Source organism: Ciconia boyciana, chromosome 8 (assembly GCF_034638445.1).
Source record: "Ciconia boyciana chromosome 8, ASM3463844v1, whole genome shotgun sequence".
NCBI lineage: Eukaryota > Metazoa > Chordata > Aves > Ciconiiformes > Ciconiidae > Ciconia > Ciconia boyciana.
The window spans coordinates 30,249,368-30,350,490 of NC_132941.1; the positions used below are offsets into that span (position 1 = coordinate 30,249,368).

The 101,123-nt window shown below is 40.0% G+C and overlaps 1 protein-coding gene across 8 annotated transcripts; it reads right to left on the reverse strand.

The window, feature by feature from the left end:
• Positions 1–9,393: 9,393 nt before the first annotated feature.
• TET1 (tet methylcytosine dioxygenase 1) lies at positions 9,394–92,469 on the reverse strand. Of its 8 annotated transcripts, XM_072871524.1 has the most exons (14): positions 92,188–92,469; positions 83,370–83,406; positions 81,352–83,285; positions 73,953–74,003; positions 57,054–59,589; positions 55,718–55,808; positions 54,992–55,085; positions 39,672–39,880; positions 38,552–38,702; positions 34,968–35,057; positions 34,361–34,498; positions 27,544–27,564; positions 25,572–25,911; positions 17,738–20,547 (listed from the first exon to the last, which is right to left on the reverse strand). In XM_072871524.1, exons 3-14 carry the CDS (start codon positions 83,281–83,283, stop codon positions 19,406–19,408), a joined length of 6,795 nt encoding a protein of 2,264 aa, XP_072727625.1. In that variant the 5' UTR covers positions 83,284–83,285; positions 83,370–83,406; positions 92,188–92,469; the 3' UTR covers positions 17,738–19,405. The 8 variants fall into 8 exon arrangements, 7 of the variants coding, with proteins under 7 accessions (XP_072727627.1, XP_072727625.1, XP_072727622.1 ...); XM_072871521.1 differs by having other exon boundaries at positions 81,352–83,406; XM_072871522.1 differs by lacking the exon at positions 92,188–92,469 and adding an exon at positions 91,185–91,353 and having other exon boundaries at positions 81,352–83,406.
• Between the last annotated feature and the right edge of the window lie 8,654 nt (positions 92,470–101,123).

The following is a 101,123-nucleotide window of genomic DNA, read 5'->3' on the forward strand; positions in this document are numbered from 1 at the left end:
TTTATAGTACACTAATGACTCCTCCTGAATTCTTTAGCTCTCTGTATCCTCTTTTCAAGATAAACCATGCTGTTGTGATGAAGAACAGTTGTAATGGAAATCACAGTGAAAAAGTGTGAGCACTTTAGTCTTGTTTCTTAAAATAATTTAGGCACCCTAAGTGTCTTTGAAGTACATTGGACAATTTCATCCAAAATTAATGAAGGGGCAGAAGTCTGAAAGATAACGACATTTCTACAAGTTACCTTAAAATAATGGGTCAAGTTGAGAAAAAGATACAAATTAGAAGGCAAAAACCATAAAGCATACCCTGCTTCCAGCCTTCTTGGTGGTTACAGGAGTTAAGAACAAGCTGGGGGTATTGTTGAGAGAAACGATAACTTTTAGAGCTTATAATCAAAGAACGTCATATGTATTTTGGTACAATCAGTACCTTTAACAAAGATTAATGGAAAAGCACAAAGAAAACAACTTTGGCATCAGGAAATGCTACATAGTACTAAAATCTCATAGTGCAAATAGTTAATACTTTGGATCTCTGGCCTTTAGTACCTAGCTGCCTACCTTTGCTCAGGAAAGCCATGAAGTTGATCTATGGCACCTTCCACAGTGGCGTACATGCTCTTTACTTTAGAAAACACGTATATCCCCTTTGAACAGAGGCTCATTTGGTACTTGCTGAAATACTGTTATTTAAAACTAACAGCTTTCCGGTTTGTTTTTTAAGGATCTGTGACTAAAAGAGCTCTCAGAAATAACACCTCTTTGTATACCACTTAACACAATCATAGAAATAAATACATTTTCCACTACCACAACAGCGCCCAGCATTACTGATTCAGCACTACAGAAGCAACAGCTAATACACCAAAAAGCATAAACACTGAAGGAGCAGTAGAAGTGTGCTGATCTTGGTATTGGGTGTAGGTGGAGTGCAGATTGCAAAGTGGATATCACAGGTCTCTAATGAGCATACTGGGTGTTCAAAAAGCTAGCATATGGCTTGCTTTGAGATAAAGGAGTTTCTCCATTAGCTCAAGGAATATGAAATGGTACTGTTTCTGCATATGTCATAAATTTTGGACCTGCATTGACCTTGGTGTTTATCAACATTTGCCACATCATGTTTGTTTGGTGCAGTATCTCACCTTCAGCTGCGAAAGAAAAAAAATCCTGCAATTCATTTCAGACACATAAACACATTTGCCCTTAGTGAAGCTGACTAATTACTCTAACTTCAGATCCCCGAGATATCGAAGAAGCAGAAAAATAATCACATTTGTCATTAAACAAATCTTTACTGTCTTCAGAGTGCCCCTAAGGTGTCTCATAACAGTGATTGTATCATAAACTTACCGCAAGACAAAAGTGTGTGCTGCATGGCTTTTGCAATCTAAAAGGAATGACTGGGTATCAGCTGTAAATAATATTTGTCATTGCCTTTAGAAATAAGTTGTACCTTACAGCCCTGGAAAAGTAGAAGTCCTATTTTTGAAATAACGTGAAACAAGAAACTTATAATGCTTATCCTTCTTTTGAAAATGAGAACATGGGTAAGGTTGGTTGTAAGGAAATTGTAAGAACTGTATGCTTCAGAGGCAAGTTCCCCTATTACCTACACTAGCACAGATTGCTTCACTATTACTCTTTAATAAATCACTATACATTATTGACACTATATATAGAGTTTGACACCATAATAAATACATTTTGGTTGAACACCTGTTATATAGTGTCCTTTATACAAAAATTAAGCACTTATCAAACAGTTGCCACTGTACAGCAGCAACAGAGGTACTGTGATATTTTCCTGCATCAGGTAGAACAAAACTAGTTTGAGATATCTTACATGCGTGCTGTGAAAGAAAAATGTAGAAGAAAATGTGGAAGAGGCTTATTTTTGGTTGAAGCAAACCAGAAACAGATTTAACTGTATTCATACTAGGTATTTAGGATAATTAATTGGAGGAAAAGTTACAATCTTCTAATAAACATAGTTTTGACAATGTGTACAATTGAGAAGACACAGAAATTAGTGTTCCATACCAAACATGAAGCTACTGGACAGAAAACTAATAATGATCAGTAACCAGTCATATTGTATCTGTCCAGCTAAATGCAAGACCTTTGCCAATTACAGGGAGATGGTTATTTCATTCCATTTTGATGGTGTAACAACTTTGAAGAGGAAAAGAGAATTATATTATGTTTTTTTCATATTCTTGTTGGAAATAGGTTTCTGTGCATCCTGCTCAATTCCTGAATTAACTTTCAGATCTATACATGTTATTACTGGAACCTGCTCTTTGTAGCTGTTGATGGCTTTATTTATGTATTCTCTTCAGAAGGTCAGAAAAGATCATTCAGAGATTCAAACACGTTTTTCCCTTTCTAGATATCCAGGAATACCTGATGATAACAACAGTTCAGTTAATGACTTTTTTGGCACTTAAGTTGTAGGAACCAAGTGCAGCATATAATATTCTAAGCAAATTATCACAGTTTTTTATTGCACAAAAAATTCTGTTGTAGTCATATGTACTGCAACTTCACACTTTCCCAAACACATGATACCTTCAGTACCGTAAGTTTATTACATACTGCTATACAAAGTATTTGACAAAAGTGTTCCTGAACTGGCCAGACCCCTCAAGAACATAGGAGGGACATCATAGAGTTAAATCAACCTGATTAGGCTTAGCGGATTGCAAATAACATTTATTTGTTTATTTGTTTTTAAGAGTCCCAGAGTAAGGAGGGAAAGGCTTTTATGGTCTATTATATTGGGACAAAATAAACAGGTTGAGAATGGACTTCTGACAAAGTTTAAATTAGTATAAATGCTCTAGCATAAGTAAAACAATTTTTAATTATTTTGAAGCTAATACCAGGAGCACAGGGAAAAATTTTCATCTTGATACAAGAAAGACATTTTTTACAGTAAGAACAATCAATCACTGGAAGAACCTCCCCAGGGATGTGGTGGAGTCCCTATCACTGGAGGTTTTACAGACACAACTGGTCAGGGTACTAGATAATTTCATCTAAACTCCTTTTTCCACAAAAGGTTGGGCCAGATGATCTTTTGAGGTCCTGTCCAACCTGGGGTGTTCTGTGATGTATGAACATCACGTACAATATGTTTAAGTGGTAAAGTTCACTGTCTAAGGGAATTGGTAGTGATTCAGTAAAATGACTTAAGATAATGCTTTCAGAGAGCTCAGAGAAGAGAATCTTACCTCTTGGTGAAAGTTGTTAGTATTTATTGATATTGCAAAAGTAGTTGGAGATCCTAGTCTGAAAAAGGTCCCATTTCTACAATTTTTATGTAAGGACTTTTACTGAATAGGTTGTTTGTAGATTTTAATCAGAACATTTACCATCCTGGGTTAAAAAATTGCAGTCCTGGGATAACATTACAGTACAGAGAAAGGACAGTAAAGTCTGTACATCCCCTAAATAATGAATTTCTGTCACATCTCTAGTCTGTCATATATGTTTGTGAGACTGGATGCCCTTGTAACTATTTCCTTAAATTTAAATTAAAAATACATGTATTTGGCAAGCGGTTGGTCCTTCCTAAATTCAAGTTTGACCTTATGTCCTAGAGGGCTGAATCCTAGAACATTTTACAGAGCATCGCACAGCTGTCTGCATTGGTATTACATGCAGAGGTTTGACCCAGTGAAATTATTAGGGGATTGGTCTTGATATAGCACATTTTACTACCTCTCATATTCATGCCACTCACATCTCTCACTCAAGAACGTGGGTTTCTGCATTTTGCTGCAGTTTATACAGATTGAATACAGCATTTAATCCCACTGTGATCTCAGTACGTGGTACAATGTTTATTTACACTTAATTTAGAAGGTAAATTGAATGAATGTCTTTCCCACACATAGGAAGAAAACCCTCCTTATTAAGGTTGGTACGTGTTCATAGCTATAATTTAGCCTTAGTTGAGTATCTGGCACTACTCCTGGTGCTGACAGATGGTAGTGCAGGGGGGCTACGGCATACTTTCAGTGAGAAACCCCAGTGAACTCCATCGGAAGTACCAAGAATTAACTCTTAGATAAGCTTTAAAGGTCTTTAGAGGTTTACAGAACAATACGAAAGGTAGAATGCACTTCTTAAGACTCCCCAGCTGCATTGCATACGATACAATAAATATATACTCCACAGCTGTATTGTGTACGATACAATTTGGAAATACATCCCAATATATTTCACAAAAAGGTTTTTAATCGTCACTGTGATGGCTAAGGGGGATAGGACAAGGGATATATAACAAGGCTGGATTAGTTCCAAAGAGGTTCTGACAGAGAACTGAAGCAACTCCCACCCTAATACAGTCATGTCCAAAGTTGAAGTTAATTTATGAACAAATAAAAATATTTAGAGAAACAGTACCATTTTTAGAAAGATATTTGAAATGAGGTAAAAAATTATGTAGAAAAATTAGTCTGTTAACAGCATAGTGCTGCCCACAGTGACAGATGGACTGGAAAGAAGAGGGCTCTTTAGATGGAAGTGATGAAGGTCTGCTCTTACACATCTGCTTTAGTGCAAGCAATGGTAGCGGCAGTACAGGAGAGATGCATGCTATTAAATGTAGCCTTGCTGTTACCTGAACTGTAGTTCTTGGCTGCACTTATGGCATAAAGCCTTCCACAGCCTCTGTGGTTACATTTTAAAAAAAAAAAAAAAAAAAAAAAAAAAGCTGAAGCAATACATAAAAATCTTCAGCTAAAAAATTTGGAACACAGACTAGAGTAAAGAAACAGACATATTTCTGTAAAAATAAGAAAAAGAAACTCTTAACATGTTTCTGCTAATAACTTGGAGGATAATCTGAAGTGAATAGAAGAGTGAACAGATTGTCAGTGGTGCCGAGATGAAATGTAACCTAAATACTGTCTTGGTGCCCTGTTAATGGGGCGACTCACCACTAGTGACGTAACTACTGAAAACATTTCTATTTCAGTTCTGAACTCAGATCCCTACACAAAGGCCTGCAGGGTCTGTGTTATTTACAGCTAGTCTTCTGCCAATGCCATGAAAGCTTGGCTTTCATTCAGTTGAACCGCTGCTTGGGCATAGTAATTTTATATAAGCAACTAAATTTCTTTTCCTAACCAAGTATAAAATGCATTTTTTCTTCTGAATACTCCCATCTGACACTTCAAAATTAAAAAAAATACATTCTTATGATTGAAAAGATGTATTAGAAGGAAACCCTTTTGAAAATTGTTTTGGCTGATCATAGTTAATGTGAAATTCCAGAGAAATACATTTCTTGCAAAAGGGGGAAATCTCCTTTTGGAAAATGTAACTGTATCTTTTAAGAGTAAAGCAATTTCTGAACTAAAATCAGACAGATTTGGTTTAACATTTTATGACTTTTGGTTTTGCTTAACCATTTAATGTTTGAGTTTTCATCAGCAGTACTTACTTGAGTCTTAGTTCTTAGGACTTAGGGTAGTACTTAGGGTAGTACTCAGTTCTTAGGGTAGTACAGGATAGCTCTTACCTAATGTTGGTTGAAGGAGAAAATATGAATGTTAGTTTAACAGGCTAACAGGCTTCCTGTCTAGGGAGAGCTATAATGCTTGGATCGTGCCTCATGAGTCACGGAAGATAAAGAGGCGTAATTTATGTTGACCAGGGAGCACAAGAATAGCTGCCCTGCATAAGGGCATAGGTTTTAAGGATTCCTTTCTTCTTAACCGAGCTGACTTGTATTTGAGTGCTTTCGGAAAGTCCTCAGTACCTTTAGGAAGGCCCTGTTTTTCTAGGTGTATCATTGTGTATACGAGAAATCCTTTCTCATCTATCTCCTTATAATCTTGGGGTAACCAAGCTGTATGAAAGACAGAGTTAATGCAACTCTATACACAGGCAATAAAGAAGAGAGATTGGAAGATGAATCCTGACCACCTTTAAAATCTTAGCTCCATTGCTTGAAAAGCAGGAAATTGAGAGCTGAGAACCTATTTCCCTTCTACTACTGCCTGCAATATTTAGCCTCTTTGTACAGCAGAGCACAGGCCTCTGATCTGAAGGACAGGCAGGTGTACTTCCCAGTGCTGTACAGCTGAGTGTAGAGATTCAGAGATTTAACTTGCTGTGGACCATGCAGGCTGCAATTTACAGGAAGAGCAGGGAACATCTTGAGAACCTCTATGTGCAGTAACAGCCCCAAGTGCCTCTTTCAGTGTGAAGGCAAAGGAGAAAGACTAAGACTCGAATATTTGCTCAGATGCAATAGAAATTACATATAAAGGGAATACTTGCCTGTACTCTTTGGGGTGATCCAGAGCCTCTAGTACTTGAAAGGCTTGCTGGTGAGCTCTCTACAGTAACGCATTCTTATTTTTTTCCTTTTTTTTGGACTACATAGCTAGTCAGATCTCACAAGAGCTACAGCCTAAAGAGGGTTGTTATGCAGTAGCACACCTGAGCCACTTACATCTTCTTACCCTCATACAACAGGGTAATTTGCAACAGCCCCACAAATCTCACCCTTCAAATTTGTAGCAGCTGTAAGATAGATTAATCCTTCCAAGGCTTTCTGCTATTGTGGGGGTGAGTTGGGGTCTATCATAGAAGTGTTTGCTTGATGAAGCACAGGATTTCCCTGAAGGGATTCCTCAAATGAAGGGAGTCAGTCATCAGTATGCAAAACTAGAAGTCTACGTGTAAAACAAAGTGGTCACAAGAAACTGAACTGCCCACTTGTTACACCACAGGAGGCAAAAGTTTTACTGTTCTGAGCTGAAAAAAAAACACTAAGTCATGATGCCTCCAGCAACAATTCAGGATGACTTCAGGATCAAACAGCAAAGTGTTACCCAGTTATGTTATGAATGAATGGAGATGGACACCTGATACAGTAGGGATTTTACGTAATTTTTGGCCTTGTGTAAAAAGACATTGACATTTTCAAGAATTCAGCTGCTAAGGATTTTGTATAACTGGTGTATATCATAAAAACAAGAGTATCCACAAATAAGCAGACTGGACAGGGAATTAAGAAGCCCACCTTAGGAATCGTGCTCCATCCAACAGTTATTGAAACAGCTGGGTTTAAATTTCCACATTTTAAATATTTTTCCAGTGTGTCTTAGATTGAAAGCACAGATGGGTATTGGTGATAATTATTTTATTTTAGACTATCTAAGACATTGCTTGAACCAAAACACTACTCGTTGAAGCACTATCATTACATTTGAATATGATGCTTGTTCTGATGTAGAAAATTCACAGAAAGTCCTATAGTTTAATGAATACCGCTTCTGAAGATGTAAACTAATGTTGTATAATAATATATGACAACAGTAATCAGCATTAGCCTCATCCAACAGCAGTCAAACCCTGCTGTTCTATGATCTTTGTCAGGTATTAGAGTACTGCAGAAATGTGTAACTATAGCACTAGCAAGTTTATCTTGCAGTTTAAACTATTGTTAACGATACCATTTTAATAGGTATTGTCATTTAAGGCTGTAGCATCTTAAGAATTTAAAAGCAACCAACTGTACTACATCAATATTCTATTACCTGTATAATTAATATAAGAAATCTAAAATATGAGAAAGCACTGAAGCCACCTCTAGGTGTTGAGATAAACTCATGTTTGGCAACCTTGCAGGGATGTCAGGGCGGGTAAACTTGGTTTGGTTTTGTTTCCACAAGCTACAGGTGAAGCTGTGTTTTAAAATCTCAGTATGTAATATGCTCCATAATGTATGAAGAAATGTAGCTCTGACTGGGAGCACACTAGGCAGTGGCAATGCCAGGGGAGGCAATAAGCAGTTGGCTGGCAGTTTCTGAAAGGGAGCTGGAAAATGTTGCTTGTCATCAACGTCTCTCCCTCGATAATGATGTTCTTGGGTCTGCTCCCATGTATTTAAGTGCCATTCAAAATCCACGTGCTTTCTTAGACACCTGTGCTATAGGTTACAGTCTCTCATATCAAACCGTGGAATGTGTAGCTCTGTTGAAAGATTTGATGGTACGGTTTAGAGGAGGCCTGGGGCAAGTTGGGAGATGTTGCTATAAAAACCCAGTAATTATTATCCTCTAAAAGAGCAGTGAATTACGTAGGAGGGTGAAGGCCTTCCTGTTGGATTACTGCACTCAGCTCCCAGGAACTAGATGCACCATGTCATATAATGTAGTTTATTACTAGGGAATTATTGAAGCCTGATGATAGCAGCATTTTTCTGCCCTCTAGGAGATTCCAGTTATCTGGAAGATTATTGTAACAGCAGCTTTTACTACTGCACTTACTGGAGAAGGAAAAGAAGCAGATATGAACATGCAGGGTTGTATTCCTCCTTCAGATCTAAACAACAGGAATTCTGTCTAATATTGTTGTTCTGCACTAAAATGTCACATAGTAAAGCAGACTAGTGTGGAGATGTGTTTAGTCTTGAGAAGAAAAAAGTACCCTCTGATTTGAAGCAAATAAAACCCGGACTGCTTCCAATGGATGGGAACTAAAAGTAAATGATTCCTATAACCTTGCTCTGCCAGACAGGGCTGGTGGAAAAAAAGAGACACTGTGTAGATGTGTTCACAAATCATTTTGTCCTTTTTAGTCAGAAGATGATGAAGTTCAGAATTTTCTGGCTGCTTCTCTTGCTGTGCAGCTCTGCCTGGGACAGGTCAGTCCTGCACGAAGCAAAGGCAGACTGACCACAGGGACCAGATAGCTGAATGATTTATGCCCATCCCTTTCCAATGCAGAAACCCTGCTGACTTGGGTGAACCTACTGTAGTCCTATAGGGCCGAGTTAATTCATAAATCTATTCCTACATGTAATAATGGTTATTAGTGATAAGAGCAAAATTTCTGCAGGGAAAATGGCTCGTAAAATGAAAATACTTTTATTAGCAATTATTTTCTTACTCCTCCCTTAAAAAGACGTTTTACTGACTTTTGTTTTACTGACTATAGGGTGAACTATATAAACATACAGAATTAAAGACTAGTATTTTTATTCGAGTAATTCCTTGCTATTGTCAGAACATCTTTGATGAGGTTCTCAGCTCCCTCAGATCTCCTGCAAGACTAGACTATTTCTAGCTTTAGAATCAGTAATTTTTTAATTCCTTGTCTAAAATGTCAAGTCATGTAATGGTTTTAAATGGGACATATATGTAGCATTATATGCTGTATTATGAAGCAGGGCATTAACTCTGCTCTAAGTTGTATCCTACAGGCTCTCCTGGCCTAAATTTTTAGTCTTTACGTACTTCAGCATGGCTTTGTTTTGGTTTGCATTGGGAAAACAACTTGCTTTTATTTCTCAAAGCATTTTACAAGAAGAAATGCATGAAAAATGCAGGAAAGAAAAATTAGACGACTAAGTGCAAAATAGAAGTATAAAATTTATTTAAAACCACCCACAAAGTTCTGTGTAATCAGGAATGATACAATTTGTAATAGTCTTTTTAAAAACTCATGACAAGATTTAAAATATATTTTCAATTACAGTATTCATTTAGCCTTATTCAGTTAGGACAATAAAAAAAAAAAGAAAGTTTACGTTCTAAACAGATGAGACACACAAGAAAAATAGAACAGAACAGACAATTTCCACAACAACAATTTTTACATGTATGTTTCAATACTAGTATCAACATTTCAATGCATCTTGCTACATAAACATGAAATCATGTACAACAACTGCTTGCACCAAAAAACATAGCTTAATTAGATCTTTCAAGTAACATGCAGTCACAACTCACAAGTCTTCAAGTACTGCTGGTAAGGGTTCCCTTGTCTGCAAAGAAGATTTTAAGGTTCAGGTTCTCAGCTAGCATAACTCTTCACAGCTCCACCAGCCTCATGAAGCTATGCTCAGTTATACTAGGAAAGAATCAGGCCCCAAATGTTTTTTTGAGAAAAGAAGTAATTTTTATACTTTCTCCTGTAAATACTGTGACATAATGAAGTGCTTTTTCTTTCTGATTTTTTTCACCCTGTACATAATCTTTTGTTTAAAAACGTTAATTTTATGTTCCAGATCTAAATACAGTAGGTTGGTAACTGGAAATAATCCAAAACCTCAAATTCAAAGTTGAAAAATAAATATCAAATGCATCCCAAAGAAAGAAAGTAAAAGAAAGAGAGAATACAAGAAAGAGAGAAGGAAAGAAAGAAAATGCTGACTTTTTTTTTTTTTTTTGCATACTGTTAATCTTTTAATTTTGCAAAGCAGGAAAGAATTCATTAGCTATAGCATTTCAGTACAGTGTGTCCTTACATATTAATGTTCTTTCTTATGACCGCAAATTCTGAACAGAATTTATGGCCTGGTATGATATTGTCACATTATGAAGAGCTGTCTCTTCCAAACTGAACAAATAATCATAAAATAATTAATTGTTAAAGACTGAAATGTCTGAATGTTTATATTAGTTAGAACTGGCTTTCTTTTAGTGGTATTGGGATATCACATTTGTTTTTCTTGCCTAGTTATTTTTTCATTTTGAGGACAAGAGATTCATGAAGTTCAGACACTGCTTTTTGAGTTGCATGGATTAGACTGGCATTCACAAAGTTAGTATGAAATCTGTTCTCATTAGGCTCTGCAGTAACACTGCAGTTTAGAAATTTAAGAATGAAAATAAATTTTCTTTCCCTCAAACTTTTTTTGAAAGAGAAGTTTGCATTGCATTGCATTTCATAACTGCAATGTAGTGGGGCACGATGCTTGCTTACATAAAGCGTCCACTGGCAGGAAGGGAAGCTCTGCGTGAGTCAAGCACGCCGGGCGGTGCCAACAGTTCCACTGTCAAGTATCACCACAGTTAGGGCAGTCAGAAAACGTTGGCTTTTAGCTTTGTGTCTCAAAACTCACCCCAGTGTGACAACAACACACAATACTGCACGCCCTGTTGGGTCTTAAGTCAGAAAAGAACGGAGTTCAGTAGATTGTCACAACCCCATTTTATATAATCAAGTAAAAGGGATCAAGTTACGATAAAGAGAAACAAGTATTTTAAGAGAAACTACCAAAGCTTAGAAATAGTATTATCGATAATCCGGTGAGATTTCTGGCCAGGCCATTACCTTGAGGTACAAATCTTTTACCGCATTCTCTTTGTAGACAATGTTGGGAAAAGGACAGACAGTATAAGTGAATACTTAAAATCTAATAAAAACCAAGCCAGTTTCTTTTCAGCCTGTATTTCTAAACTAAGAATAATCTGGATGTTACTGACCAGTATATGCACAATAGGGATATCATGAAATTGATTTCAGATGATTGTACAGATCAGTCATTTGGTAATGGTTTTGATTTATACTACTGACCTTTTATACCATTATCAGTGTAATGGGATACTCCGAAGGATGTAAACTAAATTGACATCCATTTAAGGCCCCTTTATCCTTTTAACGTGATGCAAAGGACAGTAGTATAAATGAGAATCAGGGCCTTCATTCTTATTTTAAGACGACTCTCAAACCCTAGACCCTTTTCCATTACAACATTATAATAAAAATACAGATATACATGTAAAATACTGATCAGATCACAAAACTTTCCACAACAGTATTAAAATGTTCTGTGGCAACAACTGCAATACTGAACATCAAACTAGCAGTTCCCTTGCTCCATTGCAACAGCACATCTTTGGAATACGGTTCATCTGCTGTAACCAGTAACTCTCTGTAGATTAACTGCCAAATCTGTCCTCCTTCTTACATATGTAGTTTTTTGAGGTCTACACCTGCGTCCTCTGACTTCATGAGGAAAGCTGGTAAGGTGTGCAAAGCGTTGAAAACAGCATTGTTAATCAGTCACACCAAACAGAGTGAGTCACCTTCTCATTAAGTTATTTAGCACCCCAGTCTTGCATTCACTGCAAGTATACTGTTGGAAGAGTCTAGCATTTTAATATAAATATGCGTGGAAAAACTACATATATAACGGTCCAGTAGAAGAAAAGAGAAAAAGATACTGTTGTGGGAAGAACTGAGGATACATAATCGAGAAGCACCTCATACCTTTTAAAAATTAAGTTATGAGTATGTGGTTAAACGCTGCAAACAATGTTAGGATGATGAACTGGGGAACTGGACTGAGAAAAGGATCCTAAAGTCTTTATGTCTCGGAAAGAGGAAAACAGTGACGCTGACACCCCTATACCCTTTAATAAAAGGCAGTAACTACTTAATTAATTTCTGCCCAAGCTCAATCAACTCCACTTGCTGCTACAGAGGCAGAACAAAACCAAAAAATAATCCATTGTTCCACTCTTTTTTTCCAAGCAGTCCTATGTTAGTTAAGGCATTTATCTTATGCAATACTTGGGTTTCTCACGAGGACTATGACTGATCCTCTGCACAGGGATATAACCAGAAGATGTAAAGAAACACTCCTGCTCTTGTAATTGTGCAGGCTCTGCAGCATGTGTCTTAGGTCAAGATTTGAGCAGAGCTGGTAGAGTAACTCAAAAGAAAAGAGGGCATTCCACAGAGATGCTAGCAACAGCAGCAAAAATGTTGTACTCTGAGAAGAGAGGACTTTCCCTTCTCAGGGGGTGAGCAGTTTTCTAGTCTTGCAAAGTCTCTTTTGTTTGGCTACTTGTAGATATAAGAACAGAGTGTAACAATTACATCAAGAAATCTGAAAATTAACTGGAAAATTGATTGTTTGATTTAAAAAGTAAGAAAACACTGATTGTGACAGATAATGAATTGTCCCTCTTTCTTGGAATGAAAAAAATACCCAACTGCAATATTCTAGGCTCCCTAAGAGAGAATATGCAGTAAAAAAAAACCCTAGAACTCTCACATATAGAATAAAAGATGACTGAAATAAATCTGTTTTGGAAGAGTCATAAGGAGAATAAATTCTTACGACATTCCTGAGATGAAGACTGGCTGATTTACATACAAAGCAGCGACAGTGTGTGTGGGGAATTCACGAGCAGGCTGACAGCTATACTGCTAATGCTGAGTACTGAAGCAGATCTGCAGAGGGACAGGAAGATTCTGGAGTAGTTGCAAGCATTTAAAGCATTCAGCAGCAGGTTATAACGTGATCTGGCGCTGACTGTGAAAATAGCTAACCGCAGGAGACGATCCATAAAGAGACCATGGAGTGAGAAATTCTGTAGTATTCAATGTTACCTGTACAGAGTAGAAAGCAATACCTACTCATCACCACTAGTCAAATTAAGTGTTCTTCAAGGAGACAACACAGCATTATGTAGAATTCAGTCTTCATAATTTAGTCAAGTATGTAAATGACAGTATTAAACAAAAAGTTTTGCTCACTCCTGTGAAATAACCACAAATGTTAATAGGGAAGTAATGAAGTAAATAGAAAATACATTTTCAACCACTCTTTAGAAGAAGTGATCTGTATGTATACTGGTGCTTAATTAGATACTACTATTAGAAATCCTTGGTCTTTGAGAAAACCTCAAGTATAAAACTCCTTCCTTTATGTAATTACAATATTGCAGCAACATACTGGAGCAGCATGTAGACAACTTGTGAAAACTGTCCAAACTAAACATCAGGTAATTCCAGGAGACAACAAAGCCAGTTTCGGTACTGTTCCACTAAGTAGCCACATCCTCAGGACTTTTGACACTGGCCACTCTGTTTAAGATTAAAGAACATAAATGCGTCACAGACTAAATAAAAAAGCTTACGAATTTGAAGTTAGATGTACCAGAAAGTGTCAATATAAACAAGTACCCTGGCAACTACAACGTGTACAGAGAAGGCTGTCTCAAAAGCTAACTGTACCTTGACAGCTTTACCTGTGACTTATTTGTGCTGTGCATCCCATCAGCTTTCACATTCTCTAACTCAATTGTGGGAAGGAGCAGCAGACTGGTGGTGACAGCAGTGCTCACTACCTTGTTCGTCTACACAGATTAAAGAAAGGGTGACCAGCTCTCTCCCTCCTCTTTGTTTTTTGTTTTGTTGGGGTTTTTTTTCCTTAAACTAGTATACCCAGGCAGAGAACAAAGGAGAGATTACTGTCTCCAGAGGAGCTGTAGAAAGAGATGAATTTGTACATATATCCACAGCTCTGCGACACGACGACACAGCCTTACTGGTTAGAAACAATGCTGTAACAGACATTGCAGTGCAGTACTGTGGTGTCACAATAACCAATGGCAACCTTCTCTACAGTTTAATTTTAAGGAAAGAGATTCCCTCTGCACTTCCTCCTGGAAGTCAGATCAACACCTGATGAAATTAGGAAGAAAGCCAGAATTTCCAAATGTGATTGGACTGTTCCTCATTTCTAATTGTGTTATTTAAGATCAGATCATAGACAGTATCACAGGCTGCAGTTGGGCAGACACCTTTCACACAAGAAATAAAACACAATTTTATGGAAGATATGTCACAAAGAGCCTAATCTGAATTTTAGTGACCACAATAGACCTGAAAGAGAGTAGGTTCAACACTGCCTGAATGTAATTGCTGTTACATATAAAAAGAGTGGAAGTGGACATGCAATTTAGTTTTTCACATATCTGAGGGCACAGTTATTTCCTCCTGTTAACCTAGAAATTACAGGATTTCTGTGGAAAAAAAAGAGAAAATTCATATATATATATATATATATATATATATAAAAATGGATTACAAAGCTGATAACTCCTTGATAAAAGGAGCTATTTTCAACGTGAGAGAAATTTCATGGGAAGTGCAAGGGCAAGATCGACCTTACATTTTAAATATGAAAACATGACAACGCAGTTTTATTAGCACGCTTCCATAACATCTCTCTCTCATCGAACAGCCTATCAGATAAGAAGAATCAAAAAAGCTGTCAAGAGCATAAGCCTGAAGGTGGTCTGAAATAGACTTGCTTGCACGCCTGAAACTTGAGGTGAAGGTATTATGTCTCTCTACAGACCCTGAATCACTTCTCATGCTACAAACAATATAAGCTCTGTGTTTAACCAGAAGTACAACATTTACTCCAAATCTCTCTCCATCTGTCCTTGCAAAACCTATTAATTGTGGTAGGGTTGCAAGGGTCTGAGTCGGCACAGACTTTGGTCAACTGTATCCATATCTATCCAGTTAAATATGAAAATTGCATGAAAGCTTGATGAATTAATACATTGCAGTCAATGGGGCTGCAGCAATGTAAACAGGACCCCAATTTAACCCACCAAATTTAGCGTAATACTGCAATGATATTAAAAAGGTCTTTAAAAAACCCCACACAGTTGTATGTTACAAATAATCTTAAGTACTAAAGAAGTTGTCATGTACCCATGCTTAACATAAAATGTTGCTTAAGATACTACAGTTATTTCCTGTTCTAAGTATAGAGAAGCACTGTCATAGGTAAGATAAGGACTTTTAACAGCAGTTATTCCTAAGTAAAAGTTAGCTTGTAAAGTCCTTAAAAAAATAAATCTGAATGCAACTGTTACAGCTAGAAAGTCACAAGTATTTGTAAGTTCTTAAAAAGCTTTTTGGATCTTGTGACTAAAATATTTATAGAAATAATTTTTTCTATTTTCTGTAACACAATAGCATGTTACAAATCAGTAAGCACAGAGAAACTGCACGGGTAAAATTCACTATTTAATTGGGCACGACTGCAGTAACTCCAACAGGACTTGTTGAGTCAAACAGAACTGGCTCCTGCAGAGACTACTCCCTCCCTCCAGAGCAAAGGTGGAGTGGTGGTACTGGACCCAGTGGAGAAAGGGATGAGAGACATTTCTTCTGGGAAGTCAGAGGTGTCCCATGTTGGATCACAACAGTTTTTGCTAGCGTATTGTGAAAAAGGATCAAAAGACAACCACACCCCACCACCAGCCCACACCTCAATCCATTTTCCGGTTTTTCACCCAGAGCATAGTGCCAGCTGTTGGAAACCAAGTAAAATCTGCAGGTCTGACCGAGCCAGATACCTTAATTTTAGATCAAGCTCCTGATCTGGCCATCCTGGAAGGACTTTGTTAAGGGGCGAGAGCAAATTACAAGTGGTTGCATGGGCTGCAAAGGAAAGCAACAGACCCACAGATTTGCAAATTTTAAGAGACAAATACTGTTATAAAATGATAACCTTACTCAAAACAACATAATTTGTGTACAAGACTGATAAATATTCTGAAATGTTACAATAAATAGCACGCAGTTGTAAAAACAGTAAATAGTTGCATTTTCTATACCGCAGTACAGCAATAGAAAATATTAGCTTTTCAAATCACAACCTGCTATGTGCCACAACAGGAAATAAAAGTGGCCAGCTAACCTGCCTGTTAGGTACACGTTGAAAAAGTAGTTACATGATAGACAGTCAAGGAAAGAGCACCGCGAATGATATTTTATTGTATAGATGATATATTTTTCTCATGTAAGTAATCTTAATAAAGTAGTAACTGTGAGTTTTAGCACCTATCAGTTAATAGCATTAACTATTATGTTAAGATATACTTTTCTCTGTCAAAATTGCCATTTCAAAAAGGGTAGACCTGGACTTACTGAAAGTCTATTGATGCAGTCGCTTGAGCAGTGACTTGCAAGGGGCTGTGTTTGGAGGTATCCTTTTAGATCCACCTTCCAGTTTCTCCCTTCTTTGAGGGAAGCTGCTGGTTTTTCAATGGAACATTTTTATCTTGAAGTTTCCAATTGTACATAAGTTAAACATGGGCATTTATAGGGGAAGATTCAAGTAAAAATGATCCATTTCAATGATCTGAGCATTTTAAAAGGTAAAGAGATGGCTCTGTAACTCACTAATTTTGTGTAGAAAAATTGTTATTCACATGGGAGTACTGAATGATAAATGATTTTTTCAATTTGCATTATAGAAACTAAAGCTATCAGCACTATCAGTGAAACCAATAAACTAATCTTGTCTGTAAATGATCGATCGTGGTGTCGGACAAGGGTTTTCAGATAGCAAATACATGAATGGAACAGCTAGAGAACGTACAGTACTACTTACTGTATGAACAGCTGGAATTCTCACTAATTTTCGGCTCACCAAAAATATACAAGTTTTTAAATGGAAATCTAAGGCACACAAAATACCATAATGATTTGATGTTTACTGTATATTACATAGTCAAGAAGCATAAAACTGCTGGTACAAAACAATGGCATAATATTGTTTTTGTTTTATTATTATTTACAATCCCTTCATATCCTCTATTTGAACTAATATTAAGCTTTGAACTAAAATTTGCAGCATACCCGGTTTTTACAAATTTTACTTAAAATAGGTAAGATACAAAGAATGGGTTCAATTCGGCCATCCTCTGCCATCAACATTTTCGTTAATTTCGACAGGAATCTGTAGAATTGAACCCAAGGTCGTTACATAGTGATTGCTACTTCAGACCTTGCTCCTGCAAACACTACATGTGTATACATTTATACAGGAGAATAGTCGCATTGATCTACAGCCGCATTTAAGTATTTGTAGCACCAAGGTCCTAACTGGCACTATGTGTTAAAAATACAATTTATGTACTTTTCGTACCGAAACTGTAAATATAGCGCTTACAGTTCAACTTTTCAAGGAAAAAGCACCTTGTCTAGGTTTTAAATAAAGCAGATCTAGATAGTTCATATTCCTCTTTTACAGCACCACTACGTTATAATATTATCAAGTATATTATTAGTATATTTTCGCACTGGAAAACTCTGACCTCGTTATACCTACAGGTTACCCAGCCGGGGAGGACTCCGAGGCAGAATTAAGGTACAGCTTCGTCTCTGGGGCCTGATCCTGCAGCTCTCAGTCACGAGAGGAGTCCTGGCTTGAGCGGTCCTCCTGGCTCTGACTGGGCAGGTATGGCTACGCAGAGCTGTTCTCATGGAAGAAGTTGCAGGATGAGGTCGGTCCTTAGCTAACATTGTTGTTTGGTAATTTGTTTAAATAAAAAAAAGTTTAAAAAAGAAATACATAGGAGAGGAGAATCAGAAAGAAGAGTGGGATGCTACAGTATTTAAAAGCAATGGAGTGTCTGTTTTTCCTCTGGTTTAGCAAATATTCATTTCATGATATGTCACTGTTTCAACAGAAATGGAGAACATAAATTTCATATGTTTGGAAGGCAGAATACAACCCTTTCTCTACACGAAATGTATAAATCACTTAAAAAATTTACAAAACATTTTTGTAAAAAAAATGAACTTAGAAAGCTGGTGAATATTACAGATGGGTTATTCTGAATGAAAAATTTGCTGTTAAATATTAGAAATTTCATACTTTTCCAACACTTCCTTTGTATTTTCCCCAAATTAATTTTTTTTCCCAGAATAGAATAAGGCAACTCTAGGGGGTATTTTTTTAATCCCAAAACAATCCTACCCCTGAGGCATCAGGAACATTTGGTTGTCATGTTAACTTATAATGCTCCAAACGAATAAGACTTATGCACTTATTGCTCAAAGAAATCATAACAAATGCTGCCTTTAAAAAACCAAAGAATATTCATAACTCCCAATAGCAACACACGTATTAACAACATGTCTCTTAATTTCATGTTTGTACACTCTCTTGAAAATAATAAAATGTTTCTGTATTTTATAACTGTTGTTTATATGCAACATAAAATCTTCAATGAAAAAGGGCAAGTCTAAAACCAATCACATATGCTATTAAGCATACATACTGCAGCTGTAACAATATGGAACTCTACACAGCAAGAATAAAATGATTTCTTCTGTAGAGTATGCACAAACCTTAGACAATGTGATCCTTATACTATACTATTTCAAGTTAATTTTAAAAATAGAAAGTGCTTTTAAAATATATATTTACAGCTTAAAAACAACTTCCAGCCATCATTACCAATAACTTCATTTCATACATAATGACAAATCTAGAGAAAAAAATTCATTGGTTTTCTAAAAGATTTATCTGTAATTTGGACTATATAGCAATGGTTGGAAGTTGTTAAAGCAATGGCACCATGAAGTAATAATTCAGCTTATTTATTTTTAACTGTTTGATGTGGTTAAGCACCAAGAGCTGTGTAGAGTATTACTGTATAACTTGATTTAACACCATAAAATGTGAACCTGTTAAAATCCCTATAAATGATTTTTGTAGTAAACAGACTTGATTTAAAGCACCAAAATATAAATTCCTAAAGGTAATAAACTGAATGATTCAATCAAGGTTAATAACCTAAACAAAATCTTTTTTAGAATGTATTAAAACTATACAACTTTTTTTTTTTTTGCTTAAAATGTGCTTGAGCACCACCAAATGTTAAAGTCACAGTTTAAGAAGAAATCCCCCCCCTTTTTTTTACCTCAGCCTTAAAATGGTTGAGATGAGCAAATAGTAAACGACACCAGACTTGTTCTTTAACAGCACCTTAAAGAAACACTGTGTAACACTGCACCAAGAGGAGGCATTTGATACTAAACCCTATGCCCAATGGTTGTAAGGCCCTGCAACTCGTGTAAGGGCGTAAGAAGATACTGTTATTACGTTATCCTTAGTTACTGTTAATGCTCTGCGTGATGGAATTTGGTTGAACTCATTGTCTTCATAAAAAATATCTCTGTTTTCACTTGTTTGCTTTGTTTTCCTGCTGCTAGAGTTTAGTTCAGTATTCTCCGTTCCTAATCTTTCTGCTTCTTTTTCTTTTTCTTTTGCCCTCTCAGCCATCTTTGCTTCCCACATGGCTAAACCATGTTTTGGCTCATTTAAATTTTTGTGTTGGTAGAAAACTAAAGATATTCTTGTGGGATGATTGCGGTTGGGTTTTTTAATAGGTGTGGTAGCATGGAGTTCACGTCTTGCACATTCAATTAAGATAGAACCATGAGAAGGTGCCACAGCAACCCCGCCAATATCATCATCCAAAAAATTGTGCTCGCTGTCTGACCACATTTCCTCAGCTTTTTCTTCAGAATCAGTCGGTTGTCCCAGTGCACTGTTTTGCTTTTCGTCAACACAGTCAAAATCACACATCTGTTCTCGATGGGAGCTGCCCTTTTCCATTGGGCATCCATGGGAACAGTCAGCTTCGTTTCCGACTGCATCCTTTGCCGGAGAGCTTAGCGGTACTGACAAATCACAAGAGCTGATTATCTGTGAAGAAGGAGAATTGTCTAACTGAAGCTGACAATTCTGTTTGTCTGGATGATGTTCAAGTATAGTGGGCAGGGGGTCTTTATGGGCTGGGGGGCCTGGAGCAGTGACCTCTGGAAGAATCGGTGGCACACCATTCATCTTATCATTCAGCAAAATTCCAGTATAATCTTTGACCGACACATCAAAGTTCTTACAATTAACATAAGGTGTCACGTGAGGTTGCTTACTACTGCATTCAAAATACCCGTAGGGAACTGAAAAATCTTGTTGAATATTAGTCACTGCTGTTATGCCAGGCTTATGTGCTAAAGATGAATAAGGATGTAAACTATCCACCTTAAAAGGGGAGGAAGCCGTATACTGTTTTAATAAAGAGCAATTTTTAGTAGTGTTTGAAGTATGTTTCATGGCATAGAGGTGATCAGAAGTCTCCGTTTTTATTCCAGGTTTTAAAGCATCTGTTTTGTTCCCTAAAAAAAATGCACACCAAAGTGTAAGTACTTTTCCTCACGTAGTTAATAAAATATACCTTTTATAATATTTTCATACTTGCTTTCTAATATGGAAGATATACATGATGACTACAGATTTTTCAAAATGGTTATTTTTAGCTTTTTAGGAATATCTCTATGACCGTAAGTACATACACAATAACCTTGCTGAATTAACGCCTTAACCTTTTCCAGTCAGACTGTTGGTATATAAAATAGAAAGGTGTTTCACAGAGGGATGAATAAAATGAACAGATAAAATGAAATAACTACTCAGTCCCGATTCACACAGCCCAATTCTACACAAGTCCTTCCCAGCAGCTGACTGCTGGCCTCCAGCACTGCCCAGGCTAGCAGGAAGCACTACGTAAAAGTTTTTGCATAATTGATGAAATTTAGTCTGTCTGAAATTAAGCCTGTGAAACAATCAAAATTCTTGGCTGCCTTAACCCCCTATTATGATAGAAGGAAAAAGTGTGTTTATAGATCTCGTCTGTCGCAGAAAAAAAGTTACTGAATTACAGTGATGCGTGCATTAGCAAGTAACTGCTCAGAAATTTTCTTTAAAAAAAAAAAGTATCTGGCAACATACTCCAGGTAAATCCATCCTTACAAAGCTGCATCCTGTGATTTGGCCGCCTTCCATCTAATTGCCACACATTAATTATTTCAGATCTTTGTGGAGACATACTTATTTAGTTTATGTCAGCTCCCTAATCAATTTCTAGTCATGGCACCCTGCAGTCGTGCTTGTTGATGGAACACTCTCCTCAAATGACTCATTCTCGTCATGGATAAGTTCAATCCAGAGTCCGCTGGAGTAATGGGAAAGAAGTCCATCGACTTTGACGGGCTTTGCATCATGCCCTGAAATTGCTTTACATGTGTTTTGCTGGCAAACTGGCACCCCACAGAGAGCTCTCACATATTCTCATAAAAGACCATCTCTGTCAGTGTTTCTTCTTTGTTCCATAAATACACAGAATGTTTAATTGCTTTACCGAGTATAGAAGAACTATTCTTTCTTCTATTCTGTCTTCTAATAATTTATAAATAGTGATGCATTAAAAAACATTCTTTCACTAGGAATGCAAAAAAGGCAAAGTGGGATAAATTATGGGCACAATAGTTAGTATGCAAATACTGAAGTTGTGGAGGGACGTAAGGAAACTGCATCAACTCTTTAAAAACTTCTTCTATGAAATCAAACTCAAAGCATTTAATTTAAGAAACCCCCCCAGACCAAGGCCTTCCTCCAAAAGATGTGAAACACAGCATTTGAGAATTGCACTTTCCATCATCTCTGAAGAGAGACCTGCATTCTCTGAAAATAAGTTTTAACAACCCACAGCACTCTCAAAATGGCCATGGCTCCAGCAAATACCCCATCTCTTGCCAGAAGCTCCTTCCTCTGCGGGGTAAAGTAGCAGAGATTAAGTTAATTCAAATATACAGGTAGAGGGAAATCAGTTGTGGTTCAGATAAGGTGGCATTGCTCCCCAGGAATACCTCCTGTTCAGAGTCTGGTGCGCCTCCACTGGGAATTCTTGGCTGAAGTACTGCTCTGCTGTGGCCAGCTGAGAAACTGTCTCTAAGTTGGTGGTTTATCTCCTGTTCTATCCAATATGGGCCAAGAAGAATTGCTAGTATTTTTGGAGACAAAAATAACCTTTCCGTCTGTAAAGTTTATTTGTCCAGAATAATGTGCTTAAATGACAGGACTACATAAGGAAGGATGTAAAGCCTCTAGCTTTAATACGCATTTCATAATAATTTAGGATTTCAAAGGCTCTCAAGCATTAGCGCAAATTTAAAAATTAACAGTTGTGCTGCTTGCTGTCACCAAAACGTGCATGACAAGTGCACCCTATTTAATACACAGACTTTCTACAAAGGACTTGGCACAGTGGAGATTCAAACGAAGTCTTCACGTATGCACGCTCTACCAAGCCGACTTAATCTGTCTTCATCACTCAGAAGGTCCTCCTCACCACCATCTTTGCTGCCAGGTAAGACAGTAAAGAGGACAAGAGTCCTCTCATCCCTTTTTAATTTCCAGTTCTCCATGTGGTGAAGACACACAAGTTAGAGGAGTCTCTCAAGCTTTCCAGGCTTTCCAGCTGGGGGACACTGCAATGGCTCTGAAATGACGGTCAGGTCTCTTTCAAAAGAACATGCTACATCTATGCAAAGGGCAATACGGCATAGCTGGCCTTGTGACTCCTTCATGATCCTCCCAGGCTACTCCAAACAGCGATAGCCTCACACAGCCGAGAACATGACTGATGGTATATACCACGGTTATCTCATCTCGTCTAATTGCATGTTCTCCGTATTCTTTTTAATATTTAAAAAGCCAAACTAAACTCTTGTCCTCATTAGTATAATCAAGTACTATACATTACATACACCATTTACCAATACCTTTTGCTTTACAGTTGAAGTATAGCTAAGTATTCTTTTGTTCTTACATTATGAGAAAATTTAATAGTAATATCTGACTTGCTTAATGTACCTTTAGCAGTACTTTATTCACTGCTTACCTAAAACTATAGTCAGTATTTTTTTTCTTCCCCTAGTAAGTTTTTCTATCTTTTTTTACTATTTTTCAATCCTTTGTCTTTTGTTTTATGTTTAAATAGTGTGACCAGAATTGAATGCCGCTATTAATATGAAGGGATCCTGATTTAAATAATCGTTTCCTCTAGTTTACATCAGGAGTGACTACTGGATAGCCTAGTTTCAGCTCCCCTGTCTCACAGGCCCTTTGATTTTGTTTTCATATTAAGCCTAGCAGTCTCAGCTAGACTAAAATTTTCCATTCCTCAGGACTAAAACAATACCTGCCACTGCCAGAACGGAAAGAAACAATCAATGACTGATCCCCTATAACAGCCAAAAAACTGTATGTACAAGTACGATACTGTAGTATTCTAAATCCATAATTTACAGATCTTTGCATTTTACTGTGGATTAGGGGCAGGGCAGCAGTGGTGTGCTGAGCTCTATACCCAGCCATCGTCCTGTATGGCTAGAGTAAACACATAAATGATGTGCATAAGTGCTTCAAGTTATTTATCTCACGCAGAGCACACCACCCTGCCCTTTGCAAACCTGAACGTCCTCTGCCACTGCTGCCCAGTTAGTGAAGCCTCTTTGAAACTGTTCACATGGCCAACTGCAGCAATATGTGCCATTGGCAGATTTGGGGATCGCAGTGTTGACATCTATATTGAGGGACTCCACTCCCAAAACTTCCATGACAAAAACTGAACTTTTATGACAGAAACAAAATATTTCTAGTCACATTCTTATTTTTCCATCTCTAAACAACTTTCTCACTCATAAAAGTATTTCTTCCTCACTCTGTGACTTATTTTTATCAGCAGCCCTTTTAAATTACTTTACCAAAATACTTCAAGTCCAAACGAATTATGTAAGTTGGCTTGTTTACACAGTTGTGTTTGGTTTTTTTTTTGCATGTTCAAGAATAAAGTTCTGTGTTCCCAAAGCATATGGCAAAACTCTGGATATTGTACCATTTGTTAAAGGCATGGTTTTCAGATATCAAAGCCGTGCCTGTTTGTAACTACAATGTTACCTACAGGTAGGGGGTTCATAACTCTATTTCAGTATTTCAAAACAACATTCCAGTGAGATCAGACAATTTCAGAATTCCTTCCCAAACCAGAGCCCTCTAATGCTTCCAGGACTTCCAGTCCACCCCAAGCAAGATGGAAGTTACTAATCATTGCTTTGGAGTTATTGTTGGACATCGTCCTCAGCCTGAGGGAGTCCTTTTATATTTGTTTCAAAGCTTGGACTGTGTCTCCCAAATCTGCATGTAGATTAACTGAATGTCTGTCTGATTTCCTAGAGGTGCCAATAATACTGCTTTTCTTGTTGTTATTCCATCTTGCTATATGCAACGTTTACTGGTTGCCCTGACTCCTTTACTGAGACAAAGCAAGGTGCTGAGTGCAAATTACAAAGGTGTGTCAAATGGATTTTTTTTTTTTTATTTTCTTCCCCCCCAAAAGCAGACCTTCTTCTAAGTACATTTAATTATTATTCCTCCCCTTAAATCTACTACATATACCTGGATGTCTCTCATGAAATAAAAGTCAAAATTATAGCAAATAAAAGGCAGATAGGCTATGCTTTAATTCCTTGTATTTATTTTTTCCCCTCTAATCACAGAATCTAAGTCCACGGCTACCTCTACCTCTTCCTTCTTTTCTACTTCTCATTACTGCAAAGTCCCATAGAATAGTTCTATCCTCTGACGTACTGGTCCAAAATCTGACCCCGGGTACAACAGCGTATATCAAAAGCACCTCCACACAGCCCAGTCAAGGCATGATTCTATGTTGCACAAACACGTATTGTAGCAGCAGACTCTGGCCACAGTAATCTTCTTGCAAGAGAACAAACATGGCATACCTTTTACCTGGCTGCTGGCAGGTTCCACCCTTCTGGCCCTTGCTAATAATATTTCAAGGAACAATTTGAGCAGCACTATCTTACTAAATAAAACCTGGGGTTCTTTTGCAAACCTCTTGGCTTTGCAGCAGTATCTATGCCATTGAGAGGAAATTATAATAAACTCAGATTCTGAGAAAGCCACTGTCTTTCATAGGAAGTGGATAACAGTTCTTGTACTCTCAAATGACAGAAATTCATGTCAGTTATTTAGATAAACATTCCTACAACAGTATTTCAAGATGATCCTACTGCCATTATTTATTAGACTAAGGGAACTTGGAAATATTTCACTGGTGCTAACACACCACCACAAACTTATTTTTGGGCAATCACCTGTTTTTTTTTTCCTGTGCCAAGAGACAATATTGACTACAAGGACTTGCTCATTAGCCCCTAAAATGCAGACTATACAAGTATTTTATAAAACTGAGTATTAAGGAGCTATTCCTTCCCCTCCAACAGGTAAGAGACAACACAGTATCAGAAGAGACTGGCAGAATTTAATAAGCGTCACTCACCTAAACAATGCAAAGTGTTGCCAAGATTATCTGGGGCTTCCGTTTTCAGCTTTACTGGTGTTGAGTATTTTTTATCTATTAATGGCTGCTTTTCAGTTGGGGTCCTCCTTGTGTCTGGTTTCTTTTTCTTTGTAGCTCTGAGAGGCTCTGCTAACATTCGTACTTCTCTGGGGAAAGCTGTGAGCACCTGTATGGCTCCGGCTTTTATCTTAGCTTCCAGTCCCTCTTCGGTGCCAAATTCATCTGTTTGTGAAATTTTGTAAAGAGGTAACACATGGAGCTGTTCATCACTTGGAATCACTCCCACTCTCCGGTTATCTTCCTTTGTTAATGTACAGACCTGGCAAGAACAGAAACATTTACAAATACAACCACATACATAAAATACAAAAGTTATTTAAATATTTAAGCAGTCATCCTAGACTTCATTTTTTTCCTCATATTTGATGGCCTCAATGCTATGGGTCTTTCAAATGGAAACATCTGACAAATACTTTGTTTGATTTATGATGATGCAGAAAAATTATTGGTACTTGAAGAATAAGACCAAGGCACATGTCCTGGACAGGAAAAATGAAACTTTGGCTCAGCTCACACTACCCACAAATATATGCCAACCTTGGTAAATAATCTGAGCTGTAAATACACTGTAAATTCCTAAGCATCCTGATTTTTTTGTTTTTCATACGTATTTGATGTTCAGATTAATTTTTAAGGACTAAAAAAATATGAAAAAAGAAAAAATTATTTTTGGATTGAATAAGAAGTTTCTATGACATGGAACTGGTTTTGTTTTTTGTTTTGGCTGGCAAATGAAAAAAAAAAAAACCCCAAACAGTTACTAATACTGCTCTATATTTTTAGCAAATCTCAGCTCTAACTCCCTCCCTCTCTCTTTATACACACTGCCTTAAATTAACACCCTTCCCCAATTCTGCCTGCCTACTGTAACGAAGCCACAAGACCCAGCAAATGTTTGGTTTCTCTTAGGCTACTGACCTACTTTCTCTTATTAAATTATCTGTTGCGAGATACTGGAGCCGAGAGGAGAAGGCTGGTTAGATGCAGTTTGATAAGGGCACATCAGAAATGGAGGTAAATATTCAAACTTATTGCAACAGCTTTCTTACTATAATTTTTCCGAATCACTGCTGAACCTCTGCAGTACTTGTAATTTTCAGCACTTCTAGCATTCCGGCCATTGTTAATATTAACCCTTCACCTTAAAAGAAGCGCTAAAACCAGCAGTATGCCTGCTGGTTTCATTCTGTGCTTTCCAAGGGATGGCGACAGTTTTACACGTATGAGCAAGTGTGCAAATAGTCACGCCATTTATAGTTTTATTGATTACATTCATAAGAGACTACTGTTTTTCACAACAATACACTACATTACTAGAAAGCCATGCATTAATATCATGGCTTAGTTAAGCTGCTATTTCACAGGGAGTTACTAACTACACACATACAGGAATTTGAGCGCCATCCAAGGATGAGATGATACTCCCTAAATGGAAACGTTATCATTCCATCATTGTGTAGGCTGCATGTGATGCCTATCATAAACAGTTAATCCAATTTCCCAGAATCTCGTCACCATGCCTAACATTCCAGGGGAGAAGAATAAAATTATTATTTAGGGGGGAAAAAAACAAACATTTTTTATTTTATAGCACAGCTGTCACATAAAGGCATCATACAATTATTTCCAGAATAATAAAATTACAGAATCACAAACTAAAAATCCTAAATCAATAAGGTGGTGGTTAGGGCTTTATAAATAGCTATATGCAAAGCTTGACAGTTGCAGAGCAGCAAAAGGAGAAAATTTGAGGGGCACAGACAAAGGAGAAGAGCTTTTCAGGTGGCATTTTGAAAGGATCAAGAGAAGGGCTCTTAAGAAGGCAAAGTGAAGGGGCAATTAGAAGCTGATGAGTAGCGTTTACTGATGTGCTTGCTCCATGCGTACTTACCTCTACTGGGCAGCCTTGGGACTACGAGGAAGATTTAGAAAAAACAACAAGTTGTTCCATGAGCAGCAAATGATGCCTGGTTCCCTATGGACTTCTCCGTCCCCACGCTCCCACGCGCCCAACCCCAGCACCGTTATCCCTGATCCCTTTTCGTGCCCCGCTACCACCTCCACTGGGCACCAGCCAGCGGCAGCAGGGCCTGGCTGAAGCTTGGTGCCTCCCGGCTACCGGGCCAGCAGGTGCACATGGATTAACCTGGGGCCATCCATGGCTATAAGGACCCTGCCACCTCCTCAACAGAGGAGCTAACCTGGATGTGTCTCCCCCACTCAGCAGTGAAATTTCACAACTTGGAACAAGAGGTTAAAAACCTCCAAAGACAATTAAGTTTCTGCAAAGTTCAGTGAAATCTGGTTGAAATTTGCCAGCAGATTCCAAGTTAGTCAGGAAGGGTGAAAGAGGGTAGGACATAGAGAGAGCACAATTACATATGACTCGTGTTCTTAGAAAGCCCAGCACATCCTCCCCTTCTAAATTAAAAACAAAAGCAGTAATAGAATAAGCATGGAGGGCCCTAGCTCCCACTTCTTCTCATCAGAAACTGCGTGATTCTCACTTGCCTTTTAAAATATTCTGTCCAACCCGTGTCTGGACCCGTGCACTAGTCTGAAAAATGTCCAAATCTTGAAGATTCTATCCACAATCTTGCTTATTTTGAAAATTGAGACCCTCATCCAATTTACAGTTCAAAATTTTCATGCATTTCACCAGACGCTTTCATGGAAAACTGATCTTGTACATTTAGTAGATATATTCTTTTCCATAAAAAGATTTACGCTTAAAAATGTATTCATCATCTTTCATCTGACATACAATTAGGCAAAGGTAGATTAGCTCTACCTTTTCACAATGCTTGGCCCAGGGGAAAGCATACAAGCAAAAATCAAAAGCTCATATTGGTTGAAGGAAAACCTATTTTAAACAAAAATGAGTATTTGTCACTATCACAAAGCCAACACCTTCTTTAGAACAAGAAAGCTAAATAACTGTTTTGAGGAACTGAAGATGATGAGGGCTGCAGTATATTGGCAGAACTATGTGGAAAGTATAGTCAACTCCAACGCACACAACATTAAATACTGAGTTAGAATACATAAAATAAAGAAATTCATGTATATAAAAAATTATGTTAAAAACCCAAAGACCAGTACAGCTACAGCCTAAATACCATGACAGAAAATTTAATATATGTAAAATTTCAAGGTCAGTGTCCCCCATAATACATTTTAATATAAAAGGAAGGACACAATGGCAAGTGGATAACTGCAAAGTTAATGCTACGGGGAAACCAGCTATAAATTAAGGCCCTAGAGATAAGCTAGCAATTCACAGCTGAAGTAGAGTAATCCACCAAATGAGAAACATCCATTTCAAAAGCCAGTGTAATATTCAAATCTGTGCAAAATATTCCATTAAGAAACTTAAAGAGAAGCTATTGCTAAGAAGTTAAAAGCAACATTTTCCATTGGTACTGATACTGTGCTGCGAACTGACCAAACTTAAACCCAAATATGAGAAAATCATGAACTCCTTTAAAGCCCATTTACACAGTGAAGCTGCATATCCTCCTACTCGAAATACTTTTTCCAGAACATGCAGCTAAATCATCCAGGATGCTCAAAAGCCAAAGAAAATGTTAGCCAAGTGGTTTGTTGAGGTTTCCAGTGTGTTTGGTGATCAAAACCATTACCTATTCTGGGTTTAGTGATGTCATGATAAATCTTGCATATTTGTAAAACTTTTTTTTTTTTTTAACTTAAAATGCACCCATGAACTCAATGTAATTCCCTCCACAGATCTCCAAAGAAACATCTGTAGCCACACAGCTCCCAATGCATTATTGTGGGACTCTTTGATCTGCCTGTGTCCTCTTGAACTTCACATGTAGAAATGATGTAGCCTTTTCCACTATGTTGTAAGAACAGATGTTTTAAATTCAAGTTTCAGCAAAGCAGTCAAACAGCCCTTCTGAACTTGAAAGATGAATCATGTTTCCTATACTCATCTTCCCTTCGCAGATGGAAAGCAGTGGGTGCCACTGGGGACTCTGAGGTGCTGTTGCATCATCATTGCTTACCATCACAAATACAAACAACGTTGCTTTTCCTTTACAGCTGAGACAAACTGTGTCGTTTCATTGCCCTGTTATACCCTGAGTAAGCATGTGTAAGTCTGAGAGGCAGAGAAGGGAGCCCCAACTGTATTTTCCTTTTGACCACTACATACACACATAGGAAGCGTCATCAGACAGCATTTCTGTACCGTATGCTGTAACATGGGTATGGTGCACAAACCACTGTCTGGGAGCTCGCAGGTTAGTAGAGTGAACTGCCAATGCTTCTCCATTTTCACAATATAAAGAACAGTAACAAAAATCCTTCCTTTCCAGCCCCGTGGGGTTTATCTTTTCTATTTGTTATAATCTGAACCACCAATTTAAGCATCAGTACTTCTGTAGCTCACAAAGCAAGCTGTGGACATGGTCCAGAATGTAGTCTAACCATTCACAGAGACATTCTGTCATTTATTGCAAAGGCCTGGACCTTTATATGCAATGACTTGATGAGCTTTAACTACAGAAATACAGGAAGTTATTGGAAGAGCAGAGGCTTATTTTTTTTTAATAAATCGGAAACAGTTTGTTGATGGATTGCTGATTGACACTACTTAGTTCTGCTGCCAAGAATAAATTTTATACTGTAGCTGCCCTCGGAGCATAGATTTGTCTTCTTCCCCTTCTTCCACAGTGCCTGCTACAGACTGTGTGGCACCAATGATTAAACATAATTGCAGCTGGTCTCTCTCCTTCCTCAATCTCAGCAAAAAGGGCAATATGCCCCATAGGATGAGAAACACCCGTATACAGGTTACAGAACTAGCGAAGTCTTCATTAAACCGTTTTGTTCTAGTCGCTGTAAAACCCCAGATGTCAGTGATTTAAATGGATTCACACAGGTATGAAGAATGTGATCCCTTGCAGCTAATCCAATACAGAAACAAAAATACTTACATTTCACAGACTCCATTAATAACTATAAAGCTTTTATTTGCACGTTGCTCATTTACAGTCTAGCTTTGCATCCACAAGGAACACTGCACCCTAACACGGCAGTTGTAACGTACAGCAGTGGCCCTTAGGAGAATGTTAAAAGATGACAAAAGAGTCTGAGTAAAAATGGATGGTATATTTATTGACTTAAAGGTTCTTAAAAAACTCAATTCATAGGCAGAAATTACTTTTGCTTTTTTCAGATAAACATGTTAGTTTACACCTTTGTAGAATTGCCAAGTGTTTTCATTCTACTACAGGGCAAACAGGGAATATTAATTTTTATTTTTAGCTTTTCTGCCAAAAAGCAGCTCTGCTAAATTCAGGGCGTGATTTTGCTAGCCAGGAAAGATGCTCAGCAAATCAAATCTCCCATGGTAATCCTCAATTTTTGTAAGTTAAGATGTACTATACTATCTTCTATCTACAGAAGACATTTCCAAGACTTTTTTCCCCCCACTGCTAACAAAAATGACAGCCTCATTTATTTTCAGAGTCATATACAAATAATGCAGCTGATCATCACAACATGTATACCCAGATAAATACAAGAATGCTTTTCTGAAATTCTGGCAGAGACAGAGGCAAGGAAACTGTTATCGGCAGCTCATTAGATAATATATATTCTTTTAAGTACACAGTAAACTCCAAGCTTATCATTAAGCTCATTGAAGTGCTTTGCTGAACTCATGTCTGTGTCTGGTTTAAATAATTTAAATAGATTCTGGTTTTCCTTTACTTTCAGTGCACTGTGCAGCATTCCTTTCATATTTGTGGTAAAAGTGATTCACCAACAACTGAAGGGAGAAAATGAAAAGGTGTCACTTACGCTGTAAGTAGTGGCGATAGAGCTGACAGCATTTGCAAATACCATCTTATAAGGTATTTATTTTAATCTTTTTAGTCTAGAGGAACTTTAAGTTTTATAAATGAAGATTTTGTGTCGGAATAAGAAGGAAGGGAAGAAATCTTACCAACACTAACGAGGTGCAAGATGACAAGTACACTTTGTACAGACTTCAAACTGTAAGGTGTGACTACCATTTAAAAAAATCAAATAAACAAAACACAAGAGAAAAATAGTAAATAAAGTTATAGATGTTTAAGGTTTGTAAGGCAGTGCAAATCATTCTTACTCTGTTCATTACCACATTATCAGAAAACAATAACCTATATGAAAGCTGTCACCTCAGTTAGATGTATTACTTGCACATAGTACATTTTACAGACAAAATATGTCATAGTGAAGATGTAAATGACTCCTCCATCATTATTACCAGTGATCTGTAAGAAATCATAGTGTATTTTAAACTAAGTAGGTAGCCAAAGCAGCTTCTGGAACTGGATGGGAATGCAGGAGGTGACCAGACGGATGCTGAATCAAACGTAGTAATTTATTTTTGTGTTCTTACCACTAGTTTTCCTATTTTATTACCAGATTTGGTTGTAAGCTAAAATTAACAACCCTAATTTTGATCATCATCAAACTGATCTAGATTGAAGAAAGCCCAGCATGTCCTATCACCCTGTTTGGAAAACAACAAAATTATTTGCTTTAGGCTTCCACTATGTACCACTGTAACTATACACCTAGATAGAGTAATAGGTAGCAAACTCTACGTGTCCTATGAATCACACCCACATCTTCTCACTGTGAAGGCTGTATATAGATCATTAGGTAACTCTTAACTCTAATTCACCTTCCAAATGCCCCAATTCAAGTATATAAATTGAGTGTTAATACTTGCAACTGTTTCCTATTTATATGTAGCCCTTTTTTGCAAGTATATTAAAATAAAGAGATATCAAATCTAAATACAGAGAATTATCAGGTATGCGATAGTTATTTGTATGAGTGAGCTATCTGATGATACCTTCCAAGGTATAGTTTTCAGCAGTTATAATGAGTTGATAATGTTCTGCAAGACTTACAAAATTTGGCAGAATTTGATAGAAACACAATTTTAAGTTCTGGCCTACATAATGATATACCTTACACAGATCCTAATTTTCTCTGCTGCTTAGATTTGGAATTACTTGCAAACACACCATGTATGATCCATAGAAAGAAAATATCAACACTAGCAAGCATAATCTGAAGCTGAAATAACATCAGATGATTACAGATAAATACATGTTCGTAGAGCTATTCCCCAGTAAATTCCTCAAAAAAAGGGGCTAATTGTCCCTCCAGCTACTTCTGGCCACAAGTTATGGCTTTTCTGGGATCCAGTATGGCAGAATGAGTAGCAGACTCCGTTTCCATTTCATTTTGTCTTTAAGTTAAGAGGCAATGTAGCACTTAACAAGATATTATTATTTTTGGAATGCCTAAATTAAATTTCATTTAGAAGTATACCATGCAGTTTGTCATGAAAAGGAAGTCTCATTTCCAAATTTGGGATCTTTAAGAGGTTTGAATTCCTATGCTTCAGAAGCTTTGAAGTGACTGTACTTACACATGAGCTTACTCATAGCATCTTACTAATATTTTGCAAAGTACGCTTCTAGCATTTTCTTATAAAATATCTGCATATAAGTGGCATTCAGTGCTAGGAAAAAATATTAATCTATTCAGGACTGGCATTCCTGGTGAATTCCAAGACCTGCTTCCATAATTTAAAGCAACAGACATTTGTCCAACATACAAGCACATACAATACAATTAATATTAAGCAATTGTTCCAGTCATTTCATTGCTGTTACATACAAATGCTACATGTTAAGTATATGTGTAAATGCAACGTTTTATTCAGTCACAGCAACATAATAATTCAATTTTCATTTCCAAATTTAAAAAAAGACTGTTTCTAAGCAGGCAGAGATTTTAGATGAATTTCTTTTTTCCAGATATGCATCATTCGATAGAGAAATTATTCTTGAATGTTAACTCCACTGACATACAAGTAGTCATCCTAGCTATTTAGAGCATTACAATGCTCTAACTACTAAAAAAACCCAGACTGTCAGTTTTATTTTATCTTTTCTCTTTTGAGATTGTCTTTCTTTACAACTATGGTCTCAATTTCTAAAAGATCACTTAACTGAGTAATTCCTAACTGATTTTCTCATTAGCAATCCAGCAAGGTATTTGGTACAAGAACCGCATCTAAAAAACCACATCTGTGGGTTTTCCTTTCATACTGAGACTTAAAGATCATAATAATCACCTGACTCAACCACCTACCCCATGATATCATACTCTCTACTTTCTGACTAGTAACTATACTAACATGAAGCTTGGTAAGTGCATAGTGCAATAAAAAGCGAATTTGATGAGAACTGAGCCTGGGGGAGGTAAATCAATGCGTTTGTTTTAGCTCTTCCTCTACAGAAGTCCGTACAACTCCTCGGTTAGATAAGTATTTGCCTTTGCGCATCAAACCTCTACTGTGAATAGCTTATCTGTCCTATGGCCAGTCCTCTCCAAAGGGCCCGGGTGTCTTAAAAGAATTAAGGTATTTTGTACGAAGGATCACTCCCATACCTTTCTTGATCTGTTCTGTAATAAGATGAACTTATGTCCTCTGTAAACCACTAATAAATAGATGCAAATAACATGGGAATTTATAAATAGGAACATGCAGTTAATTTCATAGTACCTTAAAAAAACTTAATGCAAATGTACCCACTAAATCAAGCAGCATTTTAAAACACACAGTAATCACAACAGTAAACAGTACAAATGAGAAAATCCCATGTACATACCACAGTGCTTCCATTGTGCATGTTATGTGTGTCCTTATGGGCATGGGCACAGAAATCTATGCAAGCTGTTACACCAGAGAAAGGCCTACCGTCCTTGGATCCAAGACGACAGTCTGGGCCCATGTGTTCATTTTCCACCTAAAAGTAAAACAAACTACAGGTACTTGGGACTGAAAGTGAGTGACTTGGAACCCCATGAGCCACAACTGCACTTGTGACAGAATGAATACAGCCAGTAAGCATGACCAGAAAGCATGTATTTTCCTGTGAAGCATGCAACACTTAGGACTGGATGTCAACAAGATAATCAGCTCAGCCGGAGTAAAAATGTCTTCAAATAATAAAAACATTTTATTTACAGTATTATCCGTAAGCCTTTTACATATGCACAGCTCAGGGCATAACCTAACCATCAGCTGAAATAAGAAAGGTGCAGTATTTTAAAACTAACCAAATAAAGCAACCACTGTAAGTTAGCAAGGGGATTCACCACATCTGCAAAGTCTGTGGCTTCTACCCATGAACATACTTTGGGGTTTCATCTTGTTGTCAAACTACGCTGCCTCTTCAGAGCTACAGCTACACTAACTGTATGTCACAGACCTACCTGGTTCTGGAAAGCTTCAGGAGCAAGCTTTTTATAAACCGGAGCCACATCAGTAGCTAAAGTTTGCAAATTATTTTCAAGAAGTTCCTCCTGCAGAGAAAGGCAACATTTAGAGCACTGTAATTTGCTTTAAAAGAACTAATCCAGTTTAGAGATGCCTGACAAGTCAGCCTCTATCTTATACTTTATTAATCTGACTTCTGTTCTGCTGCCCTTTGTCACCAACCATAAATAAGCCTACTTTTGCATGACTAAAATACCAAAATCGTTAAACATAAGTCAACCAAATAACAATGGAGGACATCTGCTAGGGCAAAGAAACCCAGCACACAAGGAACTAATTTCTGCATCATTTCCCCCTTCCAATACATAGACAGTCAAGGAATGAGGTATGTTCCACACAAAATAGAGAAGTAACATCTAGGAGAGAAAGATTATACCACATGCTGAGTGGAGATGGAACCCCAGGTCTTCTTTTAGTGTTTTGCTTATGGGACCTTAATTTATGTCGATACAGCCCTGCTAAAAGAATCCTAGGTTTCTGGCTTCTTTTTCTTTTAATCGTATGAGTAACTCCCAATAGCATTTAACAATAATTTCAGCTCTAAGGGAAAGAGGTATGTTTCTAACATTGCAACAGAATTCTTATCAGGAACATTTGATAGATATTTTGTTCTTTGGAGGTGCAAAACTCGGGACTTCTTGGGGTACGCCATATAAACATGGAACTAGCTAGGTGGGCATCTATGGCAGTGTAACATTTAAGGTCTTATGTATAGAAACAATCCCTAAATTCTTTTCCTAAATTTCTGCTTTTCCAGGAAAATCACCAAGCAACTGGAAAAGAAAAGGGTGGGGACATACTCCCTACTTTGTTTTCCTCCAAGGCCCAGGCTTTGAGACACAACTGCAGCTTCAGTTTTGCACACTGTATAGTGGCCGAAAAGGACAGCTTATTTTATTTTGTTTAAAAAAACCAACATCACACTTATCGCCATATATTGTAAACACCAATATACAAACATATAAGGATACTTTCACATTTTTCAATGTGATGTTACATTACAAAATGATACTGTATTTTTAACTCATACTATAGCCAGTTTATCAACTGTTGATTGCTACAAGTTTTTCTGAACTGCACTGAAGGTAATGCATCCTTAATTATCTATCCTATGTACTATTCTTACCCAGGTATATTACACCCTTAACCTCATCTCACTCCATCCAGTGCTTCAAGTGATCCAAATCTTTCTGGACTTCGAACTATCTTCTTAATTTGCTATAGCTCCTAGCTTTATGTCATCTGCAAAATCATCAATATCCAATATTTAGCTAAAAGAAGTATCTGCTAGAAAAATTAATGACAAAACCAAACAAAGAGAAAAATTATTTACCAGTAATTTAACTTCTTTGAGATGCACTGACAACCTGCACGCACATTCCAAGTGCTCAAGCACCACTGTTACCTACAGCTGGAGGCTTTTTGCACAGCGGTAGGCTAAGGGTTGCACATGCTTCTCTCGCAGACAAGCACAGTTATAGAGTACCTGAGTGCTGTGCCACCCTCATTGCCTCTCAGCTGCAGAATCCAAAGAGGCTTTAAAACAATTCCCATGGAAAAGGAGAAATAAGGGAATGCACTTTTAGACCACACATCTAGAAAATGTCCTGGTTAAGTAATCTCTTTCAGGCAACTGCTTTTACACTGTGGTAGAAGGCATTCTCCTCCAAAAATTTACAGGTTACCGGTCAAGTGAACAGGCAATGCCACATGAGTGGGGTATCATTTCTAGATGCTGCTGTGAATGCCGTTGTGCTTGACTAAGTGTCCGAATGGAGCTCAGGGTGGCCATTTCACAGACTCAGAGGAAGCGATGCCAACAGAGCTTGCAGTCTCACAGAGTGTATTCTGATCAAAGACAGATCTATTTGAGCTCTCACACAAGAGATCTGGCACAGCCTAATATTTCATTAGACAGTACATATGAAGGTTGCTGCCTTTGTTGATTCCCCAGCTAATGTTATTAAAAACATTAGAAAACTACAGAGAAAACACACGCACAGAATGCTCCATGTACAGCATTACTCAGGGGGAGAACCTAAAAACACAGGATCACAGAGAACAAGAAAGGACAAAGGAGAAGGAACAGGATTCCTAAAATGAAAGAATGCCCAATAAATACATTTTTCTATAAATGAAAATTTATAAAACAAATTCCCTCTTGAGACAAACAGGGCTATTTTCAGCTTGTACTTTCTCAGTCATGTATTCAGTGAGAAGAAGGGCAGAAGGGCCATGTGTGCTCTATTCTGCTGAGGCAGAAGTTCCCCACTTTAAGCGCTAATGAAGCTTGTGAATACCCACAATGCAAGTGGACAGCACAACTCAGAGGAGATTGCGGGTTTTGCATTCATGCACATATGCATAAAAAATGCTTCATCAACTCTTTTAGGAAAAAAATTAGGACTTGGGAGGATATATTTCGCTCCAGTCAATCAACTGGCATCTCTTTCTTCCAAGAAACAATTAATGTTTCACATTGTGGGTACATACGCATGTGTACACTACACATTAAAAAATGCAAGAATACTGTCTGGACTTCAACCAGCTAGATCTTTTCTGTAGCTGGCAGCAGTGGAGTTCAGGAGCCGAGAAAGATTATCAGCAGGGTAACCCAAAGGGAGAACTAGGTAACTGACTGCCCTATAGTATATGTCTCTTAAAGCATGCCAGATGTGCTGCTAGTAAAGACGTGATACTTTTATTTAGGAGTTCCACAGGGAAGTGGGGTTAGAGACATCTACAGTCAGAACAAAAGGCACTTTCAAGTTACCCTGAGGAATATATGTTCATCAGGCAGTAGTTATCAGTTTACAACACCTTTATTCCTTCTTCATGAAAGTATTTCCAATGTCAAAAACAAATTTGGTTGGTTTTTTTTGAGAGGTTTGTCACTTCACATAATCCATCACCATATTTTCTGTGCTATCTCAGCTTTATGTTATCACTAACACTCATAAGCAGCAATTACAGTATCATTTCACTGCGTTGTATTTTAGTGTATTCATTCCTTGAAGAGTGTTTAAAAAACACGCTGTCCACAGAAAAACCAGTTTATTCTAGGTGGCAGACAGAAGACCAGGTTGTCAGCTGGTCAGACAGCAGTGTGAAAGCAGCGCACCCCAACGTACAAAATTTTCTATGACAAGGCAAAAGGACTGAATCTCTGAGGTGCAGTCCTGGTGCTTAGAAAAACCTTTAGCTGTATTTTATACTTACAAAGAATTAAGATTTCATACAGAGTTACACAGTGGAGCTAAATATGCATACAGAAAAGCATTTAAGGATAATTTTAGGGTATTTAAATACATAGTAAACAACCCTGAGTTTTCATACAGTGGAAAAATTATAAATACTACAGTTACAAAACATTTAGTTGGGTGCCTGTGTGATAAGCTATGCATACATGCATGAGAGAGAAGCAGTGGATATCCGTAGATTTAATTTCTACTTCTGAAAAATCAACAGAATAAGTATTTGGAGGAAAACAAAACAATAAAATAAATAAAATAAATCTTACTTGTTTAGGGTCATCAGTGAGAAGCCTGAATTTCCTGGGGTTTTTGCTTCTGGCAAACTTACAGCCATTGAAATACATACTCCATGAACAGCCAAAAGAGAATGACGCTCCACAAGTTTCTGGATCAAGTCCTTGACATGCACAAGTACGACTATGAAAGGAAATAAAGACACGTCAAGTCAGCAGCTTTTTTTTTTTTTTTTTTTTTAGGTCAATGCTGTTTGCTATTTATTTTATAATACATAGCATAACAACACAGGAATTTACAGAACATACGGTTTAACCAGATTTTTTCTGTTAAGGAAATATTTATGTGTGGAGGACTGACTTTTTTCCCCATAAAGACAGTCTCAACTCCCCAAAGTCCCACTTCTGGGAAATACATAACACTCAGTTATAGCTATATAAATATACCCATGCTGCTTGATTTTGACTTCTCCAGTTGGATAACATTTTTATCCAAGAAATACCACTCCTACTAAAGGCTACCCCTAAATGCAATAATTATTTTGTTATGTGCGGCAATACCATTAGCTCCAAATTGATCCAACTTTCAAAGTGGAACAACCCTACTTAGCCTAACCCTTTAAGAATACGAGCATTAGATTCAGGTCACTGTACAGCTATTAGAGTCTGCTTAAATACAGGCTACACAAAAATCAGCACAAAGGCAGCACTGCTACAGAGCCTCCGTTGCAATATATTATCTAGTCAATTAAACCAAATTCCTCTCATAGAGACATAGAGAGGAAAATCCCGATTTTGAGTGTTCAATCTCTTGTTTATTTAAAAAAGTCACATATCACCTTCTTAGCAGCTCTTTAGCATGGCCGTGTGTGCAAAGGGCACACTGAATGTCTCGGGCAGCGTGCGCAAAGCCAGGAGAGAAGTTCATTGTCACCCCTTTCCCTGGGTGTAGTGTGTACAACTATCACTTAGAGCCTGGTCTCTGGGAAAAGCCAGGAACTAAGTTTTATACTGAAATGACACCTAGTGGTTTGTAATTTTAAATAAGCTTTTGTATATTTATTTTGTTAGTCTTACTATTGAATTCTCAAGTTATTTATTGCAGAACATTCAAAAGGCAACACAACAATCATTTACTATTAAAGTAACTTACTCTTCATTTAACGCACATCTACGGCTGGTGGGACAGCCATATTTTCTGAGACTCTGTGTCAGTTCTTTGTACAGCGTATCAGCTAGGAGATGAGGGATCCCTTCCCAGGCCAGTATGAGAATCACGATGACGGCAGTTTGACAGTGATGTCCTGCACGCTGACGTACCAAGCACAGCAACTTTTCCTCATCACTACTTCTTCGTATCACCTGGAAGAATAATTTTGTTTATGCTTTGATAAGTGTAGGAAACATGTAATGCATCACTCTTCTCTGGGACATGTAAAGCCTGGAAGAGTAAGAAATACTGCTGCCCAAAGAGTGTCCATCAGCAAACAGGACTGCGACAGCATCACACACTGATGTCGGGCATAGAACATGATTTTGTGTTGTCTTTTTACCTGTAGAAGAAATAGCAGTACATTTTACAGGAGGAGGAATATGTTAGGTGTTCTACACAAACAATAAAGAAGATGCATTAAGAGGAAAATAACCACTAGAAGGAAGTAATAATCCTGAGACAACAGATCCACTGAGAACCTAACAGTTACCTTCAAAATAATACAGAAAACATACTGCCAAAACCCAGAATGCAGGTACATAATAGCACATCACAAAAGCACACGTATGCATGCGTTAGGATGGTTACCAGTTACGCATCAGTACATAAAATGGTTCCCACCTTGCAAAGTACGATTAGAAGAAAGTGATGAAAATAAACTGTGTTCTTAGCAAAGGAAGCAATGAGATTTTTCAGAACATATCCCTAGATGACCTACATTAAAGTTTTTAGCAGAGTGCTGAAGTTTTTACTAAACTGTATATGTAAAGCAGTCTTTGTCAGCCTTATCCATAAAACGCAAAGACTAACACAATATGGAACAGTACAATATACCACTGAACTAAAAAAAAAAGGCAAAAAAAAAAGCTAGACAGTCCTACTCCCACATATTTAGGTTTTTATCACAATCTGAAACACAGTTGCATTGTAAGACCACCAAAAAAATGCATTAAAGCTAAGTGATACAATAACATAATATTTGAAAATGTTTATCTATTCTTCAAATGTGTTTTAGCCAGCATAGCCCGTACGAGGCCTTCAACAAAGGTGTCAACACCTCAGTGTTAAGCTTCAAGCATATCAGGCCTGGAACTCTCTCAGGCACTAGAGGTTAAATCCTCTTCCTCGGCTCTGCCGTACATAGAACACGGACCAGCAAGTCTCTCTTCCTTACTGCGTGCTGATGGCAAGCCCTTACGTTGCAGATATCCTCTGCCAGCTCCGTAGCAATATGCTTGCTCAGGGCAAGCAGTTTGTCACTCTGGTTTCCACCCACCCACCCCCTCTCCATCAGCAGAACTCCCATAGGCAGGTTACTATTCATGCACTACAAAAGCAGGAAGGCAATGGAGTTTCATTTACTTGAATATCTCCAAATATCTGAGTTTTCAGGCAGATTCCCTATCGGACTGACGTCAAAGCTTCTTTGTTGCCAGACGTGCAGCTGTCATTCGTATGTGATCCCTAGCCTGATCAGCTCGGAATATCTAAATTATTTGAACTCATTAAAAGTGGGGACCCAAAGTAGACCTGCAATTAATCTGCAACTTAAAGGGTTTTCAATAGAGGAACAGTTTCAGAAGGAATCTGTGCAGGCTTAGCAGGAAGAAGCAAGCTTAAAGTTAATTTGTGTCATGAGAGAAAATATCACCCTTCTAAAGTTAATCATACAGTCTTACTATCAGCCTTAAACTTAATGAGAAAACAAGCAAATGCATCTGAGATACTGTTCCTCAAAAGGAGTCTCGGTTGTGACTGACCAACTCGTACAATATTTTTATAAAGAAAGAAAAATAATGCAACTCATTTACATTTGAGTGAGGTTTACAGAAAATCTATTATGGCTGATATGCAATACAGGTTATTCACGTCAGTGTGAGTTTTACATTCCTGAGGCAGCACAGTTCCTTCAAGTCTGAAGGAGAGGAGTTTAATTTTGTTACTCAGCATGAAGGGTGATGCTTTTAATCTCTTTTCTCTTTGTTTGGTTTCTAGACTTGGTAACTTCAGTAAGGAAATCTGGTACTTCTTAGTTTCTCAGTACAACATCAGGTTGCCCTTTTTGAGTTCTCATATAGTTCTAAACTGGAAATACACAGTCCAGGAAAAATGATAAATGTACAGGAAGGAAATGTATAGTTTCCTTTAAACTAAAACCACACTTCCCCGGAGTTAAACATAGCTGGAATTTGCTTCATTATGCATGCAGTAGAGAAGCAATACTCTTATTGGACCCAAAACCATTTTACAATCCATCATCTTTCAGGCCACAAAAGTAGCTAATGGATTTATTAGTTGTCTGAATTTAATTCCTGTGGCTCTTAAGAGGTTACATCATATGCTCATCTGACTACTACAACTGGAGTGCTCCCATCCTTTTGTTACCAGAGATAAGGCACTTTTCTCACCTGATTGTTATGGTCTTAGAAGAGCACAACTTACACCCAAACAGTCACGGTTCGTCCGGGCCAGTGACAGTGCAGACATAGTAGGAACCGTGTTGCTTTTCCCATTTAAACTGATGATGCCCCTTCACATGCTATGGCTGACATTCTCAAAGCAGTAACAAACAGAGCACCCCTTTTGTAATAACAATAAATCCACAGCAATACCACACTCAATATACAGAAAAGCACATTTGAGCAGGACAAATGAAAACTATAGAATAGAATATTCTATATATAGAATAAATTCAGCCAACAGAAACACCATGTCATTCTTGATGATTTAACAATTTTTCTAGTGGGCAAAACTGCCACTGCACTCCTTGACTTGGTGAATTCTTAGTTACATTAACACTGATGTAACTCTGTTAATTTCCAGCTTGTAATTTGTTTTCCAGTGCCTGACTACATCAAACAAATTTTTGAACTCTACAATAAATTATATGTATATTGTATTATATGTATATACATATTAAGCTAAAGTGAAACTGACTGCATTTGCTTTTGTTACAAATTTGTGGTTATCTGAGTAATTGGTACAAGCCAAAATATGAGGACTACAAGCTGTGTACCGCTTATCAAGATTTTGCCTGATGTACTTACAGATAAGATTTTTTACTGTTTTTCTAAGTAATGGACCTAGTAAGGCTTTAGTTGACTGATCATTTCTTGAATGACTCTTTTGCTGTCTACAGTTTATTTCTTTATTTCTATTCCAGTTTCTGCAGCTTTAAATTACTGGGGATGGTTCCAAGATCTTTTCATATAAAAACGTCTGCAAACCGTACAGTATTTTAACCAAGTGCCCCCACATTTACTTTATGGAAACATCACACTTGTTAAATTCATACAACAGCAACACTGTCTTAATGATGTCATCAGGAGAGTAGCAGATATAAAATCTCAGCCTACCCTTTAGTTCACTTTATTCTTTTCTTTTCAGCGTGCATTTGACAGAGTGTCCTCCTCAGTAAGGCAAATGGAATTAGTATACTGTCACAGCCACAGAGAATAAGATAATAATGCAATTTATTAATCAATTCTTCATGCAATAATTTAAAATGCGTATTTATTTGCTATTGAAAATCTGCAAACATAATTCCCAGTGTACTTATGGTTTACCTATGAAACACTGAGATGCCAAACATTAAGTGAAATGTGCAATGAATAGAGCAAGTCCCTGCATGTTTCCTCAGACTGAGAACAATGCACAAATCAGCTGGCAAATCTTGTGTCCAAAAGTTGTTGGTACTACTCATGATTTCTGTGATGTAGTTAACAACAGTGATAAAGTAAAGAATTTAATACTTCAGTTTGTTTAATTTTGGTTCATAATGAATTTAAAAGGGATGAGAAAATAAACATTTGTTAAGTGGTGGAACTTTAAAACTAGGTTTTCAAAATGGGAAAATAAAAACTTTTCCCCTGCAATTACTTTTCCACACAAAATAACCATGACTTCTTAGTGACTCACATAGAAAAATAATATAATCAACAAAACAGACTTGTAATAAGTTTGTAACACTTAAATGTCATATGGTCATCTTTCTGCAGGTATGTAGGGCCAGATTATCCCTGAACTCATTTTAGCAAGCACTAGCTGTCAGCAGTACTAAGTATCCATCAAAAGATTCCCACATTAACAATGACTAATCTGTTTCAGCTGCAACACAGCACTTCTGGAAAGCAGCAGACCTAACAAACTCCCCCACAATGCTTGACCGAAACCTGTCAGCCCTCTTCTGCACTCACAATAACTGGGCATGAAGTTACATGCTACCCATTCCCTCACCTGTTTGTGCTAACATAACCATGTCTAGGACAAAAGGAAAAACTGAAATGGGACACACCTCCTTCCAAATAGCTTTCTTATGCACATACATATTTGGACACACAATACCACAAGTATCATCCTTTTAGGTTGCTGATTTGGGCAGGATGCTCATTTATTTTGGTCATTTCAAAACCAAGTTTTGTACATCCCTCCTGTGCTGTAGTTGGGCACCCACCACTACCACTTTCTGTACCATGCCTGTTCTGCATTATTATGGCTATCCATGTGTCCTTGTTTATACGTACGTCTAAAGGAAGGCAGCAATTCAAGTAATTTATTTTATTAACTAGCCCAAATATTCTCAAATGGCAGAATCTGAGAATATGAGCAAGCCCTCAAGGTGAGCCACAGCCAGCCAGCTAGGACAGAAATACAATCAACAGCTATTATGGCAACATACCACAGCTAAACCTCTGTTTCTACAAGTCACAAAGGTAGAAGTTAACCCAATTTTCTTAACAGAAAGCATGAGCCAAAAGCTAGAGTATATTTACTGAAGAGTTGCCATAGGCAGCAGAATTTGCTCCAGCAACTTAGCAACAAGTTACAGGATAAAGAAGAGGAAAAGTTAGTTTTTCTCTCCCTCACATACAAAGATAGTGAAGAGACAGAAAGGGATGCTAAGAATTAAAGAACCGAAGAATACAAGAGCAGGACAAGGTCAGAGGAGTGGACTGTCCAGCCTTATCCTGATCCTGACAGTGACTAATAGCAGTTGCCTAGGGATGAGTAGTAAGAAAGGCACTCGGATGCGGAGATGCTTCTCAGCGTCCACTAGGCACCTTCCAGCCATGTGCCAGCTGCTTGGGGAACGTGCTCTCTCATAGAGGAGAGAGCATTAAGGTTGGAAAACACCTCTAAGATCATCTAGTCCAACCATCAACCCAACACCTCCATGCCTACTAAACCATGTCCTGAAGTGCCACATCTACACGCTTTCTGAACTCCTCCAGGGATGGTGACTCCATCACCTCTCTGGGCAGCCTGTTCCAATGCTTGACCACCCTTTCAGTAAAGAAGTTTTTCCTAATATCCAATCTAAACCTCTCCTGACGCAACTTGAAGCCATTTCCTCTCGTCCTATCACTAGGTACCTGGGAGAAGAGACCGACCTCCACCTCACTACAACCTCCTTTCAGGTAGTTGTAGAGAGCAAGAAGGTCTCTCCTCAGCCTCCTTTCCTCCAGGCTAAACAACCCCAGTTCCCTCAGCCGCCCTCATAAGACTTGTTCTCCAGATCCTTCACCAGCTTCGTTGCCCTTCTCTGGACATGCTCCAGCACCTCAATGTCTCTCTTGTAGTGGGGGGCCAAAAACTGAACACAGTATTCGAGGTGCAGCCTCACCAGTGCCCAGTACAGGGGGACAATCACTTCCCTAGTCCTGCTGGCCATGCTATTTTTGATACAAGCCAGGATGCTGTTGGCTTTCTTGGCCACCTGGGCACACTGCTGGCTCATGTTCAGCCGGCTGTCAACCAGCACCCCCAGGTCCTTTTCCACCGGGCAGCTTTCCAGCCACTCTTCCCCAAGCCTGTAGCGTTGCGTGGGGTTGTTGTGACCCAAGTGCAGGACCCGGCACTTGGCCTTGTTAAACATCATACAACTGACCTTGGCCCATCGATCCAGCCTGTCCAGGTCCCTCTGTACAGCCTTCCTACCCTCAAGCAGACCAACGCCCCCACCCAGTTTGGTGTCATCTGCAAACTTACTGAGGGCGCACTCAATCCCCTCATCCAGATGATTGATAAAGATATTAAACAAGACTGGCCCCAAAACTGAGCCCTGGGGAACACCGCTTGTGACCGGCCGCCAACTGGATTTAATTCCATTCACCACAATTCTCTGGGCTCGGCCATCCAGACAGTTTTTTACCCAAACAAAGAGTACACCTTCCTAAGCCATGAACCGCCAGCTTCTCTAGGAGAATGCTGTGGGAGACAGTGTCAAAGGCTTTCCTAAAGTCCAGGTAGATAACATCTACAGCCTTTCCCTCATCCACTAGGCGGGTCACCTGGTCATAGAAGGAGATCAGGTTGGTCAGGCAGGACCTGCCTTTCATGAACCCATGCTGGCTGGGCCCGATCCCCTGGTTGGCCTGCACATGCCTGTTGAGCACACTCAGGATGAACCGCTCCATAATTTTCCCCGGTACCAAGGTCAGGCTGACAGGCCTATAGTTCCCCAGATCCTCCTTCCAGCCCTTCTTGTAGATGGGCGTCACATTGGCAAGCCTCCAGTCACCTGGGACCTCCCCTGTTATCCAGGACTGCTGGTAAATGATGGAGAGTGGCTTGGCAAGCTCCTCCGCCAGCTCCCTCAGTACTCTCGGGTGGATCCCATCCGGCCCCATAGACTTGTGAGTGTCCAGGTGGCGTAGCAGGTCGTTAACTGCTTCCTCCTGGATTATGGGGGGTTTATTCTGCTCTCCGTCCCTGTCTTCCTGCTCAGGGGGCTGAATTCCCTGGGGATAACTGGTCCGACTATTAAAGACTGAGGCAAAGAAGACATTAAGTACCTCAGCCTTTTCCTCATCCTTGGTGGCAATGTTCCCCCCGCATCCAATAAAAGAGGGAGATTCTCCTTGGCTCTCTTTTTGTTGTTAATGTATTTGTAAAAACATGTTTTATTATCTCTTACAACAGTGGCCAGATTGAGTTCTAGCTGGGCTTTTGCCTTTCCGATTTTCTCTCTGCATGACTTGATGAGATCCCTGTACTCTTCTCAAGCTGCCTGCCCCTTCTTCCAAAAGTGGTAAACTCTTCTTTTTTTCCTCCCCAAGTCCCAGCAAAAGCTCCCTGTTCAGCCAGGCCAGTCACCTTCTCTGCTGGTTCGTCTTATGGCACATGGGGACAGCCTGCTCCTGCATCTTTAAGACTTCCTTCTTGAAGAATGCCGAGCCTTCCTGGACCCCTTTGCCCTTCAGGACTGTCTCCCAAGGGACTCTCTCAACCAGTGTCCTGAATAGGTCAAAGTCTGCCCTCCAGAAGTCCATGGTAGCTCTCTCAGCTTTTGAGGGATTTGCCTTCTGTGCATTTGTCCACTCAATTCTAAACCTATGCAGTGTTTTACCATCCACTACATTCCTGGGCAAAGCTTAATTCCAGACTACGTGAAAGAAAAAACATTACCTTTTCTTCATGCTGAGCTCACCCCCTGCTAGTGCCCTCTAGCTTTGATATAGGATGAGACTGAATAATAGATTGCTATTCAGCTCTCCATGCCACTGAAGACTTTAGAGAACCCTGCTTCCTTCCCTTCCCTCTCTGCCAGGCTAATGCGTCTGTATCACTACGTGTCTTTCCCAGTTCTGCTGCACTTTCTTGAGTTGGAGGACCAGAACTGCAGACAGTATTCAAGACTGGGGTGCAGCATACTTTCTCACAGAGGCATAATTATGTTTCATGTTTTCTTTATTCCTCCCCAGTAATTCTCACCAGGTTCTTTTGCTGTTTTCATCACTACTGAACACTGAAGCTGATGTCTAATGAACTATTATCCCAAGCAGTAACACTAAACCTCGCATCCATCACTGTCTATATGAAACTACAACACTCTGCTTTTTGTGTAACTTTATATTTATCAAGTGAGTTTTATCTATCATTTTAGTGGCCATTCGTTCTGGATGACAAGTCCTTCCTGCTCTTCACGATATCTGTCCCTTCTCTTCATTATCCTGAACAACTTTGTATCATCAGCAGTTTGTCACCTCAGTGTCTCCCACTTTTTTCAAATCATTTCAGAATGTACTGAACAGCATCAGTAAAGTCATGCTATCCATAAAACCTGCTTCAGCTGTCCAAATGCTTGAGTTCTACTTACTTGAATTATTTCTTTTAGATTGTTGAAGCAACTGTGTCAACCTTTGGCAGGAGCTCTAGAACAAGGAATAAGTACACTGTGAATAAAAATTACTTGGTGTCCTTAAACATAAGCCAGTCTATCTAAATTAGCACGTACATGACTTATGTAAGTAGCTAAGAGTCAGACTGCAGAAGCTCAGCATACCAGATGCTGAATTACCACATGGATGAGAAATTACTTTCCAATTTAGGATCACCAGAATAGTTGTGTTAACTTTAACATGATATAAACCAGACACCACTAGCAAATAGTACAAAATTTTAATTGCGAGTTAAATACACTGCTATAAATTACTGGATGAAAAAAATAATGGAACCAACAAAAAGGTCCTTTTTAGGTTTATTTCATCTCCATGTGGTTCCACTGTGATACTCCTTCCAGCCCATTCTGAATTTCTTCAGTAAAATCACTATGTCTCCTTTGCAGGGTATTGGTAGTTGATTTTAAAATTAGAACATAGCTTAGCTGTTCACTGTAATTTCAGGAAATAAGCAACTCATTTAGAACAGTTTGGTTCCAAGTTTTCCAACCTGCAGATTTTGTCTCTGCACAAAGTCCGTGTATGGAGTCCTTTCTACACAGGACGAGATTCTCTGCTAAGCTACAATTCCATAATAATCTACACCAGCGCAAGTGAGAGCACAGTGCTGTTAAAACCTGCTGCTGTTCTACCAGGTGATGCTGTGTAACAGACAGCAGGAGAAATAAATGTTCTTGTTTGCTGCTTAAGTCAGACTGCCCTCCTTTTTCCTAATTCACCCCTATGCACACATCAAAAAACATTAAACTTTTCTTACTGGAAAATGTTATATCCTTTTATTCTCAGCATGTCTAAGAGATATTAAAACTGGAATAAGTTCCACTTCCCTAAATTATCTCTTCTCGAGTACTAGCAGACTACAACAAAAGACTTAGCACAGAACAGTTACTGTCAATCACAATACTATGAAGTTACTTAGATATTTTTACAGGAATACCACTGAAATGGGATATCTCCAGTTATCTGCAAACACCTTTTTCAAGTTGCTACTGGAAGTGGTATTGTACCATTTACAAATAAGCAAACTGCAGAACATATAGGTTAAGTGACTATTCTATAATCATGCAACCAATACTGCAGAAATGAGGACAAAATTCAAGTCAATTCCCAGTGCTCTCTTACCCTCCTTACTCCCCCAAACTTCTCCTTCTGTTATATTGCAGGCAATGGTACGCTGCACTTTGTATGATACGGATTACAATAAGAATCTACTCTCTCAGTTTGTTCAGATATCCCATTTTTTTAAATTAAGGTAGTGGTAATAGCAACTTAAATGCTTGCTCTTTTATAATACTCAACTTTGCTTACCTTAACATAGCTTTTTGTTTCATGTTTACTCTATTAAAATATTTGCGTAGTTCTTCATATTAAACAATATTAAACTTTTATTTACTTCAGAAACCATGTAAAAGTTTCTAATAATTTTGAATCTCAAAGCATTGCAGCACTTAACAAAGAACGGCTTTACTTTGGATAATGTAACAAACATTTTCATCCAACATAAACTCCTCTAACTCTGTATTTAGCAGGTGTGCCTCCTAGCAAACAGTGAAAATAGTGCCTGCACAGCTGTAGTACCTGCTACACACACTAACTTAGTGTATTACAACATTACAGCAAGGAATTGATGCTCTAATACAACGTTGTCCAAAAAGGTGAACAAAACGTCCACCAACCACCCTCTCCATGTGCCAAAATTAATTTCCTTCCAGACTTCTCCTATGGAGAACATCATTTAATCATAGAGATGGTTTAATAAATGAAATAAAATCTTGAAGTACAGTAAGCTGTTTAAAGCAGAATGGAGCTGCACGTTCTACTTAAACCTGTGGCCAGGGGACAGTCAGTCCAGGAGAATTTACTTTAAAGCCCTTTTCAAATATATTTCAAAAATTTCCCACTCTATCATGTTCCAAATAGCACAACTTCACTAGCTCCTAGCTAGCAGTGCCGCACCAGACCTCCTGACCATTTCACTGCCAAGTGGGATACAGAAAATAAGCATCAGAGCATCTGCTTACAGGTGCCTGACTTCCTGATAAAGTGGTCCTCTGACAGCTTGGTTGATTAGTAATGATCACCCACTGCAGAGCAAAGTAACTTGCTCATTCGTCAGTTCATTTTCTTTAATAAATTACACATTTCTTCTAATACTAACAATAACTTAGACGTAGAGAGCCTAGAAGCTGGAGTAACTTCTCAGTTTTCTTGCTGTTTCAATTCCCAACTTCAATCACTTTCTCAACTCAAGCTAAACTAGCAAACTAAAAAAAATCATATCTGCATCTGCAGAAGAATCTATTGTTATTAAGGCTCATTCAGCACTCAACAAATTGTAGTTTCTGGCATTTAGCTACAAATTCCTATCAGTTCAATGATCTATAAAATCTTGGTTATAACAGTGGGTTATCTAAGCATTACTTTTTAAAAATTGATTAATTTCAGTGGCTAATGTTAGGTTCAGGTCTGTACAGGACTGTAATTTCAAATTTAACTATATTTTTAAAGTATTTGTAATTGGGGTTTTTATCCCTTTTTAATGCACCCCTTTTTTTAATTATGTATATATCCTACTAATATACAACCAACACTACAGAAAAGATAACAAAGATCTGCCAAGTTATAAATATAAAACTCAAAAAAGGCAGACAGTACAGAAGTGAAAGAGTTTGAAAAACTACTTGCAAAAGGCATAAAAGCTCCATAATACTGTCTTTTCAAACAAATTAGGGTCACCAGCAGGCTAACTGAATCCAAGGGTCAACAGATCATCCAAGTGTTTAAAAAACAAACAAACAAAAAAAGGCACTCAGAGAAGATAAGGATCAAGATGCAAACCCTGCTTCTGCTGTGTTCACAAACAAGAAGTTTGGAAAGATTCCTATGTCAGAAACCTTCTTCACAGGGGTCAGCCAACAATTTTTTTCTGAAGTTAAAGCCCTGACAAAAGTGGTTATAGGACAACAGCAACAAAAAAACCAAAACCAAACCACCATCCCCCCCACCAAACAGTAGCAATTTGCCAAGTTCAGATGATATCCACCAGAGAAACTCAAGGATGAAACAAATGAAGTATTAAATGTGATGTGCATTGTCTTGATTTATAATACATTAATACCAGAGGGCCTGAAGATTACCAAGAGTATACCACTTTGTGAAAAGACCCTAGAAGAAATGTTGATTCAGTGATCGCATTAGCCTGGTATCTGTGTGGGGCAAAGCAGTGATTACACAGGAAAGTGTGATGCACAGGGAGAAGTCAAATAAACTTTTCTGAAGTGAAGTCACAGCTCAGTCATACGGCAGGTCTTTCTAGATATCCAAAAGCCATTCAGTAAGGTCCCTTAGTAAAGGCTTTTGAAAAAACCCTAATGTGTCTTGGGACAAACCAAAAGACCACACATGAATAATTGGTGAAAAGACACAAAACAAAGGCTGGTATGTCTCCAATGGGAGCTCTGTAGAACTGTGTTCAAGCTTGTGCTCTTCAGCATGTTTGTTAAGGGTAATAAAAGGATGACAACATTAGTTGATGACACTAAGCAATTCAGAGTAGTGAAGACAAGCACAATCTGCAAACAAATGAAGGAGGAGTTCATACTGCTGAGCAGGCAGTAAAGTGGCAGATAAAATTCACTGTAGATGTGGATGTTTAATGCACATGGTGAAAACAATTCTATTTTTAGATAGAGATGGACTCTGAGTTGGCCATTACCATGCAGGAATGAGAATCTGGCATAATGATAGAAAGCGCTATGAAAATGCCAAAACACTGCTCTGCAATGGAGAAAAAGCAAAAACAACTGTTAGGAATTACTGGCAGTAGAGCACAAGGCTGAAAACAACATTATGCCAGCATTTTAACTCCTAGCATAAGATAACAGGACGGAAAAGGACAAATAAAGATGACAACATTTATGAAAGGCAACTGAACACAAAGACACCAGCTCAGGGAACCACAGAGCTATGAATTACTGGAAACTGAGTGAGTCTTCTGGGAGGCAACTGCCCTGCTCTTACACCTTTCTGCTATCAGTCAGCACTGGAGACAGGCTATTAGCAAGAAGGACCTCCGCCCTGACCTGGCCGTTTTTATCGCTTCTTATCTCTTGTCTTTATTAGAACTGGAGCCTTAAAAATTACATTGCAACTCTGAATAAAGACAACAGATAGCAATGATAGCTTAGTTGATCCAAGGCAACGTCCACTGAAACCAGGAAAAGGAACCTGTAGGAAATGGGTTTAACCCAGAAAACATTAAGACCTGAAGCTGACCTCCTCTGAGGTCAGTGACATATGTGTCTGACTTCAGTGCAGCAGGATGATGCCTACAGTGAGTTACTCATGAACAACTAACAAATTCATAAACCACTTCACATAAATTGAGGTAACTGTAATTTACCATCAGACACACTGAGAGCAGAAAAAAACCCCCACAACACATCCATTATCAGCTAAAGCACTGATAAAACAATGGGATGAATATGAGTCAAGTTACTTATCACTGGCTGGTTATAGGGGATGCACAGTAACATGAAACTTTTTATTATATGAACGGGCTACTAAGAATGACAGACCAGTAATTTCAGTACTTCAGAGGTTTTTTTTTCCTTTAACTTATGCTTACACACACAACTATCATAAGGTTTCAAACCCTAGGCAGTATTTACTGATAATATTTACATTCAACTAATACGAGCATTCTTGTCCACATCCAGAGGGACTAAGTATCACCCTAAAATATAATACATCAAAAAAATACAGAAGAGACAGATGTTTATTTCTTCTCAAAAGAAGACTGAAAGAGAAAAGATTCTGCAAGTTTATGGTAACCTGAAATCTAAGGAAGAAAACATCAGCTCCTTTTGGGGAAAGGAGTCTGTCTCAGTAGATGTTTAACACACCAGGCACATGTTTGGAGCCACTTAAGCGAAAACAATTTAGGAGAGAATCAATATTATGAAATGCAGTCACTAACAGAAGAATATATGGACACAGGTATTTTAGAAAGCCTCCTTTAATCTTAAAATGTTTCTAATGATCCAATAAGACAAAATTATCTAGTGGAAATAGGGAAAATTAATTGGGGAAAAATAGTTCAATAGGATCAACAGATACATTCAATATTTTCTTATCATATTTGCTTCAGCAGAGCTCCATCGTGGTGCTCTCACCAGCAAGTCTCTCAGGAGCCCTAGGAGCAATAGCTTGTCCATCTGCAAAGCAGAAATGAGTTTGTCCCAAAGCACACTGTAAATGAGTAAGTGAAAGTCTCTGTGCAGCTGACAGAACCTTGTGACTGCAATTATCAGAGAGCACAGCAAACTTTTTCCATATGCTTTTAAACAAATTTCACAATTATGTTTCTTTGGTCATAGCCAAACACCAAATATGCTCCGTTATAAGAATTAAAATTAGCATTGCCAATGAGAAGTTAATGCAACACATTAAGAATACCAACCCCAAAATGTGGATTTTATACAGGATGAAACAGTTCTACAGAGGAGCTTTCAGCGATTTCCTTCCCTCTCTTGTATTGAACAGTCACACAGTAACAGTTAGCAGACTTGGAAAAGCATTCATCCTCTTTAGGTCTGAACTCGTACACAAAAAAAGTCACTGCTGCATAAAACAAGATTGGAACTTAAGTTAAATGAACATAAAAGCTTACTCTCACAAACACTTTACATACAGAAATGTGAAAATCTAACTAACTGGAGAGCAGGTCCCCGTACCTTACAACAGCCTTTTCTGTATGCATCCAAGTGCTTTCTGACTGTCATATTGTACACACGTGTTGGACACCTACAGCCATGCAGATACACAATAAAATCTATAATTTCTGTTTTACATAAGAGACAGTATGTTGATATTGGCAACAGAAGAATCAAGGTGAAGAGTTAGTTTTAAATGCCTTCTTCCTTTCAACTGTTCACAACTATTTCTAAGGTAAGAATTTTTAACTCCTGTCCTCTGTTAAAACTGAGTGTTTTATTTAGTTGAAACACTCAGAAAAATAATTTCATTCTTTTTGGGTCAGTTGTTTATGAATTTAGTTTTACCATCTTTTTTTCTTGGATGCTGATTTGTTATTAAATATTATCTGAAGCAACATGCACATATGTGATTCCTTTCTGAAAAATAGTTTATGTATTGAGTATGAAAAACACATTTTGACTGTTCCAAACATAAGCAGTAAATGTTTAGCATGCAATACCATTCACGTACAATATGTAATAACCTTATTTTTGTTACGCAGTTACAAATGCTAGTCTACCAACTGTACAATTATCTTCTTAATTTTTTCAATCAAGTCTGAAATTCCTAAATACAGCAATAAATTTTTTTCTTTTAACAACCAAGTTCTTTTATTATTTTCCAAAACTCAGTTTACAAGATTTCCAGTCTACTTTTTACCTCCCTCGGTGGTTTCAGCAAAGATTAAGGACAATCAATTCTTTCCAAGCTCTCTCCTGGAGCTTGTGTCTGTTACCTCATTTCCTGGCTCCTATGAAGCAATGTGAGACAAGACTTTGGTGAAAACTATCACCATAACATTTACATTTCCAAATACTGAGTTCAGTTCCTCAAAAATAGTAATGAACTCCATGGCATATGAGACTGAACTTCCTCATCCATCACACTCTCTTTTCTTCAGGTGCTCATACAACTGACAAGGGTTTTAAAAAATGTTACTAGATAGTTTTCCAACTCTCCCAAGCAACCATCCCTTCTTTTCTCTCTTTCACACTTCCCAATAATATATTTCACTAGACACTCCAACTTTCGGACACTGTCAGGGTCTTCTTACCCTTGATTTGGTCATCTCTGCTAGCTCTATTAAGCACCTCTCTTTCACACTCATTCAAACCACAGCATAACATATAGCACCACATCCTAAATAAACACTAAAAAACATTGTTTTCCTTAGCTTCATCATTCAGGCAGACTTGTAGATCAATTAAATGAAGAACCAGATCTTCATTATAGATCAGATTATATTTAAGCTCAAGGACTACACATCATTTGATATTTAAAAGCCAGACAAAACTATTTTACTGCTGTAACATAAAAACTTACCCACTTGGCAATTGGACACCCCTGAGAGCTTTTTCCTTCCTTTCCTGTATAAACCACTACCTCTATTCTTACAGCGCTTCCTTTTGCTCCATACCTGCATTAAAAAAAGTTCACGAGTAAAACAAACTGCTGTAGACCACTTTAAAACAGGAAACATTTTCAATAAAACAAGAGTAACATTTATTTTTACTTTACTGAGAACAGAAGAAAACCAAAATATTTATAATGTAAAAAATATGTTTAAATTTAAAATTCTATTTGCAAGAGTGATTTTCGACATCTCTCTTCTGATAACAATCTTCTGCCACTAAGGAAACATTATTTGGGGAAGAAAATGTTATCTGCATGTAAATCCTAGTGCACTTAGTCACTAATGTGACCTTTCTGTCCAGCTTGCCACAGCTTCTTTGCATGTAGGACGTTAGAAAACCTAATTCCGTCACCTGCTGGTCTCTGTCATTCCTATTGGCTTCAGTAGCACCTAAGAGCACACTGCACTTGAAATTCAACCCTAAAGTTGCAAGAGCTCAGAAAAGACACACCAGTTTGGAATTGAAATGCTAGTGCTCACCTTATGCACATCTGAACAGGAAAACACTTTACAAATGAGTACTGCAAAAAGTTTAGAAAAACAAACCTAAACATAGCACCTGATTTCTCATAGCTTTTCTTTCCTGTTTAGACAGTCAAAAATACTGTAAGCATTAAATGCTGAATTTTCCTCACCTGTTCTCCATTATTTCTCTCACAGCAGCCACACTTGGTCCTGTCCCGAGGTGTGTGTAATATGGGCCTTCATCTTTCTCTATAATTTGCTCTGTAAGCAGGTTGAGAAAACTAAGTTGGCACATACAAAATTTATTTACACCATCACAAGTAAGCTTAGAAATGGTTTACAGAAATATCTTCCAAATTAAATTACAATACATAAAATTTGTCCCTGAAATGTAATGAATAAAGAGCATGACAGATTTTTCTCCTCAGAAGCATCAAAGTTATTTTATACTTGTTTCCTCCTATTAATCTGCTAGTATTTTTTCTTTATCTTATAATGTAATCCTAATTATAGTAATATTTTGCATTCTTTATAAATTTTCATTACAGGAGCTGGCATGTATTGACTAAGTAATCTTCCCAATATCCTTGTTGGTAGGAAAACATTATTAATTCATTTTAGACAAAGGAGAATTGAGGGGGAAAAAAATTAACTTATAGTCATATACTACAGAACAGAAAACATAATCCAGGCCTCTTAACTAGCACTTTGTTGATTCAGAACATTAAAGCAAAGATGAAACAATCTGCCTGTGTACAATTTGTTGTTAAGTCTCCGACTTGTTTTTCCATCTGTGCGCTTTGGTAGTCTGAAAACACAGCATGTCTAACACCATCAATCAAGCTGTATTTGCAAAATCCTCAATACTGAGTTCGGTCTGACATCTCCTCCTGCAATGCAAATTATTATGGATGTGGCCTTCTCACCTGAACTCCACCTTACCTCTCCTCACTGCATCGAGAGGCGTCTAGTAGCCTTTGACATGGACTCTTCAAGGCAAACTGACATCGGTCATGAGGACCAACAGTGACAGTAACAAGGCCACCCACAACTATGCCCTGCTGCTTATCTAACAGCATTTAGGCAACAATGACAATATACTGGGAAATTTTTGCCTAGACCATCTCAGGCAAAAACTAGTTCTAGACCATAAAAATCAGAATCTGATATATCGCAGATAAATTCACATAGAACACAAGTCAGCAATGACAAAACAACAAATAGAAAAACTCCTTTTCCTCCTGGGTTTAAATTTAAGTAGAGAATTTAAACCTGCCAGTTGCAATACCAAAAATACTCAATTCTGCTGTGCTTTGCAGGCCCGAAGAACACCAGGCAAAAGTTACAGAAAGGGAAAAAGTAATTTCCTCCTTTTCCTAATGGCGAAAACACTGATCCTTTTGCAACAGCTAAGTAAGTGTCAAGTACACTTCCTCACACTAAAGGAAGCAACGTGAGCACACCTCCATCTGAAAGGTACAGGCAAAAGTTAGCAAAAAGACTTACCAACACAGTCACAAGTTGGCAATTCAGATTGTCCTTTTTTTGTAGGTGTATCTATTAAATTTTTTGTAGGGGTATCAAGAAACTTCATAGGTGATTCAAGGAAACTGCTGAGTGTGTTTTTTGCTGGAGAACACCCTGAGTCGCCTGTGCTCTGTGGGTGGTCAGCACCCAAACTGGTTGATGTCAGAACGGTCACTTCGCCTGCACACTCCATATTCCTGAGAGCTTCAACAGAACCTGGTACCTGGGCCCCACCACAGGGAACAGGCAGCACCTGCAACTTCGGATCTACCTGTTGTTCGACAGCACCTTGCTGAATATAGGTTTTGTCTTCACTACGTGTTTCGTTAGCTCTCAGGTTAGACTGATTAAAAGTTTGAGGCAAAGAATGCATCTGACTGACATTCGCTGTTTGCTGTACCTGAGAATTACATTTTTCTGTAAACATCTGTAGGTTTTCACTTGGTCTGTTCAATAAGGATGCTGTTTTCAACTGTGAAACAGACAGAGGATTACGGGAGGACACGTCACTATATTGGTTACGTGCAACAACTTCATTTCTCAGTGGATCAATGCCTAGTGGGTCACCAGAGCCTGCTGTTTTGATTTGCTCATTCACCACTTCGCAGCCAAACAACCTGTCTTTTTTTTTCTCTTGCGGTACCTCAGGTAAACATCTATGGAATTTTATCTGTGTTTGCGGGAGAAATAATCTAGTTTTTTCTTGTGATGCTAAAGTATTTTGATTCAGTGCTCTCTGTACTTTGGTTCTTGGAGATTTTTTTTCAGATGGAGTTATTCTGGAGTCCTGTGGCATGGTATGACCAAGCTTGTGCAGTTTTGATGATATCCAAATGTCCTGTAACTCGCTATGCTGGCATGACAACAGCTCTAGCTGGTTTTGATTATTTTGTTGATAGCGTGCTTCTTGAGGCTTCTTTTTGTGTCTTGGTTTCCATGGTACAGCATTTCCTTTTTTATTTGTTGGTTGTTTTTGCTTTAACAGTAAGGAACTATAATTGCGCCTAAAAAATACAGATTCTTTTTTCTGCAACAAATCTTGGTTATATTTTGGCTGCCTCTCGTGTGATATTAGATTAAGTAGTGATGCCTTTATGTCATTCTTCTGCCCTGGATTTGTCTGGTTTGATTCAATTAGTGCTGCAAGTTGAGTTAGTTGTGTAGCTACATCCTCTTCATCCTGACTGTGAATTCCTCCTTCTTTAATCAAAGAACTAGCTTCCAAGTTCAAATCATTACAGGTTGGCTTTTGCTCTAACTGACCAAGAGTTTCCAAGTTGTTACTTGTTTGCTGGACATTACATGAAGCATTGCAATACTGTGCAAGAGTTACTGGATCATGAGTATAATTTTTCTTGGTAGTATATCCTGAAAATGATTTTGCATTAGATGTTAAGTCAGATAAAGTTTTGGTATCTCTTGAGGATAACTGTAATTTATACATCTCACCAGCCAGACTGGCAGGTTTATCATGCAATTCAGAAATTGAACTTTGGCCATTGTATAACACTGCCTTATTAGGGAGCTGCTTCTGCGAGTGAGCACAGTGAGCCAAGAGCTGTTGCTCATTCTGTAAGTAAGTGTCTTTGATTTCTTTTAATGCAGAAGATGTGAAGGAGGATGAGATATCCCTTTTATAACTATGGAGCAAGTTGGAAGTTTTTTCTTCTGTACATTCAGTACTTTCAGTTTTAGCTGGTGAAGTTGTTTCTAAAGGGGCTTCAGATAACTGTGTTAAAGCTTCAATAGCTACAACCTGCTCTACAGTTAAATTTCTGTTTTTAATCAGGGACAAGAAAGTCGGCTGGAGTGAAGAATTCTCATGCTGTGTCTCTGCATTAAGTACTTTAAAGCCATCCTTCCCTATGTGTACTTCCTCTTCAGGCAGTGGAGGACAACACAAGCTTTCTTGCAGATCTGAAATGGAACCCGTCTGCAAAACTGACTTATCAGAATCCTCAAAGATACTGCAAGTGCAGTTTTCCTCTTTCATTAAAACATTTCCTTGTTTTTCTGGGAGAACACAGCCAACACCAGTCGTCAGAGTGTTTACTATAGTATTCAGATTGGTACCCTTCATCCATTGCATATGGGAGTTGCTTGTCAAATCTGTTCTTTCCTCTACGGATACTTTTTTCAGCGAAGCAACTGCTTCCGGTGGTGAATAATGTAGGGTTTTTATGCCATTTTTGATGGTCTGTGCAAATGATTTTTTTGGCTCAGCTAACTGACTGGGAGAGACTGCTCTTTCACTGTCTTCAGCGTTCTTCAAGTGTTCATTGCCTGTCACAGTTCCATGGATATCTCCATTGACATGGACACCAAAAGATGGCTTCTCGTTATGTGTCCACTTCTCTGCTTCTAAGCCTGTCATTCTTTCTTTCTCCTTAGACTGCACATTTTCAATGGGTACTGTTTGGTTTGTTTTCACCCTGTATTTTTCACCATGACCACATATACTGCATTCCATGAGTTCTGGTCTGCGGCCATTTACTGGTTTGTTTTCTAAATTTGCCTATAAAATAATAATAAAAAATGTATTGTAACAGCTGTTCAAAAACAAAAATAAGAAGCATAAGATTTACAGCAATTAAACCCTACTTTGACAGATATGAGGAATATCTTAATTAAGCACAGGCACAGACACTGGGGAAAAAACCCAGGAAGTCATAAAAAACCCTGAAGCCTAAGCCCCTAAAGACCCTATACATATTTATAGCTATTTTTCCCCACTGTTGGGGGGGGCAGAGGAAGAAAGTGTGTGCATGTGGTGGTGGTGGGAGATAAAGGAATGAAAGAACAGATAAAGGATGTTAGCATTTAGAATCAGATTTAAGCAATCAATTTTTAATGAATTTGATGAAGCAGATGAAAGTCTCCCTTGAGTTCAAAGCAGGACTGAAATCTAAAGGCTTGTACCACAGAAAGTTTAGTAGTAATTTGGTATAATTATACCGATTTGGCTAGACCAATAAACCGATACAACACTTGGTTGGACACTCTAGCAAGAATGGCTTGTTTTCAGGCTTAGTTTCAAGTCCTTAAAAAATGACAAAACCTAAGCTGAAACAGACAGTAAGCCAATTAACATTAGCTCACCTGAAAGTTACCTTCTAAACACTGTGTTTAGCTTCTATATTTAGATGCTAACTTCCAGGATTCTGAAGAGTCTCTCATGTAAGCAATCCTTAACAGTATTTTAGTAAACTCTAAATTCTAATATTTGATTAAATATATTCTTCATCTTCACTGATGTTATATAATTCATGTGGTTGAAGCAACATCAAAAATCTAGGTAGAATTGGAATATTGTGTCCTGGAAATAATATGTATATGGGCCTTAAGATAGTATTATGGATATGAAGTAAGGAGTTATGCAATTTAAGTTAAAAAAAAAAAAATTAAGGCAGGAACTCAGGCAGAAACAGCAATAAAGGCAGGAATCCGACTTTTATTACGTTAATAAAATTTTATTTCTATTTATATTAAGTTTTCTTTTAAAGAATAATTTTAAGTCACATTAGACAGCACTGGTACTAAATCTTATTGTAACATCTAAGAGTTACTTAAATAATCTGTAGCCTTAAGCCCTACTTAACAAGAAAACCAGTACTGCTTTTCAAATCAGGTATAAGCAATACAACTGGTTAATTAACCATACATTGGCACAGTACATCTTAGCAGTTCCCAGAAAATAGCACCCAGTTTAATATAAAGCATTCAGTTAAATCAGACATGGTTTTGTGGTCATACCAACTAAAGTGCGTGGATTTCTCTGAGAAAATAACTCAGAAGAACAAATGCAAAATAGATTTATGATTAATTATAGCCATCAAGATGGAATTGCCAGAAACCCCCAGGCAAAACAAGGCATACGGATCCAGCTCCATGTGGAGCCCAGTGTTCACCTCACAACTGATTCCCGATTGATAAAAACCAAAACCGGGAACCCATAGCATGCCCTAGATATTATGAGAGGCATCATAAATTCTCATGGAAATGCTATGTAAAAACATGTCCAGCACCTATGCAGCTAAGTCAAACCTATGGAAATCACATTATGAAAGAAAGATACCTTATTTAATGCTTTTTCGTTACACACAGATGCTGACTAATGGTCTGTGAGCCTGAACTCCTCTGGATTCTGGTGATTTTCAATCAATGATCCACAGACCAAAGGGATCACTGAGGAATTTCTAAGGGATCCACAAAAGTGGTTAAGCAGCTCTATTGTTAGCAGGGGTAAATGCATTACACAGGCCTCTGCAATCGTACCAGAAAATATTTTAAGGGTCCACCACAGAAAAGTAAAAACCCACAATTCTATACCTGTGCAAAAGCCGAATTTCAATTATCTTAACTTCAGAAAGAACTAGGATATGAAATCACTGGTTTTTCTTCAGCAAAAGTATACCTAAGATCTCTATCAGTCCAAAAGTAGTCCCAACCATGTAAAATTGTTATTAAAAATTATTTAATTAGACAATTAGGAGGTGGAGGAGACAGAAGCAAATAGATTAAAAGAATTCCCCAGCATTTGTATGTTTTCAATACAACAACATATTTTTGTATTCCCTTTGTTTTTAGAGGGCGTCACTTACTACATAAAAAAAAAATTAAAAAAAAAATCTAAGTCCAGTAAATTGAGAGCAATGAGAAGTGGGGGTAAAGAGGAGGGTTCATCCATGATCATCAGAGATGAGAAGATCTGACACAGAGTCCACTGACAGCACTCAAAGTGCAAAAATGCCATCACACTTTTCTCTTAACTATGTTGTTCCTCAATGAAATACTTTCATCTGACCAAAAATGCATAGCACTGCTACGCTCAAAAATACTCAGGATATTCCCTAATCTGCTAGTAGTGCACAGGTTCAGTGCTGTGTCCCCATAAGACCCCAGTGATCCCAGCAGTAAAGTGGGATTACTTTTAAAATAAAATTATTCCTCATACATCATAATTTCCACTAACATTACTGGAAGCTGCCCACACGCAATGAGGAAGAAAAAAGAACCAGATGAATCATATCATTGGCATGATTTGGTTCATATTTTATTTTTCCACACAAAGAATAAATATTATCGTAAAATCGGATTTTTTTTTTAATCAAACTCTTTTCCTTTTGAGCACTATGTTGCTTTTTCTCTTCTGTTACTGAACTGCAATGAATCCTAAAAAATACCTTTTTCTTTCCTCTCTTACCAGACTTTCCAGTGGCCTTTTCTGTTTAATATGTGAAGTTATTGTTTCCCAACATAAAAAGAAATGCAGACATACTAGCCGGGGCAGAGCTCATTTGATTCTTCTCCTCAGTCTAAGCCTGGCAGACCAAAAGTAATAGCTCAGCAAAAACCTTTTGCAGCTGAACAACCTAGGAGCAATCTATCTTCAAGTCCTGAATCAGAACTCAAAAAAAATATAGTGAAAACTACAGACAAGGATACCCCAATTCCAAGCAACAGTCTTAAAATTCATGGAAGTTAAGCACATAAGTTTGATCTGATTGATTTCTAAATCTTTTACACAAGCATAATGAAAAGCTGAAGAATAAACTGAATCAATAAAAGTAATTTCCTCTCTTCCTCATTAAGGAGAGCACTACTCTTATCTGGAGACATAAAACACTAACAAATCATGCTCAAGCTTAGACTCTGCAGTAGTTAGTGCTATTAGGACAGGAACCATAGAGTACAGTCTGCTGTAGCCATTGCTGTATTACTTAAACTTCAACTAGACATTATCTCTTACATACACACACACACACAAAAATCACTCCATGAGCTAATGCTTCCAGCACACATGAAAAGCCAGTTACAGCAAATCATTTCACCATTCTGAAACAGGTCAGACTTAATACTAACTTTTCTTTTAACACAAGATGCCTCTGAGGTAATGCAAAGTTCATCAATTCACAATCAAAATACAATGCTAAAGCTACCTGAAAGACATTTCCACATCTTCTGTACAACAGAGAGCAGGCTATAGGTTTATGTCTCTTGTTTCAAACCTCTATAGGTGGTAACAACATATATTGTACTAAAGGACACAACCAGAAACAATTACTCCCATAAACCAGAAATAACAGATGCTGCCCAGATCAACTACTGATAAAATGGCTCTACGAGCAAGTCGTGACAAGTTACACGATAACCAATGCCAAGTCCCCCTAACTAGCCCTCCCTATGGGATTCTGCCCAGGTCCCCACGAGAATACAGCACCCAACGGATCAAAAAATACTTGCACCTCCTAGCTTGTGCCAGTAACCAGGATGACCCGAAAGGCAGTTCTTCCAAGGTCACAACATTCACCAACATAAAAGGATGAGTGGGTGAGAAGCGCTTGCACTTTGCATCTCTTTTCCATTGCAGTGCAATGGGTAAGTTTGGATCCTGCTGCAGTGTCTGCAGCCACGTAGCCAGCCCCACATGCCCTTCCACGTTGGCACAGAGCTGGCAGCTCCTCAGAGCTCAAATACCACAACAGAAGTTCTCTTTCAGAAAAACTGTTTGGAAGAAAACCCAAACATACTTCATCTAACATTCAAACAGGGTGTTTTATTCATGGTCCAACTGTCAGATGTCACTGCTTCACTAAGAGATAAGAAAGCACCAGCTAGCTGACCAGCAGCAATTTACTCCTATGCAATTTATTCCTACCCTCTAGCATCTTGCTCCCCAGGACATGCAGAAATTCAGTGGAATCCAGGACCTGCACTGTACAGGACCAACATACAGGCGTAAGGAGATAAAATGTGGACAGGACAGAGGATGGGGAGACAAAGAGCACAGGTGTGGAGAAACACTTGCTTATGCTGAGTGCTATGCAGAAATCCGTGCACTGGTTAGAATAGAGACAAATGTAAGGCAGGATGCTGTGGAAAGTATAGGCCACCTTCTAAGCACAGCCAAGTTTTTTTGCATTCCAAAATAAATGCAGGTACGATAATTCATTTAAGGATAAACTTCTATTTAAGACCACACTACTACGTGTTTGACTACCATAACGCAGACAACACCAATGTGCCGTAAGTTGCTGCCCAAGGCTGCAGCCTGAGCAGGGTTTCTGAGCAGGCTACCAGCAGAGAGAGGAGAACAGCTGAGTAGGGGCCAAGCTGCAAGCTGGGGCATGTTCCCATGAACCTCACCAGAGGCATAAAGCAATTACCACCACACTTGCATAACAACCATGAACATGAAACATTCTCTTAGTATACTGCACTTCTACAGCGGCTCAGGTAAGGCACATTTTCTATAGGTCTTCGTGCAGAGAAACGGATTGGGGCCCTTTATTAATGTAACACAGCCTGCATATACAAGATGTTTTGTGCCTCAAGAGAACAACATTCACAGATGGCACTGAGGAACAGGACAGGTAATAATTCTGCATTTTAGAAGCTATTGCAATCAAAGAAAATAACCTCTACGCTTGGCAAAATGATGTAGACAAGTTTTAGCAGAGAGGCTTGTTTATATAGAAAATCAGGGGAACAAGAGGTTCTGCAAATCTGGAGAAAGTGACCAGACCTGGGACATGCGGCAGAGATCGCTCAGGATGCCCGGGTTTCCTGGAGGGATCCCCCTCACTCCCAACTCCCCTGTCCCTGAATATCAAATCCACCCAAAGCCAGCAACTTGAGTATCACAGCAGGTACCATTTCACACTGGATCTTACAACAGCTGGGAAGTCTGCTCTAGTTAGATGGTGTATTTTTTTTTTCATATCCATAGCCACAACAGCAAAGAACATTCTCCAACCTACAGCTTAGCTCTCTCCTTCTCAGTTTCATCTGCATTTTATCTGCATTTATAACCTCTTTGCTATGTTCTTCAAACACCAGGCAGCTTTCCCACCAGAAAAGTTCCTTATCTTGTCTTTCCATGAGGAATTCATACGTTATGGCCTTAAAGTCTTTACATCTTTGTTCTCTTCATTTTCTCTCCTACACCATTACCACAGTCCTCCTGCCCACCTTGTGTAACAACTTCACTGAGACCACTCACAAAGATCTACAGTAGCAGACCCTAAAGGATGCGCTTACTAACAAAATAAAAAACTACAGGATACTAATTCTGGCTCTAAAGGCATCAAATGGTGACCCGCAGAGAAGTGTATTTATTGGATTACTACTTGGAAATAGGCTCTCAGCCTCAAACTCAAGTTATTGTTTCCGCCAACCCTGAGCTCTAAGTTGTGAAAGCTACAAACAGGAGCAAGAAAAAACACAGAGTGAAGGACACCCCATTCTCCTATACAGGCACCCAAGAAGTGGATGTGTTAAGAAAGAAAAAAAACCCCAAGCATTACAGTACTTTTTCTGCCACAGAAGCAAACATAAACAAGCATCTTGCTTGGTGGTTTTTCTTTTGTTTGGTTTTTGGGTTTGGTTTGGTTTGTTTTTTACTGGTGTTTTGAATTAATCATTTGTCTTCAACACTGAAACTGACCAAAGAGACACTGGCAGCTCTGGAAAATATAGCACTCAATTAAGCCACAAAACACAAATGATACAATCATCAGCAGTATGTATTCCCCAATACAACCTCCCCCTAACGTGCTTTAACTCAAATGCAGAGATAAAAGAAATTCAGTCTTTGAATTTATCCATCCTAGCTAATGTCTCTTGTGGTTTACTCATTTATGACACCACCACCATAGCATTAAGAAAGTACTGCGGGGCCCTTAACTGTAAATGGAGAATTATCACAGTGCTCGTAACAGGGTCTTCAAGGAACAGATCACAGCTATATATAACATTTTTAGCAATGACCTGAAAGAACAGTGAAATTAATACTGATAGAAGAAGAGCAAATAATGAAAAGCTCAGACATGAGGCTTCCTACATTAACTGGCAAGCCAGTTGCAAGCACACATTTCAACACCTAAAGGTAAAGTTGTGTATCTAGCAACACAGACATGGGACTGTATCTACAAAATGCAGGTTTCTACCTTAGAAAGCAATGATTTTAAGGAGGACATTAACGTGGTCAATAATCAACTGCACAGTAACTACAGAAACTCCTATTGCAACTTTATGGCCAAAAGGGTTAGTGAGATTCTTCGGTCATAAATAACAATATAATTAGGAAAAGATGAGTTACTTTCTATCCTGTACTTAGCACTTTTGCACCTGCTAGTGGAATAAAGTATCCAGTTCTGGCATACCCAATTCAAGCAAGACATTGATATGCTGGAGAGGGCTTGGAGGACCACGAGAGTGACAAAGGATTGAAACATCTTGAAGTGAAAGCCTCAAGTTCACTCTCTACTCATTCTCTGCAATTTACCAAAGAAAACTGAAAAGCTACAAACTGTGTCTAAGTCTATGTGGAAAAGAAAGCTGATAACAGAAGGCTCCTTGTTCTAGCAGACAAAAGTTGTATAACAAGACTCAATGACTTAAGTTAAGGCAGAGAAGTCTGGACTGGAACTATGGTGCACATTTTAGCAGCGGGACAGAGAACGAGTGAAGAATCTTTTAAGCATCTTGTTAGGTGTTTTGATGCACTTTTCATGCATGGGAATTTTCAACTTCAAGCTCAACTTAAAGGTATTTTTAAATACCTTTAAAAAGGTATTTTTAAAACATGATGCTTAATCCAAATAAATGGATACAGTCTTACAACCTCTCAGGACAAGAACACAATGATCTTGCCTGGCATTACCATATGTGAACCAAACTGATACAAGTTAATTTTCCTTCCGTTTCAGTTCAGTAAAGATCTCAACTGCTAAAGTAACATAATTTTTCAGTTCCTATAATCTAACCAGGAAGATATTCAGCTCCTTAATTTAGGACCCAGTTTAAGTGCCTAACCATCTGTTGTACAACCAATTATCTTATTTACAAGTTGCTACATGCCAGTAGCTGCTCTCAGACCAGACCTGCTAAGGACACAAAACACCACAAGTTAACAATGCTAATCAGCCCTCACACACATATATCCCGCTCTCCCTTCATTCTGAAATATCAGCACAGGTCCCAAATACACATTGCAACAAGTCACATACATGTCTTCTCCAAATTTAAGCACCTATATTATGGGTATATTCTAGCCTGGTTTTAAAGCTGATGAGGGGCCACAAGACTAAAAGGAATAACTAATACTCCTTAGCAATAGAAAAGTTGGTGACAGGTATGTCAGAGAAACAGCTAAAGGGAATTTCGAAAAAAGAAAGAAAAACAGTCATGTTGATCACTTAAGCTACCAAGCTACAAGGCTGCAGCACTATTCAGGATTTTGCATCTATGTTTTGCTTATTTTCATGAGGAAAAAAGCCTAAAAAATGGCAAATGATGTTTCTCTTCTGTCTCTATCAGAGGTAGCACAACTATGGTTTTAAATAAAGCTCAAAATGGAATTTACACTGTGTGCAACTTCCACTTTCTCTTTACAGGAGTACCAACTTTCACGCACATACTGGAATAACAGCAATGTCGTTCTGGAGCAGCATTGCAACAACAGTGGTGTTTGCACTGCAGAATTCAGACAGTGATCCTCCATCACAAAAGTAAATGCTTTACATTTTTAATTACACAGAATTTTTTCCTCTCATTCACAAGTTCAGCAAAACCTTTATTTTAGGAAAATTAATCGTAGAGCCAAATTTTACTACAGAGCATCAATTAAATTATAATACAATACAGACGACACCAACAAAACACTGATTGAGAAAGGAATTCACAGTCAAGTGTCAAGACACAAATCACTCAATTTTAAGTCAGCCTTGAAAAATCCTAATATTCCAAAAGGCTTAATATTAAAGCTGTTAGGACAATAAGGAGAGCCAAATGTATTTTATATACTAATTTTACATAAGTTAATGAAAAGTGATTATTGTTAGTTCCTTATATGTAATTCCTGTTTTCTTTTTCTTGATATTGGTTAAGTTTAATGTATTTGACATTTAAAAAGAAAATACCTTTATAAGAATGCATGGATTCTTCTTACCTCCCAAATGAAATCCTATAACTACGAATTTATTTTAGTAGGAATAAAATCTTTCAGTCTCTATGTAGGCAAGGCTCCTACTAATGTCAATGGGAAAGTTTGCTGCAGTAGTATCTGCTAAATTAACTTTCTCATACTCAGTAACACTAAATATAAAAATCTTAGTATAACATTGCAGAACGAAAAAACCACAGAAGTGAAAATCTGGTGCCACTCTAGTAAGTTTAAGGCTTCGCACTGGTCTTCTCCCACATCAGTTACTAAAAGCAATAAACAAACTTGCTTAGCAATATGGTATCTGATTCTAAACAAGTAGTGCCCATTTTCAAAGCATTTTCTAGATATTACTATCTATAAACGTACAGACAAAAAGCAAACACTGACAACAGATTTCTGGAATTCGCAAAGCCATCTCAATTATTTCAATGCTTACATTACATACAGCAAGTACAAGTATTCAATAAAGTTCATAACTCAGTAGTAAATACAAATACTATAAAAAACCACATACCTGGATAGGAAACTAGTGTTCATTTCATAATGCTGTAATTTCATTAAGAACACCTAAACAATGTATCAATATACCTATGCATCTGACCTTCATCTACACATGTACATTTTCCTTCCTTCCCACAAACTATGTTACTTTTACTGATTATGTTAGACATTTTTGATCACAAACACATTTTCCACCTTTTTAGAGAAGCTCTACCTCTAAATCCACTGAAGTGGAAGACCCAGCACTGCACTAAAACACACAGTGACAGTCAAGTTCTACAAATAAATAGTGGTTCAAAATGTGCAAAAACCCTCCAAAACCACTGTAATCACTAGGTTCAGCCTGGCCTTACTCAACACTTCCCAGCCTCATTGTGCCTCTGCCTCCACCATTCCCTGAGAAGAGGAGGAGTGGTGCTATCCTCACAACTGCTCTACTACAGCAACAGATGAGTTAAAACAGAAATCCCTACTCCTCCCTGTCCTCCTCTCAAAGGACAGTGTCCCTTTCTTCCTTCGACATTTTGGGGAGTTGGGTTATGGGGGCAAAGGGTAGCATGATAGTGCTGCTGGGCAAGCACTGCAGGGCTCCTGAGAAGGAGGTGGATGGGAGAGGGAGCAGCACTGACAATAAGGGAGCTCTGCAGAAACACGGGAGCAAGGGAAGGAGAGCGTCTCTGTATCCTATCCAGCTCACTCTGCACCACAGGAAAAAGTCCACAAGGGACAAGCTTCAACTCCTCCAGAAACTGGCTGGAAAAATTAACGATTAGAAAATTACTAGAGTCAGATTAATAATTTACAGACCATTTACAAAGGCCTTCTCTGTTAGGACTCCATTCAAATAATGTCTACATACATGAGTAGTCTTAGCAGTACTGTACAAACAAAATATGGAAGTGCTTCATATATTCACGTGAGCACGTTCATGTGGAAGTGCTGGAAAGGCTGCATGTGGAAGTGTGCTATTAAATTACAACCATAATCATGCCTGCACTCATCAAGTGAGGTGCATGAGCCTATTGAGCAAAAAAAAATTTAATCCCATTTAGACAAACACACATCCAGCTTGAAAAAGGTCAAAATTAGAAGAACATTTATTTTGAAAAATGATACCTAGATTTTTTTAAACTAAGTTAACAGCTAACATTTATCTTATTTTTAAAAATTAAAGGTAACTAATTTGTGTAGGCCAGTCACATACCAAAAGTAAGCTCTCCCCATCAAAAAAAGGGAGCAAAAAGGCACATAAGAAATAGGCAGACACTTTCAACCAGTACTCAAAGCAATTTTAATTGGTATTTACTGAAGGAATACGTTCCAAGGTGATAATATCCCTTTAAAAAACACACAGAATAAGATAAGCATTTTCTGGACAACATCCTTTCCAACTTGTATTACACCATTCTGTCTTCTTCCTCTGTAAAATTCCACTGCAGTGGAATTCCATCCATTGACTTGCTCATATCTTATTTTAAAGGGGGAAAAAAAGTAATAAAATCTAATTTCTTCCAGCTAAATATTCTGGCAGATATTTTGCAGTAAAAACATACACCATAATTTAGAATAAATGTTCAAAATCAGTTCAATCCATGCTCACTCAAAGCATTATCATGAACATTAGCCCTTAACTCTTGTTAACACATATATGAGCTTGACAAAAAAGTGTATTTTTAATTTCTTTAAGCAGCAAAACTAAAACTGCATTGTAAAAAGGGAAACAGCAGGTCTGCCAAACCAATTCTATATTTTAAAGCTGTTTTTGATAAGAAAGACCATGCTTTGTATGGGCAGAGGAGAAAAATGAAGAGAGTGCTCAAGTATGTATTTGTAGCTTTGATGGAAATGAAATTTTTACTGGTTCCTAATAGGACGTTTATAAACAAACCAGAACTTCTAGATACTGAGTCATCTCTGGCTTTTGGCTTGGCTTAAACTGAACAGATTTTACAGAGTTTAGCAGGCATCATTCGCACTTTTCTGGCGCATACGATTACCATTATAGTGTTTATGCATAAACACACAAACAGAATCAGTCAGAGAACAAAGAATGCGCATGCAGTTATAATACTCACTTAGCACTGCATATATTATTCTGGATCTCTCCCACAGTCTCTTCCCTTTTTTTTTTTTTTCCTTTCTTTTTTTTTTTTTTTTAAATCTCCATCAACGCAGCAAACATCTGCAGCCATCCAAATGGTAGCCTTGGCTCCACAGAACCTAGTAGAAAGACCACGGACTGTACTTCTTCATCAGCTGTATCTTGATCTGTGGGAGGCTTCCTTACTGGTGCCAGTGCTGTCTATACTTGATAACTGTAGAGTTCCCTGACAATATGATGCCATGTTCAACTGTCCCATTCTTCTGAGCTCTGTGTTAATAAACTTGCACATGACTGCAAACATTTCCCCACCGTTAAGAAGAGGTGCATTGCACTGCCCAAATTGAGTGAGAACACTGCTAAGTGGCTAAAAGGAAAATTATAGTAAGTGAAGCAGGGCATATAATATGCCTTTTGAAATGCAGGCGAATGATTTTTTTTAAGTATTAATCCCTTCTACATAGACTTTCCATTATCACAAATAAAATTAAAGAACTGTCTGCTTAACTGGGGAAAACATACAATATAAACGGTAAGAAAAACCATGAGTATATTCCTTCCTTAGTATTCATTACTATGAACTCACAAAGACTCTTTCTTCAATGAGCATTTGCTTGCTAGAAGTGATGAATATTTCAGATGTTCTTTGAAAATAAACATGGAGAACCTAATACAGTATTTATGGCACAGAAGAATCTCCTAAATGACTCCTCCTACAATAACCAGAAAGGAGCACTAAAACACAAGTGTGGAAAATGACAAGTAGTAAACAAAAGGTACAGTATAATAGTATGTATCACTTTTAATGTTTACATCTGTCCAACCTGTTTTCAACAGGAATGCATTGCTTATTTTCACCCTGTACAGAAGAATTTGTAAATATGTTGGTCCTAAGAAGCGCAATTAGAAAGAGCACTAGCCCTCCAAGAAAATAAATGTGCATCTATAAAACTTAGAAGGATTAGAGAAATAATAACTCCATGTATTATTGGAAAAGAGTACTACAATACTACAAATCCTCCTTTAAGAAAGTTTACAATACTATTTGAAGCAAAATACAAAGAAAAAAAAAAGGAAATATTATGTTAAAGTTTTGAAAGTGTCACTGGTCAGATGCCCTCAATCACTACCAATCATTAAATTAAAGGTTGAAGTTATAATTCAATAGATACGACAATACCACCTTAGATGGCAGTCCCACCAATAACAGAAGCCAGGTTAGAGAGAGTCATATACTAGAATATCATATTTCTGAAAATGCCCTTGTAAAGAAGTCTGCAAATTATGTAGCTTTTTCTAAGTTTACTGCAGCTGACAGAGATATGAAACCTAACTTAAGATGACCAACCTCCCTCCTCCCCTCCAAAAAACAAAGGAAAACCCCACCAACCCCAACCTAGATGTTTGATGAGATGCTTTCAGGGGTACCACGCCTTACTTTGTGCATGCAAGTGAACAAACTCTTACGAAATACACTTCAGCACCACAAAACAAATACTAGAAAACAAAAAGAACAGTACCTAAAACCAAAGAGAAAACACTGCAGAATCAATTCAGCAAATGAAAAGTCAAAGCAGAAATAAACACAAGTCCAATGACTAACGCATTATACCACACACACACAAAAACAGACAAGCCTTTCCATTTAAGAGCCAAGGAAAAAAACTCTTCAGAAGGCTTTTTGGAAAGGAGAGGAATGACAGCATCATATTACATAGCAACCTGCCCTGCCATCAAATCAGAAACAGTGGTAAAATGAACTCAAAGAGAAAAATCTGAAGACCCACTATGAAACCCTACTGTAGACAGACACCTCATACAACATATCTACCTATCACCAAAAGAAGAAAGATTTTTCACACTTTGACAGAACAGGTGTCATACCAATCACACGTTACAAAGCTGAATGACTCATTTACAAACAGCCCTTATTTTGCATGCTACTATCAACTTAACCGCACAAAACATAGAATGAACAAATGCTAAAGTTTTAACTACACCTATGTGCTACGTTACAAGAGCAGCAGTAATTAAAACTAATAATTAAAAGCATATCCATGACTTAATGAAAAATGCTAATTTTTGAATGGATTAATTTATTTAATGAAAGAAAAAAGCACTTGCTAGTGTTGTACAATCACAATTACTGTTAGCATACAGGGAGGTGGTTTGCACAACTACTCCCACATGAAAAGACAGACACCCTTGAGGCTGGACATGTTTGACTTGCAAGTCAAATAAGGTTATGTGCTCCTTGCTTAATCTTAACTTTTAACTTTGCTTTGTCTCACAAAATTATAACTCCTTTAAGCAAGTTTCTGTAATGTGTAACAGTGAAGACAAAACTGATAAGAAATTGGGATGTTTTCAAATAAAATTACACTACAGACATTCAGCAATTATCAAACCCACTATATCCAATAACTTCTGAAATTTTAATGTACTGAGACAATACTAAACTATCTGATATTACATTTAGCTGGTATAAGAGAATAGTTCTACAAAGTAAGTTTAACAACATATATTTTTTCTCATTTTCCTTAGCTTCATCTTACATGTATCATCCATCTTACATCCATCCTCCAACATGTTAGTTTGAAAGAACAGAACTAATGACTTTTTTCTATTCAAAACATTCTAAAGACTAACTGAAAAACGCAATATCAATGAGCTACCCATTACTTAAAAAAAAAAAAAAATTAGCCACGAGTGTAGTAAGTCTGTATTTTGTTATAAAAACTAAAGCATTTCCATTTGAAACACCAATCTTTTGTTATCATGAAATATAGCCATCTTAAAAATCTTGAAGAAACATGTTACCACGTGAAACTGAAGGCTGTTCTAAGTTTACAGAATTTTCAGTTTCACTTGACGTGTTCTGAAGTTTAAAGAAAAAAGGAAATCAAGACTACAATAACGTATGCATAAAATTTCCACTTTTGTTAATGTGGCTTGCATTGTAACATTGACTTCTCACATTAAATTTCAGATGCCATAAAATCTGTCTACTAAAAACCCCACCAACATTCAACTGTTACCTTTGGAAGTATGAAACTAGGAATAGAGGAAATTAAAGTGAATCTTCAATGCAATGGAAAGCAAACTTTTTGGTCTGCAGACTTGCGCAGAAAGATTCAAATATGTATACAACATGCTGGAGAGAAAGAGGGAAGAAAGAACATGTTCTGTGCTTTTAAAATTAGCTAATCTCCTGAATAGCTGGAAAGCGCCGCTTCCCAGAAATTAACCCTTTGGCTTCCTGATCTGTATGACAAGAAAATGCTGCTTAAAATGGGAGGGGATAAACATTAAAGCGATCATCGGTTACCTTTAAAACTCTTTGCTTCCTCCTCTGAGGCCTTTTGTTTTCAGTTAGAACCTAAAAAAACATCAAATTGCAGAATAAGTTGTGGTCACAAAGGCAGACACCTCCGATTTTATGATCAAACTGCAATATTTCTTAAATACCCAGAATGCTTTACATGCGGCACTTTAGAGGGCTGACGGAGGCTCTACGCGGCCCCTCCACCGCCACCCCGACACACGGCGACGCCGGAGACGGCCGAGGGGAGAGGCCCCGCCGCCCCCCTGGAGCCGGCCTCGCTGGTGCCCCGCATTCCTCACAGCGGCGCCCACGAGGCGGCCATCTTGCTTCCTGCCGCAGCGGCGCCCTCCTCCAGGCGGCGTCGCGGGCGCGAGCCTCGTGCGGCTCCGCGGCGCGCGCCGCGCCCCGTCCCCGCCCACCCCGCGCGCGCGCCCGCGCGGCGGGCACGCCGCCGGCGCGAGGAGCCGCGGGCCGGCCCCAGCCAATGGGGCGGCGGCGGCCCGCAGCGCCCCCCCCCGGCCCCCTCCCGCGCTCGCGCCGGCCCTGCCCAAACAAAGGGTCTCCTGTGCGGCCGCCGCAGCGGCCGCCCGCAAGAGGCGGCACGGACCGCCCGCGCGTGCGGATGCGGAGCCGGCCCCGCGCGCGCGCGCAGGGGCGCGCACACAGGCGCGCGCACGGCCCGGGGGGCGGGCCACCCACCCGGGCAGCGGTCCCGGGGTCTTTCGGCTCTGCGAGGGCTGCTGCATGCGGGGTCAGGCGAGGACACAGCCCCTGTGCACCCGCACGCATGCCTCCATGCACATGCAGAGACGCACGCGTGCGCGCGCCTGTACACACGCATGTGCACAGGCAGGCGGGCACGGGGCAGCGAAGCCTTGGACAGGGCCAGGCACCCTCCGTGCAAGCAACAGGGTCCCCCCAGGCCCCGCGGGGGCACAGGTGGGGATGCATCGTGGGACAGAGGCAGCGGCAGCGGTCATGGAACGTGCGTGGGGCCGAGCGCCCAGGGGGCTCCGCTGGGAATGCTCTCCCTCACACCCCGGCTCGTCCTGGAAAGAGTGGAAATCGCCGTTCAACTGGAGGAAGCTGCACCTTTCTTGTGGTGCGCAGCCGAGGGCCTGCCTTCACCGGCTGCCCCGAGCTGAGGGAACCGCTGCGCAGCACCAGCCCCCTCCAACAACTCTGCCTGGGACCGGGAGCCCCGCACCCCCCGGACCCGAAAGCCAGCAGGGTCGCACGGACCCTGCCCGCACACCATAGCCTGCTGCATGCAACCCACACGGCCCCGCTGCAAGATAAGGCTCCATCTTCATCTATTCCTACAGCACCTAACAAAGTCTCTGCTGCAAACAGATTGCGATGTGAACAGGCCACGATATAAACATGAAATACAATTATTTTCCCACATCTCCACCTGCTTAAAACGTTCATCCAGACGGAAGAAGGATGGAGGGGTCACACCTCTACCACAAGTTTTCACGTAAAGCCCACACAGACACTTGCTACCCGGGGACAACAAACAAGTAACAACATATGTAACACACCACTAGTCACAGAAGCACTTACTGGAACAATTTGCAGTTGACATCTAAACCAGAAAGCTGGCCGTGGATTTATGCACTACACATGAAAAAACTATAAAAACATCTTTCAGCAGCTACAGACTGCAATTTAAAACTGTTTTCTTTATCTACTGCTAAATTACAAGTGTAATTCCTGTCCAGTTATTAGTGCAAATCAGTTAAGTAGTGCAAATGCTCATGCTCAGACATGGACACACAACTCATTCTGCAGCATATCAGTCAAGCAAGAGAAAGCTGTTGTGCATTTTTGTTGTCTGATGCTACCTTTTATTTAAGCTCCTCATCTGTTGCACCAGATTACTGTATTAAATAGGATTTAGGATCAGGCAAAATAAAAGTATGGATTTGTAATGTTTTCTTAAAACACCACAAGCCTGCAAGGGTCTTTAAGCGTAATAAAAACAAGAGAGGTACGTACACTTGGTGATCTGATTCTTCTTTGCAGTTTTGGCTACTTAAGATGCTTTACAGTCCAGAAAAAAAAAAAAAATTAAAATTATTTTGTTTGCTTAGAAACCTAAGACCCAGTATTCTGATTTAGTCCCCAGTTTGTTGCGTGCACTGGACAGCACTTAGGCAGTAGTTTCAGGTTTCCTGTTAGTTAGGCAGTTTCCCCTCCTGTTGGGATAGGTCCTCATACACAAGGAAGGAAAGAAACCTCTTCAAATAAAAATTTCACTGTAAAAGCTGTAAGAACTGGCACAGAAAATAAGGAGCAGTGAAGATGCAACTTTTCAAACGCATCCTCTGAAAATAACTAGACTCCAAACTAACCCATTTCCCTGTAATCTAGGCTGCATTACACTCCACACCCAAGATCAGAGAGAATGGCAAAGAAGTGTGAGTTGTAATTATTTTACACACCCATGGAGCATGCATGTGTAAAGTAAGAGTAAACTGCGCTACTCCAGCTCCCTGCCCTGCATCCACAGAGTAGGCTGTACACAGCTTTGCTCATCCTTGCCACACGTTACCAAACTCCTCTAGCCCATGTGCTATCTCCTTACAAAACTCTCAAGTATCGTATTCAAGAGGAGTGTTTTTATGCGCACTCATTTTAAAATGTAACTGGCTTAAATATTTCTGGAGTCTATTGTAAAATAAATACCATAAAGTCTAAATTTCTTGATTATAACTAGGTCTGGCTAGAAAACAAGAATGCCATTTTGCTTTTATTTTTTTTAGATTTCAACATTTGGTTGTGTTCCAAAAACAGAGCAAACCTTTCAAAAATTGAAGAGGAGACAGATGGGATGTGGGAGACCAAAGTTCAAGCCCCTGGTCTGCATCAGGCAAAATGCCCTAACCACCAAGCTGCTCTAATAATTCTCTCCCCCTTTTTAAGTTTTAAGCAGAAATTTCACTTGGAACCTTGAGAAACTTTCCCCAAAAAATAGTTGTATCGAGACAGATAGTAGCTGTGAAAGCTTTCTGTTAAATCAGCATTTTCCATTCAAGGAATGGCTTACTGGAAAGTTCCCAACCAACTCTAATTGCAGCATCCTTTTTAAATATGTCTGGGTTTTCGGCAGCATGTTAAAAACCCACAAGCAAGCAGGCCCTTATTGTTATTTAATATTTCATGTTACTCAGATTACAGCTATTAAATAAGAAGTCTCAAGACACCTTGGTCAACCCAGTGAACTTACACTCAGTGACCTGATTTTTTTCAGTTTGTTGACTCCAGGTCCTACTGCACCATTAGTGGTCCCTTACCTAACATGAACTAAAGCTCTCCCTGCCAGATGCTTTTAGCCCAAGAGGGCTCCCTGACCAGGTAGGACCCTAGAAAGTCGTCACCTTGGCAAGCCTTGCAGAAAGCAGCCTTTGGAGATGAGGGCTCCCCGCAGCTGCTGGTTTCGCAGCAGCTCTACAGCAGCCCTGTATGTTTATGGCCTTTTGGGCAAGAGGAACTCCAGTGGCATGTTATGAAACCCTGCAAGTTCACCTCGGTAACTGGAGCCACTCAGCTTGGCACCCTGGGCCAGGGCTGGGGCGATGGCTACGCCCAGGAGAGCAGTGGCCAGCTGGGAGCCAGATGAGATCTGAGTCCGCCCAACCAGCCAGAGCCCAGCACACCACCAAGTACAGCTACCGTGCACCACAGTCAGCTCAACGGATGACTGTAACTGCCCAGAAGGCAGCGTTTGCATCCTGAGTGTGTACTGCTACATCTGCAACACCCTCCTGTGCAAAATGGGAATCCTTTTTCCAAGGCGAAAATAAAATAAATGATGGACCACCTTCCCTATCTACATGCTGGTTTTGAAGCCTATGAAATCCTTGCCCCACACTGCCCTGCATCCAGACAGCCTCAACACGTGTGACGATGCAATGGCAGCAAAGCAGACCGCTTCTTGAAATGAAATATGCTTTTTGGTAGAAAACAGCTGTGACATAACCTTCAGTAACTGCTATACTATTTCAGAAAACAGCAGTCTTGGAAAGACAAGACAAAAATGTGGAAGCATCACACTCTCATGTACGTAAACTTGTCAAACCCTCTTTTCACTGTGAAGCGTTCCCACATTATTCATTCTGAGAGGGACAGTAACCCAATATAAAGCCTTTTTCCTCTCCTTTTCAAGGCTTGCTTACATTTTTTATTTACTGGGCTGCTCTTTCAAAAAATTTAGTAAGCAAAAAAATTTTTCCCCTATATATTTTAGAATTTTTTCTTTACCAGCTCCTAACCAAGCAGCCATGGCGTGAATCCCTCAGGAAGAGGGGCATTACATATAACAATATTGCTACGCACAGAGGCTGTGAACTAGAGCCCGCAATGCTTTATCCAGACTTTCATGATGTCACGTCCCTGCAAAACCCATTACATTCAGCAAGGTGAAGTATTACTGAAGGTTTATGTGGATGTTATTTTTAAGTGATATTTTTCAAGTCCAATATAGTTTTCAAATCTTTATCTGGATTATGTGTGAATTAATGAAAATAACAGTAACGTAACTAATACCAGCTCCAAACATGCAACCGATACTCTCTGAGGGTTGAATGCTTGTGCACACATGGGCAAGTCTGTTGGAATACGCACTTCAGTCTACATTCACGGCTTCTACCAGCCGGGCCTTACTCCCTATAACTGTAAATCCACATAAGTTCTTAAGGAAAACCAGCACTTTTTGTTTTTTAAACAGGACGCATGGACTGCCAACGAGCTGCTGCTGGCTATCCTACAGCCATTTAATGTACAGAGTTCTGATTCAGAGTCACTTCAGAGTACAGAGTCACTTCACTGTGACTTTTGCATTGTTTAGTTAGAATGAGAAGAGATAATTCCCTTTAAGGCAAAACACCAATGTTTAAACTATGCTCAAGCAGAGCATGTCTATCCCCTGCACCCTCCTCCCAGTGAATCACCTCCAAAAAATGCTTACATTCCACCAACATGAGAGAGAGATGCATGACTCTTCCGAACAAGGAATGCACTGAAGCCAACCTCATTTCTCTTAATTATTATGTTCACTTTCTATACCATGGACAGAGACCTACAGTTTTGGTTTTTCCCCAGCTGCCCTCTATTTGAAACACATTACTGTCATAGAAGTCCCAGCTGTTGCAGTCCCAGTCCCACCAGTTTGGGAAAACACAATGGGATTCCCCTCTGGAGCGCTACAATCTTATCTAAAGGATAGCTGCTGAACAGAGTGATATTGTGCTTCCCATCCCCCAACACCTCCCCCTGTATCTCAACATCTTAAAAAGAGCTCTCATAACATATCTACATTTTAGAAATACTCTCCTCTTTCATTTTCTTAGAGCATGGTTTCTAGAGATACAAATGAGGCAAGGGTTGCTTTTATGAATATCTGAAAAAGCACCAGATTTCATTCAACTACAACTTTGTAAGAAAATACCTGACATGTTCTTAAATGTCAGGAATACTTCATTTCCTCCATGTAGTACTCTGAAACTTCAGAGGAAATTTAACGAGAAATGAAGGAGGCCTCTGGTGCAGCTCTAAATGCATTGTACAAAATGCGACCAGTTTAATAAAATAAAAGCACACCAAAAAAAAAGTGCCAAAGAAAAGAATAAAACCAAGGAATCTCTCATAAAGAAAGCAAAAGGAGTGCCCAAAGAGGACAAAGGTGAAGGGGCAAAGCTAATCTGCAAGGAGAAGGTCAGCCTGAGCAACAAGAAAAGAAGTATGTTTAGCCTGGAAAACAAAGGTTGACAGAAAAGCTGGAGTGCTTCCTTTCACCCACCCTGCCAAAACCCTTTTTAAAACATGGCTTTTAGATCACTTCCTACCTCAACTCCACCAATTCTCTCCCATGAGCTTCTTCAATCCCACTGACTGAATACAAAAAAGGACATAATGTCACTACTCTTTTGCTGTAAAAAGTCAGGATCAGTCTCTGTCACCTTTATTGTTTTAATATATATCTTAAGTCACATGATAGCTGTTCCTCCCCTCACTTTTTTTTTTTTTAAAAGAACATTTAGGAGTACTTAAGACACAAAGATGTTTTTGAATGAACTCTGAGACACGCTGTTTCAACCTATTTCCCTAAACATTACAACTTAAAATATACTTTCCCCACAAAGGGGAATATATCATATCCTCTCACTGCTACAGGACTTTTTTTGCTTGCCTACCTTAAAAACAGAACAGACTTCTCTGCAAACCCTGGTAAGCACAGGACAGAGAGTGGTGAAAACAGGAGGTCTCCTGAGATCTCCGCAGCTGACAGGAATTTCAACCTGCTGTAAGAACACGCCAGTTTAATGAAACTGCTATCGAGAAAGGTTTTGCAGGTGCATTCTCCCCAGTGTGAACTGCTCCACGTGGAGTACAAGCTGGTGCAGAGACTTGAACCTCAGTTTCCCACATCCCAAGGCAAATGTCCCAGTGACTTAACTACCAAGACAGCATCTCCCCCTCCGTGGCTCAGGTACCATTGGATCATACGAAGCAGAACGCTTCCAGCAGGACATGGAGGTGTGAAGGCTAACTCTGCAGCTCAGAGGTCAGGGAATTCAGTTGGGATGTGGGAAATCTATGTTCAACTCCCTACTTACCTGATTTAAAGCCTGATCTTGAACTGATCTCTCTCAGAAGGTCAGTGCTGTTATCACAGGGGCATACAGATTGTCTTTTCCCCTCCTCTTTGTTCCAAAAGTAATGACCTGGGTTATAAAAGGCTGATGGATCAGAAAAATGAGTAAGAAACACAGAAAAAGAAAGTATGTACGGGGGATGTGGTAAAAGACAAAGGGAGACAGGCAGGAGAAATGAAATGAGAGAAACAGAAGAATAGACAATTAGAAAGGCAGAGAGATGTGAAAGGGGAAATGCAGCTACAATTTGATCCTGAAGTTTTTAACTTTATTTCCACCACATCTGTCATCACAAGCAAACTATTTTATCTGAATTAAAGAGCAAACAGCCTGCCTTCCTTTGCTTTTTAACCTTAAGTATTTTGAAATACAGACCCTCTCCCTAATAATTTACATTCTCCTAAGACTACCCTCATTCCCCCCCCCCCATTTTGCACTTAAATCTTTCTCATCTTTTCATGCCCTCAATTAATTCATTGTTTTGGCCAGTATGCCAATATCTGGAACACAGAGTTAAAGCCATACTTACCTCTGATTTTATGCATTTACACAGCAGAAACAAGAATAACTCCAGCTCACTTTAATCTACACCTCTATAGATGACAAGAGAAAGTTACTATTAGCTCCAACAGTAACCCTAAGCTCTCTAAAGCTGTACAATGACCAGCATTTCCCTTTGCAGAATTTTAAGATGTACCTTAAGCCTCAAAAGAGTGACTTAATTTGCAACTTATTTGGCTTACCTCAAAAGGTAGCATGATTGGCGGCGGTGGCTTTTTCAGTTCTTCACATTTTCTCTTTTTACATATCCGGTGACTAGTTTTGCGTTTCCTGCAACAGCTGCATTCTTCACAATTGGTTTTCCGCAGACAGGGCTCACAGACTCCACAACGCCTTCGTTTCTTTTTCTCTAGCATAGGGAGCAGAGATGAATATGGAACAGGGTAATCACCAGCTGGATTTTTAAGAGAGGATGGCCCTGAGGCCTCAACTGCTTCAGTGCTGTCGCTCACGTTGTCCTGAACCAAATTCAAGCTTACTCCGACTCTTCCCAGCTGTGATGAATAATCATTATGCTGCAGCCTTGAGTCAGCTGGCAAATCTGCATTTATGGCTTTTTCTGAGACAAGAGCAGAGATTTCCGTGCTTGAAGGCAACTCCGAAACAAAACCTTCAGAGAATTGTCCAGAGCTTTCACCAGAGATTTTATCGATTGTGCTTTTTTCTAAATCTGGAGATAAAGTGGGGACATAACCTGAATTCAAAAGTAATGTCTGTGCATCAATACATTTAACAAGCTGTTCAATGTCCTCCACTTCAATATTGTTTAAAGAGGTATCGGAAACTGGTTCACATACTGTAAATATGTTTTTTGAGTCATATTCTGAATTCTCTCTTGTACAGCTCAAATCCAAATTTGAGTCAAGTTCTTTGTGAACGGGTACAAAATCCAGAACCAGTTTCACATGGGATTCTGCAAGTGAGCTTGCATCTTCAAAATGTAAAAGTGAATTTGATTCAGTGGCAGCTACAGAGCTGGAATTTGAACCAACGTCTTTATTCTCAGACTCTAAATCCCAGCCTGCCTTCAAGCAGGACTCTGCAAGTGAGCTTTCATCTTCTAATAAATGTTCTTGTGAGTTAAACTCAGAGGTAACTATAGGTGCAGAATTCGAATCTTGTTCTTCACTAGGTAGCACCAGGTCCGACTCTGCTTTGATGTGTGATTTGGCAAGTGGAACCGACTCTTCTAACAGTACTGTTGAGCTGAGGTCTGAGGTATCGACAGAACTGGAGTCAGGTTCTTTACTGTTAGGCACCAGATCGAAGGGAGTCTCTGCACACACCTTCGAGTTTGCTTCAGAGGTGATTATGGAGTCAGAAGGAGAAGACAGAAGCACAAGCACAGCATCTTCAACAAATGCTTCAGCCGAACTACCCGTATCGAGAACACTGGGTGTCTGCTCACAGGGCAGGTGTTCATGCTTGTATTTCACCTCTGACACTTCTGTATCGTCATCAGTTACCTGACTGCTTGGAATGGAGTCATTTGTTTCAGGTATTTCTAGCTCTTTGTCTTGACTGGCACACGTGGTAGCAGGCTCTTCGCCTACACTACATGGAACATCTTCTACAGGCAGAGGAGCTAACTCATTTTGTGCTAGATCTTGTTTCAAAACTCTTTCACCTGCTTCAACGTTTTTTCCTTCTACTACTGCCAGGGCTTCTTGTTCATGTTTTTCCTTTGTTTCTAGCCTTTTCTGTGCTGCAGCTTTCCTGGGTTTTGCAATTGTTGGAGTTTGGGACAATCTACGGGAGAATGATCGGTTACGGAGAGACATTGTAAAGCCATTGATGTTGAAAGAATCCTGGTTATGAAAAAGGATATTGTCAGCTTTCTCCAAACTCACCCAAGATGCTCCAGACAAGGCTCTGGTTACACTGCTCCTGAGAAGTCTACCTGAAGAGCTCATGATTGGTTTCTTTTCTTGCTGTTTTTTCTTAACATCTTTTTCTTGCGCTGGCTTTTTGCCTTTTCCAGAACTAACAGCTTTTGTGGAAGTCTTTGTGGTTTTCTTTCTCACTTGGCTAGATTTCTTTTTGCCCTGGTTAGTTTTCCTTTTGCCTAACTCTTCCTTTTTGACTAATCTGGAAGGCCTCGCATGGTGAGCCATGTCTGCGGAATAGTAGAAACGTTAAGAGGAAAGATGGAAAAAAATCATGAGCTCTTGAGAGAACTTTTCAATAGAAAACTGCATACTCCCATTGCTGCTCTCTGTGGTGATACAGCATTAACTCTGGAACAGAAAAATATATAAAATAGCATTAATATCATTCTAATTAATGAAGGGTGCACATATATTAAACTGACCATTTTTTAATATTTAAAAATACACAGGTAGAATTAGAAATACTGGTATTGGATGTTATGTTCAATTAACACAAAAGCTTTGAAAATATTAGTATATTGCAAAATGGAAAGCATGCCTAAATGCCTATAACACAAATGAAGAAGCAAACGGAGCTCAAATGACCAGGCAACATCACATATCTACTGTTTCACGTCAGTTCTAAGAAGTTTGAATTTTTTCAACCTTATTAATAGTTCATTAACCACCTCTTCCCTTGAGTATGAAAAGGTAAAGTTTACGTCCATAGCTTTATGTTCAACAGGATATCTACCACTGTAAGGACATTCCGGAAAAAAGAACAAAGCTGAGTTTATTGCGTGTATGTGCACTCATACACCATCACCCGAGCATCTATCATTCTTTTACCATCCATTGGCTGCCCACCATGTGCAATTCCAGATAAAATGGGAGAAACAACCAGCTCCCTGAAGATGTCTAACTTGTGGTGTTACTCACAGAGGAACTGGACCAGGAAAGAATTGCCTTTCCCAGCATTATGTCCCAGGATAACAAACCAGCGCGCTTGTATTACATTGCAAGCCTTGATTCTGCCCTGTCTAGCTATATCAAATGTATTATGCAGGCAGTTGTCTCTGCTTCATCATTATGACTACTAACATATTTGCCTTCAACAAAATGCCACACATTTGTTCTAAGCTTTTGTCCTCAAACACAACTGCGATGCAGAAATCCCCCAACTACCCAAATACAGCTCAGTCATCTCAGAAGATACAACAGATTCTTCATGCTCCAAATCAATTTCCTTCAAGGTGGATTGGGGTTTTTTAAATGTAAAGCAATTCTCGTAAGTACATAGTTTTTAAGCACATGGTGCTTTTAAGTACCTGTGGAAGGCTTTTAAAGCTTTATTTAGCTGTTTGAATAGATCAGATGGGTAGACAAGGACAGCCTAAAAATGGGAGCAGGCAGAGCCAGAGCAAGAGGCTCTGTAGTCTCAGGCAGGAAGGTGCCTTCCCTTCATCATTGCTCCTTTGAATTCCTTAAGCCCCAATCAAGTCACCTACAGGCCACCTACACCTCACTGATGGGAAGAGGGAAAGAAAAGGAAGACCAAGAAGCATGGGGATGATGTCTAAAATCCTGACCACTAAGGGAAGTAAAAAAAAATAAAAAGGGGGGGGGGGAGGGGGGCAATCCTGGGTTCTGAAGAAGTAGAAAAGGGAAGAAGGATGCTACCAGGCTCCTGACACCACCACTCCTTCCTATGACCTCAACCCCACCTTGAAGCCAGCAGGGTGATCTTACAGAGGCTGCACTTACCCACAGCCTGGTCTGAGCTCTGCTGAAGGTGGGGAGAGCTACACTAGCGCAGCCCAGTATACTTAACACCCCAGAAATGTTTAATGGTACTACACTGGCCAGGTTTGGCTGGCGTAGGGCAAACGAAAAGGCATGGGCATGTGAAGAGCAGGCTCCACAAGCAGAACAGATCCCCAGACCACAAAAACATATCTACAGCACAAGGGGTGCAGAAAGCTTACAACCATCCGCACCAAACAACACTGCACTGCACAGAGATAAATTCATTAGCCCGCCGAGGGGATGGTCTGGCACAGCCAACACGCACAGCCTCTGTGCAGGAACACCAGCTCCTGCTGCTCCCCAAACCAGGACACTGGCAGCAAGCTTGTTTCTGACTGTCTCAGCCCCACGCAGGCTGCCCAGTGGCCACAGTACCTACCAAGGCTAACAGTAACTCCTCAAACTCCTTTCAAATAGCTTATTTAAAGCATTTTGAAGCCTAGCTCTTTTTTGTTCAGCAGTAGTAAGCCAACTGTTCCTGTGTACTACAACATAAAAACCAAGTATCTTACCTAAACATGCTGTCATTATTCTGTATCATATCTTCATATTACATATCAGATTAACATTATTACTGAGACAGGAGTTTTTCCACACACTCAAATACCATTTTAGAGCCAGCATTGCTGTACAAGACAAGGCTAAACACACTTGTAAGGTCAGATTGGAAAATAATGCCCAGCAAACACACAATAAACAAGCTAACAGCATCCCTGCTCCATCACAGCAAAACATCCAACCTGGAGAGGCTAAATAGACACATGTAGTTGTTTTTCACTGTGGGTAATGCTTCAAAGGCCACAGAAGAGACCTGAACAGCTCCCACAGAAGCACTCTATAAAAGTTGGGTCAGACACTGAAATGGCAAAATAAATACAAAGCTGAAATGAAGGTAATCTGAGTGCTTTCCTCCCCCTGCCCTTCTCTGGAGACCTGTGGGGGAAGGGGGACATGGCCATTACTACTCACTCCATTAACTGAGTGTCGAAGAGGGCACCAGCATCACGTCAACAGGTCCATGAAATAGTTGTTGGCAGCCTACAAAAAGCTTACCCAGTTTCTTGTGGTTTTGACAGAGGCTGGGCTTCTCATTCCAAAGGATAGCCTGGAGGGCTGGCAAAACCAGTTGGAAGCAAGCAGCAGGCAGCGTATCTGTAGCCATTAGCGGCCAGCGCTACATAACAGTGGCAGGAGAGGAAATGCAAGCTACTTGCAGAGACTATAGCCAGGAGAGTAAGGAAGCAAGCAAGCAAACAAGAAGGGCCAGGCAACATGGGAATGTGTGAATTAGGAGGGGAACTGAAGAGATAAACTTTTTTCTCTTTATCAGCCCTGAAACAGAAGCAGAATGATGAGAGAAAACTGAAGATCTGGAGTGGAAACAAGAGACTGGATTTTTGAAGATACTGAATGTGTATAATGCTTTGCTCATATTACTTCTCTACATAAGCAGTTGCCACTGCTGTTGTGGAAGTCTGGGAAGCATAATCATCAAAATCATCAATCAGAAGCTTCATTTATAACAATTTTGAAAAATTTTTTTAAATCGTCATTATAATTACATGATAATATGTCTTCACCTACATTTGGAAATTGCAATATGGTTGCTTCAGGACTGAAGAAGCAAGACCATCCTGGGGTTTTTTCCTTTTAATACAGAAAACCATACCTGTCTGGCAAGAATGTAGAAAAGTATCAAAGCCAAAGTGTTGTTTCTTTCCAGGGCCAAAATTAGAAGCTATGAACATCAAGTGGCTGAAGACTTCCCTTTTTCTTGGTAAAAAAAGAATGCTGATATTAATAGGAAATCGACTGGCATTTAAATACTGCATTAAAGAAGATGGCAAAGGCTGCTAGTATTTGTCTTGCTCAGAGATGACAATACAGGGGCACAAGAACAGCAACATCCATTTTGTTTCAATTTTGTCACTGGAGTGAATTTACGTTTTTCAGAAGAGATCTGGGGAATAGACCCCTAAAGGAAAATTCTAATTTTTTTTTTTTTTTCATACTTTACTTCAGTTATATTTGTCTGGGATTCTAAGCACCTAACCCCCAAGGTGACTGTAAGCTCTTGGGAGAAATGCCAGTCAGCAAGAGATCTTTGCTTCCCTTAAAGAAAGCCCATAGTCTTCATGAATACTAGTCCACCACAACAACCTTAACTTCTAGATAAAAATTGTCTAACATTTTTTTTAAATAAAGTGTCTAATAAAACTAAATTACATTGTTATATCTTTGTTTACTCTTCCACATTTAGGACCAAAATATTAGGTAGCTACAAGCTCAGTATTCAAGTTTTGTTTTTTGTAACACTAGGAAATATTTTAGCCTCCCATTTCCATTTAAAGCACTGGTAATGACTCTGTTGATGCCTGCAGCAGTTGCAAATTGCTTCATGTCACTTCTTAAGGACAACAAATGGCTGTATCACATTGGTAACATTTCATAGCAAGAAATTAATTACATTTCCAAAATATTTATGTGGACTTAGCAGGATTATCAAACATAAACCTTATGGGGCAATATAATAACTTGGCAGTTTTCCACCATCCACCATCACAAACTTACTTCAATGCTCTCTTCCAAAAGCCAAATCAGGTGGGACCTACCATACCGTCCCTAAGAGCAGAGGACAGGCGTTTCTATGAAGCAAAACAGGGTAATAGGTATAGGAGGGTTTGCAGGGAACTGCCCTAGATAATAACAGCACATCCCGAAGCTGTTTGTTACTTGAGCTGACTTATCTCTTCTAATTCATGTGCAAAGCTAAAAGTTGGTTTTAAGGCCAGTTGTTTAAGTTTTGCTCATTCACAGTAATAAATCTGGAGCAATCCCACTGACTGCTATAATCTTCAACAAATACTGCTAAAAAGCTAATCAAGGGCTAAATCTTTTAGTCCCATCTCGGTCAAAATTCCAAACAATTATAATGAGAATTTTGCCTACAAAGTAATTGGGGAATTTAACCCCATATGGCTGGAATGCCTCCAGAGAAAAAACAAAAAAACAAAACCAAAAAGAAAACAACACCCCACACCCCCTGCTTTTCTTATTTACTTTCCCTTTACACAAAAGGATAAAAAAATAAAGCAAGTTTTCCTTTTAGAGGTAGCATCCATCAAGATTCTGTTCCCTAACTTGATTCTTGTTGGAAGATGGGGGGGGGGGGGAAGAGATTAAAAGATGTGTCTTCATAAAATGGTGGCAGCTTTTTAATGGCATCATGAAAGCCAGCAAGTGACCTCTGAACAAGCACAGCTGCATGGGGGGAAAAAAATGACACATCTAGGGCTAGTTGAGCCTGGTTTCACTACAGTCAGAGGCACTAATTAAATACATTTTGTTTCAGTGTTTAGGTATCTTTTTAAAAGTCACTTGAGATTGGCCCGGCAGGGAAACAAGACCTGGAAGCCTTCATAAAAGCCACTTAATAATACACAGGTCCCAAGCAATAATGGCCACAATTTGACTCAGAAGTTGTCACACAAACTCAGATCTACAACTTTGAATTGAAAAAGCATCTCATCTTCCAGCAGCAAATGCTCTAGAGGAAGACGCAAGAGACACCAGAGCAGACAGACATTTGAAAATCTGACCCTCATGTTAGGTGCAAAAGCTTTTTTCAGTCTTTTCAGGATTATGTCATATCATCTGCATATTCTTCCCAGCTGCATCAATGTCAACCTGCTTTTCAATCTTGCCTAATTCCCTGAGTCTACTGAGTGCTCTCTACAACACTTTGTATATGAAAAGAAGGGAAATGGGTTAGGGGGAGGGAATTAGCTTTAATTTTCCCTTTCCCCCTTTCTTTAATCCTTGAGTACCCATTTGGTTTTGGTTAAGAAATAAAAATGAAACTTCTCATCTGCCTTCTCCGTACCATAAGTTATTTCATACAGTCTCGTAAAGAGGCCTCTCTCCCTTCCTAGGGCAGGTGGTGGGATTTCCCTGAGCTCCCTCCACAGAAGCACCCCCAAGGGCCCCCTCACTCACCACCCCGCAGCCCTCCAGACCTCTCCTCCTGCAGTCCTGTTTCAAGTGGTGCTTCTATAATCTCACACGCCATTCAACAGTACTGTTTTCCATTTTACTATGTATAAGTTTTCTCCTTTACTTTCAAGGATTATGCCACTCAGGGCATATTTTATCCACCTATATTAAACCTTGACTAAGTCAACACTTTCCAGTAGCATAACTGCAAATGTAGGACAGGCACAGCAGGATGCCACCTCAGTTTCTCACAGACAAAGGCGCACACTCAAACCATAATCCTTTTCCCACTGACATCAATAACACCAGATGATGTCGAGCCAACCAAGCCCAAGGCCTTCATCCTAAATTTTTGTCCTCACTGGACCCGGAAGGCCACCTCTGTGCTTGGAGGGTAAATCTGGAAAAGGCAAGACTGTCACCACGTCCTACTTCCCTCCGCTGTGTGGGGAGCTGAAGACAGCTGTGAAATACACACTCACAATGAATTCAGCAAGAGATGTCGATGTTTAGCATTTTGCAATGTCACGACTTCAGCATGCACCTTGGAGCCTGCACAGTGAGTGAAACAGATAAAAAAAAACACAAAAAAAAGCCCTCCTGGTTTAAGGAAAGCTCTATTAGAATGATTTTAAAAGTGTGGCAAGGAACCACACGTGCTTAAACCACAAAACCAGATTAAGCCTCAGACAAACAACTGGCACCAAAAATCCATTGTGAAGACTCACAGTGCATGTGCAAGTATCCTCCCTCCTGCCCAGGCAGGAGCACGGGCTTGCTTTAACCTCTGTTCAGTGCAGCCAAACACTGACCTTAACAGGGGGAATGCTCAAAAGTAAAAAGATACCAAGTAGTTTCTAAGGGTTCACCAAATGAAAGCCCTTTCCACCAGAACACTCCAGGTACTTTTGAATAAAAAAAAAGCAAGCAAACCAAACAAAACGCCTCAGCTAATCATATGCCCCTCTAATTCTGCATTTATGTTGTTTTAAATACTGAATTTCTTTTTTATAATATTTGACTCCATTCTTCAAGGAGTTTGCCTTTTCTTAACAAAAAAAAAGAAAAAATCCACTAACTGAATCACCTTATCTCAAACTCAATTAAAAGAAGGGGGAGGTGGAGGGAAGAACCTTCAGGCAAAGATTAAGCCTGGAAAATTTCAGCCTGAAAGGTGTTTTGAAATGTAAGTAACTGAAAACAGAAAGCAGGATGGAAATGCTTAGGCCAGCTTTAACAACCACGGGTAGCACGCCAGCCACAATAAAACGCTATCAGTCAGGATTTTGAATTATTACACAGTGAAGACTTGGGTCTTACAGGAACCATAAAGATCAGAAAGTTCCTTGGTACGTCTCACCTTGAATCTATCCCCAAATACCTGCTTTGTGCAACCCAGCCCTCCCTCGTCTCCTCCAAGCACAATCGACCCCTCCTGTCCAGATGGACTGAGCCTCATCCTGAAAGCAACCACCACCGGCCCTTGTGCTGCCAGAGAGACTGCTTCTGAAAAGCATAAACCAGCCCTCTCTTTCTTTACAAACAGGGTTGACCAGGCTACCTGCTCAATTTTGCCCAGACCAAGAATAAATGCTACATTTCCTGGATTCGATCTCTACTCCTAATTTGTGTTGACTGACATTAATGAAAACAAGGTGATTACTGCACAGAATAGCCTTCTGCCTCTCCACAAGAGTACCTTAAAAATAGTACTAAGCACAGCTGGGAAGAGCTACTATTTGGAAGATTATTTTTTTTAAATTATTATTATTTTCACAAGTTTCTCCATTGGCTTTAAATTTTAAAGAGACACCTTTGCTCTAGAAGCCTGCTGGGTCACATTTAAACATCTAACACTGCAAGCGCATTTTTGCCCAGTTTTGCCATTACTGCATTAACACTTCTAGAAAGAGAGCTCTTTGGCCACATCCACGCTGGTGCATCTGCCCTGGCCAGCTTGTTTACAGGGGCCCACTCTCACCACCCCACACGCGGGTGTGCGCTGACATTGGCGTGCTGGTGCCCTGCTCTAGATGCCTTACTTGCACGCTCCCCTCTCCTCCTTAAAGAAGTAGCATCTACCCACGCTGGGCTGCAGCTACTTAGGCCTGAGATGCAAGCGATGTGGACTACGTCGCTCTTTAAATATCTTTGGGGTGCAGGATAGGCTGGCTGGGTGTAGGACAGGCTAGGCACACGATTGGCGCGACTCTTTTGACTACCGCTGTGCCTGGTCCCTTTGCAAATCCAGCATGCTCCACCGCTCGCTCCTCGGGCATTAGCAGCCATACCTTTGCAAGGTTAACTGGTCCTGCCTCCCAGCAGGCCGCCCGGTCCTTTTTCCTTACCCAGCCCATTCGGCGAAACGCATCCTTCTCCCCACCACGGGCCCAGCAGGGACCATCCCCGCCAGCGCCAAACGACAGTTGCGACAAGGCCACCACCTCTCCTCCTCCAGCTCCAAGAGCAGCTGGATGGGCACTCGGCGCCCAGGAGCACCTCGGGGGCTGCAGCCCCGCCGGGCTCCGGTTCCTTTACTGCAGGCAGGCGGACCCCGGGGGGGAAGGGAAGGGGCAGGCAGGGCCCGCCTAGGGGGGAGGCAGCGGCTCCTCGTGGCCCGGCCCCGCCGCTGGCCGTGCCCCCCCCCCAGCCCCAGGAGCCCTCCCCGGGGCTGCAGACAATGGGGCCGGCCCCAGCGCCAGCGCTGGGGACCCGCGGCGCCCATCCGGACGCGCCCGGCTGCTCCGGCGGGGAACCACCCCCGGGGATGCTCCCCCCGGCCCCGCACGCCAGCGGCACCTCCAGAGGGTGATGCTGCTGCACGGCCCTCGCTCGCCTGTTTTTCTGGGGGGGCGGCTGCGGGGGTTTCCGGCTGGCCGGGGGCCCCGGCGGCCAGGCAGGGTCCCTTTAATTGTTCCCTGCCCTCTGCCGAGGCTGCAGGCAGTTTCTCTCGCCTGGCGGGTTTTTCCAGGCAGGCTCTGGCTGCTGCAGCGCAAACACGCTCCAGCACAGCCAGGGAGACCGGACTTTTTCGCTCTTTCGGCCAACAAACTGCGTTTTGCATTTGAATAACCCCCAGCCTGCCCGCCTGCCTTCCTCCCCGCCTCGAAACGGCCCGACCCGCGGGGCTCCGAGCGGGGCTCCGAGCGCGGCCGCGGGGGTGCCCCTGCCTCCCCCTCCCCACTCCCCCCAGCTCAACTTTGCAACGAGCCAAGCGGCTAAGCGGGAGGGGAAGGGGGGAGAATTGGGGGGGGATAAAAAAAGGAAAAGGAGCGGGGGCCCGAAAGCAGAGGTATCCGTCGCCCCCCCCCCCCGCCCGCAGCAGCCCCGGGACCCGTCCCACACACGTACCAGGGCTGCGGCACGGCCAGCCCGCAGCTCACAGGAAGGGGCGATGCTGGCATGGCTTGGCGGTCCGCGCTCGGAGGGGGGCGAGGCGCGGTTCACGGCCCGGGCCCCCGCGGGCGGGCGGCTCCCATGGCGCGACGAGCCCAGGCGCGGGAGAGGGAGCCCCGGGCCGCGAAACGTGCTCTCGGCGGCGGCGGCGCGCGTCGCCCCTGGCCGGACCCTCCGGGAGGGAGCGGGGAGGGGGCGGCTCGGCGGGGCGCTCGCCGCACCGAGCCCTCCCGGCAGGCGGCAAAACGCGCCCTGGATCCCCGCGGCTGGAGCGGGATTCGCCGCCCCCCGCCCCACGCCCCCGCGCTGCGGGGCGACCCGGCGGCGGCGGGGCTGGTCCGGCACGGCCCCGGGGAGAGCGAGGGCGAAGAGCCGCGAGGGTGGCGGCGGTCCCTCCCCGGCTGCCCCCCGAGAGCCGCAGCCGGCGTGCCGGGCTGGTAACGCCGGGGATTATTTAACAACAACAACAAAAAAATAAAAAGTGACGATAATAAGAGAAAAGGCAAATTATTCCGTTACTTGCGGAGGCTGCGGTTTGACGCCGCGTGCCTCCCGACCAGCAACGGAGGTGACACCCTCTGAAATCATCCCTTTTTTTAGGCTGGAAGAGGGAAAGTCTGGTCAGCGGTGACGGGCAAGGGGTCCGCCAGCAGGCCAAGCCCCCTTCCCCTTACACGTGCCACCCAGGAGCACCCCCAAACGCCGGCGTCCACCCGGGCCCGGCTGTCCCACGAGTGGAGCGAACACGCCCAGACGCGTGGGGAGATGCTGGTTGAGAGGAAGAGCTGCTGAGCTGCCCTCTCCCTCCGGCGAGGAGGAAAAAAAAATAATGAGTCTTGCTGTCCCCATCCCCCACCTCATCCATTAAGAGCCGCTGATGATATTTGCTGCTCCTTCCCAGAGGGAAGCGGGCGAGCAAAATGTTATAATAAGAGGAAGAGTCCGTCCAGCCTTCTTACACGAATCATTATCACTACAGCCTTTTGTCAGCGTGGAAAGCAGGCCACCAAGTCTAATGTCTCTTCAGACTGGAAAACAGATGTTGGAAACGGGATCTATGAAACAACATACCCGAGCAGTACTTTTTTAAAAAAAGCTTCATTATTATTAAGTCTCTAGCTGTTGTAGTACAAAGCACTTCAAATCTGAACCAACCCATTCAAATGCGAGCCTGCAGAGAGGCTTTTCTACTGCATACAAGAAAGCAGTACCATCCACATCCATTCCTATAAAGATGCTTTAAATGCCAGTGTTTTGCTAACTGTTTTGACGCATGGGAAAGGAGAAGCAGTGGCACAGATCAGCACACTTACTGTTACTGCTGTCACAGTTCAGTGCCAGTGGGTAGGTACCCCATCACCCATTTGCACCTCCATCCTCTTCTCTCCTCCCCTTTATTTCCTTGCAGTGAAAAAGGAATACAGTCTGGGAATCTTAGCCCAGCTCACAGATGTTTCAGATGCAACAAGGTGAAACCAACAACACATACACCTGAATTTTGAACATTTGCCTGATCAGCTCTCAGTGGCAGCTAATTTTAGCAATGCACAAGTCCTCTTTGTTGGGTGTAACCACACCATCTCCTCCTCAATCTGACAGTTTGCTGAAAAGACTGCTTTTCTAGAGGGCTGGACATCAAGACTTCCGTCATTCCAAAGACCTGCCCTGCTAAAAGAAGAGGTAACACAAGCTATTTTTATAAGATAAAGTAACAGATTATTTGAGAAGAACTATTGCTCCCCAAGTGCTGCACACAGCAAAAGTAAGTAGAAGGAACGGGAACTTGATGATAAAGCCCCACATAAGCTGAGTATGTTTCTTGGGAAGATGGTAATAAATTGGAAGTTGTAGGCTTGAACAAAATGCAGAGTGAGAAATTAGTAACTTGGAGGAAAGCAACAAGCAAGGAAGGCTAAGGCTTGGTTAGAATAAGCAGATTAATAGGAGCACCCAAACACCAACATGTACAATCACAGCTCCATTAAAAACATGCCAAAGGCTAGGAAACAAACAAGAATTAACAACTGTTCATTTTCACAGCCACAGATATTATGCTCATGCTCATATATGCTCATTTCAACACTAATAAATATCCTAGGAAGCGAGTAGCACCAGGTGCCAATCTTTCCTGGCAACACTAAGATTACTCAGCTTGTCTTGGTAGGCTGAGTATAAACGTTTGGAGAAAGATCTCACAGTAATGACTGGCTAGGCAACAAAATGGTGGATGAAATCCTTTCACTAAAATGCAAAGTGAGGCACATGGAGGGAAACATGGAAGTCATGGCCTCTGAATTAGCTACTACCATTCAAAATAGAGATCCTGGTACTGTGACAGATACTTCTGTGAAACTATTCTGTGTGCTAAAGTGGAGTGTTAGGAATCATTACAAAAGAAGGGGAGAACAGAACAGGAAGCATCACTACACCATCATTATTTAGTCCAATCTATTGTCTGCTTACATCTTGAATATAACATGCAGTTCTGGTCTGCTTAAAAGGTGCAAAGTGGAACTCAAAAAGGCACAGAGAAATGTAGCAAGGGTGGCCAAAAGCACAAGGAGCTGCTAAATATACTGAGATTTTCATCCTGGAAAGAAGGCAGTCTGGGTGAAATGCCAACCAATATATTATAGAAACAAGAGCAGCATAGAAAGTGTTATCAGAGAGTGAACACTCACTGTTTCTCAGAAGTAGAGGATATCAAGTCAATTTATCAAAGAGACACATCAGAACAGAAGACAGCTACTTCTTCATGCAACATGTTGTCAAACCATGGAACTCACTGCTACAGCACACTGCAGATGCTAAAAACTTTACAGATTATTTTTTTTTTATAACAAAATTAATAGAAGAAAGTTTAATCAAAAGCTACTTAACACAAAACTACTATTTTAGCTATACATTACTTGAAGGTGGAAGAGCATGCTGAGGAAATAGCCCTGTACGCTATTCAAGCCTTCCTCCCTGTGTACATGCTACTGGCTACTGTCAGGGGTAAAGTTTTAAGCTGGTGGACCTTTGGTCTGACAGTGCTACCATCCCTGTGTTTTTATCCAGAATGACATGCAAATTGGTACATACCTGCAGAATGAATAAAACCGGGCAACATAGTACCAAGAAATACAGTGCATAGACCCATAAGTAGTTCTGCATTGCAGGCAGCTCTGGCAAAATTTGAGTCTGTGGTGAGTATCAGGGAGCTGTGAGGGGTAGTTGCTCCCCTGAGAGACAGGGAGCCCCACACAACAGCCAGCAGGACGAGGACCTCACTAGCCAGCACCCAGCCCCACTGTACACACACAAGGCAAACAGGACAGGCCTAGGGGGGGTTTCCACATTCAGCCAGGAGTCCAGATAATAAATCAGCTTCCAGAAGATGAGACAGGCCTGAGGTTGAACTAGGAAGTCAATCTGCAGGTCAGAAGCAGGTCTGATAACCCAGTGGGTAAGCAAAGTCAGACACAAAACAAGTAGGTACTGAGCAGAGTCCATAACAACAAAACAGGGCCAAAACCAGGCTCTAACTCAACAAAGCCTATAGCCAGGGCTGAGCTTAAATAGAGCTCCTGGGCCCATGGGCAGAGGATGTGGCTGGAGGCCCCAGGTGTAGCTGGTCAGGTCTATTTTAGGCCTCATTAAGTACCCTCAGAGCCCTGACCCTGGAAGCAGAACTATTCAAGTATGTTGGCCTTAAATCAGTCCTGTAGTCATCTAGATCAGACCTCTACAACAAGCATGGTATCGGTCTAGGCTAGGGAAGGTTAGATGTGTTACTGACACTGAACCGACGTTAAGCCCTCCAGAAACCAAAAGCTCTAGGAATTATGCTGCAAAGACACCTATGCTGCTTTGTAAGGGAAATATTGGATCTAACTAGGCCTATCATGGCTCCCCTGCCTCCCTTGTAGTGGAAACATAATGCTGAGACGTGAGCTAGCTCCCTGTGTGATTACAAAGCATGGATTAAAGCATCTAGCTTGCAAAGCCTCCCTCACATTTATTAGCTCAGACTCCGGTGTGACAAAGTGACCAGCCTGCTCCCATACCAGATGTGACCTAGGAAGCTATATGCTGCTGTATTGGGTTTGCGTGGCAACGTTTTGGTAGCCAGGGGGGCTACAGCGGTGGCTTCTGTGAGAAGCTGCTAGAAGCTTCCCCTATGCCCGAGAGAGCTAATGCCAGCCAGCTCCAACACAGAACCACCGCTGCCCAAGGCTGAGCCCATCAGCGATGGTAGTAGTGCCTCTGAGATAACATATTTAAGAAGGGGGAAAAAACTGCGCAACAGCAACTTCATCTGGAGAGAGGAGTGAGAATATGTGAGACGAACAACTCCGCAGACACCAAGGTCAGTGAAGAAGGAGGGGGAGGAGGTGCTCCAGGACCCGGAGCAGAGATTCCCCTGCAGCCTGTGGTAAAGACCATGGTGAGGCAGGTTGTACCTCTGCAGCCTGTGGAGGTCCATGGTGGACCAGATATCCACCTGCAGCCTGTGGAGGACCCCACACTGGAGCAGGTGGATGCCCAAAGGAGGCTGTCACCTCATGGGAAGGCCATGCTGGAGCAGGCACCTGGCAGGACCTGTGGACCTGTGGAAAGAGGAGCCCACACTGGAACAGGTTTGCTGGCAGGACTTGTGACCCCATGGGGGACCCACGCTGGAGCAGTCTGTTCCTGAAGGGCTGCACCCCATGGAAGGGACCCACGCTGGAGCAGTTCATGAAGAACTGCAGCCAGTGGAAAGGACTCATGTTGGACAAGTTCGTGGAAAACTGTCTCCCATGTGAGGGACCCCACGCTGAAGCAGGGGAAGAGTGTGAGGAGTCCTCCCCTGAGGAGGAAGGAGTGGCAGAGACAATGTGTGATGGACTGACTGCAACCACTATTCCCTGTCCCCCTGTGCCACTCTGGGGGGAAGAGGTAGGGAATTTGGGAGTGAAGTTAAGCCTGGGAAGAAGGGAGAGGTGGGGGGAAGGTGTTTTTTAAGATTTGGTTTTATTTCTCATTACCCTACTCTGATTTGATTGGTAATAAATTAAACCAATTTCCCCAAGTCAAGTCTGTTTTGCTCGTCATGGTAATTGGTGAGTGATCTCTCCCTGTCCTTAACTCAACCCATGAGCCTTTTGTTATATTTTCTCTCCCCTGTCCAGCTGAGGAGGGGAGTGAAAGAGCGGCTTGGTGGGCACCTGGCATCCAGCCAGGATTAACCCACCACAGCTGCACTGATGTGGTGCTGTGCCTGCAAACCCAGCTGAACACAAGCCAACCACTGGTAATGCCTTTATATTTGTAATGATCAGATAAATCACCCACAGCATTGTTAGTTGGCAGTATCTGAAAGAGAAAAGTCTCGAACAACATGAGTTTAATGCAGAAACTCTTGAATGCTAATTGTGGTTTTGACAATGACTTCCTCATTTAGTCTTTCTTGGCCCTGGTTCTGTAGATAGTATCTACCTGCCTGATTGGCACTGAAAATAAGTTAACACTTGTAAGCATGCTGAACACAGATAGTTTAAGCGTTAATAGCATTTTATGTGAAGTAAGGCCAGAAGGGACTATGATTTCATCTTCTGATGCCCATCATATAGGCCCATTGCATTTATTCTAAATATTTCCTGTCAGATGTTCCTGTCCTGTGGTGGAGACCAGTTTGCCCCCAGTTTATATTTTTATTGGAAATCTTGGCCCTTACTTCACTGCATGATTGTGCATGAGCAAAATAAAGCATGAGTGCAGAATGATTGTGTTGTGCCTGGTCGGTAAACACTACATCTGGGAAGACACGGCTAATTTTGCATGCACAGACCTGGCATTTTTGCATACTTCAAGTCTACTGCACTCTTGCAGTACACCATGTGATACCACAGGGCATGAAGTGCACACCTCTTCCTTGCACCTGAAAGAAAGGAAGAGGCCTGTTTAGTTAGAGAAATTTGTCACCACTGTATTTGCAGACTCAATGACTTCGGAGAGTCAAATATTTCTGTTCCTTAAAGACCTCACTGACATGCTATGGGTGACAACTGTCAGGGTCCTGAGGGTGCCAACGTGTGTTAATGGCCCTGACCAGCCTCACCTTGGGGCCTCCATCCACACACCTGGTCCGTGGGCTGGGAGCTCCATTTAAGCTCAGGCCTGGCCAGGCAATTACTCCTTAGCTGAGCTGTGTTATAGGTGTGCTTGTTCTGAGTCCTGGCTCTGGCCTTGTTTCTTGTCTGGACCTGGCTGTTAGATGAACGTCAGACTTGTCTCCAGTCTTGATTTAGGCCCTACCTCCTACTATTCCTGACTTGCCTCTCTGGATGGACCCTGGACCTGCTTTGTGCCTTTGCTATGGCTGTTGATGGAGCCTGTTCCCAGCACCCAGCTCTGCCTGTCCTGCTGCAGGACTGCACCCTGTTGGTGATGATCCTACCCATGCTGTGGTCACCCTTGGCTCCTAGGTCAAATCACCTCAGGAAGCAACACTGTCCCCTCTGCTTGCTGACAGATAAAGAGAGCTCAAGATGCCACACTGGCAAGGAATTGAGATTTGCTCAGGTATTTCCAATCTGCAAGCCATAATGCCTCTTGCAGAAGAAGGAAAAAAAATCCTCAAATTTCTGAGCCTCATGTGGGAAAAGTTCTGTACTTCTTGTGGTTTTCGATATGGTTTGGGGCAAACAAACAGACAACTAGATAGGTATTACTTCCAATCACTAACTAGTAAAGACTAGAAGCAAGTATAAAGTGGAAAAAAAATTTTCTGATCCCTATAGCCCAGAGGCATGACACTTCAAAATAATTTGTACAACTGTCTCAAAACAGAGTTGGATGTACATCAGCATTTTAAGAGCACTGACGACAATCTTTTTCAGCAACAACTGCCATGAGAATAGCTTACCTAACTTTAGCCTTGAAAATTTATTTAAATAAATAAATATTTGAAACATCTTTACAAAAAAACAAGCATCCTCAACCACAACAAATTCAGAAACAAATTACAGCTATAGATAAAACTACCTACCAGCTTGAATTTTTCTTCAAGTTAGCAGCTCTGCACTTGAGTACCTTGACTTTAATGTCTTCCCCCGTTTATCATCAATTTGCCAAGGAAGGATGACATAGTGTCAGGCATGAGCATAACCTAAGTGACATAAAAAATGCTGATGACTTTTAAGAATGGGTCATAAAAGAGAAGTCACCAGAGAAATTCTGTAAAGGGCATAAACACTTCAAGGTAAAAAGATGAAGTGACAGCAGTGAGAATGTTAAGATTTGAAGGTGCAAATAAGGAACTACTACAGAAGCTAGTAAAGAAAACAGAACTTCAGAGCATTTTATACCAGCAAGTACTAAAAAAAAAAAAAGCTATACATAAAGCTCTTTGCTGAATTCCTTTGTGTGTTAGTATCTCTTTATGAGACGTTCTGCTTAATTTTGCAATGCAAGTTTCTTATTGCTTTACTAAACAGTATGCACTTATGGTGTACACTTCCCTAAATTACAAGGGTTGACAAAGTACCTTCCTGAAATATCCTGCCTGTATCCAAAAGAAGTAACAGTCCATTTATGCGGTTATCTGATTTTTCTAGTCACTGGTGAAACTCTAGAAACTAGATGACTTTCAGCTGTTAGTGCAGTTGCAACACTTTTCTGTGTGAAATCAGTAAATAAATTGAGTTTCTACAGTTGGAGCTGTTAAAGCAGTATGATTGCTATGGCAGGGGGGAGGCTTTTCCTGAGCAGAATCCCAAAAGAATACAAATTGGCTGGGGAAAACCACATCAACAGTGACTATAAAGCTTGCTTCAATAACTCGCAGAAGAGTTGCTTTTCCATTAGAGACTTAAACATCAGAGTGACTTCAACAAAAATTATGAATTTCCCAGGTATATTAAAAAATGTAAAAAGGCTTGAGAGTTTTCTGCTATAAAGGACTTATTCCATATTTTCTGGAAGAAATCTGTCCACCTTTGCTATATTTTTTTATTATTGGAAAAAGTGTGTATTGTAACAGCCATTTCCCAAATACATAAATTACATAATGATCAAACAGAGCAAAATAAAGTTTTCCCAATGCTGAAGCAAACTTAATTTTAAGGAATGTAACCTATTAAAGGAAAAAATGAGTAATTTCTGTTGAAGGCAGTTTGACACAAGCAGGAAGAAAAAATGTTCCAGCAAATTTGTTTGGAAATGGGTTCATTTTACTTGTGCAAGCACCGAGATCTCTTTGACTGTTTTCTTCATGTTAAAAGACTGACTTTTAAAAAAGAGATCTTGGTATATGAAATACTTGAAACTCAAGTCAAGATGTATGGGGCAAAAAGTGTATGAGAAATGTATGAGTAACTGCAGAAAACTGAGAGAAAAGCTGACAGCATTAACTTCCTCAGCAGTATCTGGCATCAGGTATGCTTTCCTTCCTTGTACTGTCCACCAGCATTCAGAGAGTGTGTGGTGGTTTTATTCAAGAGTCAGAACAAAAGTTTAACTACATGCCTCCTGGAAAGCTCTATACACTGTATTCAACAGAGACAGTGCAGAAAACCTAAGAAATTGCAAAAAATATTGACAGCTGCAGAGACGATACTGGGTTTGACCTTCCTGATTTAAAAAAAGCTGCTTTTGTTTTGTAATATCTACTTCCCTTTCTGATGCATTTTGAAACCTGAATATGAGTAAAAATACTGCACATTTTTTGCCAGATCTTAAACTACCGTTGTAGACAAAATAAATATTGATGTTCTAGCACGAAGTTTAAGTAGCTATTTAAATGCTTAAAAAAAAAATCGATGTACTTCATCGTATAGCCTAATTAACGCTAGTTAGGCTTTGGTCGCGTGCACCTCCAGACCTAAAAATATGTATTTGTTGGAATAGGGCATCGATGACCACGT

Bases quoted from the DNA above. Each gene is read 5' to 3' on its own strand.
- TET1 (XM_072871524.1), bottom strand. From the start codon at position 83,283: ATGGCTCACCATGCGAGGCCTTCCAGATTAGTCAAAAAGGAAGAGTTA. The intron at 39,881-54,991 runs GTAAGTTTTTAT...TTATTCTTCCAG, and splicing joins GGTGTCCAATTGCCAAGTGG to GTGATACGAAGAAGTAGTGA. The intron at 38,703-39,671 runs GTAAGTTACTTT...TTCCTTTCATAG, and splicing joins AGATGTGCGTTAAATGAAGA to TCGTACTTGTGCATGTCAAG.